The sequence below is a fragment of the Choloepus didactylus genome, chromosome 1 (assembly GCF_015220235.1).
Source record: "Choloepus didactylus isolate mChoDid1 chromosome 1, mChoDid1.pri, whole genome shotgun sequence".
In the NCBI taxonomy this organism is placed as follows: Eukaryota; Metazoa; Chordata; class Mammalia; order Pilosa; family Megalonychidae; genus Choloepus; species Choloepus didactylus.
Window position 1 is genome coordinate 197,238,442 of NC_051307.1, and position 137,972 is coordinate 197,376,413.

General features: G+C 45.6%; 3 protein-coding genes and 1 long non-coding RNA gene across 13 annotated transcripts; 2 read left to right on the top strand and 2 right to left on the bottom strand.

Moving 5' to 3' along the window:
- Positions 1 to 1,538: 1,538 nt before the first annotated feature.
- ZDHHC3 (zinc finger DHHC-type palmitoyltransferase 3) lies at positions 1,539 to 66,675 on the bottom strand. 7 transcript variants are annotated; one of them, XR_005218715.1, is made up of 9 exons: positions 66,435 to 66,675; positions 49,997 to 50,326; positions 26,788 to 26,912; positions 19,589 to 19,685; positions 18,819 to 18,900; positions 18,613 to 18,708; positions 15,769 to 15,899; positions 5,009 to 7,072; positions 4,253 to 4,360 (listed from the first exon to the last, which is right to left on the bottom strand). XR_005218715.1 is itself a non-coding variant. In XM_037848869.1 (8 exons), exons 2-8 carry the CDS (start codon positions 50,300 to 50,302, stop codon positions 4,100 to 4,102), a joined length of 1,098 nt encoding a protein of 365 aa, XP_037704797.1. In that variant the 5' UTR covers positions 50,303 to 50,326; positions 66,435 to 66,675; the 3' UTR covers positions 1,539 to 4,099. The 7 variants fall into 7 exon arrangements, 6 of the variants coding, with proteins under 6 accessions (XP_037704797.1, XP_037704806.1, XP_037704841.1 ...); XM_037848869.1 differs by lacking the exon at positions 5,009 to 7,072 and having other exon boundaries at positions 1,539 to 4,360; XM_037848913.1 differs by lacking the exon at positions 4,253 to 4,360 and having other exon boundaries at positions 4,368 to 7,072.
- A 61-nt stretch (positions 66,676 to 66,736) lies between these two features.
- EXOSC7 (exosome component 7) lies at positions 66,737 to 102,233 on the top strand. 4 transcript variants are annotated; one of them, XM_037848925.1, is made up of 8 exons: positions 66,737 to 66,838; positions 77,905 to 78,006; positions 78,282 to 78,376; positions 85,496 to 85,661; positions 93,082 to 93,152; positions 96,547 to 96,670; positions 97,769 to 97,924; positions 101,746 to 102,233. In XM_037848925.1, exons 1-8 carry the CDS (start codon positions 66,782 to 66,784, stop codon positions 101,848 to 101,850), a joined length of 876 nt encoding a protein of 291 aa, XP_037704853.1. In that variant the 5' UTR covers positions 66,737 to 66,781; the 3' UTR covers positions 101,851 to 102,233. The 4 variants fall into 4 exon arrangements, with proteins under 4 accessions (XP_037704853.1, XP_037704877.1, XP_037704871.1 ...); XM_037848949.1 differs by lacking the exon at positions 97,769 to 97,924; XM_037848943.1 differs by lacking the exon at positions 78,282 to 78,376.
- A 12,424-nt stretch (positions 102,234 to 114,657) lies between these two features.
- Positions 114,658 to 125,125, top strand: CLEC3B (C-type lectin domain family 3 member B). The gene is made up of 3 exons (XM_037828869.1): positions 114,658 to 114,876; positions 119,058 to 119,156; positions 124,708 to 125,125. Exons 1-3 carry the CDS (start codon positions 114,768 to 114,770, stop codon positions 125,106 to 125,108), a joined length of 609 nt encoding a protein of 202 aa, XP_037684797.1. The 5' UTR covers positions 114,658 to 114,767; the 3' UTR covers positions 125,109 to 125,125.
- A 7,249-nt stretch (positions 125,126 to 132,374) lies between these two features.
- On the bottom strand, positions 132,375 to 137,638 carry LOC119528455. Its single transcript, XR_005215732.1, has 3 exons — positions 137,393 to 137,638; positions 136,442 to 136,592; positions 132,375 to 135,725 (listed from the first exon to the last, which is right to left on the bottom strand). It is a non-coding gene; the product is annotated as an uncharacterized LOC119528455 (long non-coding RNA).
- Positions 137,639 to 137,972: the final 334 nt, after the last annotated feature.

Here is a 137,972-nt window from a genome sequence, read left to right on the forward strand (position 1 = left end):
CTTGCACAGCACCTCCAGCCCAGGGGCACGTCAGCACAGTCAGCCCTGTGCCCTCACCCCCAGGACGCTCCACTGCACAGGCGCTTCCCCTGGAGAGAACCATCTTGGGTGCAGCTCTCGATCCAGTTTGTGGCTTTCTGAGCCCATTGTTTCTCCTCCCTTCCTTCATTTCAGCCCTCTCATGGGCAAGGAAGTAAAAATTCACCCCAGCCCCACTCTGCCCCAGGATTTGCTATTCCGCAGAAATAAAACTACTCTTGGGCCTTCCTGAGATTGTCTACCTGAGGGCGCAAAGGGGTCAGGCCAGCTAGAGGGGATTCTGACTAGCCTGAGGAGAGAAGGTTTAAAGCAAGGTACCCCTTCCTGATGTGTAGGGTAAAGAAAACCCAAGTCTCATGCCCAACCCTCCATCTCACCTCACCAGGGCAGGTGGACCTGTCGGGCCCGCTGGTGGCCTGGAGGTAGCTGCTGGCAGGCGCCGCAGGAAACATTCCCGGGACCCCCCAGGCTACAGGCTCTCTTCCAGGCTCAGCTCTCCCTCCTAGGGTAACAGCCCACCCAGCCCGAGGAGGAGGAGGCAGAGGTACTGCTTTCCATTCCTCAGAAGCCTGGGAAGTCCCCAGGCAAGAGGTGAGGCCCTCAAGCTTCTCAAGTAGGCCCAGGAGAGACCCCTCGGCCAGCAGCATCCTCTTCCCGTGAGTAGGGGCCATTCCAACAGGGAATGTCGTGATGGCATCATCTTGATGCCAGCTGAAAGCCTTTCTCTGTTAATTTAAGCCCTTTCCCTCTTGTTCTGCTCTCCACAGATTTGCTTAAATGATCAATATGATTTTAATTAAATTTGGACCACTTCAAGATGGCTCTGTGGTCCTCCGAGTCACTTTTTTATGTTAACAAGCTTTTAAGTTTCCAGTGCTGGGTGTCCCGTGGGTACCTGGGGAACGGCTGGATTCTTTGAATTCTCCAGGCCAAGGGACTATGTCTCCAGGGGGTCAGGCTTCTTATTTCTGAGGCTGTTCAGGAGGTCCAGCGCCCCTCCCAGGGGCTGTAACTCTAACTGGACAATACCCTGGGAGGGGCACACAGGTAGGATGAAGGAGGGTTATTTTGCATGTAATTTGCATGACATTTCCAAGCAGAATACTAGAGCAGTCATCCTTCCCCCTTCAGGCTCTCCAGCTGGGCTGGATTCTAAAGGACAAAAACATCAATCCTGGTCACTCTTGACCCAAATGCCCACCTCCCCCAGTATACAGTAAGCATCCACTAAAAGCTTATTGCATGAAAGGTGATTATATCTCTCTGCTGGAAGTAGCACACAGATGACAGAGAGGTGTTTAGTGAGTAACTCTCCACAGCACAGCATTATGGTCCTCCATGGCTACTGGGTGCCTGTAGGTGACACCCACTCTTTCCCACACTGATAATGGAAGCAAAGTGACTCCCTAAGAGACGGCCCTAGAGGTGATCTGAGAAGATGCTGCCCAGATCCTGGGGCTGGGATCTTCTGCTGAAAACAAGAGACTCCAGCCATTGAGGCCAAGCAAAGATCTTTTTATTCAAATAGAGAGAGGCAACGGTTTGCAGCCAGCCTTTTCTCTCTGTAGGACCTCATCTTGTTTTGACATCAGTTGCACTTCTTTCAGATTGAGAATAAGCAGAAGAACGTTAGTTATGCTGTCAACAGCCACGGCAGAGAGAAAGCCCTTGTGTCTGGTGTGGAGACCCGAGGCTTGGGGTTGGACAGATTATTACCCTCCTGGAATGGGGAGCCGTGTGGCTGAGGCCCTGGCAGGGAGGTGGGGTCAGTGATGAGGGAAGGGAGGGCCGGGCTGGCTCCTTGCAGGTAAACTGCATCCCATCTCCCACCTCCAACTTCCTTTCCAGAGCAACCAATCTAAGAAAACAGTTTGACTTTGTGGCTGTACCTCTGCTTGTAGGCCAAGTGGGGCCCAAGGAGAATAATTTCAACCCCAAAGTTCAAAGGCCACATGGTTTTGCACACACCTCTGACCTCAGTACAGAGACTGTTACTGTCAGCAGTGATGAGGGAACTTTCTTCCCTTATTCTATGTGCTGCTTCCTTGGGGGACTCCCAGGGACTGGCACTGAGTCTCTGGTATACAATCCACCTACTGGCACCATGGGCTGCCTTCTGGTGGATTAAGACAACAAATGGGGGCTCCCATGCTCAGAGAACAGCCCTCTCCCAGAGTAGTGAGTGTCAATTCTCTGCCCAGACTGCAAGTTAATGGGCTTTAGAGCCAACTTGGGCTTGTTACACTGTCATAAATAAATTAATTTTCTTTAGAGCCAACTTGGGCTCCTTAGATCATCATTAATAAATACGAAAGCTGATATGGACCAAGAAAATAAGCCTGTAGCCTGTGGCCTGGGTGGGGAGGCCACATGCCTTTTTGGTAGCTCTGTCAGTGGTCATCCCTCCCGGGGGGGCATAATTGGAGAGCTTTGAGCAGGGAGTAGGAGCGAGGTGGCTTGGTAAACACAGACCCCTCTCAGCAATTCTCCCCAGGCCCTGCTGTGTCATCACTTGTCGCCAGAGAGGCTCTTTGACAGAATCACCACCCTTCAGAGAAGGCCCAAGGATGCCAACTTGAGAACTGGGCCACTGCATAGCTCCCTTCCATTTCCCACATTTACCACTGCCCTCCTTGCTCAGTGACCAGGAGCTGCATCTCCGAACTCTGACCTTCATCCCCATCTAATTGGGGCTCCCGGCCTTTGGGCTAGGACTCGTGCTCTTTAGCCCTAAAACTGGGAGGGGCCCTGAAACAGAGACCTTGCATGGACAGGCTCTGCCTTAGTGCTTAAGCCCTCCAATGATTTAGGTGCCATCTCATACTGGGGAAAGGGGCCAAAGGGAAGAACAACGGCTTAGGCTAGGGGTGTGGGAGGGGAAACTTATTATTTATGCCAAACTGGGACAAGGGCCCTTCAATGGATTTTATGAGGAAGATGTCAGTTCAGTCAGTGACCATTGGAATGGGGTTTAGGAGCCCAAGATCTCCTCCTGTTCAGACCAAGAATGGCCATAGACACCTCAAGCTGCAAATGGGGTGATCCAGGGTCCAGCCCATCCTGGTAGATGTGGGGTGGCTGTGTGTCTGTTTGTCTGTCTCTGGGTTCATCAATCTACACGCCCTTTTCACTTGCATCCTTCCAGAGAGACAGGATGGACGCCATCTTGGAAAAGCTGCCTAATGCACACAGGCAAGATTTCTGGTCAGCTCTGTCCAGGTGGTTGTCAGACTTTTCCCAGGAGGGAAAGTTACATTAAGTCCTCATGGGGCAGGGCACCGTCTCCAGTAGCTCTAACTAGGTCCTCTCAGCACCCACCTGTGAATGGATGAATTTAGCCACAAGACAGGACAGTTCCAAGCTGTCTGACTCCGTAGAGTCTAGTGTCTATGGAATGGACCACTGTCATAACTCAGGATTGTCTCCAACCTGGGTATGTCCTGCATATGTGTGTGTGTATGGCCTAGTATTGGGGTCTCTTTCAAACCAAGCCTGACCCCTTGCAGGTAGATGTGGTGACCATGCCTTTCTACTAATTTAGTTTGTAGGGGGGGGAGTCCTTTCTGGGGAGCAACTGGGATCCCTGTAGCCTTTCCAGGTAGTCCCTCCTGATGCAATGTCCAAAATCAGGTCCCCAAAGCCAGCCCCTCCCTGCCCTTCATTATGATGCCATGACCTTAGTCTTTCAAAGCCAAGGGCAGAGGCCCCAACTTTCCCAAGAGAAGGCAGGCATCTCAAGCAAAGTCAATGTAAACTCTTTTCTGTCCCTGGGCTGCCCTGTTCAGAATTCCTTTGTTGGGCAGAAGCTGTGATTGCTGAGAAGGTGGCCTAGTCCAGAGGATCATGCTTGGGGCAGAGTCTTCTTAGATGAACTCAAAGTCCCTCATCTTCCTTTGCCATCCCCAGTCCACCCTCTACCCCCAAACTTGGCCCAGCACGGAGAGAGGGAGAAGAGGGGGTTACCAGGGAGCGTGTCATACCCATGAGCCCCTTTAGCTAAAATCCCAGGACGAAGGTTGACAGCAGCTTTTAGTGTTTGGCTCCCTCCGCACAGCGGCATCTATTCATCTACCGTCTCCACGGAGTCTGCCTCCTCTTCATTCTCCTCCGGTTGCTCCCCTGTCGTTTCGGTGTTGTCGGTATCTGACAGCGACGTCACCTGCCGCACCAAGTCCCTGTCACTGGGGCTCCTTGGCTGACATGGTCTGGAGAAGGGGTTGAACCAGTTCAGGGAAAAATTCCCGCCAAAGGTCTCTTTTACTGACTTCCAGCTGCCCGTCCGCTGCCTGGGTTGATTCTTTCGTTTGAGGCGCTCAATAGTCTGGAGGGACAATGGGATAAAGAGGGTCAGCATGGTATGGTGTTGTGCACTTTCACCCCCCCCACCCCCAGCCCTGGCACAGCAGAGCAGTGAGGCCCAGGGGTGGGTAAGATGAGGCCTGGGAAGGCACAGCCTGCTCTGGGCCAGGTCAGGCCTGGGGGGCCCTTCAGAGGGTTTGTGGGGGTGCATGGGTGGGGAGGGTGGCAGCATAGAGAACAGCAAGCAAGGCCTTCACACGGAGCTAGCGCTTGTTTCCCACCCACCTCCCAGCCCTTTCTGCTTCTCCTTCCACAGGCACAGGGGCGTGTCCAGCCTTAATAAGGCAAGCTTCTGCAGAAGGTCAGGCCACCACTGGCACGACTTGCGTCACCCACCCACTGAGACCACTAAAAAAGGTGGCCCCTCCCTAAGGATTCTAGGCCACTCTCCCCATGGTAGGCACAGCAAATTTAGCATGAAGATTGATGGGTTAAGGGAAGAGCACAGGGAACAACATGCGCGGTGAGGAAGCAGATGCGTGTGCAGCTAGTGCCAACATGCAGCGTGCAGCTGGGATGGGCACCGGGTCATCACAGGGAGGAGAGGGCTGGCGTCAGGCCTGGCCATGCACTGGATATACCCTGGGCCTCTCCTAAGTGGCCCACTCACCTGCCTCTGGGTGCCGGCCGCGACTCACCCGACTCACCCGCCAGGCCACAGAGAGAGGGTGATGGGGTTGGGGGAGAAGCCCAAAGGAGTTAAAGGCACAGCCAGGTCAGATCTCCAGGCCCACAACACCCTCCACAAAGGCTTTTGACTCCCCAAGGGGGCCTCCACCTTCTCCATCTCTTCTGGAAGTCAAAGGAATTTGCTGTGGGTTTGCCAGGTAAGAGTACTGCTCATTTGCATAGCTTGAGACCACCTTGGAAAGACCTCTGTGTACCTAGTTCGGGGCTTCCTCTTCTTTTCCACACAAGATCCTTAACATGACTGGCATAATCCTTTCTTAAATGCAGAAAGGGAAACTGAGGCACACATACAGATGGAGATCTGACTGTATCCTGGGCCAATTCTCCAGCACTTTCTTCCTATACCATCTTCCCCTACCAGAGGTTTAAGTTTCTGGGCTTTAAAAAAATTGTAGGCTAAAGATCCTTGTTAATTACAAAAGGAAAAATATCTTTACAGTGGTGAAACCTTGCACATACCACCTTAACCAAGTGATCAATATTAACATCACCAATGAGACATATCAACATCACATGCCTCCTGACAGGTGCGCTTCAGTGGTGTTCTTGCCAAAAGGGCATGACCTCAATTCAATCGCGAGAAAGCACCAGACAAACCCAGAGAGAAGGATACTCCACAGACAGCTGGTCTTTAATCTTCAAGAGGGTCAATTCAGACAAAAATGTTTTGCAACCAGATACACGTGGTGGTTGCACAACATTGTGAATGTACTAAATGTCACTAAATTGTACACTTCAAAATGGTTAATTTTATGTTATATGAATTTCACCCCAGACAGAAAGGGTCAAGGTAATGAAAGGCAAAGACTAAAGAACTGTCATGGATTGGAAAAGACTATAAAGAGATATGACGCAAACGATGTGATGTGGGATGCTGGAACAGAAAAAGGACCTTAGTGGGACAACTGGAGAAATCTGAATAAGGTATGTAGGTTATTTAATGGTATTGTAGTAATATTGGTTTCCTGTTTGTTTTTTATTTGTACTATGGTTATGTGAGATTTGGTTCAGTTAGATGGAAGAGTATTTGGGAAACAATTTGTATTATTTTTGCTACATTTTTGTAAGTCCAAAATTATTACACAAAAAAGTTAAAAAATAATCTGAGACACAAAGATTTATACAATACAAACTTGAATACAGAATTATAATAATGAAAAGTTAGAAATAACCAACATGTCCAATAACTGATGGCTAAGTAAATTATTACATAGAGCAGAATAATATGCACCTATTAAGAATGGTGTTTATAAGGATTTTGTCTGATAGTGGAAAATCCTGTCTGTACAGTTTAAAGGGAAAAAAGCAAAGTTGCACATGGCATTATCATAGAACCTCTGGTTATCTTTGGGGATGGGATTTTAGGTGATTTGTATTTTCTTCTGCAGACTTTCCAAACATTCCAAGTTTTCTTGAGCAGTTGCTACTTTTATAATCAGGGGGAAAAAAGCTGTTTCAGAAAATGGACCTTGTTGACATAAGTCTTGAGGGATTCTCATACGGGTCATCTTGAGGATGCTGTGTGCTCCCCAATTGGCCTCTTGCCAGGCTGCCCTTTTCAGCAGTCACAGGAAAAGCCCACCAAGCTGACTCACTTTGGGGATCATGCCTCCTCTTCCTGGTTGGTCATGTAAAGACTGTCAAGAGAGATCCTTTAACCTTGATTGCAGGGGAGCTGGAACATCAGCAAGTGGCAGATCAGGCTATGTCCCCCTTCAGAAGGACACCCCCAAATGCCTGCTTGGCTAGTTTCTACACTGCCTTGGGCTCATTCAAAGCCATGACTGTGGGTCCTCACAACTGCCCTGTGAAGAGGTAGGTGTTGATATTGACACTTGGCAGATGGGGACACAGATGTTCTGAGAGGTCAAAGCCCATCTGGCTGGTCATGCATCAGAAATGGGTGTCTTCTCTCTGACCAATGCATTTTTGGTTCTACAGCAAATCCTCACTCAGCCTGTAAGATCTGAAAGTAAGAGAAAAGCTGTAGAGGGGAACAAAGCAAAAGAACCCATGGGATTACTATTTCCTATTCATGTAATTCAAGTCCAGATGAGAATCACACGCAATCTCAAAAGGCTCATAAAATCCCAGAGGGAACCCAGGGCTGCCTACCAGAAGTTCCTCGGCAGTTAAGTGGACAAACACTCAAGGAGTGTTAACTCTGAACCTGGAAAGAAAATATTCTGAGAGAATCTGATGCATAAAACGAGCCTGAGGGTCTGGATCCTCAGGTTTGGGAACCCCATTAGGACTTCTCATTCTTGATAGGAACCAATGTTGATTTTGTGTGCAGATAAAGGTGTCACAAAGGCAAAGTTTTAAGCTCAAGGTTTGGAAAGGAGCAGTAGTACCTACTTCATGCTCAAGAAAGCAAGGATGGTTGATCCCTGGTAAGGAGACACCTTCAAACATTTGGTTCCCCTTCAAACTGACTTTCATTATTTTCTCAGCATTCATTTGTTGGGGAGGCCGAAGGCTATGAGAGGACAGGGCCCAGCAGCTTCTCTCCTGGCACCTCCTCCTCTGCCAGGGTGACACATGGCTGTGATCTCTGTACAAACACCCCAATGCCCCAAGATGAATGCACCAAGACTAAGGCTCTTGAGGAAGGCAGAGACCCAAGCTCATTTTCTGCATGAGCTCAGGCTGCCCCCTGCTCCCTACTTCATGGGAGAAGTCAGAGCCTCATGCGGCAGCCCGAGCAAACCTGCCCTCTTTGTACCTGGTCAGACACCACAGAAGCCCTGTGGGAAAATAGCCTGAGCTGGGAATGCGTCCTTGACTTCCCTAGCACCCGCATTGTTGATACAAGAAGCATGCAAGTCTTGGATGGTCTGTCCTTGACTTCCCTGTTTTGCTAACTTCCCTATCTTGCTTTCCCTAGCCTGTTAGTAACTCCCCTATTTTCTGTGAGAAAGTTAAGCTAATAAATATGCTGTGGAGCAAGCAGAGGTGCTTTTTGCCTTCAAGGCTCTGAGCCCCCTGCTCCCAGAACTTTATATTTTGTGTCCGTGTTTCATTCCTGTGCCGCCCTGTCAGCAATAAATCCCCACCTCAGTGGCTGCATACCTTTTAACTGTGACCCACAACAGGAAATAATTTCCCCTGGCAACTCACACACACACACACACACACACACACACACACACACACACACACACACACACACACACACGTTTCATGAAACAATACTTATCCCACAATGTGTAATGCCTTTTTTTCTTTTTTATTTCTTTAAGAAAATGCTTTCTTTTAAGAAAATGCAAACCAATAAAGTGATTTCACGAATCACAAATGGTTGTGGCCCCTGGTTTGAAAAGCACAGCTTGACAACAAGAGCTGACATTTACTGAAGTCAGTAAATGTTTGTACAGACATTATACTGATAATGACATTCACCGCTCTCATTTAATCCTCACAACAACTTTGTGATGGAGAGTATCATGCCAGTTCAACAGATGAGAAAACTGAGGCTCAGGGAAGTTGTTGCCCAAAGTAGCCGAGGAGGATTTGAAACAGACTGAGGCCAGGGCCTGGATGCTTAGTCAGCAGACTATACTACCTCATGCGCAGAAACTCAGGGCATCCTTCAGGTCTGTATTAGAGCATGTGCCTTTTCCAGAGGGTCTGTGGCAAACACTATTCTGCTTTCCATTATTCCTTGGATTGGCTTCCTCAGCTCCTGTGTGTCTGGATGGAGAAGGATCCCTTGGCCACTTTGTTTTACTAGGGCAATTACGCTGCTCAAGCCATCAAGTACTTTTCCTTGCGGGGAGAGGGTGGAGAAATGAAGGCTTCCATTTGGGAAGGTAGACTGGTGAGAGGCTTGTTTCTGTTTTGTTGTCAATTCTTTATCTTCTCTGAGGTGACTCGTAGTTAGATCTGATATGTATTTAAAAGATACAAGAAGTCATGTGGATGTTGAGGCCCACAGATGGAAACCAAAGGCCAGGAGATGTGCATGTCTGGGCTGCTAGAATGCCACTGGCCCCAGATAACTCAATGCTGCCATTCCCATCTGGAGGTCACCTGCTCCCCTTCCCTCTCCCTTCTGGGCTGGTTCTTATTGAGTGAGCACCTTGGTCCAGAGACTGGTCAGACTGATGAGACACACAGGAAGGCTTGTTACGGAGGCTAATCATTTCGCTTCCCTTCAAACAGACTTTCATTGTTTTCTCAGCATTCATTTGTTGGGGAGGCTGAAGGCTATGAGAGGACAGGGCCCAGCAGCTTCTCTCCTGGCAGGAGCATTTGTGGCCTCACAGTCTGCACACCCCACTCAGCACCACACTGAGTCCTGTGGTACACAGGACCCACATTATCAGCAGGCATCAGGGGCCACCTGCAGGGTGACTCCTGTGAGCCCCAAGACGATTCTCAAAGCTGAGTGTGCATCAGAGGGCTACTAAAACAGATTGCTGGGCCCTACTCCTATTTTGATTAAGTAGGTCTGGGGGAAGGCCTGAGAATGTGCATTTCTAACAAGTTCCCAGGGGGTGCTGATGCTTCTGCTCTAGGAAACTTATCTTGAGATCCCCTGCTTCAGTATTCCTTCCAACCACTGGCAACAATATCCTTGAGAGGGATTCCAGCAAAATCTCCCTCTCCACATTTCCTTGATGTTTAAGGGTCCCTTACAGGTTGATGCCCCTTTCTTCTATCGGCTAGGTTACCTTTTAAGCAGATGCATTCATTACAAGTTTTGAAATAAGAGAAACCTAAAGCCCATTAAACTGGCTGGGAAGGCACAGCCTAGCCTCCCAAAGGATTTCCATGTGATGCTAACCTTACATAGGTGTTTAATAAATGTTTATCAACTTGCCTTATCTAAAGGGTTTCTGCAACTAGATGATGGATTTTAACTATCTAAGCGGCCTGGTCAGAATGGGTAAACACAGTAAGACAAGATGTCTCACTTTGGGCTCTTAACAAGAAGAAAGTATTACAAAGATGAAATGGTATGACTAGCACATGCATTTATACTCAAATTCACTTTTTGTGCACAATGTCACCAAACCCATGCAAATATAAAGATTTGTTTGGACATAAGCACTTTGCATGTTCAGCCTGGCTGCTATAAACACAAATCTGAAGTTGACAGGCAGAAAAGAACCTGGGGATCACCTAACCCAAAAGGCCATATCACCTTCCTCTTTGTCACCTCCATCCCTCAAAGCCCACCTTTGGAAAGACTGTGGCTAATACTGTTTCTTTTCCCATGAATGCATCATTCAGAACTGTCAGGATTCTTGTGCTGAAGCAAAAATCTGGAGCTGTGTTTGTAATAAAGACGACCTGTCATGATATGGAAATATTGAGGAGAGCTCAGGGTAGCTGTTTCTTCCCACGTAGTCACCAGGCTGAGAGCCAAGCAACTACACTGTGAACAACAGTCACATTCCTTTGTCAGCGTGCTCTCAGTCTCAACCAACGTGAAAGAGGAAAAGCACCGGGCTTGGGATAGTCCATCTTCTATGAGTGTAGCATTTCGCTGTGGCTTGAGAGCTGGGGAACAGTCATTCCTTCCAGACAAAGGGCTTGCAAAATTCCAGAGGTAGAATCATATGGGATGTCTGAAGCAGCCTTTCTTTCTGGGAAAGATATACATATATATACATAGTATGCTCAGGTTTAAATGATGACTCAAAAAAATTAAATAAATAAAAAAGATTTGGTATAACTTCAGCACTTTCTACTGCATTCTTAGAAATTCCATGGGAAAATAACTAACCTGGGTCATCTTTAAAAACACCCTCAAAGATGGAGCATTTCAAGGACATTTAAATACTTAAAAAATATTTCCAAGCCCCAGTCCCTCTTCCTTAGCAGCAGGACCAGAGCTGCAGCACTGCCCCCGAGGCAGCCTCCCAGAGGCGGCAGGAGCAGGGCCAGATTCTTCTAAATTGCTCTAGAGTACTTTCAACACAACCACCCTTCTTTGATACACCTAAGTGAACTTAAATAATATTTAGAAAGCATGTGGAGAACAAATGCTACAAACTAGATCTAAAAATAGCATTTTAAAAAATTCAGGATCGCTGGCTTGACTCTATAGTATAAATAATACAGTAGAGGCAAGTACCAGTTACTTTAGAGAAAGTTGCAGGGTTCTTTGGTTAAACATCTGATGGATGATCCTTCTCAGCTCATCGCTTAGCATAACAGGTGAGTGCTCCACAAAGCAATGCTGTGGAATTGCCTGTGGAGCTCTTCAGTGGTTTCCTTTCCTCTGGCTCAACTCTGCTTTCTGCTATGTGGTCAGAGGAAAAGGAACCCCACTCCCCATCCCCCACCTCCAGGAGCAAACTTAGCTGGCTTGGTGACTTTTTCTGTAGCAATCAAGAGCCCAAAAGTCAGTAAAAGGGATGCAGCTGAAACTGAAGAAAGCCAAAGAGGGCATGATGGGGAAGCTTGTTCAAAAGAGAGGCACCATTAAAGGTCCTTAAAAACAACAAAACCCTCATTCAAGCAAGGGAGCATAAACACCCACTAAAAATAATGGAACAAACACCCAGACAGAGAACTCATGTTGACTGGATAATCTGCTCTCCCTTTAGGGTAAGACCGTGAGAGAGCAGAGCTAAATCAGAACAGGTTTTGGAAAAATTTTATTGCATTTTGTTTCCATGTGGAAGCACTGACAGAATTGAAACGATGCAGCATATTCCACTTACTTTTCTGAAAAATCACATATGGCTAGATTAACTTTCTCCCTTCCCAGGACCGGATTTAATAAACTCCACCCCCACCCCAAGCAAAAGCTGAGAAAGGAGGTTTTGTGGCAACTGCTTCAAAAAAAAAAAAAGGTGTAAGAATTCAGTCAATATTTGATTTCTGGTGTTTCTGCGATTGAAGGGCACTCCCTGCCTCATCTACACCAACTATCTTTAGACCTTCCACAAGGCATTCACTACTGCTTTCAAATGAGACTAAACACAGGAGGTCCCTTCCAAAAGGGAAATGCTATTCGGTCTTGGTGCCAAAGGTGTCAGGGTCCTTATTGCGTGGAGTGGAATAGCCATCTAACAACTTAGAAAAATCGGGGGATGTGATGTGTCCTGCATCGTGGTTGGTCATGGCAGGCAATGGCCCTGCCTGACAATAGCCTCAGGGTTAAAATACAGGTAAGACATGGGTATGTGCACATTCATGGTTCTAAAATATCAGAAAGCGAACCCACTTTAGATATCTATAAAACTAGGAAGAAGAGGCTGGTGTTACAGCTGGCTGTGTGGGGTCTGTTGCCCAGTTCACCCAGCACTAACACTGGTTAATTGGCATCTTGCTAGAGAAGAGCGGCGGGTGAGGTGGCAAGAGAGCAAGGAGATGTAACAAAGTATAGATTGCCCGAAATTGAGTACATTTTTCTGCTTTCGATTGTGTAAGGCATTTTGAACTGGAAAAATTTCTTTCCTTTACACTCTTCTACATAATCAGAGGGAATATATTTGCGATTCAGAATACAAATATGATCCCTTTCATCTCTGTGCCAATCCCCCAATTCACTCTGCACATCCCAAGCCCATACGGTACAAGGCAGACAATTGATTTCACAAATTTGGAGGCAAACCGTGTCCACTTGGGGGATGAGGCCGCTGTGTCAAGGGCCCTTCTGGAAGCTCCAGCCCTGATCCTGCCCCTTTCCGGTCTCACGGGGTAAGGGTCCATCTTCAGTGAGGTTTAAAGTCCCATCCAGGAGCCTGCCATTCCCTGTTGGGCAGTGGGGAGTCATGGCCCTCCTGGCTCTCCTAAGTATTCACAACCGGGCATCCAGGACCAGTCCATCCATACACCAATGTCACGACTCACTCAGTTAGTAGAAGTGGGTCCAGCCTCGGAGACAGCACCTCTCCACATTAGTCACGCCAGACAGACAGCAGAGAGGAAACCAGAGGCCAGAGAAGTAATTTTAAAAAGGAAAAGAAGAGCAGCTTCCATCACCAAAAAATAGAAGGGATGATCTTTTAAAAATAAAACATGGGGACTTTTTTTTTTTCTCTGCAATGCTCAGCCATTTTACTTGAGACATAAAAAATTTTTTTTTGAGAGTAGTTGCTTTGCTTTTTCGTTTTAAACATTCATGAGAACAGATCAGACGGTGGTGCTGTGATGTGGTTTGTGTCTGAGTGGCAATGCTGGTCAAGGGTCCTTCAGACCACATACTGGTACGGGTCTGCCTTCCCTTGGTCTGGCGTGGCAAAGGGACTGGCCCAGCCTAGAGAGAAGGGGTGGCCAAAAACGGCTTTCATGTTCATCCATTTTGTTTTTTTAGCCCATCTTCTCTCTTCCTTTTTCAATTGTTCTATTCCCTGAAAACAAGAACAGTCATACTTTGAGTCAAGCACTTTATTGCTGTGGTTTTTTTGGGGCGGGAGGTCCATTAGTTTGAGATGAATGGAGTAAATGCTTCCTTTCAGTTATCTTTAACGCTGTTCAGATAATACTTTTTTTTCCCTTCTCTTTCTCTCTTTTTAATAAAAAGCTATCTAAAAAATATATTACTTTTCTTTGGTGTGCACATATTTACAAGTCCCTTCAAGAAGGGAATGAGAAATAAGCAAAATCAGGCACCTAAACCATAGTGCTGATGAAGCAGATCCACTGTGTTATGTTAAGTTAATGAGGCCATCTATCCAGACTGAGCCCTTACTTGGGTTCTACAGAGGTGCTTCTGGCCTTGTGCTGGGCTGTGTGTGGGGTGCCGTGAAGGCTTTAGTGCAAGAAGCCTGCTCAGAGCTGGTGGGGAGCCGACAATCATGATAACAAGAGATGGTCATTAATTTGGGAGAGGTTCCTAGGTTTGAAGCTACTAGACCACTTTGCAGACAAAAAAAAAAGAAAAAGAAAAAAGAAGAAAGTAACAAATCAAATGACTGCTCTGGTGCTGTTAGTCTTGCCAGCCTGGGAGGTCAGGAAGCACCCCATTTAGCAGGGCTGGCAAGACCCAAACTGAGAAAGCCAAACAGGAGTGAGAGGCCCTGGGAGAGGAGAGGGAAGTCAGCACAGAGGAGGAAGGCGAGAGGATTAGCATAGGTTAGAGGGGCCTCCTGGACAGACCAGTCAGCCTCAGTCACAGCAAAGGTCTTTCTAGTGGTCCTCTGGGGAGAAGTAGGAATGCAGGCCAGCACAGCAGCTGTCACCCAGCCTGCGCCACTCCCCCTGCTGAGTCTCACAGAATAAAATGGGGGCTGGGAGAAAAGCTAGTCCCTCCCCTTTTCAACTTCTTCAGATGGAGCTGGTCAGCAGCCAGGGCCTGAGAATGTGGCCCCTGCCCAGAGTGACGGGAGAGGAGCAGGAGCCAAGCCAGCGGTCCGTCTGCCGTGGTCTCTGGTGAGGAGGGGGCTTGGGGCTGCTTGGGGCCTCCACTCAAAGCAGCTACCTGAGGAGCAGAGATGGGGCCTGAGAGGGGCCACCCAGTTTGACTCTTCTTCACATCCTGGGACCTGGGAAGGATGGTGGGTAAAGGGGAGATAGCCCTTCACAGGAGCTGTGGGGCCCTTGATTCCTTTCTCCTTTCCTACCCAACACAATCCCCTTCAGGAATGAACTGGAGGGGGAGAACTAGTAGTCGGGTCATTAGCCCAGACCATTGCCTGCATGGCTGGGCAGCGTCCCAACAGTGGGCAGGGTCTGGCAGCATTGCCTCTGCAGTCCCTGCAAGTCTTCCACAGAGAAGCTGGTCATATTTACAGCTGGATCTACACCAGTGGCTACTGTTTACACAGAAACTCTTATGCAATGATGTTATTTCTTATAATAAAAGAAAAAAAAATTGCTTGTAATTCCCCCAACCTTCTAAATAGTCAAGAGTCCCCACAGATTCAGACGGTGGTGCCCTGGCAGCCCTTCTCTGAGTGCCCTTCTCTGCACCCAGCTTTTCTCTGTCCACAGGGGAGGTGGTAGTGGGAGATCTCAGCAGCCAGTAGTAAGGACTCTGCCTTCCTATGAGCCTCCATCTAAGGCTGACCACCCTGTAGGCCCCAAAGTCCCCACCCAGGGCCCTTCAGTAAGGTGAGAAGGTAGTGGCAGTGGCACCAGGGGAGCAGTTTCCAGCCCGGCCCACCTGGCAACTTTGAAGCTCCGAGAGGGAGCCACAGGTAGGATGGAGGGAGGAGGGATGGGAAGAGGGCTACAGCCTACAAGGCAATGGAGCTAGGCCAAAGCCTAGAGGCCAGGTAAGAGCCTGCTGTACATTGCCCTGGGGGGCTCATGCAGACTTGTCCCTGGACACTGTCCTTAGGACCTAGTCATGCTGTCACCTTCCTGGGATGCTGACTTGCCTGTCCCAGTTGGTTAGGGCACCCTTTTAAGACCATCCTATCTCCATGCCTGTGGCCTCCAGAGGAAAAGTGTGTCCCAGTGCCTACCCAGTGCCTTGCAGAGTGTCTGGTGCAGCGCAGAGTGTAAGAAAGCCACCAGGTCAGGATGGATGGAATCGACGCAAAGGGAACCTTTCAGACAAGGCAGCTGGGCCCCGTTCCTGGAGTGATCCATTTGCCCACCCCAGGGTGGGGGACTTGTGTGTGCATGAACAAGATCCAAGTGTCACTGCAAACAAATCAGTTGGGCCCTGCGCACTGGGCTCTCGGATCAGGCCTGTGTGCAGCTCTCCCAGTAGCACCCGACTGGTTCCCCTTAACCCCAGGTGCAGAGATGGAGGGCAGGGTGCCCACTTACCGTCTCATCCGTGCAGATGGAGTGCACCTGGGTCCCAAACATCACTGATGTGAATATGAGGAAGAGTAGCCCCTCAAAGCACAGCAGGATGAGGAGGATAACCGTGGTGGGTGGAGAGAAGGAACTGCACTCTGCAAGGGAGGGAACACATGGAGCTTGGGGCTGCTGCCCGCCACCCAGCACCTGGTGCCCCTGGGGCCCAGGCTCATGGCCCTAGCAGAGCTTCTACCTGTCTACAGCCCTGTAGGACTTCTTGATTGCTCATGGGTACCACACATCTCTGCCTTCTGTGCAAACCACTTCCTCACCAGGGACCACCCTGCCCCACACCTGCCACCTCTCACTCTGGATTTGACTGCACAGTCACTCCCTCAGGGAAACCTCCTGGGCCAGCCAAGCCCCTGCCCCGGGCTTCCCTTTCCCTAATACTCGTCACTTCTTGATCACTGTCTCTTTTCCTGGTCAGACTGTAATGTCTGCATCCTGGAGCCAAGCACAATGCCTGGTCCATGGAAGGACCCAGTGATGACTCTGAACTGAGGCATGAAAGTCTGATGACACCCCAGGGAGACACTCCTCACCACAGAGAGCACCATGCAGGTTGCACAGGTGGCGAGGCCTCAGTCCAGTCCTGGTTTGGCCACCAGTTTTCTGGGCATTCCTGAATCATTCCTGATTCTGAACGCTAACTAAGATAGATACTCCTGCTAATATTCTGTTTTGGCCCCTATGCCATTCCTATACCTTGCATTATGGAGTTGCCTGTCGCTTTCTGTATTTATTTGATTCCTGCCTCACCCACTACACTTCCAGCTCCACGAAGGTAGAGACTTTGCTTTGTTCACCTTGGAACAGTGCCTAACAATGAAAGAATCTGGGTAAGAGGTTTGGGCTCTCTGAGCTTTAGTTCTCCCTTCCAGAAAGTAGAAATGGCTGTACTTACAGTTGAGGAGTCATGAGATAATAGGCCAGGCTAGGCCGAGGCAAAGCACTGTGTATGGGAGGCACTCAATGGACCCTGGGGCCTTGCCCCCTCCCAGTGCTCCTCCTTAGAGGGGTCAGCCAGCTCCTTATCCATCTCACCTGCCTTAGAACTGGAGTTGGAGACAGAGCCCAGTGGCCTGTTCTTGATCCCTGCATAGCTGCAAGTGTCATTCTTCTGGGCTGGGCTCCAGGAATTACAAATGGAGTTTGGGGAGGCAAGAACTAGAATTAAAGAAATGTGGAACTACCTCCTTATCCTTCTTTAAACATCAAATCAAAGTGCCCTCATCTGGGTGGAGAGTGCCCCCTGGCTCTGTTACACAAGCTCCCTTGGCCAACCAGGGCTGAGAAGTGACATTATTAACTGTCACATGCAGTCCATTCTCAGGCATCCACTTTGGGGACTCTCCTGTGCCTTCCCAGCCTCACTTCCATAGGAATGGGGTGCCACAGGAATCCTGACCAAAGATAATGAAGGCCACAGCTGGAAAGACCCTGGGCACTGAAGTCGGCCAGATGGGGCTTGAAAACCCAGCTCCAAACCTAGGTTTAAACTGTAGGCCTTCCCTTGGCTGTGTGACCTTGGGGAATTCGATCAACCTCTGTGAGCCCTAGTTTTTGTCATCTGCAAAGTGGGAAGCATCTCTCTTATCTGGCAGGCTTGTTATAAGGTCCAAACAAGGCACTGCCCAGAGAGCTCTTTTTGCCATGCCTGGCTCCTAGTAGGCACTTAATGGCCAGGACCATTTCAAAGACAGAGAAGTTTTGCTTCATTGACAGTCTGTGCAGTCTGTGTTATTCCCTCCACTGCTGGGAGTCTATTAACCCGATGATTGGTGGTTGGCATTTTTGATGATAAAATGTCCTTGTCAGATTCTTCTATCAAATCACCAAGGTCATATGCAGAGTTGAAATGCATTCTAAGGGTATAGCATAATGCGTGCACTTTCAGAACGCTCACCAAGTGATCACGGAACTGGATGGAGCCCTACACAGCTGTGCAGAATGTTGCAGATACCCACTCTCCCTCACCCTCCCTCTTTTCTCCCTACTATTCACCAGCTTGAACCCCTTCTCTTGCTCATGCCAGAATGGTAATAGTCATGAAAATGGCAAGACATGGGTTTCTCTCCTGCTAGGTAATGTCACGCCAGGCAGAGCTGTCAGGGGGAAGAGGGCAGGTAGAGTAGGACAGGGCGGATGGAAACTATGAAAAGAGGCAGGAACAGCCTCTTAAGATAATGTCTGATTGGGAGGTAAAAGATATCATTTTCCCATTCTCAAGAGTTCTGGGGGAAAAATAATAGCAAGAAATTGCTTTGAGAAGAAGTCAGCATATGTGCAAGAAGAGCAAAACTTCTAGATGATGGTGAAATGAGCAAGGGGACCCATGCAGAGAAAACAGTGGAAACGTGACGTTCCTACATAGGACGTTTGTCTCACAGATTGCATGTGTGTGTAAAAGTTGTAGCCTGAGCGTGGCCTCTCTTATTTATAGCACCTACTTTTTTTCCTCAGAGTTTGTGCAATCTTCTGACTGGAGTTCCTCAGCATTTGCTCATTTAAATGGAATACTTTTAAAGCAGGGAGAACTTATTTACAATCTTAACGTAAATGATGACTATCAGCATAAGCAGTTTAAAGACAACCATTGTGAAAATGAGCAAACTCCACGTTCCTAAGCAGAAAATTAAAAATGGAGCTTGGCAAGACTGGAATAAAATGACCCTTGGTTAAAATGTGTTACTTAAAGATACAGAAACAAAAGATCTCCTCTCCCAGCATTCTCCCCCTTGCTTGGGACCTGTACTTTCCATGGGTACAATCGGTCTAAAGGGTCTGTCCAATTCACTATTTTACCTGTTGAACTGACTTTAAGGGGCTGCTTTTTTTCATGAAGAGAGATTCGGGCCTCTGCTGTTCCTTCCCTGATGAGTCCATAGGCTTGCAGGAAATCTAATAAAATGAGGTTGGCCCCTCGCACCAGGAAGGGAACAAAGAGCCCACCCTCCCCTCGGGTCACAACCCCATCCTGGAGCAGGGAGGGGGCCCTGGCACATACTCACTTGTCCAATCTTCTTCAAAGCAATGCAGGAAGTGGAATCCCACCATGATGAGGGCGTGCAAGGAAATGAGAGCTATGTACATCTGAAACAGGAAAGCAGCGCAGATGCCATTTTTATGAGAACCTTCTGACTGTGCAGGGTCCTGGGGCACAGAGAACCTCCCACTCAGGAACACTTATGACATAGTTTGGCCGAGGCCTGACCAGGAGGCAGGGGCCAGAGAGGACCTGGTGATTCCCTGAGAGGTCTCCGTGCCCCCAGCCCTGGGGGTGATTCCCCGAGAGGTCCCCCTGCCCCTAGCCCCGGGGTCTCAGGTGAGCAGCCCTTCACTGGGAGTGCGTGGAGTGAGAACAGAAACAAAGCTCCGTCACCAGGCTTGGGTGAACTGGGTGCTCCAGGCCTGTGCTTCTGCTCACTTGACTGCCAACGGCCTTCCCAGGTCTCCCACTAAATATCCTCCAGCTGCCTGCAGCTGAGGGAGGGTTTAAGGTCATCACCCAAACAGCCTTCTTTAGTTACATAGGACAAAACACTGTGATGAGAGCCCAGAACGGAGCCCCTGCTTATAGCTAATCAATTTGAATCAATTTTCTAAATACTCAAGCAAAAGGCTTAGGAACAGGAATCTGCTGAGCCAGGAGGGTAGAGATCTATATGGCCAGGAAGTAACAGAACAGCAGCAAAGAGCACTGTGAGTGCTGAGAGTTTTCAAAGGAACAAAGTACTCCACTGCTTCAGGGAGGAAGGGGCAGATCCAGAAGCCGACTTACTGTAAACAGGACGAAGTACTTCTGGTTGTTCTCGCCGACACAGTTATTGACCCAGGGACAGTGGTGGTCCATCTTCCGAATGCACCGCTTACAAACACTGAAACGGCCCACAAGTCAGACCGTCAGGGGTCAGTCAAGGCATCGGGAGGGCTAGGCAGGAGTCCAGAGAGGAACCTGGGACCCACGGCTCCGGAAGCACCCCTCTGAAATGGCTTCTTCTGGGCACTGCCAAATGCTTTGAGGGGTGAGTGTTGCAAGGGGCTGGGAAGGCAGAGTCTGGACCTCCCGTGGCACAGTTCATTCACCTCCAAGGACTCTTACCTTGTTTAACATACAAATAGGATGGAAGTGACATGACTAAGAAAGAGGCTGTGCTCCTGAGGAAACACCAAGCTTAGAACTTGGCTTACTAAGGGAAAAGACTGAAGAAGTCATCTCAAAAACTTGACCGTGTGGATGGCATACAGAGAACAGTCACTCTTAATTCCCCCAAAAGACCAAAACCCAAGGGCCCAGCGGGAACTTCCCACTTGCAGCACAGCCTTGTGCTACCAGGGAGGGTGTGGCACCTCCATCCCTGAGGAGGGAGAGGAGGGAAAAAGCTGGGGTGGTACAGGGTGCCCAGGGCAGCAGGAACCCGCCACCCCCTGTGCCCCCACAACCTCTCTGCTCTTAGCTGAAAAAAAAAAAACAGAACAGCCACTTGAGCTTAACCATTGGTCAGGTAATCTTGTCAATTTATACATTACTTACTTGTTACTGGGATAATTTTTGGACTGAGACTGTTTCAAGCTTATCTGATAGCAAACTACCCTCTTTCCTGCCACCACTCCCTTTTTTTGGACAACCCAAAGGAACAGTATGAAACAAGACTAATGGGGGTTGAAAGCAGCTGTTTTCCGAAGCTAAAGTTGAGAATGACCCATTTGCCAATAGATGTGCTTATCAAAAGTTGTTCTCTTTTTCAATTCATTCGAATAGGCTCCCTATCTGTTCAAAACAGTTTAAAATACTAGAGACAAGCTTAGAAGCAATACAACTAGATTTCTTTTTAAAATGTTCGTTAGTTCAGGCTGGCTTTCCTCTTCACTAAGTCTATGTAACTCAGGTTTTTAAAAAATCTCAGGTTCTAAAGTGCACAGGGGCAGTGGCGTGTGGGTCCTGGAGGAAGGGTGGGCCCCAGGATCCCGATTAGAGAAGGGGCTGGCTGAAACAGGGACAGGGCAGGGGGAGCTCTTCTGGGACTGGGGCTGAGCTGTTCCCCGGGGCTCCAGGGTCAGGAAGCACAAACTACTCTGAAGGTAGGGGTCACAGCCAACTCCAGGCTGCAGGGCTCACCCACCCCAAGGAGGAGGTGTGAGCTTTGGAGGCAAGGCAGACCTTGGTCTGGTTCTGCCAACTTTCCAGCAGTCAAACTGGCAAAACTCTTAGCCTCAGGTTCCCCATAGTACGAAATAAATGCTGTTACAAGGAACAAATGAGAACAGATAGTGGGTCTGGCTCGGAGGAGTTAACAATTCACACTGGTCTCCCCTCTCCATCTCTCCATGATTTCAAAGCCTTTGCTGACATGGGTGTGTCGGGAAAGGGCACACTTCAGAGATACTGTCCTAGTTCCAGAATCTCCCTGGGGGCCATGAAATGGACATGAAAGGAAAAATAAACAGAAAGCCAGTACCAGCAAGTCCATTTCCCCAGCTCTTCATTGCTTCATAGATATATAAAATTAAAATGATTTTTAAATTAGTAACACTTGTTCTCAGTATACAATTTTAAATGTACAGACAAGGAGGCAGTGAAGAGTGAGCTACTCCCTGCATCCTAGGCCCCGCCAACAGGCTGCAGCCCACCCACTGCAGCCCACCCACTGCAGCCCACTTCTTGCATGTCCTTCCTGAGACAGTCAGCTCTGGGGTTTCTTATCCCCTTCGTGTCTGGGGAACAAACTCCTGAGAGTAGCCACCTGCCTGCTCTAGGCACTTGAGCAGTTTCTCTTCCATGTGCACTTCCTTCCGAGAGGATTTTCAAGTGGGTGCTCCGAAGCAGTGCTTGCTTGGTGGCTGAGAAGTGCCAAGTGGCTTGCCATCTTCTGAAAGCTATCCAAGAGTTTAAACAAGCACTCACAGAAAATCCACCCTTTGCTCTCCTCCCAGCCCCTCTAAGGATACAAGGCAAGAACACAGGGAAGCTTGGGTCTCACAATGGGCAGAGCTACGCTGGACAGCCTGGTTTGAAAAATATACATCCTTCAGAGAGAAGGGATAGGCGAGAGCCTCAAGAGTTGGTCTCAAATGCTGGTCCCTGAGTTTCCTGTGTTTAAAGTCATGAAATGCTAAGAGGGCATTTCTCTCCCTGGTTTGAGGAGCTGTTTAGAAGCAGGCTCTTGGAGCAGGTGAGTGTGGGTGAGGGGAGGTCCAGTCCAGGCAACTGTGGCTGGAGACACTGTCTACAGGCTGACTTGCCCACGGCTCCCCCAACCCTGGCCTGAAGGGCTCTGGAGCTGGGCTTCAAGAGTGCCAAGGGTAAGATGTGGAGGCCACACCTTGAGTAGGTCCATGAATGTCACTCCAGGCCCAGGGTGGTAGCATCCAGACACACCCCGGCCCTGCCGTTTTACCTCAGGCACCATCTGTCAGGAGGAGGAAGTGTGGGTCTCTCACCACGACCCCTGACACTCCACTGGGTAATGAATCATCTCAGAGAGAGCCATCTCCCTGGCACCCACTGCACACCAACAAAGGATCACAGTTCTGGCAGACCTCTCAGGATCCCATTCAGTCTTCTCCTAACACACCTGCAGAGTCCCCTTCCCTGCCTTTGCTGCAGATGGCCCTGATGCCTGGAGGGTCCTTTCTCCACTCTTTCCACCTAGTAAAATCCACCTTATGCTCTGAGGCTCCTTCATAAATCTTTCCTCAGCCTCTTCCTCAGAGGATGGGTTGCTCTTTCCTTTACAAACTCCTTTCCAGCACTGATTCCAGGGTCTTGTGATAGAGATGCTGTGGGCTGGTGTGCTCACAGGCTGGCTGGAGCGTGTAAGCATGCAAATAACAGTGGCCGCAAAGACCAGAGCCTTAAATGGAGCCTTTTTTTTGTGTCCCGGGCTTCAGCGTTCCCCACATCCCTTCTAAGTCTCTAAATCATTGTAGAAGCAGGATGCTTCTCCCCACCCTCTTCTTCCAGGTTTTCTACCATTTTTCAGGCCCCAAAGCACTTCCTTCAAAGGCTTGGTGGACCCCTGATAAGTCCATTAGCTCAAATGCATTCAGGTTCTTTTGGGCTTACGAGCAACCTTCCAAGGGAGGTATGAGGGCCCTTCCTTGGTGATCAGCCCCAAAGGAGCTGGTTGAGGCTCTCCTGCGTATCTGGGGTGATGGCCCACCCTGGACACAGTTGTGTCCCATGAAGACTCTGTGTCTCTCCCAGCAGCAACAGTTACCACACCATGTCATGGAGGACACGTGTACCTGCTCTGCTCAGGCAGGAGTCCCTGTCTAATGTCTAATCTACCACCATAAGCCCAGAGCTAAGGCCAGGACCCCACTTAGCAACTGTATGCTGAATGAAGGATCTGACACTACAGACAGGAAAGAGAAATTCTGGGAAACAAGCTCCACTACAACAAACTGGGATGCACCATGGGGGAACTGAAAAGAAAATAGCAAGAATGAACTAAGTGGGCCATGGTTTCACACAGAAGTTTTCATTTCACGCTTCATCAGCTGTGATAAAAATTATGAGCAGAAAAGGCATCTACATCACATCCTGGCCCCGGCTCAGAAATTCCTTTAGGTAAGGTAGCGTGGTGTTATAGAAAGAAGGGCTCTGTGGATGGAAGAATGGGTTCAAAATCCCAGATCCCCACTTTGAGATCTGGGCAAAGAAATTTAACTTCTCCGAATGAGCTTGGGAGAATTACCCCTGAACTGTCAGGGTTGCTGTGAGCACCAAATAAGATAATATATCTTAAAATGCTTTAAAAATAATACAGTGCTATATGAATTTTATCAGTAATCATAACTACAACATCCCTACAGGCAGATGAGACAAGAATCTGGCAGGGACCCTAAGCAGCCCAGAACTGTCTCAGCCTCAGCTGGCCACCGTGCATGTGTGGGGGTGGGGTGGGGTGGGGTGGTGCAAGTGGGTGTGTGGAGGTGGGGAGGTGAGGTACTGTCAAAGTCAGAGGTCTCCACCTCCTCCTGCAAGAAGAAACTAAGGCATCAGCCTAACACTGTGGTGTCAACATTAGCATAAATGGTTCTGCTTCAGTATTTCCAAATGCTTCCATGGTCCTCTTGAACAGGAAGCAAGGATGAAAGCAGCCTGGGATTTCAGAGAGTCACTTACTGGAGGAAAGACCCATTCACACACCACAGGCCTGGAAGGAACACCTTCAGGTCCCAGGTTTGGGTGTATCTGTGGTAGCCACCAGAGTTCAGAGAATGGAGATGGTCTCAGAATTTCACGGACTCTAATGGAGGACAGGAACCAAAACACTGAACACAGACACACCTGTGTGCACATTCACTTATGCCTCAACAGACAAGACCAACATCAACTTTCTCTAACCAGGCAGGAGGCCTCTTGGCTCAACCAACTGCACACAAACCCGGATCTGCCTAGTGTGCTGGGGATGTAAAGGGCAGATCTGCTCATATCCCAAACTGTGGGTTCCCCAGATGGCTTGGGCCACTGCATGCCATCACAAAGAAGCAGTTGTCGGCACACATTTCTTGAGGCAGGAACAGGCAACTCACAGGCATCCTTATTCGAGTTCATCTGAGTCAGCAGCTCTTGTTTTGCTCAAGCTGATATATTTACTAGCACTCAAGAATACTTCCCTTGGATCATCCTGGGGAGAGAGGTGAGGAGGCGGCGGTGAGGGAAATGCCAGGCAGTGGAGGCGGCTGAGGGCTCAGGGAGGGAAGAGAAAAGAACCACTGTGGTTGCCCAAAAGTTCTTTTCACGAAGTTAACACCTCCCTGTTTCTGATCCAGCCTTTACAAACCCAGCGCACCCCCAACTCCTCAGACATTCCTTTATTAACAAACAGCTTTCGCTTGTTGACCTAGATGAGTTAGAAAGTTATTCATATTTAATCCTCACAACAACCGAGGAAGGAGCAACTCTTATTTCATCCTTTTTAAAGAGGAAGAAGCTGAGGCTCAGAGAGATGCAGTGAGTGGCCCAATGTGGCAGGGACAGCGCTGGACTTCCAATGCTGACACCTCCAATGTTAAGGCTGGAGCCTGCTCCACCACACTAGTCTGCCCTTTTTATCCAAGTGATGCTTAGAAAACAGCTGGTTCCCCAGCCTCAAGGTGGCAGGAAAAGGCAATGCTGACATTCCATCTCTGGTGCAAGGAGCAAGCCTGGAATTAGTTTCTAACACAGATCTCAGAAGTGAGGTGATCCAGACACAGAAAACCTCACAGGACATGACAATTGCCACAAGCCCCCACCCAAATTAGAAGTGGGTCACCCAAAGAAGTGGCCCCTTTGGCCCTCACCCAAAGCAGGTGGCATCTAGTTGTTGTAGTCTCCAGATAGCTCTTTCAGAGAGACAGACACAGACAAACACATACATACAAATTATATAAAGTTACAAGACTCTTCCCCAAACCAGAGTTTCAGTGGAAAGAGCCCTGGCCTGGGAGCCAGAACCACTGGAACCAAATCATGCTTCTAGTACTCACCAGCTGTGTGATCTCAGATAAGTCACTTAACTCTTTTGAGCCTTAATTTCCTCATCTAGGGACAATCATTCCTATAGCAATACTATCTCTTGTGGTGATCATGAGGACTAAAATAAGATGACCGGTGACGAGACAGGGCGGGTTGAGGAGCATGGGACACAGCAAGTAGGTAAGTGCTCATGGACTCTGGAAGCTGGAGACTGACTACTCTCCTCTGAGAGGTGAGCAGCAAGGGCCACACAGAAATGCCACCTTTCAGATGCTAAGGACTCTCACGCACCCAAATGTCTCAATGGCCTCAGACTGATGAGTGTGACCTCCTGATATCAGGAGAAAGTTCGTTCCTCCACAACCCCTTTCCACCTCAAACACATACACCAGTCTGAAAGGGGGGTTGTTCTGGTTTGAAGCTGTATGTACCCCAGAAAAACATGTTCTTAAATCTAATCCATTCCTGTGGTTGTGAACCCATTGTAAGTAGGACTTTTTTGATGAGGTTACTTCAGTTAAGGTGTAACCCACCTTAGTTGGGATGGGTCTTAACCCTATTACTAGAGTCCTTTATAAGAGAATGAAATTCAGAAAGCAACAGAGAGAAAGTCATGGAAGCAAGAAGCCGAAATCAACAAAACCCAGAAGAAAAGGGAGAGAACAGCAGATGCCACCATGTGCCTTGCCATGTGGCAGAGGAGCCAAGGATCGCTGGCAGCCAGTCTTCAGGAAGAAAGCATCGCCTTGATGATGCCTTGATTTGGACATTTTCCTGGCCGCAAAACTGTGAGCAAATAAATTCCATTGTTTAACCCAACCCATTTCATGGTATTTGCTTTGAGTAGCCTAGGAAACTGAAACAAGCCAGGTGACATTTTTGTATTTCTGTAACAGCGCTGAAAGTCACCCTTGTAATGATAAAGCGCATTCTTTTAGCTTGATGTCATCTAGTCGAAAAGACTCAAAACAACAAAGAAACCAAAAATCACCAAAGGTAAGATGGGGAAACTGTTTTGTGTGTGATGATTTCTACACACTGTCACAACCTCTAGAAGTTTTGCTTTGTTTTAAAGAAAAGTCTTCATTCAAGGGCAAAGCCCTTCATTTCCCAGTAAAATTGAAGTGAAAAAAGCCAACCTCTTAAAGGTGTAAAGTACTAGGCATTCACATTCAATTTCCTAAAGCTTAGTCTGTGACCTTGAAATACAGTTGTGAGGTGGGAAGAGCAGGAGTTTTAAAGATACAGAAACAAAAATGGATACAAGGGCTTGCCCAAAGTCCTACCAGGTGTGGCAGAGCCAAGCCTTGAGACAGGTGTCCTGACCCCAAACCAAATGCCTTTTCCAATCTAGTGAGCTCCCTGGGACCGGAAGAGAGACTCAACAATGGTTACTTTGTCCACAGCAGGGTACATTCACAAGTCCCTTTGCTGACTTGGCACCTGTGGGGAGGGGAGGGAGGTGGGTGGGTAGGAGAAGTGAGGAAGTGAACCCCAGGGTAGGTTTGTACCTGCAGTGGTGAGCTCGGTCAGGCTTGATGCTGCAGCATTTGGGACACTTGTATACCACCTGCCCAGGCTTCAGCTGTAAACTCTCGATGAATTCTTTAGTGGCATTTCCTTTGGGCACTGCTCCCTGTAAGAAAGACAAAAGACATCAGGGTTGGACTGGAGGTTCCACTGCCTCTAACATTCTGCAGTGGAGACAGTCATTTAAAAGCAGCAATCACACACAAAGGACAGGACGCTTTGTTCCCACGACATGTGGACTCGACGTTCAGAAGTGTGATAACACTGATGAGTATTTACTGACAAGGAATTTTCCCGAGGAAATGCCATTAGGACACATTTATCTCTTAACTAATTTTCTTTACCCAAACAGTTAAATTGTTCCCAATCATTTTCCATTTTCATTTTTGTTAAAATCCAAATTTTCACTGAATCCATTCTTTGCTATGTAAGCATTATAATGGAGATTTGACTCACCTACTTTTAGTCTACATCAAATTTCCTGGTAATAGCTTCTGGCTTTGTGAGTGTTCACTGCTGAGCATCCTATCTACTAAGTCCAGTTTTCCCAGATCAAAATTTGTAGCTTGATTCTTTTTTAAAAATACAGTTTTATTGAGATATACTCACATACCCTAGAATCATCCATGATGTACAGCTACTCACAGTACCATCATATAGTTGTGCATTCATCACCAGAATCAACTTTTGAATATTTTTCTTACTCCAAAAAATAAATAAATAAATAAATAATAAAAATAAAAGTAAAAAAGAATACTCAAAACTTTCCATCCCTCCCACCCCACCCTATTTCCCATTTAGTTTTTGTCCCCATTTTTCTACTCATCTGTCCATACACTGGACAAAGGGATTGTGAGCCACAAGATTTTCACAATCACAGTCACACCACGTAAGCTACATAGTTATGCAATTGCCTTCAAGAATCAAGGCTACTGGGTTGCAGTTTGACAGTTTCAGTTATTTCCTTCTAGCTATTCCAATAAACTAAAAACTAAAAAAAGGATGTCTATATAGTACATAAGAATGCCCTCCAGAGTGACCTCTCGACTCCATCTGAAATCTCTCAGCCACTGAAACTTTCTTTTGTTTCATTTCACTTCCCCTTTTGGTCAAGATTTTCTCAGTCCCACGATGCTGGGTTGGCTCATCCCCAGGAGTTATGTCCCGTGTTGCCAGGGAGATTTCTACTTCTGGAAATGATATCCCATGTAGGGGAGAGAGCAGTGAGTTCACCTGCCACATGGGCATAGAGGGAGAGAGAGAGAGAGAGAGAGAGAGAGAGAGAGAGAGAGAGAGAGAGAGAGAGAGAGGGGCCACATCTGAGAAACAAAGAGGTTCTCTGGGGGAGACTTTTAGGCACAATTATAAGTAGGTGTAGCTCTGAATTTTAACAGGTTGTTTAAAATGTAGTCAAGTTTTATATTAAAACTAGTAATACTGTTATGAAGAATTATAATCTGTACATAGTTCTTAGTGAATCCATAAACAACTGTGAGCAACCCCCCTAAGACATTTGACTACCAGAACTGCCCCGATTTGCTATCCAATCCTTCTAATACTCTTGTGATCACTTTGTATTCCTGTTCTAACTGTACATTCTTTAACTAGAGCCAAGAGCCAAGCCAAAATGTCAGCAGACTGTGCTCTGGCCATCCAGCCATCCAAACAGAAGGAATGAAGGCAGTACACAGGCCTAAGCGGGGTCTCCACAGCCAAACTTTGCCAGGTGCTCACTCGATTCTGAGCCCTGTGTGCCCACACTTCTTGCTATGGACTCAAGAATAAAACGAGCTCTCTGCCCCTGGGAGGTTTCTGGTCTTGTGGAGACTGACAAACGAACTACATGCTGAAAAACACATTTGTGTTGAGGAGCACAGATGAGGCAGTGACCAACTAACCAGGGGACTCAGATAAGTTTCAAGATGTGATGTTAGAGGGTTGTCCTGAGGAATGTACAGAGGTTTGCTGTGGGAGAAAGGGGATTCCAGTCAGAGGAGCAGCACAGGTCAAGGCAAAGAGGTGAGAGGGAGCACGGCCATGTGGGAGGTGGTGAGAGAATCAGTGTGGCTGAGCCCAAGGTACATGGTGTCAGCAGAGGCTGAACTGACAGGCCAGAGCCAGTCTGTGAAGAGCACTGAATGCCAGGGCTAAAGGTTGGGACAGAATATTTCTTAATAGGCAGACTACAGCCATCAGGTAACACTGGTGCTTTAGAAAGAGAACTCAGCCTGTGCTGTGTGTGTCAGATAAGATGAAGGAGATATTAAAATCCCAGAGGCCAGTTAGGAGGTTACTGTCGATGATGCAGTAAGGAAGGACTGAACTACCAGATGGAGGAGAAGAAATGGAGGCATTTCGGAGATCAGAACAAAAGATGTAGGGAACCAATGGAATATGATGGTGGTGGAGAGGGTGATGAAAAGGGAGATGAGAACAATTCAGGCTTCCATTTTTAGCAGCTGGGCAAATAGTGACATCTTTAGGCCACTAAGACAGCACAGGAGACATCAGTCTGGGGAAGAGCTGACCAGTTCATTTGGGGTGTGCTGAGTCTGACATGCCTCAGGGACACTCAGGAGGAGATGTCCAGGAAGGTGGCTGGTAGCACAGGCCCAAGAAGCTGGGGAGAAAAGCATCAGTGACACTGTACAAGGGTTAAGAGGCTGGCTTGGTTTGAATCTGAGTTCTACATCTGTGAGTCGTGTGCCTGGGGACATTTCGGCTTCTCTGTGCCCCAGTTTCCTCACTGGTGAACAAGAACTAAAGTTACCTAATTCTCAGAGTTCCTGTGAGAGCTAAACTAGACAACTTGTGGAGAGGGCTTAGGTGATGTTTATTGGCACAGAGAAAGTGCTCAGAATCTGGTAGCCTCTGTTCTTGGTGGTGGGATGAAGTCAACTCTGCAGCTTTAAAAAAATACAGGTGCTTGGACTCCAAAGCAGCCCTAACATATAAAAATTGTTGGGGGGCAGGGCCCAGACACCTGCATTTTTCAAAGCTCCAAAGGGGCCAGCTACTTTCCAGCCAGGACAGAGAACTACTGTGCTAGATCAGAAGCTCCGTGAGGTTCTGACGTGTTCAGCACCAGAGCCCCTGGCCTGGCACATGGTGTGAGTGCATGGCCACAGGTAAAAGACCTGGCAGCTGCAGGCAGAGGGGTGAAAGTAGCAGTGAAGGCGTGCAGAATGAAAAAGAAGGGAGCCAAGGATGCCATCCTGGAGAACTCCATCTGCTTGACCCAGCTCCCAAACAAGCATCCTCCCAACACTGGGTCAAACCACAGCTATGGGATTGGCACTCCCCTGCCCACCCCTCTAACAGCTCCTGTGTCAGGTCTGTGGGACAGCAGCCTCCACTCCTCAGCAGGCATCCAAGAGATACCATAGTCAGGGAAGTTAATGCAACATCAGAACAACAGAAGTTAAGATTGCCCCAAAGTCTCAGACAGACTCAGGGTAAGTAAGAGTGTGGTTTATTAGGGGGGAGTTGGGGACTGAAGAGCCTAGAGCATCCTTGGTCACCCCAGAGTGGACCTGATGGACTCAACAGGACAAGTGAGGACCTTCCAGGGCAGATGGATGAAGTCTGGGAGTCAGACCCTTTCCTACCAAAGAACTCTGGGAAGGGAAGAGCCACTGAAGAAACCGAAAATTCTTTAAATGTTGGGAGTGCACGGGAGGAGTGGTTTTGTCTATTGCTAAGAAAATGACCCAGAGGGGATAGAGTCCAGCTAAGACAAGTGCAAAGATAAATCAACCAACAATTCTTTCCTGAAAGACTACCCTGCACTGAGCACCGTGGGGAGTACAAAAAAAAGTGATGGGGTCTGCACCTTGAACAGCTGGTGGGGTGGATAGACACACGGATACACAAAAACAGTGAGGCAACCGAGGTTGGGCAGCTGGTGACAGGCATGGCCGCCAGTGCTCAGGAGCTAAGGAGCTGAGGGCCGAGGGTTGGGGGCACAGGAAGGCCAGGAGGAACTGGGGCTGGGAGAGTAAGGAAGCTCCTGGTGGATGCTAGGCAGGAGAGTGGCACCTGGGAGGGGAAACTGTCCAAGCACTGGCTCAGAGGTGGGCCTGCAGATAGTCCATTCAGGGAAGTGATGGACAGTGCAGAATAGATGGAGCAAGAGGGCATGTGCAAGGGTCTCTTCTGCCAACAGAGAAAAAAATTCAGCACTACTGTTCAATCATGGAAAGATTTTCAGTTTGTCACAAAGAGGCCCTGGGTGACCCTCTGAGGGTCTCCAGGCCGCATGCACTTATGGACCCCTGTGCTCTAGCCTCTCCTCCCCACCCCATCAAGTGCGCTTTTGGCTGGGCCTTCCTGAGAAAGCAGAAAGCACATTCCTGGCCTTGGAGAGCTAGCTGCTCACCCAACTTCTCCCTTCTTGGGCCTCTCTGCTATCTCTGACCTTTTTGCCCCTAATTCACTCATGACAGAGGCAGCAATGGTGGAACAATGACAAACAAGACTGCTCTGTCTTGAGGATGAGGGGCCAAAGGTTCATGAGGGGCAGGAAACAGGGAGGGAATGAGAAAATCCAAAGGATGCTCATCCACATGAATGTTCACCTCATTGGAGGCTCAGAACCGAGAGTGGGGTGGAGATGAGGTCCCAAGAGGAAAATTCTAGAGAGGTGAATCCCAGGCTTACAGGCACCATGGGCACCAAGATGCTGAAAACCAGACCTGACTCAGGATAACGATCACCTCTACGGTGGTGGGGAGGCTGGGAGCGCAAGGCAAGTGGGAGGAGTATACAGGGGCTAAAATAGTTTTTATAATGTTTTATTTCTGAAGTTGGATGGTGAATACGTGGCTGTTCATATTATCATTTATACCTTTCCAGAAGTCTGAAATGTTTCATTAAAAAGTTTTAAAATGTTCAAAAAAGAAGTAGAAAAAAATTTTGGTCTGCAAAATGCAGCCAAATGCCAGAAAAGTCTACAACAAAATTTTAAAAGCAAACAAACTTTGGTGGGCAAGGAAAATATGGCACGTACAATGCCATTCTACAGTTCTTGACATTAAATATGCCACAAAAGTACACAGCTATTGACATCTGATATGATAGTTAAAGGGAAAAGTAGGTTTCCAAATAGTATGTATAATATGAGCCCTTCTTGGTAAAGACAAGTATAAATAAATAGGGAAAGAGATAAAGATACACACAAAAGTATTAATGTTATCTCATATGGTAGGATCACAGGTAATTTTTATTTTTTTGACTATATTTCCTAAATGGTCTATTAAGAACAGGTGGTTTTTGCAGTAAGGAGAAAAACTCATTAAAACACAAGCAAAAAAAACAAAAAAACAAAAAAAACACCTCAGGAAGGAGCTACCAAAAATTGGAATATCAGCAACTTTACTGAAGTTTGTAACCAAAATGCCATTACTGTCTCATCTTCAGATATCTGAAGACCTCCCAGGAGAGACAATGGCACAGGGCCAGGGTCTTAAAGTCCACAAAGGTAAGGCAGAGTCCAGTCCACACATGAATGGGATTTCAAAAAGGGCCTGGGAAGGGTCCCAGCCTGGGCAGAGGAGAGGATCGCACAAAAGCTCAGAGGACCTTATTTTTAATTTTCTTTAATGTAAAAAGCAGATGTGTGACCTTTTGTGGATCCTGAAGTCACAGAACCACAACCAGAAGTCATTATGGTCATGTGTATAGGAAAAAGCTCAAAGGGAAATTGTTTCCCCAAGGAGATGAGGTGATGGGGCTGATTTTTCCTAAAGGAAGGCCCAGATTTTTTGTTTTTCAGGCCCAGTTTTTAAGAAGGACCCAGACACTAGTTTGCTGTGAACCATTTACTAAAACCCTGAGGAGACCCCACATTAAGGGGATCCCTGTAAGAGGAAACTCCCACTATGGTAAAGGGAAATGAGAGCTCTCATTCCTTCTCATTATTGCCTGTTATTTCAGACCATGGATAGAGATATCATTTGACGGTACAGCCTTTACAAAAGTTTACCCCTGCCTTGTGACTCCCTTTGCGTAAGCTTGCTAGAAGGTGCTTCCCCACTCAGGCAAGACCCCACCTGCCCAGCCATCTGAGCCAGAGACCAGCTGGGCCAGCCCCAGGGACAGAGGAGTCTGTGATACCTGCACTTCCCAGTCTCCACCTCAGATGCATATTTTTTAAAAAGAATATGCTCTTCTGGGCTTATCTCCACAGATTCTGGAACACCTCGTCATTAGTTCATGGTAAGAAAATTTGTTCTGTGTAACTCTGAACTGATGGCAGGGAGCCGGAAGGCCTGCTGAGACTTTTTGCCACAGCTATTCCACTTGCATTACTGAGGAACACCTCCCTCTCCTACAATTCTTAACATCTCACAGCGAAGCCTTGGAGCTTCCATACTATTGCAGCCTGACAGATCAAAACGGACTGACTTTTTCTCATTTCCAAAGTAATACTTGTTCATGATTTTAAAAAATAAAATGTAGATGAGAAAAAGAAAAGAGAAAAAAACCCACCCTATGATTCTATCACCTGCAGTATACTAACATTTTGGAACATATTCTTTAGTCTTTTCTCTTTGTACGTAGTAACCCCAAAACACGTTTTAAAATCTATAGATTCATAAAAATGCTCAGAAGCTTCCAAAATAAATACTAGGCACTAAAGTGGAATTGGTTTAAATCTGATTTAGAAGTGTGTTGAGGCTGTTAAAGCTTTTCTACTCAGGTTTGTGGCAGAACTCTTTCTGCCTTCTCTGGCACAGAGCTCCACGAGTGCTCAGTGGGGAAGGAGTGTAATGTGTGTGTATTTGTGGGGAGGGGGACGGTGATGTGGCGCCATCAACCATTCCCCTCGGTGGCCAGCCCAAACCTCCCTACTCACTTCTTTTTCAACTTGAGAAAAAATTGAGGCTGCAGAGATAAACCCTCCTTATAGCCCTCATCCCCTGGCCCCCTCCCCAACAGCTTCTCTGTCCCTGCACCCACTTGAACCCATCGTCTTGGAGGAGAGTAGGGTCCCAGCTAATCCTGGCCCTCAGAGACGCCACATTATCACCTCAGAGCCTCTCCCTCATGACCTTTGCAGACTCAGTGATCTCTCCTCCCCTTCTCAGCTTAGCTAAGCTCCTGCTCTTTTTTTTCTCAATTAAATTCAGACATAATTGGATCATGTCGTTTATCTGCTTAAAACCCTCCAAAGGTTTCCATCTCTTTCAGAGTAAAAATCATAATCCTTTTAGATCATCTAGATCTAAAGAGCAATGATGAGGTTCTGAATGGATCAAAACTCCTCCCCCCTCTTCTAACCACTTACCTCTCTCTCTCTTTTTTTTTAATTCAGTTTTATTGAAATATTTTCACATATCATACAATCATCCATGGTGTACAATCAACTGTTCACAGTACCATCTTATAGCTGTGCATTCATCACCCCAATCTATTTTTGAACATTTTCCTTACACCAGAAAGAATCAGAATAAGAATAAAAATTAAAAAAAAAGCCCCAAATCATCCCCCCTCATCCCACCTTATTTTTCATTTAGGTTTTGTCCCCATTTTTCTACTCATCCATCCATACACTGGATAAAGGGAGTGCGATCCACAAGGTTTTCACAGTCACACTGTCACCCCTTGTAAGCTACATTGTTACACAATCATCTTCAAGAGTCAAGGCTACTAGATTGGAGTCTGGTAGTTTCAGGTATTTACTTCTAGCTATTCCAACATATTAAAACCTAAAATGTGTTATCTATATAGTGCGTAAGAAAGTCCACCAGAGTGACCTCTCGACTCCATTTGAAATCTCTCAGCCACTGAAGCTTTATTTTGTTTCATTTTGCATCCCCCTTTTGCTCAAGAAGATGTTCTCAGTCCCACGATACCGGGTCCAGACTCATCCCCAGGAGTCATATCCTCCGTTGCCAGGGAGATTTACACCCCTGGGAGTCAGGTCTCACATAGGGGGAAGGGCAGCAAGATCACCCGCCAAGGTGGCTTAGTTAGACAGAGAGGGCCACATCTGAGCAACAAAAGAGGCACTCAGGGGGGGACTCTTAGGCACAATTATAAGCAGGTTTACCCTCTCCTTTGCTGCTTCTTTTTGAATTGTATATATATATATATATATATATATATAATTATTAGAGCCGTTGTTGGTTTACAGAAAAATCATGTGTAAAATACAGAGTTCCAGCTAAGCTTCTTGAAGTCATGTGTATTTGCTGTCTCTACCTCACCTCTTGCTCTTTAGCTCACTGCTTTCTTGCACCTGCCCCGTCCACACCAGGAACTGCTCTCACCAGGTCACTGAACAACTTTCTGCTGCCAAATCTGAAGGCTGAGTCTTAGTCTTCATCTTCCTTGGGGTTTCCTTGCTGTCCACCAGTCCTTCCTCCCTGTCTCCCTTTCCTACAGCTGCTCTGCTCCCTCTGGGTCTCCCTCCTGCCTCTGTGGGGCTGTGCCTCTTCCTCTTTTGCGATTCTGACCATCCTAGACATTGGTGTTCCTTGGGATTCCACCTCAGCCTTCTTCCTTGCTCATTCTGTACTTTCTCCTGGACAATTTTGCCTATTATCACCACTTTCCCTATCATCACCTAGTGATGATGCTCAAGTCTCTAGCTCCAACCCAGAACTTTTTTGGTGCTGCAGCTATCTCTACCTGGTTGTCCAAAAGACATTAAAACAAAATAATACCAACCCCCCCCCCCCACAAATTCAACAAGCATAGACAAAAGTGAATCCCTTTATTTTCTCCCCAAACTGTTCCTCCTGTTCTCTCTTGCCTGGTCCATGGTACATCCATCTGTCTACACAGCCATCCAGGGTAGAAATCCATGAATCATCCCCAACCCATCCTCTGCCCCACACCCCCATCCACTCTACTAGGTTAATTCTGCCCCAAACTGTGTTTGAATCCTATGTTTACTCCTCCACGCTATTGTCACAGCCTTTGTTCGGCCTCATCATCACCTGCCCAGAGTCTTGGAGAATCTCCCAGGTGGTCTTCCTGCCCCCAGTCTCTTCCTGTACCTGCAGCCAACACTATTCTTTTCCAGAGCAAACATTCTAAAATGTGAATCTGATCATGTTACTATCTTTGCTTAAAAGCCTTCGGTGGCTCCATAGGGACTATGACAAGGAGTCCAAGTTCCTGGGCAGAGCTCATGAGGCCACCACAATTTAACCCTGGCCCACCATCCCAGTGTCATCTCCCTCTCTCCACAGTTCCACCCTGTGGACTATCTAGAGTTCCCCGAAGGCACCAGGCCCTCCAAATCTTCCTCTTCTGCCCTCAGTGACCCGTACTAGCATCATCTCTCCCCACACTCCCAGCTTGCTAGGCACTTCCCTTCCACTTGCAACCAAACCAAAACCTGCTCGGGATCACCTCTTCTGCCTTTCTTCCAGATGGCCCACTTCCAAGGCAGATCCCATCACTTGGGCTTTGTGTTACCACAGCTTGTATTTGGATAACACATATCATTTAATTATACATGGATCTCTTCTACACAACTGTAAATTCCTTGAGTGGAGACAACATCTTTCAACTTATAGTCCAGGAAATTGCCCAGGGTCAGCCATGGAGCATGTATTCAATAAACCCAAGCTGGATAATAATGATGATATAACAGACATTTATTGAGTGCTTGCCATATGCCAGGCACAGTTCCAAAGGCTTTACATGTATTTACCCAGTTAATTCTCACAATAAATCTATGAGGTAGAGACTATAATGTTCCTAATTTCATAGATGAGGTAACTGAAGAAGAGAAGTCAAGCAACTTTTAAGACCACACAGCTAATAATTGGCAGAAACCAGGATTCAGACCCAGGCAATCTAAGTGTGGAACTGATGCCTCTGTCAGAAGACAAAGTATATATTTATCAGATATTTCTATTGAATGACTTAGAAGAGGCATTTTAAGAATTCTTTGATGCCATAGTATCATTCTACTGCCAACAACTATCACCATATTTATTAGGAAAATAAGTATACTACTGCCAACAGCTATCACCATACTTATTAGGAAGGCCTGTTTGGTAAATATTTTGGATAACACAATGAAGTAAAAAGGATACAATGGAAAGCAATGGAAACAGGTTCTAAAGAAATGTCAATTATCTCAAGGACTCAACATTCCTGTCTAGTTCAAGCAACCAGGATGAAAACTTGCTTAAAACTGTTTCAGGGGCCACAGTGATCAAGGCATGTGCACACTGCCTGGTCTGGGCTCCATCAGGAACACAGGTGGCCAGCCCCAGGTCTGATTCCTAAGGCCACCTGGCTCCTCCAAGAAAGTTTAGGAGGTGGGTGACCCCAAATCAGTCACTCTCCTCTCTCTGAAGCCAGAAAGATTTTTCCATTAGTCTTTATAAGTTATTCAGTGACAGGTATAAGAAGTTGGCCAGCAAGTGGGATGATGCAGCTCCCTACTCAAATGAGCCCTGAGGCAAGTCCCCCGGCCTGACCCAGGAAATCTGCCAATACCTTTGGGCAAGATGGGTGAGGCTCTGCTTTGGCCATACCCAGAACCTGTCTTTTACACTGCGTGGCACAGGAGGGCCCTGCTATTCCTCCTCTGTGCCCCCACAGAACTGATATTATGCACCACTACTGGACTGCATAAATACTTGCTCACTGGTCTGTACACAGCATGTGCTAAATAAGGGTGCTAGAGAGACTCCAGGGAATACCAACAGCACGACTGAAGTAAGCCCCAGTTTTTCTACTGATGAGTTTTGGCAGCTGAAAGTAAAATCTGTGGCCTGCAGTGGTCTGAGATCTGTTATGGCAAGGTCTTCACAGGGTGGAGGGGCAGTGGCAGGTAAGCAGTTTTTTCTTTTTTCTTAACAATGTGGTTAAACTGAATTATGATTTATATTCAAATTCAAGGTTTGAGATAATTTACAACAAGCTTAATAAACGACTGAGACAGAGGAAAGGAGGGGCAGATACATGCTTATCATAAGGGCTTATACAATAGCTATGACTAAGCATAACGCTCAGCTTTGAGTTTCCTGGCAGCCAGGACAAAAAGAAACAAGCTGTCTCTCAGCTCTTGGCATCCTCGGGAGACAGGCATTTTCCCAGATCTAAATCCTAAAGGGCACTCCTCACCATGGGATTTCACAGGATGAGGCATTAAAATATATTTTTAACTGGAAAAGAAAAGGTGGTGAAATCAGGTGGTGGAGAAAGAAGGGTATCAGAAATAGGCTTCTGCGTCCGGGTAGTTTACAAGAAGCTGCCTCCTCAGGGCAAGTGGAGCCATTCTAGGCCTCTAAATATCTGGAGTGTTTTAGGAACACAGAACACTCCTTTAAAGATATGACACAATCTCAGAGAAGGCCAGGACCGCAACCACGAGATCAAGCACCAGGGTGACTTGTGCTCCTCCCCACATGCAGCTCCAGCCCAGCCCACTGGCACAGTGCAGGTCCTGCTCCTTTCCCCTGTCCATCTGTCCTCTTCCCTCTATTTACAGGCCTCTCCCTTTCATCCAGTTTTGCAAATGGGAGTTTCCCCTCCGTAGGGGCTGCTACACATTTGTGAGTCATTTCCCTCTTCTCTTTTCTGGTCAAGTTCCATATGGACCCATTCACTACTGCATTGGAGTTAATGACTGCTAAATGGGCCAGAATGCTGTGGTGGTTGCAATTGTTTTGATGTTACACTTGGAATAAGAATTGCAAAGCTGGAAGTAGGAAAGTAATTATTTGGGATGACCATAATTTTTTTTTTATTAGTAATGGTTAAAAATATGATATACAATGCATATGTTGTTTATAACCTTAAGATGCACATTTTGCTGAAAAATTATGTACAGCATGAATTCTTAAGACCCAAAACATCATAATCCCACTAGAAAACTCCTTAGAATCCTACAGTGAATCTTTCCTAAACACAGACTCCCCCTGCAGTGTGAATAATGAGCCCCTAATTGATCTACTTTATAATCTGGGACCCAGAAGCCCACCGGTTCCCACACACACAGTTCTACTTCTTTCTGTTTTGCAGGCTGGGTTTTGTATAAGATGTCACATGCTGGGAGTGGTGAGAGTCAGGTTGTGGCCTGGCAAGCCCACAGGAAGCTTGAAGATCCTGAGATGAGGCACATTTGTAGGACACTCTGAGTTGCTTCCCTCACTCATGGCAGATACTTGATAGATATTTTTTCACCCAGTTTTCTTTAGGGCCACCAGCAAAACACCTCCATGAGAGCTGACCGATGTTTGGAACATAGCCTTTGGTTTTGCCCACTTGAGATTGGAAATCAAACCATATACCACTGTGAGAGCCGTATTCTACCACATCTGACCTCAGGGGCCAGATGGAAGAGGTCCCTGGAGATGGCCGCATACTTCAATGCATGTGTGGGCAGCAGGAATGCTAGGGCAGAGTTTTCTCCCCCATGTTGGACATCCAGTTCCCTGGTTTCGCCTGCCTGGTATAAACCAACGACTTCTGCCCTTTACCCTCTGATCCTGACCCTCCACAAGCTCCAGATGTAAACTATTCATTGCCCATATGGCATCTCTGCTTGCACATAATGCAGGCTCAGTTTGACCAAGTAGAAGTCTTGATTTCTCCTCCAAAATCTATTCTTTCCCAGACTTTCCCATTCAACAAATGGCATCACCAATCCCCCAGCTGCTCACACCAAGACTCTGGAAGGTACACTTTCTGCATTCATCTCCTTTCTTAACAGCTCTTCTGAACAGTGGTTTTGGGCCTGGAAGAGCTTGAAAGCCACCTAGGAGCTTTAAAACATCCCAATATCCAGAGCTTGTCCCCAATACTTTTAAAAAGCTCCCCAGGGAATTCTAATGTGCAGCCAGGCTTGAGAACTACTGAACTAAAATATTCTCCAAACACAACAGCTTCTCTCCAGCCTCACTGCTTCCACCTTGGTCCAAGCCACTACCATGTCTCGTCTGGACCACTGCAACACCTCAACCTACTCTAACTAGAGGAAAGCCTTTCTGATGGCTTCCCACTGCATTTAGAATAAAGACCAAAGTCCTCAGCTCTGCAACATCTAGCCTCTGCTGCTCTCTCCAACCTACTCCAGCTTCCCTCTTGCCCTCATTTATGAGTTGGCCTATTGCTCTTAGTCCTGTTTCCCAAATATGCCAAGAGCTCTCCTGCCTCAGGGCCTTTATACCTACTCTTTCCTCTGTCTCGGGATCGTCATTTGCCTGGCTTACTGCTTCGTATCATTCAGGGTCTCAACTCAAATGGCACTGCCTCAGAGAGGCCTTCCCAGACCACCTGGTACTCCCCTCCTCAAAAAATTAACCATCCACATCATCCTGATCATCATGTTTTATTGTCTTTAAAGCACTTACCACTTTCTGAAATTACCTTGTTCAATCATGTCTTTATGAATGGTAGATATCTGACAGATTTATTTTTTTTTTTTTTTTTTTTTTAAGTTTTTTTTTTTTTTTTTTTTTTTATCATCATTTTATTGAGATATATTCACATACCACGCAGTCATACAAAACAAATTGTACTTTCGATTGTTTACAGTACCATTACATAGTTGTACATTCATCACCTAAATCAATCCCTGACACCTTCATTAGCACACACACAAAAATAACAAGAATAATAATTAGAGTGAAAAAGAGCAATTGAAGTAAAAAAGAACACTGGGTACCTTTGTCTGCTTGTTTCCTTCCCCTACTTTTCTACACATCCATCCATAAACTAGACAAAGTGGTGTTTGGTCCTTATGGCTTTCCCAATCCCATTGTCACCCCTCATAAGCTACATTTTTATACAACTGTCTTCGAGATTCATGGGTTCTGGGTTGTAGTTTGATAGTTTCAGGTATCCACCACCAGCTACCCCAATTCTTTAGAACCTAAAAAGGGTTGTCTAAAGTGTGCATAAGAGTGCCCACCAGAGTGACCTCTCGGCTCCTTTTGGAATCTCTCTGCCACTGAAGCTTATTTCATTTCCTTTCACATCCCCCTTTTGGTCAAGAAGATGTTCTCCGTCCCACGGTGCCAGGTCTACATTCCTCCCTGGGAGTCATATTCCACGTTGCCAGGGAGATTCACTTCCCTGGGTGTCTGATCCCACGTAGGGGGGAGGGCAGTGATTTCACCTTTCAAGTTGGCTTAGCCAGAGAGAGAGGGCCACATCTGAGCAACAAAGAGGCATTCAGGAGGAGACTCTTAGGCACAAATACAGGGAGGCCTAGCCTCTCCTTTGCAGCAACCGTCTTCCCAAGGGTAAAACTTATGGTAGAGGGCTCAACCCATCAAACCACCAGTCCCCTATGTCTGTGGTCATGTTATCAACCATGGTGGTGGGGTAGGCGAATACCCCTGCATTCTCCACAGGCTCCTCAAGGGGGCACTACATCTTTTTTTTTTTTTTTTTTTCCCCTTGTTTGTCTTTTTTCTTTTTTTTTTTTTTTTTTTTTTTTTAACTTTCCCTTCTTTTTTCAAATCACCTGTATGAAAAAAAAAGTTAAAAAGAAAACAAACATACAATAAAAGAGCATTTCAAAGAGACCATAGCAAGGGAGTAAGAAAAAGACAACTAACCTAAGATAACTGCTTAACTTCCAACATGTTCCTACTTTACCCCAAGAAAGTTACATAATATAGCAACATTTCAGTGAACTTGTTCCTACTACAACCATCAGAAATTAACAGACCATAGTCATTTCTGGGCATCCCCAGAACGTTAAATAGCTTATCTGTTCTTCCTGGATTATTGTTCCCCCTTCCTTAATTGCTCTCTACTGCTAGTTCCCCTACATTCTACATTATAAACCATTTGTTTTACATTTTTCAAAGTTCACATTAGTGGTAGCATATAATATTTCTCTTTTTGTGCCTGGCTTATTTCGCTCAGCATTATGTCTTCAAGGTTCATCCATGTTGTCATATGTTTCACCAGATCGTTCCTTCTTACTGCCGCGTAGTATTCCATCGTGTGTATATACCACATTTTATTTATCCACTCATCTGTTGAAGGACATTTGGGTTGTTTCCATCTCTTGGCAATTGTGAATAATGCTGCTATGAACATTGGCGTGCAGATATCTGTTCGTGTCACTGCTTTCCGATCTTCCGGGTATATACCGAGGAGTGCAATCGCTGGATCGAATGGTAGCTCTATATCTAGTTTTCTAAGGAACTGCCAGACTGACTTCCAGAGTGGCTGAACCATTATACAGTCCCACCAACAATGAATAAGAGTTCCAATTTCTCCACATCCCCTCCAGCATTTGTAGTTTCCTGTTTGTTTAATGGCAGCCATTCTAACCGGTGTTAGATGGTATCTCATTGTGGTCTTAATTTGCATCTCTCTAATAGCTAGTGAAGCTGAACATTTTTTCATGTGTTTCTTGGCCATTTGTATTTCCTCTTCAGAGAACTGTCTTTTCATATCTTTTGCCCATTTTATAATTGGGCTGTCTGTACTATTGTCATTGAGTTGTAGGATTTCTTTGTATATGCAAGATATCAGTCTTTTGTCAGATACATGGTTTCCAAAAATTTTTTCCCATTGAGTTGGCTGCCTCTTTACCTTTTTGAGAAATTCCTTTGAGGTGCAGAAACTTCTAAGCTTGAGGAGTTCCCATTTATCTATTTTCTCTTTTGTTGCTTGTGCTTTGGGTGAAAAGTCTAGGAAGTGGCCTCCTAATACAAGGTCTTGAAGATGTTTTCCTACATTATCTTCTAGGAGTTTTATGGTACTTTCTTTTATATTGAGATCTTTGGTCCATTTTGAGTTAATTTTTGTGTAGGGGGTGAGGTAGGGGTCCTCTTTCATTCTTTTGGATATGGATATCCAACTCTCCCAGCCCCATTTGTTGAAAAGACCATTATGGCTCAGTTCGGTGACTTTGGGGGCCTTATCAAAGATCAGTCGGCCATAGATCTGAGGGTCTATCTCTGAATTCTCAATTCGATTCCATTGATCTATATGTCTATCTTTGTGCCAGTACCATGCTGTCTTGGCAACTGTGGCTTTATAATAAGCTTCAAAGTCAGGGAGTGTAAGTCCTCCCACTTCGTTTTTCTTTTTTAGAGTGTCTTTAGCAATTCGAGGCATCTTCCCTTTCCAAATAAATTTGATAACTAGCTTTTCCAAGTCTGCAAAGTAGGTTGTTGGAATTTTGATTGGGATTGCATTGAATCTGTAGATGAGTTTGGGTAGAATTGACATCTTAATGACATTTAGCCTTCCTATCCATGAACATGGAATATTTTTCCATCTTTTAAGGTCCCCTTCTATTTCTTTTAGTAGAGTTATGTAGTTTTCTTTGTATAGGTCTTTTACATCTTTGGTTAAGTTGATTCCTAGGTACTTGATTTTTTTAGTTGCTATTGAAAATGGTATCTTTTTCTTGAGTGTCTCTTCAGTTTGTTCATTTCTAGCATATAGAAACATTACTGACTTATGTGCATTAATCTTGTATCCCGCTACTTTGCTAAATTTGTTTATTAGCTCTAGTAGGTGTATCGTTGATTTCTCAGGGTTTTCTAGATATAAGATCATATCATCTGCAAACAATGACAGTTTTACTTCTTCTTTTCCAATTTGGATGCCTTTTATTTCTTTGTCTTGCCGGATTGCCCTGGCTAGCACTTCCAGCACAATGTTGAATAACAGTGGTGACAGCGGGCATCCTTGTCTTGTTCCTGATCTTAGAGGGAAGGCTTTCAGTCTCTCACCATTGAGTACTATGCTGGCTGTGGGTTTTTCATATATGCTCTTTATCATGTTGAGGAAGTTTCCTTCAATTCCTACCTTTTGAAGTGTTTTTATCAAAAAGGGATGTTGGATTTTGTCAAATGCTTTTTCAGCATCTATTGAGATGATCAATTGATTTTTCCCTTTCGAGTTTTTAATGTGTTGTAATACATTGATTGTTTTTCTGATGTTGAACCATCCTTGCATGCCTGGAATGAACCCCACTTGGTCATGGTGTATGATTTTTTTAATGTGTCTTTGGATTCGATTTGCAAGTATTTTGTTGAGGATTTTTGCATCTATATTCATTAGGGAGATTGGCCGGTAGTTTTCCTTTTTTGTAGCATCTTTGCCTGGTTTTGGTATTAGATTGATGTTAGCTTCATAAAATGAGTTAGGTAGTGTTCCATTTTTTTCAATGTTTTGAAAGAGTTTGAGTAAGATTGGTGTCAGTTCTTTCTGGAAAGTTTGGTAGAATTCCCCTGTGAAGCCATCTGGCCCTGGGCATTTATTTGTGGGAAGATTTTGATGACTGATTGGATCTCTTTGCTTGTGATGGGTTGGTTGAGGTCTTCTATTTCTTCTCTGGTCAGTCTAGGTTGTTCATATGTTTCCAGGAAATTGTCCATTTCTTCTACATTATCCAGTTTGTTGCCATACAGTTGTTCATAATATCCTCTTATAATTTTTTTAATTTCTTCAGGATCTGCAGTTATGTCACCTTTTTCATTCATTATTTTGTTTATATGGGTCTTCTCTCTTTTTGATTTTGTCAGTCTAGCTAGGGGCTTGTCAATCTTGTTGATCTTCTCAAAGAACCAACTTTTGGTGATATTTATCCTTTCTATTGTTTTTTTGTTCTCTATGTCATTTATTTCTGCTTTAATCCTTGTTATTTCTTTTCTTCTACTTGGTTTAGGATTGGTTTGCTGTTCATTTTCTAGCTTCTTCAGTTGATCCATTAGTTCTTTGATTTTGGCTCTTTCTTCCTTTTTAATATATGCGTTTAGTGCTATAAATTTCCCCCTTAGCACTGCTTTTGCTGCATCCCATAGGTTTTGGTATGTTGTGTTCTCATTTTCATTCGTCTCTATATATTTAGCAATTTCTCTTGCTATTTCTTCTTTAACCCACTGATTGTTTAGGAGTGTGTTGTTTAACCTCCAGGTATTTGTGAATTTTCTAAGTCTCTGATGGTTATTGACTTCTAATTGTATTCCATTGTGGTCAGAGAATGTGCTTTGAATAATTTCAATCTTTTTAAATTTATTGAGGCTTGTTTTATGTCCCAGCATATGATCTATTCTGGAGAAAGTTCCGTGAGCACTAGAAAAGTATGTGTATCCTGGTGATTTGGGATGTAATGTCCTGTAGATGTCTGTTAAATCTAATTCATTTATCAGATTGTTTAGGTTTTCAATTTCCTTATTGGTCTTCTGTCTGGTTGATCTATCTATAGGAGAGAGTGATGTGTTGAAGTCTCCCACAATTATTGTGGAAACATCAATTGCTTCCTTTAGTTTTGCCAATGTTTCTCTCATGTATTTTGTGGCACCTTGATTGGGTGCATAGACATTTACGATTGTTATTTCTTCTTGCTGAATTGCCCCTTTTATTAGTATGTAGTGGCCTTCTTTGTCTCTCAAAACATCCCTGCATTTGAAGTCTATTTTATCTGAGATTAATATTGCTACACCTGCTTTCTTTTGGCTGTAGCTTGCATGAAATATTTTTTTCCATCCTTTCACTTTCAATTTCTTTGTGTCCCTGTGTCTAAGATGAGTCTCTTGTATGCAACATATTGATGGTTCATTTTTTTTGATCCATTCTGCGAATCTATATCTTTTAATTGGGGAGTTTAATCCATTTACATTCAACGTTAAAACCGTGAAGGCATTTCTTGAATCGGCCATCTTATCCTTTGGATTATGTTTGCCATATTTTTCCCTCTCTCTATTAATATCCTTTATTGTACCCATACCGAATCTCTTTAGTACTGAACCTTTCTCCAAGTCTCTCTGTCCTGTCTTTGTTTCTCTGTCTGTAGGGCTCCCTTTAGTATCTCCAGTAGGGCAGGTCTCTTGTTAGCAAATTCTCTCAGCATTTGTTTGTCTGTGAAAAATTTAAGCTCTCCCTCAAATTTGAAGGAGAGCTTTGCTGGATAAAGTATTCTTGGCTGGAAATTCCTCTCTCTCAGAATTTTAAATATATCGTGCCATTGCCTTCTCGCCTCCATGGTGGCTGCTGAGTAGTCACTACTTAGTCTTATGCTGTTTCCTTTGTATGTGGTGAATTGCTTTTCTCTTGCTGCTTTCAGAACTTGCTCCTTCTCTTCTATGTTTGACAGTGTGATCAGTATATGTCTCGGAGTGGGTTTTTTTGGATTTATTCTATTTGGAGTTCGCTGAGCATTTATGATTTGTGTATTTATGTTGTTTAGAAGATTTGGGAAGTTTTCCCCAACAATTTCTTTGAATACTCTTCCTAGACCTTTACCCTTTTCTTCCCCTTCTGGGACACCAATGAGTCTTATATTCGGACGTTTCATATTATCTATCATATCCCTGAGGTCCATTTCGAGTTTTTCAATTTTTTTCCCCATTCTTTCTTTTATGCTTTCATTTTCCATTCTGTCATCTTCCAGGTCACTGATTCGTTGTTCAACTTCCTCTAGTCTTGTACTATGAGTGTCCAGAATCTTTTTAATTTGGTCAACAGTTTCTTTAATTTCCATAAGATCATCCATTTTTTTATTTAGTCTTGCAATGTCTTCTTTATGCTCTTCTAGGGTCTTCTTGATTTCCTTCATATCCCGTACTAGGGTCTCATTGTTCATCTTTAGATCTCTGAGTAGCTGCTCTAGGTGTGTCTCTTCTGGTCTTTTGATTTGGGTGCTTGGGCTTGGGTTATCCATATCGTCTGGTTTTTTCATATGCTTTATAATTTTCTGTTGTTTTTGGCCTCGTGGCATTTGCTGTCCTTGATAGGGTTCTTTTAGGGTTTGTAGACCAGTTGAAGTCCTTATCTCTAATTTATCAGATCTACAGCTTCGTGGAGTACACTTTCTCTAACTAACCAGCAGGTGGCGTCCACGAGCCACCTGTTCTCCACAAGCCAGATCTCCCCTGCTTAGCCTTTTTGGTGAGTGGGGGAGTGAGTCTTGTGGGGCCCAATTGGTGTCCCAAGCTTGCGTGTGTAGTTGGTGTTGCCTGCCCTGTATGTGGGGCGTGTTTCTGGGCAGTCGGGGAGGGGGGGTGGCCCTAACAATCAAATCTCCCTGATGATCCTAGAGTTTTAAAGCTACTGCAATAGTCTAATCCTTCAGTTCAGTCCTGCCACAGTTTGTCTCTGCCACTGACCCACAAGTCTTTGGTATTGGCGTATGGCTCCTGAGACTTGCAAGTGGGCCCCTCTTCCAGGCTGTGCACCCCGGGTCCTCTGTTGAGGGATGACTGTGCTATGTCACAGGTGAGTGCCGTCCCCCCAGGGCAGTTCTGGGCTGCTTGGCTGTGTTGGGAGGCTCCCAGTCTGCTCAAATGATGGCTGAATGGGGCTCTGTTAATTCACACTGCTCCCCCTTCCCAGCTCTGGGACATTCAGCTGAGGTTGCAGGGAAGGCTAATGTCCACGCCCAGTTTTGTGGTGTGTGCCTGTTATTTGAAGCACTTCCGTCACACTGGGTTGTCTGGGGCAGCTCTGGGCTATGGGGCTGGCGATGGGCAGGAGTGTTTCCTGTCCACCAGGATGGTGGCTGTGAGCGGACACCCCCCTTTTCTTGGGAAGTTGTGTTGTTTAGTGAATTTTCTCAGTCACTGGATTATTGCCTTTTGTCTCAGAGCTCTCTTAGTTCTGCTCTTGACTTGACGTGCCCAAATTTCAATTCTTTGAAGCTTTCTGTATTGAGCTTCTTAGAGTAATTGTTTTAGAAAAAGCAAAAAGGATTTAAAAAAAAAAAAAAAAAAAAAAAAACGGCCCTCCTCAGAGATCTAATGGGTTATTGAAATGCTAATAGACAAAGCAACCAGGGCCATTAAGGAAAGGTGCCCTGGGCAGAGAGATCAGCCTTGCTTCGGGATTTGCATATGCGCCTCAAGGCCTGATCTCCGCCCTTCCCCTTTCTGTGTTCACCAGAACTCCAAAAATCCTCTGCTTTTACTTTGGAGCTTCTCGTGTTGTTTTCCTTCTATGCCCGTCTCCTCTCTGCTGGGCTGGCTGCTCTCAGAGTCTCTGGTGTCTGGCCTCAGTCTATCTATGGTTGGAGTTTGAATCAGTAGAATGAGTTTCCGATGAGAGCAGCCACTGCAATTCTCCCTTCTCCTTCCTGGAGCTGACAGCCCCTCCTCCCCCGGGACTGAGCCTGGCAGGGAGGGGCGCGGGTCCCCTGGCCGCAAAAACTTACAGATTTCGCTGATCTCAGCAGTTCCACGTTTTCATGAGTGTTGTATGAAGTATGCCCAAAGACAGATTGCTCTGTGGTGTCCAGTCCACGCAGTTCCTGGCTTTTTACCTACTTTCCTGGAGGAGTAACTAAAACATACAGCTCACCAGTCTGCCATCTTGCCCCGCCTCCTCTCTGACAGATTTATTTTTTGCCCAGTGTTCTTTGGGGCCACGAGCAAAACACACCTCCATTTACTGTCTCCCTCCCTCCACTAGAATGTGAGCTTCAAGAGGGCAGAGATTGCATCTTTGCTCACTGCTTCTAGAAAGGAATTTCTCACAGACTAGGCACTCAATAAACTGGGGCGTTCTTTTTATTCCACCCCCCACCCCCCAGGGCTCCTCCTCACTACTGCATGATCCTTGTAAAATGACACTCTGATCTTGTCACTCTCCCATTTAAAATCTTCAGGGGCTCTGACCGCCACACTACTTCTCTGGCACCCTACCTATACCACCACCCCAAGCCCATTTTCCTCCTAAGTTCCCACCATCCAAACAACTCCTGACTCTCTAGATGAACCACATTCCCATGTTCCTCTGTGTCTTTGTGCATGCAGCTCCCTCTGCCTGGAATGTTATCAGTGTACTCCTGCCCCACCACCCTCCACCTCCCGTTATCTTTCACTGTTCTGATAAGAACTGGTTTGGGCATCACCTCCCAGGCAGACTGCCATCACAGCAACCCTGCCTAGATTAGTTAACATGCCCTCCTGGTCTCCAACAGCAATCTGAACTTCCTTCTGCTATAGCCTTCATCACAGGGGGCTATCCTCTAGACCGAGGGCATCTCAAGGGCAGGAACAGTGCCTAGGACTTAGCAGACACTAAACTATAGGCTCAGCAAAATAATATGTTTTACCTATCCCCAGTAGCAAGGTGCCATAAAAATGTCTGAATAAATCCTTAACTTGTTTTCAGTATGACCAACCTGATGTTGCTGAGAAAACCCTTTCATACTCTTGTGCTCTGGAGCACCTACAGCTAAAACCACAGCTGTTCAGTGACCCCCGTGAGAGTGCTAACACTGGGCCAATAGGCCCCTGCCCACCAGTGTGTGTGAACTCTGAGGCACATACATGAGCGGAAGCACTGTCTGGACCAGCTGCTGACATGTAATTGAGCTGGGAAGGCTGCTTTCCCTTGGGACAGATTAAAAATTCACACCCAAACCAGCAGGAAATGGAGCCCTGTGAGAAGGGAACTAGCTCAGGACCCCATCATCTTTACTGTCTCTCCCTGGGGCTCACAGAAATGAAATAAATCCGTGTGGCTAGTGCCATTAGCAGTGCTGGCTTGCATTCCCATTCTTAACTTAAACTTACCCATCCCACGCACAGAAATAATTAAGCTGCAGAAGGTCTTTATCAGGTAACGTACTCTCTTGTTTTTCCCATACAAAATAACGAACAGGGGTGGAGGATCTAATACCAGGGTGCACAAACATTCAATAGCCACTTGCACAGCTTGGTATATTTAGCTAAGACAGGCGGAACACCACTGCTTTACTCACAGATATCCACCGAGAGACACTTGCTATGGCCTGAAACAAGCTTGCCCCACTTTTTAGGAAAAGATGAGCCTTGCCCAAACAAAGTGAAGGCCCTTTTGGTGCAGGTTCCTGGAACTGGATATGGCTTTAATTTCAAATCCACCTGGCTCCAGCCCTAACTTGACTGGGAAACCCCATCGTGACTCAACCTGTCCCACCCCTAGCATGTTCTCTGTTCTGATCATCTGATCCCGGTCTCCATGGTTATCTGACTGTGTTCTGTGTATCTGGCTGATCAACCCCAGACCAACCTCCCCACACACACAGCAGCTTCAATGAATGTATATATCAAGGTACATACAGTATCATTCAACCGAGACACATGAGCTGTGGTACGGATGCTGTCTCCTCTTTCCTAGTCAAAATTCCACTTTCCCACCCAGCCCTGGCCCTCCTGCTGTCTACATTCCCAAGGTCCAGGGGGAGCATGCAGGCTGCGGCCATACCAGGGCCAGAGGAGGAGAGTGTGGGCTGGTCAAAACAAGCCCAGACATACTCACGGGGTCCGTCAGCATGGCCCGGAAGTGGGAAGCCAGGGCCAAGAAGGCCAGAAGGTTGAACACAATTCCATTGATGATGCTGTACACGTAGTCTCGGGATGGAATCAGCATGACAAAGAGGACCACAAACTCTGCGTAGAGGACCAGAATCCAGGTGACAATGGCACAGGCAATGCCACAGCCGTCGCGGATAAACCACATGGTTCCCATGAGGCTGGGGTGGGGAGGTGGGATACACTTCTCCGGCTGGAGGTATTCTGGTTTCCGCTCAATGTCTCGGAAGTGGTGGGTGGGGATAAGCATCATAAGCTATTCTGTCCATACTGGCATCTGAAAGAAAGAGGAAAGAACCCGGAAACTTGGTGCGGTCTTGTCATCAAAGAGATTTGGCATATTCATCCTTCCAAAGTGAACCATAAATATTTATATATAACCCCTTGCAGAAAAGCTGCTTAAACATCTTGTTCATATAAAATGGGAGTTCTCTTCCCTACTCATGAGAGTTAACTTTGGAAACAGGACCACCTTGCCCAAAGCCTTCACCTGACACATAAAAAGGGAGTCTCCAAAGTCTAAATGCCTTTCCCAAGGTCAGCCAGAGCAACAGAGCAGACACAGCACGCCAACATAGAGGGAACCCAGCTCTTCTCAGTTATTAGGGAACTACTGGGCAGACAGTGCCTCAACAGATGTATTCAAATTTTAATTTAAAAGACCAAGAGGAAGGAAGGGAGGGAGGGAAAGAAAGGGAGAGGAAGAGGGAAAGGGAGACGGAAAGAAGTATGTTCACCAAGCCTTCCAGGAAACTGTCTTCAGCAGTAACACTACTACCTCTGCAACATGGACAAACCCAAAAGACTGATGTTGGGGCTGTTTGAGATTAACAGGGATGAGTAGGAAGAAAATTAACAGTTTCCTAGGACTAGCATTAAGCGTCGTCAACCTTTAAGACATTCTAAATTTGCTGCTCTGTATTAGCTAATAATACAGGCAAAACAGTCACTAAGATGGGGAAAATTCTTGAAACAAGTCAGGTTTTTAGCCTGACTAAATTGGCACATTTTCCAGGGGTAAGAGACACTAGGAGCTCTGCTTTCCTTGTTAGCAATGAAGCAAAGAGTAGAGAAGGCTGGACAATGAGCCCAGAGACGTTTCCCCAACACCTGGCTGTGGGACTTTGTGAGCCTTTGTTTCCTCAGCCAGGAAGACATATTCCAGCCCTGGCCACCTCCTCACAGGGCTGGTGTGAGGGTTGAGGGAGTTAGTGGAGGTGCTCAAGATGTAGATTGCGACACCCTATACACATCACATACTTCACGCATGCTTGCTCTCTAGGAAAGACAGCTACTCCTTCAGAAACAAGTGCTGAGCAATGCATTCTTTCTTCCTAACAGCTGCAGCTCAAGTCTCTGGAGACAGCAATGAAATAATCAAGGATCAATAACTAAAGTCTATCTGTCCATAGCAGGTACTATAAGACAAAGCAAGCACAGATCTCCCTCCTGTATCTTCAACTCTGTGATCTGTTGCATCATCAACTAGGTTTCTCAGCAACTGTGATGGTTTAATTTCAACACGGGATGTAGGTGTCATGGGGAAAACCACCTGTAGCACAGGCAAGTGACATCTCTGATTTTGAGAACTCAAGTCACAACAAAGCAGAGGAAATCACTCAAAAGCAACACCAGCTATGTGCATTTTCCCAAAGACCACAGCTCTGAAGGAAAAGGCAACCTTTCAATAACAGTGCTGTTGGGTTATCCTTACCCTTTTTGCCTAATTTTCCTTCTCCCCCTCCACTACCCCTTATCCCCCAAAAGAAAGAGTACTGTACAGTCATGGATAGTAAAGATATGTTCAGAAAGCTGAGAGGGCAGAATAGTAACCGCTACTCAAAATGACATTCTAGATTCAAAAGTTGTACAGACTAAAAACAAAAGAATAAGGCCAGGGCCTCCCTTCCAGGGAGGCTGAAAAACAGTTAAATGTGTACCATGCACTTGTCCAAAGAAATATTAACTCAACAAATATTCACAGAGTGACTACACATTCTGGGCACACTGTGCTGGGAGCTGGGGAACAAGGAGTTGTGACACATACAGAATTAACCATCCCAAGTAGAGTCAAAGTGGTGGAACCTGATGGTTCATCAACCATAATCTCCTCATGTAGGAACCTTGCGCTCTTCAGAGGACAGTGGCAATTAGTGAAGCCAGTGACAACCTAAAAGCATTAAAAGACATGGGCCTACCTGAGACAGAAGTACAGTAGGAGATCACAGACCAGTGATGTCTGGGACCTGATCTGTGCCCAGCAAATTTCAAAATCCTGAACTCCATTCAACCAAAACCAAACAAAAGGCTGACATCCCACAACAATTAAAAAGATTTCCAGGCTCAATATTTTGACAACATTGAAATCTTTTTAATCATTGTGGGCATTCTCTTGTTTTACACTGCTGCCATACAGATTTGTATGCCTATCTCCTTTGTTTCCACAATCACTATTTAATGCTCCAAACCAATAAAGTTTTATTGGAACACAGCCACGCCAATTGATGACATGCTGTCTATGGCTACTTTCATACAATGGCAGAGTTAAGTAGCACAGGACCCATGGCCCTTTACAGAAAAAATCTGCCAACTCCTTGTTCTAAACAGTTGTTAACTCACCAAATAAACAATAGACCATCGCAACTCTTGCTTCCCCATGATGGTGATAGTTACAACTCACTCCATCCCACCCACCTCTGTGGCAGCATTAACTCCCATTATCTGCAGCCTGAGAGCAAGCGCACCACAAATAGTTTACTTGATCAAACCATTCTTCAATTGTGATAAAAGGTGTGGTTTTTAAAAATGGACAATCACCATAAATACCTTTTAGAACAATTTTCCTGCTTAGATACACCCAATGATTAAATTATGCTCACTGTTCATTCAAATAGTTTACAGCATTCTATCCCTTGACTACTGCTCATTCCTGATTGCACATATAGCAATGACTTGATGAAACTATGTTTCATCTGTGTGGTTTTGCTGAGGAATAAGCTCTTCCAGATAAGGGAATTTCCCAGGTGACTCTGGCTTGTTCTTAAGTAGAAACACAATATTTTAGTCATTTGTTGGAAATCCTAAAAATAAAAGCAAAAAAAAAAAAACGGGGGGTGGGGGAGTATTATAGCTGTCCCTGCCTTAAGTACACAATCATTTTTTTCTGGAATGATTTAGAGTCATTAGCAGGAAGATAAACTACTGGAGCATGTTATATAACAATGTCCTCAGGTGCTACCAAGATTTACTGGGCTCTCTGCCTCATACCAACTGGCCTGCTCAGAACATTGTAATTATAACTCTGGCATCTTCTTTGTATGGCTCTGTCTTCCTCCTCCACTCCTAGCTACTGTCATTTCTGCATCTCTGGCCACCAATCTTCCAACATACTCTCTATTTACTATTGCTAATTGGCCACAGGCTGGAGGAGCAAAGAAGTTCAATCTCATTAGATCTGTTTGTTAAAAAAGTTACTTATTTTAGGTAATAGGCCTACTGTGCTATCCCAACATGGTCCTTGAGGGCTGGAACCTATCTTTTCATTAGCTCAGCGCCAGGCACATAGCAGCCAGTCAGTAAATGGGTTCATTAAATGACTGCATGAGGTGAAATGCATGAGCGGTGCAGGTGTGGTCCTGGTCCTGCCTCCTGGAGGTCTCATCCGCCTTATTTGCAGGGCTGCAGCATATGCTGATGGTGGAGGGTGCACCGAATAGGACCAGGAAGTAGTTGGGCTGTTATTCTTATTCCACTAGCCACAGTGTTCCGCTCTTGAACAACGTAGGACCAAAGAATGCCCCAGAGGAGCTCTGTGTTCTACAGCCTCTTGCTGTTGAGAGCCTAGGATGTGGGAAAGCTAAAGGTACACCTTGTGCTGACACGTAAGTGCTGACCTGAAGAGCAGATTCCAATCCACACTTTAGTTTCAAAATACCCAAATTAAGACCAAGCCAAGGAGAAGTTTACTTAATCCCTTCCCACCCCCCAAAATGCAACAGGCAATTTTCCAATAAGTATTCGTTCCTTAACTTAGCTTACTGAACATCTAAGAAGTATTTTTAAAAATCCATCCACAAAAGCACATATAAATCCCTTGACCTCTTCTATTTTGTATTAGGGAAACTCCAATTTTTGGGGTTGGGCATCAGCTTTTCTGCCAAGGACCCAGGCCCACACAAGCTCTTGGCTTGCGAGGAGCTGGGTGGAACCAGCTGCTCAGGGCTCAGGGGCAGCCCTGGAGTGGGGCAGTGAGTCCCAGAACCCCTAACATCCCTCCCCACCAGCCAGCTCATGCCCTCCCAGGGGCAGCCTTCTCCACATTCTCCTTCCTCCCTGCCCCCTTCATTTATCCACTTGCCCAGTTTGCTCTCTAAGTCTCCTCCCTTCAATTCAGTCCAACTCAAAAAGGCATTCATGGAGCAGCGACTCAGTGCAAGAAAGTGGGCAGGGGGCTCGTGCACCAGGGATGATGAGGTCAATAATGTATGTGTGCTGCCCTATTCAGGCCCTGCCACTTCCCCCTCCCCCAGCTCCCAAGCCAGTAAGGCTAGTCTTATTTGCATTTTGTGTTAACCTGCCAGCCCCGTTTTGTTTAGCTCTATAGTCTGGTGTCTGCCATTAGAAAGAGCTCAAATTAATAGTTCCTGAGTGAATAAATCATACAGATGCACCCCACAATAACCCTAATGTAAAGGCGACTAATGAACAGAACAACTGAGGGGCAAACTGCAAAAAAAAGAGAAACAAGGTAGAACATAGACTTTTTCGCAGTCAGATCTTCTGGAGGGGCAGCATCTGAGCAGGGCATGGAGCCAGGGGAACTGTACTGTGTAGATAAAGGCAAGGTGGAGGGAGATAGGTTAGCAGGGGGAGTGGTGGGGAGCCTGGGATGTCCAAGGCTGTAAATGCATGCCCATGGCCTCTGTTGGAAGTGGGAGATTGAATGGAAATGAAGCTTTAAAGGTAGGAGGAGGTTATGTTTTAGAAGACCTTGGATTTCATCCTTAGTTGGGATTTCACTGTGGAAGTACTGGGAGCCACTGAAAGTTTCTGAGGAAAGTAGTATGGGATCAGGTCCATGCTGCAGCAACACTACGCTGGCAGTGGCAGGAAGGATGGATGAGAAGGCTTGGAGTCCAGCAGTGAATGAGCCCAGTGAGACACCAGGGTTACAGGTCTGAATACCAGTTTGGTAGTTTTCTGTTCCTCTAAATGGCTACCACTTTTCCAAGAAAGGATTGAGAAAAATTATCATTTTGCAATTTTAATTATAATAATCTACATTTTAGTGTATTTTTTGGCCAAGGGTTTTATGGCATTAAAAAGAGTTAGCTCCTCCATACGTTAGGGATCCGTGCCCAAAGTATTTATTATTCACAGCTGACACAGGGGTACAGTGAGGCCCAGCAAGGCAAAGGGATGCAGCCCTGGGGGAAAGGAAGTCATAGGAGAAAAGGATTCACAGAACAGAACCCTAGAGCCAGCAATTCCAGTGAATGTGGTGTCAGAATGATGATCTGAGCTCTGTGGGGAGAAGCCTGTGTCAAGTCTAAGGATATCCTCTAATCTTCCTTCCTAGAGTTTTCAGAAGCAGAAACTAAGAAATAACTGAAATTAGTAATAATTTTCTAAAAACTACTTCTTAGTCCAAAGAATTGCCTTCAGATCTATGAACAATGTATAGACACACATGTATTTAGTGAAGAGAGTCTGGAGCCCCACCATCCCCAGGGACTGGGTAGCTGGGTCAGCCTTGAGGCATACCACTTACGATTCAATTCCCACGCTGCCTATTCATGGTTGGGTAGCTTAGAGTTTGAAAACAGTGGTGATGAGGCCAAGCTCACCAGCTCCATTCCACTGCGGGCCACAGCAGGTTGGCCAGGCTGGACTCCTGGCCTGGTCAAGGGCTGAGCACTGGTGATCCAGCAAAAGAAGGTGCCTGCTGCTAATCATCATTTGTTGAATGAGGGGCAGATCCCTATAAATCCATCACCTGGCCTAAAAAAACCAACCCCAAGTCCATGCTTTACAACATGACTGTCAAATCAACCCTAAAAGGTCTTTATTGGATGCATTAGAGCCTACAAACCCCACTGTTCTCAACCTGGTGAGTCTCCCAAGGACCCCGGATTCTCTCAGATTACCATTAAGTCCTACTTCACCAGCTTTCATGTGACAAGATGCTATACCAAAGTTCAGCTAGATCTAAAGCCAAATCCTTAGAAGGACTTGAAAGTACATTGTGAACATCGCTTTCCTAAAACACCACACCCACTCATTATCACATCCTCGCAAGCACTCATGCACAGCACACAAGTAGGCTATGGGACCATATAGATTATAGTAACATTAACAAAGGACAACGAGTACAAATCATTAAAGCCTGTATGAAATATCTGCTCACAGACTGGTGTAACAAACTCAAAATCAAGTGGAATTATTTTCTCTTGGCTTAGCATTAAGGTTATTCAAATACATTAAAAAAAAAAATTGATGGATTGAATATTCTGGGTCCCTACTAGCAAGAACTACAATAGTCGAAATTCAATTTCATCAGCCCCTTAGCTGATGCCATAAACATCAGCAAGGTAGGAGAAACCCTTAAACGGGAGGTTTCTGACTTTGGTCAAGATTCATTTCAATTGAATACTTATTTTAACAAATCTAGTACTACGCTAGACTGCTGTTGTAGGGCTGATCTGGTATCCTTCTTGAACTTGACCTAAACATTGAATTCCTAGCTAAATTAATTTTGCCTTAGTTAAATAACTCTATCTATCCTTAAACAATCACTTGCAATGTTCACTGAGAGAAGGTGGCATTTCCTCTGGTATTTCTATCCTATCTCTCAACTGAAATGCACCCTAATGACTATAATGTTAACCTTCAATGGTTTAAATGCTACTGTTTTAAGAATATGGTGTTTCCCTCTTTTAGGACTTCTCATACTTTAGAGTGATAGACATAAAATAAAAATGCATTGACAAGCCAGGCCTGCTTGTGAATCAGATAAAGTAGAAAATTAATTTAACTGAGTTGCAATTCCCTTAATTTATGTAAGGATTCAAAAGATTTTCAATTTTATGCCCATTTTTAGATGTCTCAGGAAAACAAAAAATGAACCATATTTCACTTTATGTTTGAAATATTTCAGAAAAAAAAAAAGAATGAGTCACTAAACATTTTCAAAAAGGTAAGGGTGTGGTTCCAACCCTTCTGGAGGAAAGGTACCTTTATCTCCTACACCACACCCTGCCAACCAAGAAGGCCTCCAGACAGGTAGGGTGCACCAACCTGTTTTACAAGATTTTTACTAACAAGTCTATACAGTTTCTCTCTCCTTCTACTGGGGAGTCCGTCTCCCCCTGCCTGCCTCTTGTTTGTCATATTCAACCTTCAATAAAAACTTCAAAAAAACTTTTTTTGAAAGTAAAAAAACATTGCACCTCCCCCACAAAACCAAAGCCCATACATATTAACGTTCGTTGAGGGAACCAGGAAGTGGTCACAGTAAGCTGTGGCACATTGACTCAACTGCCTACCTTCTTATAAAACCCAGTGAGTAGCACACACTCAGATTCCTAACAATGGGTCTTCATTTCAGAAAAAGTTTGGGATTTGGACAGTGCATGGAGGCTAAAAGTTCTTCCATCTCCCACAGGTGACTATTGTACTATGACCAGCTATTTTACCACCTCAGGGCTTTATAGATCTATTTTCTAAAAACATACACACACATATAATGTGACACCATATATGTCACAAACAGGGATTAGAAACAACCTCTTGTTTGGGTAACAGGGTCTACTTTCCCTTTTTACAGATGTGGCTTATCATATGCTGCAATGATGAGGAAAACTAATGAATCAGATTTTTTAAAAGACCACATACAAGAGTAACTGGTAAAAAAAAAAAAAAAACTCTCTGATTCAGAGTTTCGATCTGATTCCCTTAAAGACCATCAAATTCCCTTGCTTTACAAATGAAGAAATCAATCATGTGAGCTCTTGACCAAGATATAAATTTCTGTACAGTGTTATCTATGAGGAAGGAGATGCTATTAAACTTGGGGACTTACACAAAGCAGCTCATTTTAATTTTTACAACCTGACACGGTGGCTATTATTATTCTCCATTTTATAGAGAGGAGTGAGGTTCAGTGTTGCAATAATCTTCATAAGGTCACACAAAAAGGGGGAGTGGTGGAGTCAGGATTCTACTCAGTTCTGCTTACCACCAGAGACCACACCTTCTGCCACAGAACATCTTTTGTGCAAGAAAAAAAGATGTGCTGGGGAGGAATGACCAAGCAGGAAAATGAGCTCTACTCCCTTCTTCCTGAAGTCACTTCAACCTGCCTTTAGTGTCTCCATCTCTAAAGTGATGGAAGTGGACTAGATCTCTAAGTTCTGTGATTCCTTTTTGAAAAACCCAAGAAATGAATGGCCACGTAAGCACACTTTCTTTTCACTAGCTATGGGGAGTCAATAATACCCATTTTTAAAACAAAACAAAACAAGAAAACCTACAGCATTCCTTTTTCCATGAGCTATTTTACTTCTGGCAGCTGCCTTTTTTTTTTTTCTTTTTTAATGCAGTTTTATTGAGATATATCCACACACCACAGAAACCATCCAAAGCATCCAATCGCTGGGTCACAGTGGCCACTGCCTTTTTTTTTTTTTTTTTTTTTTAATCATTTTATTGAGATATATTCACATACCACGCAGTCATACAAAACAAATCGTACTTTCGATTGTTTACAGTACCATTACATAGTTGTACATTCATCACCTAAATCAATCCCTGACACCTTCATTAGCACACACACAAAAATAACAAGAATGATAATTAGGCCACTGCCTTTTTAATGGTGCTTCTTCCCCACTGGATTATCTCACACCTTTTGACCCTCAAAAATACAGCCTTTTGGAAAGAGGCAGTGATGACTAGCTGCCTCTACCAAACTCTGGTCCAGCCAGTTTTCAGATGGGTAAAGAAATGAAGGTCAAGGAATCTGTTGATCTTCCACAGAACTCTCAGCAGTGGCTAACTTGCTTTCTAATCTGTCAGGTGGGGTATCTACTGCCATCTAAGTAGTTGCTATGCTGCCACTTCCCTTCATTAACTCCTCCTTGAAGGAAGTCTTTAGCAGCAGGAAAATCTTTACAAAGCAACAATAAATTACTGTCTAGCTACCCATTTAATGAGCACGATAGGCTCATACTATGAGCAACCATTTGTAATCAAGTGCATTCTGTCTTCTGACAGCGACTGCCTTCTGGCCTCTGTAAGGGTAGGCTCTGAGATGGGCATTTTGCTTGGCTGTTGCTCCATTGTGGGGCATGCTGAATTCAGGACAGAGCCCTGACTCTTTCCAGGTTCTTACTGAAAGTCTGCTACCCTCCAGGCACAGAGCTGAGCACTAGACATGCCCATACTGTTTGATCCTCCCATTTACTCTATCTCACACTCCCACTTTCCCACCCCTTTAGAGATGAGGAAACTGAGGCCTGAAGAAGTTTACATAAGTCATACTTGCAGAGGTGGTAGAGACAGGATACACTACCAAGCCTGTTCTCACTCCAGAGCCTGTTCTAACCACTCACAACCATTAAATTTTGCCCAATAACTAGAAAATAAAAGGGGAAGGGGTGTTGCTGTCTCCACCAGTGACCCTGGGTTACTTACATCTGGCTGTCTTTCCCACACATGGTTATACAGAGATGGTGCTATTGGGTGGACCACATGCTGCCTTCCATCAGAGGCATTTAAAAGTCTGAACTTAAGCATCTCAGAGTCTAAGGTGGGGACCCTGGCTGATCACCAGCCAACATTCAGAAGACTGATCCTGCCCTAATCTAGGAGGCAGGAGGGCTGAAGCCTCAGCCTAGAGAGTCACCCTAAGATTTAGTCCCCCAAATCTGTTTCTTCTGAGGAACACTTTCTGTGGGACTGCCTGTAGGGCCAAGTACCAGGACGCTACTTTTTCCAAGAGACCAACTAGCAAAGATTCTTCACCTGAGGTTGTTGCGAATAGCACTTGGCCCCACATTGTGCCATGTGTAGACACAGCCACTGTGACATCACTCAGGCAAGAGTTTAACTTTTTTAGCAACTAAAAGCAAAAGTGCTTGGAGGGATCTGAAAGAATAGTCAGAGAAGAGAAATAGAACCTGGTACTGCAACCATCCAGGCTTCAGAATGGGGAGCCATTTGGCTTTGAGTTCTCCACCGATTCCACCTATCCCCAGGCACTCTAAGCAGCCATGCAAGAAGCAGAGCCTGGGGAGGAACCTGGGACTGTGGAAATGAGGCTACAGTGTCCTCTACAAGTCTACTGCCCTTACCCTCCAGGCTGAGGGCTCTCTGGAGTCTGCCAGAGGGCTTTGGAGACAGATGGGAAGCCAATGCTAAAAGGAATGAACACTGGGCTTGCAGTTGAGGGTCCAGAGCTCTACTCCCAGTCCTGCCATTCACTAACCTCATGATCTTGGGCCTGTTTTGTCATCTGTAAAACGAGGGGGATGGTCTAGCTGATTTGCAAAGGCACCTACTAGAGCTGATTCTCTGATTCTCTGTTCTCAGGAGCAAATTCAACATCTTTGTTAATGTCTTAGATTTTATATTTTTACCAAAAGCTTCCCTTAACTTCTTTTCCCCATTCTTTGCTAATATTCCAAAGGGATATTATCTTTACAAAGCAACAATAACTGTAACTGTTAATTTTCTGAGCATGTTCAGTTTTTTTCAATCAAGTATGGCATGAAATCTCTTTTTGCTCAATTAAAAATTTTTTTCAGAATGGAAAAAGCACTATCTAAATACATCAAATATTATAAAATGGTAAATGAGAGAAGTCTTAAAATCCAAATTTAAACATGACCATTTTCCAATGTTTAAATATTTGTATATCCAGGATCTACTCTGAGTTTTACAACCTGGTAAAACTCATTTAGAGTAAAATGAGGCTTAGAAAGGTCAGGTGATTTGCTCAAAGTTATAAAGCAAGTTAGTGTCAAAGCCCAGATCTTTGGACTAGACAACCAGTAGTCTTCCCACCATAGATCGTTGTCTCCCTAACCAACCTGCCCTTCTAAATTTGCTACTATTTCTCGGTTTAAAGACACACACTTTGTACAAAGCAAAATCAAAACTTACTGCAACACAACTATGTTCAGAACTGAACTTGCCCTACTAGACTCATCTTCCTAAGACAATAAATCAACCCAACTCAAAGGCATTCCATTCCCACTGACCTTGAATAGGAGATACTCATGTCCCGGGTGGCAAAGAAAATCCAGAGTTTCATTGCCAAGTTTCTACAGACCAAGAAGGCTACAGTTTGGAGGAGACTATGAAAAGATGGAGTTTTTGTGGCACTTCAGTTATACTGTGATGAATGATTGAATTAGGTGGGACATGCAACTAATAGCCTTCTCACCTTCACAGATGAGGGCCAGGGATGACAGGGCCATCTATTTCTGGAAATATCCATTTGAAAAGGAAGTAAATGATTAAAAATGCAGAAAACGGGAAGAAATAAGAGGCAGCATGGCACTAGCCTCCTTTTTTTCTCACAACAGGTCAATATCTAGGCATTTCTACCTCGGACTCAGTTACTTTCTATGGCTCTCAGGATATGTACGTGTGTTTAAATATTTCCAGATTTGGTAACTGGTGTATGTGATCCCATTTTCTCACACACACTCTAATGAGGGACCTAGGAAGCATACTGGCAGCCCCTCAAAATGGAATACACCTAAAGATCCTTCCTCCCAGTTGGAACAAACCTTACCCATATATTCCTATCAATTTTTTTATCACTGTATTCCCAAGTTAAAATTTCTGGAACAGCAAGACTGACACAGACATGCTGATCAGATTATGAAAGGTTATTTATATGCAGGGGTATTCGCCTACCCCACCTCGATGGTTGCTAACATGACCACAGACATAGGGGACTGGTGGTTTGATGGGTTGAGCCCTCTACCATAGGTTTTACCTTGGGAAGACGGTTGCTGCAAAGGAGAGGCTAGGCCTCCCTATGGTTGTGCCTAAGAGCCTCCTCCCGAATGCCTCTTTGTTGCTCAGATGTGGCCCTCTCTCTCTGGCTAAGCCAACTTGAAAGGTGAAATCACTGCCCTCCCCCCTACGTGGGATCAGACACCCAGGGGAGTGAATCTCCCTGGCAACGTGGAATATGACTCCTGGGGAGGAATGTAGACCTGGCATCGTGGGACGGAGAACATCTTCTTGACCAAAAGGGGGATGTGAAAGGAAATGAAATAAGCTTCAGTGGCAGAGAGATTCCAAAACGAGCCGAGAGGTCACTCTGGTGGGCACTCTTAAGCACAATTTAGACAACCCTTTTTAGGTTCTAAAGAATTGGGGTAGCTGGTGGTGGATACCTGAAACTATCAAACTACAACCCAGAACCCATGAATCTCGAAGACAATTGTATAAAAATGTAGCTTATGAGGGGTGACAATGGGATTGGGAAAGCCATAAGGACCACACTCCACTTTGTCTAGTTTACGGATGGATGAGTAGAAAAATAGGGGAAGGAAACAAACAGACAAAGGTACCCAGTGTTCTTTTTTACTTCAATTGCTCTTTTTCACTCTAATTATTATTCTTGTTATTTTTGTGTGTGCGCTAAGGAAGGTGTCAGGGATTGATTTAGGTGATGAATGTACAACTATGTAATGGTACTGTGAACAATCGAAAGTGCGATTTGTTTTGTATGACTGTGTGGTATGTGAATATATCTCAATAAAATGATTAAAAAAAAATAATAACAATAGAAACTGGGTGTGGGGTATAGAGAAACTCTTGGTACACTCTTCATAACAATTCTGTATACAAACAGTTCTAAAATGAAAATTTTATATATCTATAGCTATATACCTCCAATATATTTGCTTCAAAGTAATCTGGGGGTGGGCATGTGGGAGATATTGGTGGGGGTATAGAGAAAGTAAAACTGGCCATGAGTTAATAATTGTTGGAATGGGTGGTGAATTCATGGGATTTATTGTACAATCCTCTTCACTTTCATACTTGTATGAAATTTTCCACAATAAAAATTTTAAAAATGTAAAAAAAAAAAAAAAAAAAAAAAAGAAAGGTTATTTATATTGAGTATTCTTTAAGACAAGGTACAGGCAAGACAAATGCAAAGTGTTTAAAGAAAACAGATCTATAGGGGAAATAGCTCACTTTGTACTTTTCTGGGGTGCTGTTCGGTCTTATGATGAAAACGCAAAGGAAAAGGCCCAAAACTTTGCCACGTCTGTTTAAGACTGGGAATAAAACGTTCCCCTGCTGGGCTAAAAGAGCTCTCTCCAACTTCAGCACCACGGGGAAGGATGCACCACCCCATACACTGCCCTGAAGCAATTCTATAACTGGCTTTTATTGCTTTAATTAACTAAGGCTAGGTGGGACAGAGTTACTCCATCTCTGCAATGTTATTGTTGCCCACTGGTGGCTAGCAGCAGCTCCTCACCTTTTACACTTGATGTCTGGCCTGAACAATTAGCACCTTATTACAGGCTGGCCTCTCCTAATTACCACATGCTTCAATTGAACACTTTATTTTATTGCCTTGTTCATGTACTAGTTCAAGTGCCCGGGCTCCCCAACTATAATAGATTCCTAATTCCTTTTTGGCAGGTGCTATGGTTTGGGTTTCTTTTATCTCTCTCCAAGCCCACAAGAATGCTAGGGACCTTACAGGCATGCAAACAACACTTCCTGATTGTGCAAAGAGTTTCTAGATGCCTACTCTGGGAGTGTGACATGTGGTTGGAATCTGTATTGGATCCATCAGCCTCCTTTGCTGGTGAGGGCTCTCTGCAGCTATTTGGACTTAAGCTTTACTTGGCTTGAATCTAACCTTTTGCCTATCTAAGAGTTGGCTGAAACAGACACAGGAACTTCCCATCAGCACCACATTCCATGTTTCTCTAGAGAAAAGGATTCCAGGGATATAATTTATGCTTGAAATAGAATCCTTGCTTTTGGGATTAAAGCTAACTATAATTTTATAAGGCAGTTGCCAATTCCATAATAAATACTGGCCTCCTTCACCAAATACTGTGGTGAATGAAATGGAGCCTTGAAGAAGAGCATATAAAGTGATGGCTAGGAGTGCAGGCACAGGAGCTAAATAGCTTGGACCCAAATTTTGGCTGTGCCACTTACTAGCTATGTGACCTGTGACCTTTGGTAAAGACACTTAACCTCTCTGCACATCAGTTTCCCAATCTGTAAAATGGGGTTGATAATAGTACCTGTCTCATAGGGTTGTTGTAAGGGCTGAATGATTTAATCTTTGGAAAGTGCTTAGAACCAATGTTTGGCACATAACAAGCACTATGTAAGTTTGTGTTAAATAAAATACAGAGTTTTAGAATAAACAGACTTACAAAATAGTATATGCCAAAAAGAATCTGACAGTGATGGGAAAACAAGTTAGTTTAATGGAATTATTTGCCATTCTTGGCTTCTTGACTTTTTGGCTATCACATAATTTTTGAATTGCTCCGTAAAGTAAAAAGAACTCTGAACTTAAGGGGTTTTAAAATGTCTAATTCATCATCACAACAAATATGATAAAAATTGCTGGCAACATTTAAGCACAACCATTAATGAAGGAGTCATTATTTTAATATAGAATTTAAAATTAAACACTCTACTATCTACACCTCTCATACCTACTTAGTCTATCAGATATTGTTCATAACATTATTAGCAAATACTGCCAACCCTTTTCCTGCAGGGAACCTTTTGGCAGTTGTCAGGGGGACAGTTCAAATACATGTTCTATATTTTAAAAGACGTACTGAAAGATTTTTATATAAAGATGGCCACATGGTATCCATGCTCAGACTTTCCTTCCTCCGTGGTCTCTCCTTTCTTAGCAATCTCTAACACAAAAGATTATTTCTAACATCAGCAGTCCCTTGTTATCTCATCACATGGAGGTTCTCACATAGAATCTAGCTTTCTAACCACACACAAAGGCATCTATGTGCTCCAACAGGTGGAACGCCTGTGCCTTCACAGGAGTGGAAACCTTTCCAGCTTCTTCCCTCCCAGCTTTCCTGAAGGACAAAGTCCAACCCTGCAAGATGTCTTCCCTGTAGGTAAAACTGTAAAGAACTATGTACAGACATAAGGAACAACTAATGTCCAGTCTACTAAGAAGGGATCATCTATTTTGGGGCTCAGCAATTAAGTGCCTAAGAATGTGGGCAGACACTGCTTCTCTGTACCATCTCTCAAACCCCAATCCACTGCACCCCCTGGTGTTGCCATCATAGCTCTAACGACCATGTTCTACGGTTATGCTGGCCATGGATCCTCCCCCTCTGATTGAGGTGCTTCCCTGGGCAGAAGTTGTGTTCCAAAGCTAGCACAAAGTCCATCCAGAGTAGTTTCCCAATAGTTGTCTGTGAAAGTGTACTGAAACCAATATCTGAGAATCACCAATTATTCTTTGGATGATCAAGCTGTCAAGGGTTATTTATTTTCACTTTTGAGAACAGAGAGGTTCCTCAAAAGTGGGGCATCAGGAAAAGTCATCAGGCTCCCTCTCTGCTACAACCACTTTGGGTCAACTTTCCTCCATTTATCCACCTGGCCCCTTTAAAACTTGTACAGTACCCTGTCTACCCCGTCCTAAAGGGCTCCTAAGGTGACCCCAGCTTCACCTTGCAGGTATCCTCTCTGCCTAGGCCACCGCATGGGGCTGGCTGCCCCACCCCACCCCCTCCCCCAATCCCAGCCAGCTGTCCACAGCTCCCAGAGACCACTTCCATCAAGCTGGGGCTTCGAATCCCCACTAGAAAGCTCTGGAGGTGCCCCGACACTGCACCCCTCGCCAGCGCCGGTCGCCTCCCCACTACTCTCTTCGGGACAATGATCGGGCGACCGCCCAGAGCAAGAGAACACTGCAAGGTCCTAGGTTAGCATTCGAGTCCCCAGAAAGAGAGGGAGGATCCCGTGGGGTGGGGGTGGGGTGAGGATGCCTTGGGACTGGTGCCCTCCACTACTGGCCCTACCCACAGAAAACGATCTAAAAAGGGTTTCATTGCCTCTTCTCCTCAACCTTTCTAGAGGCCGTGGAAATGGAGCTGCGGGTGGGGAGAGGGGAAAAGGGAGAGGAGAGCGGGGAGAGAGCCCCGGGCCAATCACGACATGCGGCTCCCCAGACCCGGGGTCTCCCTCTAACACACACACGACCTGCTACTTCAACTCCAGCTCTGATCAAACCATGCCGCGCGCCTCTCCCGCTGCGAGTCTCCCGGTCCCGGCCCGCGCCCTCGCCTCATCCCAGCTTCTTCACTCCAACCCCTGCCCCCCTCCCAACTGACCGTGAAGCCGGAGGCAGTTTCCCAGTCCCAGGCCCCCGGAGGGGCTCCCGCCACCGCCGCCGTCGCCTCTCCCTGGAGCCCCAGACCCGGGACTTGGTCTCGGGCTGCGGCGATGGCTCCCCGCCTTGAGGTGCCGTAGCTTCCTGGACTCCGCCAGACACCGGACGGCGCGCAGGTGAAGCCCATCGAGCTCCCGGCGGCAGCGGCGGCGGCGGCAGCGGCGGCAAGCGACTGCGGGAGGGGCCGTCGCGCAGGCTGATGACGCGCAGGCGCGGGGCGGGGAGCGCGGTCGGCGCGGGAGTGGCGCCGACCGGTGACGCATATATCGCGCTCTGAGGCTCGGCAGCATGGCGTTCGTCGCGCTGAGCGAGGCTGAGAAGGTGTACATTGTGCATGGCGTCCAGGTAGCTGCAGTGGCGGCGTCAGCCACCAGCTTCTCTTGGCCCGCCGGGGAGGAGGTTGGCTGGGCTGCCGCGGGTTTGGGCTTACCTTGTGATTAAATGGCTCTGCGACCCGGTCTTTGCAGCCTAAAGTCTGCAATGTAGACTTTTTTAGGACCGGCGTCCATTTAGGACTGTTTGCATTCTTGCGGATTTTCGAGTCTACAAGGTTCTGAACACGGGTAGGAAGCGGTGGGCGCTCCCTGAGGTCTTTTTTTAGTGAAGGAGCACCACCCCCGAGGGCCATCTCTCCGGCCTTCGTGTGTCACCTTCCGTTACTGAGCCTTAGTTTTCTATTATAGGGAAGGGAGGGTGGAGGTGGCGGGCTCCTGGCCCAGTTTTGCTCACCCGTGATTGGGAGGCGCAGAGAGAGCAAGCAGCCGTGGTGAACGTGCTTTGAAAACAAATTGTCTTACAAATAAAGGGGGAGGGGTGTTAAGGTTTAAAAAGCGGCTCCGCAGTCGATACATAATTGTTGCCGTTTCCCATTTTGCCAACTGAAAGCTAAGATCCCCGGAGGTAGCTAAAACCCAGCATCTCCTGTGCTCTGTGTTCATCTCCTGCTTTTGACCACTCCAGAACGAGAGTTGGAGGACTTTGGACTTGGTAATGGGCTGCTTGGATTCCCGCTTTGGCTCTTTCCCCACTTGTTATTGCCACTGTTCAGTCCTCCATCTGAGTTCTTCAGCCCACCTGTGGCAGAGTTCTGGCGACATTCCCTCCCCCTTCCCTTCATTCCCTTCCTGGGCCTAGGCTTAAGTAAAGTCAGTGATCCCGTGGTGTAGCCATCAGATTAAGGCAGTCAGCTGTCATTGAAGGTCCACAACCGTGAGTTAAGGCCATGAAATTTTTGAAATTGTGTTCTGCTGTTATCCTCCATTGTTATAGATGAAGAAATGTCAATATTTTTCTGACAAATTGTTTATTAAACCTGAATAATAGAGTCAGAACTCACGGTTCCATGAGCTTTTAAGTTTATACTTCAGATCAGAAATAGTGGGGTACTGTGTGTTATTGGGTGACGTGTATGTTATTTGTGTTTGGGGTTGTGATATAAAAGTGCTCACAGAGCAATTAAATTTATCTGTCTTAATTTTGTGCCACTGTTCATGTGATTTTTCTTTTCAAAGATGCTTCTTGGGGAGGCATTAAGGATAACATTTTACCTCTAAATCTAAAATCATTTGTATTTCTTTCTTTGCTAGCATAGCCATGAAATATAGATTCTACCATGCACTGTATTTTCTCTCACATTCCACTTCTGACAGTGGCACCAAGGGACATAGGAAAGTCAAGTAGGTCCTCCTTGTCTGTTACCTTCCAAGGCTAGAGAAATCACCTGAACATCCTAAGTACCCATGGCAATTCACTGGCCATCCAGGAGCACTTTATTACACATCTGTTATGTGCGGCGTGCTGTGGGGAGGTTAAAAACACAAGCTGTGGTTCTGGCCCTTGAGATGCTTAGGATCCAGTTTGGGTAAAGTTAGTTGGCTTTTTTCGCTGTTGTATATCCACCCCTGGCATATTATGTGGGAAACAGTAGGGATGCAAAAGCATATTTGTGAAATACATAAATGAAAGATAGGTAAGAGAGACAGGAAAAATCAATAACATACAGGCAATGCAATATAAGGTATATGCCATAAGATACATACCAAGGGAGTGGAGGTCAAAGGAGCTAAAGATTACTGGAGGCTCCAATGCTCTGAAGTCTTCCCTGAGGAGGTGGATTTACTTCCTAAATCCATGGCAAATGTCCCTCCTATGTATCTTCAGCACTCAGTGTTTACTTTTTCATTTAATACATAACTGAACCTGACTTGGGAGATAGGAAGGAGCCTGCCCTTTTATTGTTCCCATACTAGAAGGAAGATACAGAAATTACAAATCTATTTGTGTGTTTTTATGTTTCATTAAAAATTGTACTGAGTGCTGTGAAGGAAAAAAGTAAAGACCTGATCTAGTCTCGGAGGTCAGGGGAGACTTCCCTAGAGAAATGGCATTTGAGCTGAGCTCTCAGGGTGACTAGGAGTTAGGCAGTAGGCATGAGCATTCCAGAGGGTGGGATGGTGAGTCCACAGGCCCTCAGGTGGCACTGCAGGGGTGGACTGGGAGTAATGGTGGAAGATTGGGTTGCAGAGATGGTCAGAAACTGGATCATAGGGGTCTTAGAGCCTCACTCATTCTCCCATCATGGGTCTTGGTGGGTGATCGTCTGTGGACTTGTCTGTGTGGTATTCCTAAGGCCTGGCCAGTGAACAGCCCTTGGTTGGTACTCAATAATGTTGAATGAGTAGGGTGGGCCTTAAATGGGGGATGAGTTGAATAGTCTTTTTTTTCTAAATTAAACCTCCTTCTGACCCATACCATGGAAACATTAGGGCTGCAGCTGTTGGTAAATGCTCAGATCGACTTTAAATAAACCTTTTCATAAAGCCTGTTACTGTTGGCCCCAAATTTGCTGTATTTATGGAGAATTGAAACAGAATTTACAACATCCAAATGAAAGTTGGAATGCAGATGAATTAGGATCTCCACTGACAGTTCTAAACTTTTATTTAGTTGGTCATCGAGTGTGGACAGTGAAGTAATGCCTACTTGGAATCCTGTTCCTACCCTGTCCTATTTATTTTTTATTTACTTTTCACATTGGGTCCAGTAAGCTTCAGCTTCTGATATCATTTTCCCTTGAGCCTTTGTTTCCTGTACTGTTTGGAAATTATTTCAGCTTGGTTTGGTGGTAGTTAGGAGCAGTTGAAATAAACTTTTCAGTGTGTGTTAAGGACTCTCATTGCTAGGAATGGTAACTAACAAACTGGCTTAAGCAAGAAAGTTTGTTTTAGAAGGATGCAAGTGTTTTTCTAGGAATCCAAGGATACTTCATTCTTCAGGCTCTCCTTTGCCCATCTCTGTTGCTTTTTATTCCTTTGCTTTATTCTTATCTTTCTTCTGATTGGCTTTCTGTTTCTCAAGCCACTTGGTAAAAAAGAATGTGGTTACCTCCCAGCTCTTTGGATAATAGTTCCTCTATATACTAGACCAGCCCTTCTAGTTAAGTTCCAAACTCATGTTCCCAGGATCTCTTGGATTCAGCTTGGGTTGGGAAAGGGATGTGGCCATTGGGGGATGAGGCACACTTGGGAGAGGGCGGTTTGTGAGAAAGGCAGATGGATCATTTTAAGTCCTGGCAGAAAATGGAATCTAATTCAGATAGTTCAGGAGACTTTTACAGTGGCACTCTTTATAGAGGTATGGGCAGGTTTGAAGGAACCAACGAGATGTTGGGCATCTAGACACTAAACACAAGGAGTAGCTACCTCTAGGCTGAAGGGAACAGGGGAGGAAATAGTGTTACTAACTGCCAGTGATAGCTGGAACCATGGAGAAAGGGCTGCCCAACAGAAGTTGAAGTCTTGGATAGATGCAGGCACTGTCAGAAATGTGTCCCCAGGTTGATGGGGGGAGGGCATAGTCTGATCTGGTACTTCCCATTGGCCAAACCCAACCAGAAGGCAGCTAGGGAGTCCAGGTGATGCATTTTGGAGGGGGTTAACATACTGGTGCACAGATTAGGGCAAAGAAGGACAGAATGGATCTGAGGGGGTAAGGGGAAAGCAAAAGGAAAGGTTGCTAAATCAATATTTTGATATATGATTTGATTTGATTTGATTGGTTTCTGTTAAGGCCCCAATCAGCCTTTGAAGGCTGAGATGCCCCCTCCCCACTCTTTTTAGGTGCATATTGTATCATAATTTTTATCATTGAATCTTTACAACAATCCTGAAGGTAAGTAAAATTGGCTCTATTTTATAAACGAGGAACTGAGCTCAGAGGTTAAGTCATTTGACCAATGTTACACGATAAGTGAATGGTAGAGCTGGGATTTAAATCCAGGTGTGTGTGATTGATTGCAAAGCTCATACTCAACTTGCATGTCACCTTCTCACGGCAGTGAAAGTCATTGGCTTCCATTCTATAGAGATCAAAGGCAAAGGAGGGAGGGAATCCCTGCTTGTTTTACTTCTCTTCTTTTCTCCTTTTCTCTGAAAGCCTGTGGAGAAACAAGAAGGAGGAGGGGAAGTTCTGACACATGCACCCCTCCCCCAATTTTTCCAGACCTTTAAATAAGATATGACCTATTCTGTTATTTCTTTAGGTAGTATTTTCCCCAAGTTAAGTTCCTTTACAACCTTATTTTGTATTTCTTTGTAAAGCTTTTGTTTTCTTAATTTTATCCCAACTGTTTTTTCTCTGTTCACAGTATTCAGAAACATGGGGGCAGATTGCAGAACTTCCAGAATCAAAGTTTTATCCTCTTTCCTGCTTACTTGGCTAGATGTGTGCTTGCTGACATCCATGAGAAGACATTGCTAACCTCCATCTTAGTCCAGTGGTTCTGAAGCCTCAAAGTACAATTAACTCACATACAAAATACATATTCCCAGACTTCACTCCAGCCTTCTGAATAAGAATCTCCAGGGTGGGGGCCTGGGATGGATCTTTTCATTAAGTGTTGAGAAATTCTGATGCATCCGCCAGACCTGACCCAGGAACTGGTGCAGGAATTTCTGCTACCTCTTATCTGAGGTCACATGGTCTCCTGCCTCTCTTGGAATGAGTATTTGGGGTCAGTCTGAGCAGTTCCTTTTCTAGCTCTGCCATTCACAATAAGAGAGATTTTTATCTTAGTAGCTAAGCCAGCTCCCCTAGTGGGGGCAGAGTAGATTGTGAGGAATGATGGGAGAAGAGATGTCAAGCACCTAGCGTGTGGCAAGTCCTGAAGAAAAGTTTGTTTCTTCTGTAAGGAGAAGTGTGGCTTTGTCCTAAACCATTTACATTATATCCCCAGCCGTCATAGTGACCCCATTAGGGGTTCAGCCTGTGACTTTGAGATTTAAGCTCTTTTGATTTGGAGGGCTAGAGATTCTTAAATTATCTCAAGAAAAAGGGGATTTATGGCAAGGGCTAGAAAGGCCCCAGGCAGCTCTGTGGTACTGCCTCTCATGGGATCCCTCTTGGATCACATGGTCTGTGCAATTCTTTATGTCTCTGGTGATACCTGTGCTTCTCTCTGTGGAAGTTTATCCTTTCCCCCCAGCCACTTGCTGTCCAGCTTCCCTTCTGCCTTGGTAAATTCTGGGAACATGAGTTTGGAACTTAACTAGAAGGGCTGGTCTAGTATATAGAGGAACTGTAACCCAAGGAGCTGGGAGGTAACCACACTCTTTTTTACCAAGTGGCTTGAGAAACAGAGTCAATCAGAAGAGAGACAAGAGTAAAGCAAAGGCATAAAAAGGCATAAAAAGCAACACAGATGAGCAAAGGAGAGCCTGAAGGTTGAAGTGCCTTTGGATTCCTGGCAAAACACTTGGATCCTTCTAAAACATACTTCTATTAGACAGTAATAGGGCTGTGTTACCTGAGTGTGAAGAAAAGCAGTTCTGGGCTGAATTATATGTACTTCCTCTCTGTCATAAACAGGGTGTTGAATCTTGGTGCCTCAGTGTCTTCATCTGTAAATTGAGGTTACTGCTCCCTCTCTCTAGGGTTTGTGAGGATTCAGTGAGTTAATAATTCCTGCCCCCAGAAGCAGAGGAAGGGAACTCGGTAAAGTTGGGGTTATTCCCACTTTCTAGATAAGGAAACTGGCTGAGAGCTGTTGAGGAACTTGCTCAAGGTCACACAGGTGGTATGTGACAGCAGAGATTTAAATGTAGATTAGAAGGTGACTTTGTCCATTAACCCATACCCAGCTGGCAGAGTTGTTGTGATCACATGGCTAACAACTAAAACATCAAGAGCCATCCCAACGTTCAGAAGCCCTTTATCTAGAAGGCTGCTTCAGTTTCCTCTGCTGAGGAGGGCAGGGCTCCACCCCATGGTTTTGTCCATCAACTGTTGACAGCCCTATTGATTTTTAAAATGACGTTTTCATTTCAGGTCAGCCCCTGCTTAAGTCTTCACACATGGATGAATTCTTTTCCTCCTGAGTACTGCAAATAAATAAGAATTGTGGTAGGGTACCAGGCTCCAAGCCAGGCCAGGCTGGCTTGGGCGGTTTCCCAAGGCTTTTGTAAGGAAATTGGATTTAAAAAGTTGCCCTCGATCAGTGATTCATGGACTAGTTGGTTTGGTTTTCTGGTTTGTTTTTCTCCTATTCTTTTGGATGTTATTTTTTGATAAAAACTTTTTTTTTTTATATATTTTATGTGGCCTTTAACAGGCAAATTTTAGCTTTTCATTCATCTCCTCCTTGTCTCCTGAGCCTTTCCCACTGAGTCTTCCCCAGGGAGCAAAGAGAAAGATTTAAAGGCTGGAAAGACAAGATTTAGAGGGGTCCAGTCTTTTGACCTACCCCCAGCCCCATCCTGGAACATGTGAGTTGTTACTACAAAGGAGTATGACCAGATCTTTCCAGGTTGGGAGGTATTTTAAAAGCAGTATCTGGAAGCCCTGTGACTCTGTGGCTTCCTGCTTTCAGTCATTAGCTTCATCAGCCTCAGAAGCATCTGGTATACCCAGCAAGTTGTCCTTTGAGGAAGGCTTGGGCTGACTCCCTTTGCAAAGTGAGGAGACTCTTTGGAATGCAGGAGGCTGTGTGGAATAGTGGTTAAGGTCCTGGCTTGGAATTTAAATCGGCTTGCCGTTTATTGGCTGTGTGACCTTGGGCAAATCATTTAGCGTCTTTTAACCTCAGTTTCTCCATTTTTAAAATGCAGTGAGTAATATATATCTTACAGGGTTATTGTGAGTATTAAATGAGTAAACTGTTTAATGTTGCTGGCATATTATCTGAGATATAGTTAATGTGTGGTAAATATTAGCTTCTATTATTATTTTTTGTAAACAATTGCTGCCATCTTAATTTTTAGTTCTGTAGAATTAGAGAAGCACATTTGAGGCCATCTAATTCAGTCTCCATCTTTTGTAAATGAGGAAACTAGTCCAGAGAGGGAAGGACTTGCCCTAACTCAAGCAGCAAGTTAATGGCAGGACGAGGTGACTTAGATGCCTGGTTATCACTCACACGTGTACTATACCCGCACCCGCAGAGGATTCCTTGTAAATGTAGATATTTCTGGACCAGGTTTTCACTTTCTTAGCTGAGCACAACCACAGGATGGGGCAAACTGGGTCATCAGAGATTGACCTAGAATCTAGCTTTCTATTTCTCTGGGCGGGGTTGTAAGGAGACACAGTTATATAGTTACAGGATCTTTCAGAAAAGAGGGATCACTTTGTGGCGTTCTGCAGGTAGGCTCCACTCTACTGGACTTGAAATTCTGTTAATGTTCATATACATGCCACCCTGTCTCAAGATAGGGATTGCCTGGAGGGAGAGAATGGGCTGAAAGGGGGTGAGCTACAAAGGAGACATCAACTTGATTTGTGATGTTTATTTTGCTCTCGTTTAAAAGAGGGTGACAGTGAAAAAAGCTGAAGCAAATATAGCAGGTGGTAGTAGTTAGTACTGTGTGGGGGGAGCCTGCAGTATTTTGCTTTTCTGTATTTGCTTAATTTCTGAAAATAAAAAAAAGTCAATCGTATGTGCAGTTAGCCAGACAGTTTAAAGATGAGTTTCTGATAGTTATGTACTTTAGAACAGTGTTTTTTAACCTTTTGGGGGGGCATCATCCCCTTTGAGAATCTGAAGAAACTAATGCTTCTTTTTCTGAAAAAATGTTTGCAAAGAATGAGGAAGATCTCTAGGAGCTGATGTGGAACAAGTATTCCTGGATATATTTGTTTAAAAAAAATGTAAAAGAGTATCTATAATATGCCACCCTTCTTATAGGAAAGAAGGGATATTAAATATCATGTATATTCTCATTTGTGGAAAAGAAATACAGGAAGGATATACCAGAAACTAAAGAGATTGATTCCATACCTGGATGGGTGAGAAGGGGGCGGAAAGAAGATAAGGATGAAAACAGGGTAGTAGGGCTGAGAGGGACATTTCTCTGAGCATACTTTTTCCAATATCCTTGACTCTTAGAATCATAGTACATACTTCCAAAATAAATAAATTAATTAGAATTAACCAGAATATGGAGGGACCAAAATTGGAATACAAACAGTTACAAATGAGCCCATTTTACAAATGAATAATACAACCACACAGGGCATGGGGAAGAAAAAAACTAACCTAAATAACTGGCAAACAGTATTTGGAGTTGGTATTGCAAGGCTCAAGACAAAAGAACTCTACACAAATACTGTACTCTGTTGTAAATTTGTTTCCCACAGGGAAATGGGTTAGCAGTTCTGAAACTACTTTATATGTATACTAAGATTGAACAAATAAGAAATGCATGTAGATAATGAGAGCCATATTTTTCTCCTTGTCTGAGAAAGAAGTTACAATTAAGAAAAGGAAGAAGGTTAGAATGAACCCTTTGGTGCTGGATTGGAATTGTCAGCATGAACTCATGGGTTTTATATATATATACATATATATATATATACATATTTAGAAACAGTACTAAATATAGCTGTGTACATATTCATGGATTCATATACATACATTTATTGTCTAGCTCTATCTGCTGCAAGTCTGGAGCGGTTGATATCCCAGTAGCAATAAGCATACTTAGCACCCAGATCCTGGTTTTTAAATTCCATTGCCCAAAGGAACCAGGGCTCCTGGGAGAAACGGCTAATTTCAGGGCTGGGGCAGGGAAAATACAAGAGGCTGGAACATCTTATAGTGCCAGAAAATAAAGAAGTGCTCATCAAAGATTAATGACATGTCAAAAGAACACAGGAACCAAAGTAAAGGAGCTCGCAGTGGCCAAATCTGGACCACTTTAAGCAACAAAAAAATAATGATAGCACTGAGTTATAACCCATAGCTTAAAATAAATATCTGAGTTATATTGATGTAAATAAACAATAGAAGTGAATAAATGGAGAGAAAATGGACAGCTCTTCCCACAGAAAAATTCCAGTGAGTAAATGTAGAAGGAATGAGGGAAACAGAAAATCACCAATAGGCAAATATCGTAGTAATAATTGTTGAAGACAAGACCCACTAGTGGATGCTGAAATAGGTAGGGGGAAGTTCGAAGAGAATCAAGATATTTACATAGTCTTAAAGTATTTTCCCTCAAGACTGTAATGTCAAAGAAAACAATGTTGACTTTTGTTCTGGTTTGCTAGTACTGCCATTACACAAAATACCAGAAATGGATTGGCTTTTATATAGAGGGTTTATTTGGTTACAAAGTTACAGTCTTAAGGCCATAAAGTGTCCAAGGTAAGGCATCAACAATTGGCTACCTTCACTGAAGGATGGCCAGTGGCATCCAGAAAACCTCTGTTAGCTCGGAAGGCACATGCATGACTGGCATTCGCGTGCTCCCAGGTTGTGTTTCAAAATGGTGTTCTCCAAAATGTTGCTCTTGGGCGTTTTGTCCTCTCTTAGCTGCAGCTCCACTACAAAATGTCACTCTCAGTTGCTCTCAGGTCCTTCTGTCTGTGAACTCCTTTATTCAACTCCAGTGATCCAGTTAACACCCACCCTGAATGTGTGGGGTAACACCTCCATGGACATTATCCAATCAAACATTTCACTCACAGTTGATTGAATCACATCTCTATGGAAACAGTGAAAGAATTCCAGTCTAATCAGCACTACTACGTTTGCCCCCACAAAATTGCATCAAAGATAATGGCATTTTGGGGACATAATATATCCAAACTGGCACAACTTTATAGTGGAGAAACTGGGCAGATATCTCCTTAACCAGGTGATCAAAGTCAACATCACCAGTAATGAAACACTGACATCAAGTAGCCCTGATCTGATTCACTGAAACGGCACTCTTGTGATGTTCTTGCTGACAATGCCCGACCTCAGTCTAAACGCGAGAAAACATCACACAGACCCAAAGTGAGGAGTGTTTTACAAAATAACTGACCAGTACTCTATAAAAGTGTCAAGGTCATGAACGACTATGAGCTGTCCCAGAGTAAAGGATGCACAGGAGAAAGGACAACTAAATGCAGTGTGTGGGTTCCTGGATTGAACCCTGGACAAAAAGACATTAGTGAAAAAACTGAAGAAATTGGAATAAAGTCTGAGGTTTAGTTAATAGTGCTCTACCAGTATTAATTTCTGGTTTTGCTAATTCTATAGTTATGTATGTTTTTAACATGGAGGAAGCTGGATGAAGAGTTTATGGGAACTTTTACTATTTTTGCAACTATTCTATAGGTCTAAAATTATTCAAGAATAACTTATACAATTAGCAGTAGGACAGTGCATAGACCACCCTGAAACCCATCTTCTGCAGCAGGGATCAGCAAACTTTCTTGTAACTTTCTTGTAAAGGACTAGATAGTAAATAGTCTGGGCTTTGCGGGTCATACAGTCTCTCTTGCAACTACTCAACTCTGCCTGTAGTGCAAAAGCAGCCATAGACAAAATGTAGACGATGGGCATGGCTGTGTTCCAGTAAAATTAGTTACAAAAACAGGTGGCCCAGGGACCTCAGTTTGTTGACTCCTGCTTAGGACAGTGCCTCTTTTAGAAGATATCAGCTAGGTTTTGTTTTAGCTGTTTACAGGGCACATCTTTTTTGAGTTCTGAGGGTAGAAGGACTGCTGATGAGACAGTTGTACCCGGTAGCTCTGACAACATATACTTGATGCAATTTTAAGAATCGCAGATTTGGAGAGAGGTAACTTATTTTGTCTCGTGTTCACACTGTTCTGTGTGCCTGTTCCATATAGTGGTGTATAGCGTGGACTTCACAGCCATACACACCTAGAATCGAAACCTACCTTTGCTCTTACTAACTGTAGGACCTTGGGCAAGTCACTTAATTTCTCTGAGTCGCCGCTTTTTCATATGTTAAGCAGTATTATTGTTGTTAACTACGGGGGGCAGAATTTCAGAAGATCCACCAAGAGAAAAGGAGATGGTGTATTGCGTATTTCCGTAGGGAATAAAAAGGAGTGAGTCATTTCAGGAGTCTGCTGTTGATCTGGTTCCACAGCCTTAGGATTGTGGTTGTTGCACCCAGGAAGACCTCCGCGTGGATGGCCGTGGCTGCGAGGACTACCGATGTGTCGAAGTGGAAACTGATGTTGTGTCCAACACCAGTGGGTCTGCCAGGGTCAAGCTGGTGAGTACAGGGGCCATGCCCAGGTGGAGGAGTGGGTAGGCCTTAGTGACCAGCTGCAGGTCCCTCTGGGCTTTTGGAGGGCAAATAGCTCCCAAGGAGATCCAAGCCATACTCAGGGAAGGGGTCTGTCCAGATCTGAAGTACTGGGCCACTTTCCCAGACCCAGCATTGCTCCAGAGAGAGGCCCTCAGGAATGTATGCCTGGGAGAGGAGGGAGGTGGTTGTGTGCTTGGCTGCGTATCCTGAAGGAAGACCCTTCTTGTATGTATCTACAGGGCCACACGGACATCTTAGTGGGAGTGAAAGCAGAAATGGGGACACCAAAGCTGGATAAACCAAATGAAGGCTACTTGGAATTCTTTGTTGACTGGTTAGTCCCATGCAGATGTTTTATAAAGAGGAACAATTTAAAAGATGAAGATTCAAAAATGAGTTTCTGATATCCTATTGAACCTACTCTTAACTTTGTATTTACTTAATTGTCTTTCGTCTAGCCAACAGGTATTTACCAAGGTTCTCCTATGTGCCAAGCACTGGGATATGTGTAAGGAGATCTTGGCTCTAGTCCTAATCACCTGGCCTTCTCTGGGCCTTAGTTTCCCTGTCTGAAAAAGGAAGACATCTATCTCCCAGGCAGCCCAGTGCAAGGTGGTTATGAGGGTCAGATGAAATATGTGTTAGGGTGCTTTGAAAAACACAGATGGTAGGGATAATTTTATCTGAGAGACCCTATTTCTCTTCCTGCTCTAGCTTTGTAGAAAACTGTTCATAACTTGCTTGGCAGAGTGAAGTATGGGGCCAGCCAAGCAGCTTGATAGGCCAGAGGCTGAGAGAACGACAACCTGACAGGCAGCGTGGGTGCTGGGAAGAGTGAGAGCTCTGCAGTGTCTGCAGCCAGACAACCTTGAGCCAGAATCTCAGCTCCTTTTCTGGCTAACTGTGTGACCTCAGGCAGGTTACTCGGTCTCTCTGTACCTAAATGTCTTATTTATAAAATGAGGATAATAATATTGTGATAATGAGGAAATGAAATAATGAAGATAGAGCACCTAGCACACTAACTGGCTCCTGGAGGGCTTTCAATAATTATTAGTGCTCTCCCTCCTATTACTTCCCTCTTCTACCTCTTTTAGGGATTGGAGCTTTTTTGGGGGGTTACTAGCCTTAGCTTCTATGTGTAACCTTGCTTTTAGCCAGGTGGTGACAACAGGCCTTGAGTTGGCTTAGGGTTTCTATGGGCTCATGCCAGATAAAGGTATATAATAATGATGCTGAATTGGGGTTTTCAAGACCACCTGAACAATTGGAGATTTGCTAGGAGGACTCAGAGTACTCAGCATGGCTAAGATTTGTATTATGTTATAGCAGTGAAAAGTGTAGCAACATTTATGCGATATTTCTGCCCAGAGAAGCCCATTAGAAACTCAGTGCCCAAGGATTTTTTGGGGGGCTGGTCACACAGGCACCCTCTGCTTAGCACATGCCAAAATTCCAGACTCCCAGAAGGAAAGCAGGTGTTCCTCATAAACCATATTGTTTGCATAAACAGCGAAGACACACTGAGCCACCTTTATCAATGAACTGTTGGCTGGGAACACTAAGAGCCAAGTTCCAAGATGCCAGCAGAGGGCCAACCTTGCAAGCAGGCCTTTCTAAAGATAGCAGCCTCAGGCCTGCTTTTCAACCCTTTTCCATACAGAAGCTAACTCACATTTGTATAGTCTTTCCAGTTTTCACTGCCAAACACAGAAGTTAATCCTCATTCTTCTGTGAAGTCAGTATTATCATCTGTCTCATTTTAGAGATGACAGATGGAGCTCAAAAAGGATGAGTGACTTTCCCATGGTCACATTGCTAGTAATGCCACGGTCAGGTTTGTCGAAGTCAAATTTTTGCTCTTTCTACTTTCTACAGCCTACAGAGACCGGCTGTAGAGGAGTGTTGTGCTTGGAGAACCTTTTATCCATGTTCATCTTTCTGGCCAGCATTCCTTCCAGCCCATTCTGCCCTCTGCCCTGGCTCCCAAGCAATCTTCTCTCCTGGTTCTACTCAGCTGCTCTCACTACACTAGAGCTGAGCTGTCTGATGGAAGGGACCCATCCTTAAGTTACTATGGTTGACCCTGTTCAGGCCCCCAGCTTATCCCATCCTTTGCTGTTGGAGAAAGCAAAGTGTCTCTCCTGGCTTCAGATTGCCTAATTCAGTGCAATAAACCATCACCAAGGAGCAGACACCAGGTGTGAGAAACCAATTTGCTGTCCTTTTCTTCCATTTCATTGTCTTCTGCTGCATTCATCTTAGGCAGATCAAAGACACTCAGCACAACCACACCAGAGAGAGGGTGTTGCACCTAGATGCTTGTATGGGGCTTACATTTCATTGTGGCTGTGTGTCTGACCCATCACATGACCCCAGGTTAACCTGCTGCTCTTGTCTCTTTCTCCAACTGCAAAGGGAGGGTGACTCCAGGGTAAGAGGAGCCTCTGAGCTCTCTCTTCCCAAGATCTGAGGACTGGGAGTAGCTCTCTCCTGGCCAAGAAAGGCTACCTGCTGTTCTCTTCCCCTCCTTTGTAAGTCTCAGGAAGACTCCCACACTACTTTCCAGGTAGTTCTGAATCTATTCCTCAAGATGGATGGTCCCAGGGTGGCACGTTTTAGCTTCTTTAAATGGCTCAGCTAGTGTGACCGGTCCAGCAGGTGGAATTGTCTTGAGAGTCTTCCAAAACCACATCTCCCTATAGAGTTGAGAGAGGTTACCAAGTATCACTGGTTGCTACCTATATCAGAGACTTGCTTGAGTTTTTAAGGAGCAATTCTTAATTGCGCTGAACAAATCTCTTTATTCCAATCGGGTGAATGAATACAAGTGCCCAGACCCCCTGCCCCGCAAGGGCACGGGGTTTTTGCTGGCTAGCTCAAGGCATTCGTTCATCCACAAGCTAAAACATAGTTGTTATCCATTGGGAGGAGAGTAATTTGGGGGGGGGGGGGTCACTTTTGCCATTCTGAGCCTAGCTTGATTTAACCGTTTATCAGCAACTCCAGGTTTCAGTTATTAAATTCCCAGTTGTAGAAAGGTCTCAGAAAACTTAATTGCTTTCTGCTAACTCATTTAACTTTGGTTTTGTCTACTTGGAGTAATACATGGAGCCGAACCTGAGGTAGAGCCTGCTCCCCACCCCCATGATCTTCCCTTTGTCTTGGGAACAATGAAAAATCTTGATGTAAATCTCATAGCTCTTTTGAAAGGTGCCTGGCTACACGCTGGCTCTCATCTCCATTCCAGTGGGGCAGATGAAGACCTGGGGTTCCTTGGCCCTAGTCCAGAGATGCTGTCAGCACTTTCACTAAACTGGGAAAAATCTGGGCCTTTTTAATTCCTAACTCATGTCTTTGGTCTGCTTGTGTTAACTGGAGAGTAGGCCATTTTAAATGAGAACTTTGAAATTTTGGGAAAAGGTTGCCCTCTGAAACCCGGAGGAAGGAAAGAAATTTAGTGGGCTGGTGTGTCACTCTTAGGCACCACTAGGTGGCAGTCCATCAGGTTCTTCCTCGGTTCTCTGACCACTCTGCTGATGGGTTTAGGATTGTGGTTTGCCTCTCAGAGAGGCTTGGATTTTTAACTGGGGGATTGAGGAGAATGTGTTTCATTCATAGATGTTTCAGTTTGCCTGGCACTTGTCACTTCCCTTTGGGCTCTTAACTACTTTTTATTGTGATCACTTGTATTTTACACTAATATTGAACCAGAAGCATCAAGCCCAGCATTGGTGGGTAGAGCCACTCAGTCTCTGTTCTTTGCCATCATGGGCTGCTTGAAAGGACAGTATTCTTGGCTAAAGGGACTAGGGGAAAACAGAGGCAACCTGCAGAAGCCATTTGAGGCTAGCTATTCTCTGAAAATCTCCAGAGCTGATGCGGTAACTCTTCTGGAAACGTCAAAGAAGGGCTTGCAATGAAAAGCAGCTCAGAATGTGTCACTGTTCCTATACCTATTTATAGGTAAACTATATGCTCTGAAATGAACACATGTCTACATGGAGGACTCAAAGCCTTGGGACCTGCCTTGGGGCTAGATGACTAGTAAAAGGGTAAGCCCTGAGTTAGGCCTGCCCCAGGTCCCCACCAAATCACTTTTTCTGCTGTGGGCCTGGCATTAAGACACCATGGTTTGCAAGTTAGATTGATTACAAGAAAAGAGACTTCAGTGTCTGGAGTCCCATTCCAGGTAACATGGCCTTGATCTACCCTATCCCGGTGAAACCAGAGATACACTGGAGGAATAGGGTGGAGGTGATGAGTCAGGAGGGGTAGAGAACTGGGAGGGGCAGCATTCCCAGGATCTTTATTAGTTTATCCAGCTCAGTAAGCAGTTTCCCACAGCTCTGGAAGAGGGACTGGGTCTTGCTTTATGAGGGCTCTGAATTGGTTTTGGTAGCTTTAAATATAGAAAGCATTTGGTTTTATGCCAAAAAAAAAACTAAGTGTGTATCACCCTACTGAGAGAATACATTGTAATGCATATGAGCAGGGGGCTAGGATTACCAGCCAGTGTTTTCTTCTTTTAAACTTTTTACTTAACAAAGAAGCTTTTTATTTAGGTCTCTAGCCCTTAGAGACACACCTTCATCAAGCCTTGGGGCTAAATGACCTCCCTTGTCTGCTTTCCTTGACTCCAACATTTGTGGTCCTGAGACCAGAGCACGCATTCATCAGGAAAGCTAACCTGACTGACGTTAGACTACAAGCCAAGTATACAGAATTACACGTTCAGGGAGAGTACAGCGAAGTGGAGCAGATAAGGGTCAAGCTTTCTGGGTTAGAATCTTAACACCCCCAGTCACTAGTTGTGTGACCTTGGACAAATTATATGACTTCTCTGTGACTCAATTTCCTTATCTCTAAAATGGAGTCAATAATAAGTACTACTTTGTAGAGTTATGTGAGGAATAAATGAGTTAATGCATCTGAAGTGCTAAGAATGGTGTCCAGTAGTAGTAAACACTCAAGTTGTTACAGTTTCCCTCCCTGTAAAATGAGAGAGTTGGACCATTTGAGATTTCATAGTGCCATCCTGCAGGCCAGATCCCATCTGTCGGATTTTTGTTTAGTTTCTGAAGTTTTTAAAAAGGTGAAATGAGTGCCTTTAGACAGGGCTGGAGGATTTGCTACAGTCTCCACCACTCCCTAATATACATGTGACCATTTAGTTCAGATGTGTGTGGTTACCTATCTGAACCCTGCAAGCATTTGACTTTTTGTCCTCTGGAGATGACCCCTATGGTCCTTTCCAGGTCTAGATTTCTTTCTAACTGTCAGAAAGTGTCCATGTGCAGGTCTAGATTTCTTTCTAACTGTCAGAAAGTGTCCATGTGCTATGAACGCCCCTAGTGACAAGGTAGAACCCTGATTTCTCTGCTCCTGTCCCCCTCTCTTCTTCCTTTGGCAGTATACGGGGTCTCTTGCTTTTCTTATTTTACTTAAAGCACTGTACCCCATCCCCCATTCTGGAAAATTGCTTTCCATTTTCCCAGACTCCTCCCCAGAGTTGCCCTATGCCAAGGCACCATTCAGATACAAGAGCTTCCCAAGGTCTCACGAGTCTCCAGACCTCTGCTGCCTGACTGCCAGCTATGGGCAAAGAATGGTGTGTTTAAAAAACAAAAAAGCTGTTTTAAAAAGGTTGAAATTTCCACTTTAAATTGGCCCAGTGCAAAAAAAACAATGGAGCATGTTTTTAGAGGTAGATTACTTTAGATAATTGGACGTGGAACATTCTGTAAACCATTCCCTAGAATTGTAGTAGAGTTTACACATTAATCCCCAAGTAATTAGTCATACCCAGGAGAATGTGGCCCACTATTTAGGAAAAGGTAAAGATTTTAAGAATAAGCATTTCTGACTGGATTTGTCTACACAGAGATCTGTATAGATGTCTTTTTAAGCCCTTAAGAGATGCAACTTAATATTGATTGCTTGGTTTTTAAATTAGAAATTGGTTGTGTTTTGCTGGTTGTGCAAAATAAAGTTGGTCCCTGGTGACTTGATTATTTTACCACAAATGAGCTTCTTTTCACGGCTTGATGACTGAGTCAGGCAGAAGCAGTGAGGGAACAGCAAGGTTGCTATAGCAGTAATGGAGTTTCTCTTGGGGATTTTAATTTGGGCTTCTGCTGGCCAAGAGTGAGAAGGGAAGACTATAATTAGAGAAGCAAAGTTATTATACAGCAAGTTATTATACAACTGATTGTTTTAGGATTCCTTATCACACCTATATTAGAGTAGGCTAGACAAAGGGACTTTTAAAACATGTTAGGTGAGATTTCTTTTAATTTTACACAAGGCCTTGGGCCTTCATACAGTATTCATACAGGAAGTAATCTCCCTGCCTCTCTGTGGCCTGACGAACTCCTATTTGTCTTCGGATTTGAGGTCTCCTAAACCCTCAGCCCTAACTGGCGCCCCTTGCCATTTGCTCCCTATTGTGAATCTTCCCTTACTTCATTGGAATTGCTGATTTAGGTTCTGTGTCACCTTACTTAGTATCTAGGTTCCCTGTGCCTAGCACTGGCTGGGTATCTTCCAGGTGGGCGAATGGATGGAGAGGTGGGCTCTGGGTCAGAAAGCTTTGCTATGTGATTTTATGCAGCCCACCCTGAAACAGTTGGTTTCTCACCTTTCTGAGCCTTTATCGTTATAGTAAAATGATTGCTGGAATGTTTACTTATGTCACAGGCTTTGTAAGGGTTTGTGTTAATCCAAAACCCTCAAAAATTTCCTCTTAAACACTTTTTGGATAGTGCTTAAGGTGGCAATTCTTTGTTGATGTAATTGGGGCCTAAGTGTTAAGAGGCCAAAAAAGGAAATTTTTTTCTCTTGAAAAATATTGATGTTAAAAGGGTAATTTAATATTTAGTGAGCCAACAGTCCCTTACTTTAACTTTCCTGCTTTTCAGTATAGTGATAATATAAACTTTATGACATAAGTCTGGCATATACTGTCACACATATTATTACAGAAAGATTATTGTACTTACATTGTAGTTTTTGTATTGAGAGTGTAATAGTGTGTTCTAAAACTGGGCAGGCTGGGGATGGTGTATATAAGGTGACCCCTCTACAAGCGAGACTGACTGATTCTTTGAGCCTCCCAGCTTCCCGACCTGCCAAAGAATATTTATTATACTCTCAAGATTGGTGAATTAATTATTACCAGCCAAGTTTCAGTTTACCATTGCTCTCATTTCTTTTTGGGTATAGATGACTTCTCCCGTCATACATCTGACAAATCCAGGGCATAATGCTGGCTGGCTCATTGTGTGTGTCTAGAGGCTGTGAAGGTGGAAGGTGCCATCATCTCATTTTAGTGACTTTCCTTGTAGCTGCTGGGTCTTAAAACATTGCACGAGAAAACTGGAGTAAAGCGTTGGCCCTTTAATGTTTATATTCAGAAAGACTCACCCAGCTCTTCTGTTGCCGTTCTGTTTAGTTCAGCCAATGCCACTCCTGAGTTTGAAGGTCGAGGAGGTGATGACCTTGGCACAGAAATTGCTAACACCCTCTACCGGATATTTAACAATAAGAGCAGCATCGACCTGAAGTCCCTCTGCATTAGTCCTCGGGAGCACTGCTGGATTCTCTATGTGGACGTGCTGGTAAGTAACACTTTGCTGTACTGGCCACACTTGACCTTTGCTGGAGACCCATTGGCCTACTTTCCTCCCTGTCCTTTGTTTGTGACTTCCAGAATGAGATTAGTTGGGAAAAGAGAGACTCCTGTAATAATTTTTTGTTAAGTATATCATGCATATAGTAGTGTTCTAGTTTGCTAATGCTGCGGTATACAAAACACCAGAGATGGATTGGGTTTTATAAAAAGGGGGTTTATTTGGCTATACAGTTACAGTCTTAAGGCCATAAAGTGTCCAAGGTAACACATCAGTAATCGGGTACCTTCACTGGAGGATGGCAGATAGCGTCCAGAAAACCTCTGTTAGCTGGGAAGGCACATGGCTGGTGTCTGCTCCAAAGTTCTGGTTTCAAAATGGCTTCTCCCAGGACGTTCCTCTCTAGCAAGCTTGCTTCTCTTCAAAATGTCACTCACAGCTGCACTCCGTTCAGTCTCTTTGAGGCAGTTTAGGCCTTTTCTATCAAGCTCCTCACAATTCTTCCAGAATCTTCCCCTTATCCGTTTAAAAAGCCGTTCCAACATGTTTGGTATTTGCAAACTCAGCAGCAAAAGCACCCCACTCCTGGTACCAAAATCTGTTCTAGTTTGCTGATGCTGCAGAATGCAAAACACCAGAGATGGATTGGCTTTTATAAAAAGGGGGTTTTATTTGGCTACACAGTTACAGTCTTAAGGCCATAAAGTGTCCAAGGTAACACATCAGTAATCAGGTACCTTCACTGGAGGATGGCCAATGGCATCCGGAAAACCTCTGTTAGCTGGGAAGGCACGTGGCTGGTGTCTGCTCCAAAGTTCTGGTTTCAAAATGGCTTTCTTCCAGGACGTTCCTCTCCAGCAAGCTTGCGCCTCTTCAAAACGTCACTCACAGCTGCACTCCCTTCCATCTCTTTGAGTCAGCACGTTTCTATGGTTCCTCTGATCAAGGCCCACCCTGAATGGGTGGGGCCACACCTCCATGGAAATATCCCATCAGTTATCATCTACAGTTGGGTGGGGCGCATCTCCATGCAAACAACCTAATTCAAACGTTCCAACTTAATCCCCACTACTATGTCTGCCCCACAAGATTGCACCAAAGAATACGGCTTTTTCTGGGGGACATAATACATTCAAACTGGCACAAGTAGCATGCACATAACATCATCCTATGATAAAATTATAAAGTCATATCATGGTAGCACCTAAAATTACCACAGAGGTTGTCAGAGATGGAGAAAAAAAAAAGAGAGAGATGCTTTCTAGATGGTGCCAGATAGAGTTGATTGGGCAGAGTTTGGACAAGTTGGCATGTGCTTCTGCTTAGAAAGATTATAAACTTTTTACATGCATTTACCTTTAAACTTGACAAGCCCTTTGAGAATGGTCACTGTTACTTTTCTCCATTTACAAGCAAGGAAACTAAGACAGAGAGGTTAAGTAAGTAGCTCAAGGGGTCTCAGCTTGTGAGTGGTGGGATTGGGCCTCAAAGTCAGGTCCATTTGATGCCAGCGACTGCTCTTGACCTCACTGTTGCCATTCTCCCTTGAAAGCACCCTAGAGCCCATCTGCTCTGAGCTCCTCATCTCCCACCTGAGGCCTGAGGCCCTGCCTCCTCCCTCCTAGAGTCTGTTCTTCCAGGAGTCTTTCCAGTTTAGCACTCCATTTCCTCCTTCGTTGTTTCCCTCCCCATTAGTCCTCTCCCCGGGTTTTGGCACCTGACAGTAACTTCTCTGTACAGCTGTAATTAATTTTCCTTTTGTGTAATCATGTATCAGACAACTGTTCTTAGGTCTGTTTTATTCCTTTTCATTAAATTTTATGAACTTTGAGATTAGGAACTACATGTTCCACTTCAGATTGAGAACTATAGTTAAGTCAGTGATCAAACAGATTCGTTAATGAATCTGGACATAAAGCAGATCTTGTGGACTGAGTGAACTTCCTGAAGAGGAACAACCTGGCTGTTTCTGAGTGGTGGCCCCACATAGAACAGGGTAGAACTTTCTGGATAAAATTAATTTGATAGTGGATAAAGCACAGCCAAAAGATAGAGTGGTTACCACTGTCCAACAGAGTTTTATTGGGGTTGTTCAGAATGCTGGTGCTAATGGGTACAAATAATGAAATTACCAGTCCATTTGCCTTTTTTATCTCTGATAAGCAGAATGTACCTTGGTGTGTGATTCCTACAAGCAGGTAATTTGGCAGGTCCTGGTTTTGGGAAGCCAGGAGCTGGAAGCCTGCATTTATAACCAGCAAGTCAGGCTTTGTAGCTGCCCAGAGAGGTACAGCCCCATGGTGTGAACGTTCAAGTTCTACACTGTGTCTGAAGATCACGGTCTCCACCCTACCACCACTCACTCCCCCAGCCCCATAAAAGTTAAAAACATGAATGTTACAGTACACTGTAGCTGTCCCTTGGTGATCCTGCTGGATCTCCCATGGTATTTGTGTACACCATGGTTTTGTAGGAGAATGGCCCAGTGAGGGGGACTCGTGTGGTTTTTTGTTTGTTTGTTTGTTTGTTTGTTTTTTGTTTTTAAGAGCAGTTTTACGTTTACAGAAAAATCATGTATAAAGTACAGAGTTCTTATATCTTTCCCTCCCACACAGAGTTTTCCCTATTTTTAACATTTTGCATTAGTATGGGTACCTGTTACAATTCATGAAACAATATTATTATAATTATACTGTTACCTATAGTCCATAGTTTACATTATGGTTCACTGTTTGTGTTATATAATTCTATATAATTTTTTTTTAAATTTTTATCTGGTAACATATATATAATCTAAAATGTCCTCTTTTAAACTTAAACATTCATTACTAAAACTTTTCCTTCACCCCAAATAGAAACTCTACCAATTAAGCAATAATTCCCTATTCCCTACCTGCCCCCCTCCAGCCCCTGGTAACCTGTATTTTAATTTCTGTCTATGACTTGGCATATTCTATTTCATGTCAGTGAGATAATACAATATTTGTCCTTTTGATGTTTTCAGGGTTCATCCATGTTGTCACATGTATTGAACTTCATTCCTTTTCATGACTGAATAGTATTCCATTGTGTGTATGTACCACATTTTGTTTATCCATTCATCTGTGGATGGACAGTTGAGTTGCTTTCACCTTTTGGCTGTTGTGAATAATGCTGTTATGAGCACTGATGTACAAATATCTGTTCAAGTCCCTGCAACTAATACACTTTTGATGCAATGTCAAAGCAACGGAAGCATGTTCTATTAGTGAAGGCTTCTCCAAAGCTGATGAATATTCGGACATTCTTTCTGTTGAGAAACAGCACCCTTCCCCCATGAGCAGGGGTATGGTAAGCAGGAATGTCTCGGGGGGAGTGTGCATGGTGTCTGGTCATCTGTAGACCTCTCTTTTTATGTCTCCTGGCATAATAATTAAGAAAAAGAGTTTTGTTTTTGGAAGAAGACATGAACTTTTGAAATGCTGTCATTGGAAAAGTTTTAAATGAATTTGAGTAGCATTTTAAAAATCATATTAATAATGAGATAGATTGGTGTATTAGGGTTCTCTAGGGAAACAGAATCAACAAAAAAAATCTAAATATGAGATTTTTTAAAAGTGTCTCACACAACTGTGGGGATGCACATGAATGTTACAGTACACTGCAGCTGTCCAATGAAGGTGTTCGATGAATTCCTCAGGAAACACTTCACTGGCCAACTGAAAAAGAAGGTCCTCTTTCTCTCTTTCTTAAACATCTTCAGCTGATTGGATTAAATCCAGGTGATTGCATTCTCTTATTGTGGAAGGCATGCCCTTCGTTGACGTAATCAGTCACAGCTGCAGCCAATTGACTGATTTACTAAACCAGCCTTCTGGTTTATTAACCAACCACAAATGTCCTTGCAGTAATGTTAGGCCAGTGCTTGCTTGACCAGACACCTGGACACTATCACCTGGCCAAGTTGACACATGAACCTAGCCATCACAGTCAGTTTTTGTCATTCAAATAATTTTATCTGTGGAGGGGTTCCCTTTCCATGAAAGCAAATATTTGCTTTCAGCCCTGATAGGATTGTTCTCTGTGCTTGTCAGGTAGGGGATAGACTTTCATTTGGGGGATAGGTTTTTATCCTAAATCTAAAAATACACTGAATACATTGAGTTCATGTTTGAAGCAAGGTGGTCACAATCTAGTCTTGTCACTGGGATTCAAAAAGTGAATCTCCCATGATTTATTTTTACTAACTGGTCTGGATGGTCCTTAGGCAGAGTCCATCTTTCAAACAAATATTCATTGTGTACTCATCCATGTTTTTATACTTTTACATAGACACATTTACTTTAAAAAAAAGCAAACCCACCAATCTATCAGATGATCCACCTTTTTCCTCTACCCCCCCCCCCGGCCTCCCCCCAAATTCGGTTATTTTATGAGAGTAGAAATTTAACTTCATGGAAACTTCACTCCCTTGGCTTTTCATAGTTTTTCACTGGTGTCAGTTTTTACCCCAAATGGGGAAGCTGTTAGGACTTTGTCACACTGACCATGTAAAAGTGCCCTTTGGTGGGTAGATGGATCACAAGGCTGTCTTGGAACGGTCCCCCAGGAGTGATGATGAAACCAGAACAAGAGTCCATGACTTTGTACATGAGAGAGACAGGAAGGAGCCATTGCAGCACCTGGCCCTGGCTGTATGTGGTGACAGGAGACACCAAACCTGGGTGTCTGAGGGAACAGTGAGGGACACCCAAGAGGAGCAGGGGTTTCTGTGGGAACTTGGTAGGCTGTATTTCCTTATATGTGGTTCAGAAGTTTGCCTTAGGAACAAATCTCTCATCCCCAGAATGCTAACAGAATCAGTTGTACTGTTCCCCTAGAAGGGCTGTTCTTGGATGTGTGCATCTGAAGAGGAGGTCTCCAGATCCACTCTTTACCCTCCTCTGACAGGTTCTCTCCTGGAGAAGGTGAACACCCAGCCCTGCTCTGGACCACAGTCCTGGGGTCACTCTGCGACACTTGAGGCCCTGCGGTTCCCATTCACTGGGCCTAAGCAGACATCCCAGTATCCCCATATCCCACCTACTCTCCCCCCTGCTTCTTGACTGTACTGATACATTTAGCAAAATTATTCTTGCTAGGCTGGACCTGGCTCACACAGAGAAAGGAAGGTAGGGTCTGTGAGCACCTGTATGTGCTAGGGATGTTAAGAATGTAATCTCATGTATCCTACCAACCACACTCTAGATAAGTATGGCTTTGCTTTACTGAGGGGGAGAGCGCAGCTCAGAGGACACATGGCCAGGAAGTGGCAGAGGTGGGTGTCAGACCCACACTGCTGGACTTCAGAGGGCACAGTGAGGACTCAGGGCAGGCAGACCCGGGGCCTGCAGGCAGGCTCATTCCTTCGTACCTTGTGGAAGGAGGCAGGTTGACTGGCACCTGTACCTTGTGGAGGACTCCTCAGCAGTACTTGGGGTTTAGTACTCTGCCTTCTTGATCTCATCATAGGTGATAAACTAGAAGGTTGGAATTCAAAGTTTGTGTCCGACCTTACTGGGATACAGTGCGAGAGAGCAGAAGGAGCACTGCAGTGGGAGTCAGGTTCCCGGCCATGGGTGAGGGCTTCACATCCTCATCTGTCATGTAAGGGGTGGGTGAGCTGCTCTTAGGGGTCCTCTCCAGCTGCCAGAACAGACGTCAGCATTTCTTTGCATAAAGCAGTACTGTGGAACAGCAGAGCATAAAAGGGTGGTCTTCACATCCAGGCTGATCCTCAGCACCACCTGGAGACTGGACTACAGTACAGATTCTGGGGCCTCACCTGTAGCTATCCCTCACCTGGGTGATTCTTATGCACAGCCCGGGTTAGGAACCTCTGCTGTCAGCAGTGGACGTGGAGAACATGCAGCACACATCCTCAAAAAGTCTGTGAGAGACACAAAAAATGGGAAGTGAAAAGGTGATCAGTTTAAAAACATTTAGCTAATGCTAACTATATGCCAGACATCCTGAATACAAATATTCACTCATTCAACCTTCATAACAACTCTGTTATGTGAGACAGGTACGATTATTATCCTCCTAGGCACAAAAAGGTAAAATAACACCCTGCGTCACTCAGCTAACTGGTGAGGTCAGGAATCAAATCCAGGCAGCCTGACTCAGGATCTGGCCTGCAGCCCTTCGCTGTGTGGTGGTCTACATTGGTACACTATCAGAATAGAGAAGAGCTAGTCCAGTTGCCAGGCAAGTGAGCTGCAGTCGCAAAGCCAGGTGGTAACATAGTGGGGGAAGGAAGTAACGGTATTTTAATAAGCAGTGTTTTGCAGGGCTGTAGGGGAGAAGCTGTGTGGACCTGAGGTTTGCTTGGAAAGCAGTTCATGCTCTGGACATGAAAGAGGTGTCTGAATGAGATGTCCAGATATAATTGAGGACTCTGAATTAGTTGAGTTTGGAAGACCCAGGTTTACTGTCTTTTGCAAGAAGTTACCAGGCTCCTCCTGCCTGTCAGCCCTTCCGCGGGGCTTTGGGGTTAAAGGAATGAGCAAAACCGACAGGGTCCCAGCTCTCAGGAATTCACAGTTGAGATGAAGAGGAGACAAGACTCTAAACAAACACATTTACAAAGAAATACATTCCTTTTCTTTCTCCTTGTGACTTCCTCACCATTTTTACTTGGGACAGCTCTGTTGATCTTTTCTATAACCTCAGGCCAAGTCTTCTCCAAAAATAAGATCAGAACAGTGTGCCACTTTTGACTTAATATGTTCTAACTTTCCTTGCTAGAAGATCGTGTGTGATTGTGATCAATGCTTTTGCTCCTGGGCAAACACTTGTATGAGAGACCTTAGTTTTTATTATAATTAATGTAAAAAATGTAGTGTTACAAGTTTAAACATCAGATGTATGTTGATAATTACATACAATAGGTAACGTCAAAGTCTTGTCACACTAATAAATGTGAACCTGGGGGCAACTGCAGCATCAGTGGCCACCCATTTTCCCTTGTTTGGAGTAACACTTGCAATGCAATCAGGAGCTATTTGGAGTAAAATAAAGGTAATCAAGTCTTTGCAAAGGTGTGGGCCCAGATGACTGGAGGGATGTGAGAGGAGATCCACAGTAGCCGAGGCCTCTGAGTGGTGGCACCAGAGCGGGGGCCAGTGGTGACCTTGCATGCATGGTCCATATGAGCACAGCCGTAAAAAGGCAGCACTTGTAGTTAGGGTGAATATATGTGAGTGCCAGTGACATGCATCCACCGATTGACTAGCCAGAGGGCAGCCGCATGCACTGTTTACCTTTATTTTGTAAGTATATGCCCATTCAGCATTTCTTAGGAATTGAAGTTCTTTAACTTGGATAGTACCTAAAGTAATAATTGATGCCTGCTTTTTCTTCTCCCCTCCATCCCTGTCTCCTTCAGCTGCTGGAATGTGGTGGAAATTTGTTTGATGCGATCTCCATTGCTGTAAAGGCTGCTCTCTTCAATACAAGGTAAGTCTTCCTGGAAGCAGGGCTGTGGGCCTGTGGAGAACTTGAGCTGAACCCCGTGAAGACATGCTGAGATTTCTACTCTAGCTCATAAGGTGAAGATAACAATGGTTTGGTGTTGAAAATGCTGGTATCTGATGTTAGGCTCCAGAAGAGAGAGATTTCATTTCACAAGTTAAAACTAAATATATGCCTGTATTTCTGTATTTATATTTTGTATTGTAAATAAATATATACCATGTAGAAAAATATTTAGAAAATTACAGTGAAGCAAAAAGAGTAGAAATCAACTACATACCAATTGTCCAAATGCTACTGCTGGGTAAATGGGGAAGGGGGTTGCCTGTTTTGTACTCTGCTGTATCCCCAGCACTGTGAACAGTGCCTGTCACTTGGCGGGTGCTCACGTATTTCTTGATTGTAGAAATGAATGTTTTAAAAGCAGGGTAGCTGCCTGCTCTTTGGTTTAAATGAAGAGCTGGAGATAGTTATGCCAGTGTGGTTCAACTTCCTGGGTGGGCTGTGTAGCAAGGGACCTAATGCTGAGCTCTTTTGGAGTCAGCATTTCCTCTCTTTGGTTATAGAGCCTTTCCCCGTTTTATGCACCAAGTACTTTGAGGAAGGTTTGCAGCATTTGAAAATGAATCTGTGGGTGGGGAGTTCATTCCATCAGAGAGTTTACATTAGGATAACAGGGACTCTTGGGCTATTAGAAAATGAGAAACTTCTGGGGATATATCTTAAGGAAATAATAGGATAAGTAAGCAGAGATGTTCATTTTAGGGTGTTCATCACAGATTCTTTGTAATGGTGAGAAGCAACTTGAATATCCCAACATAGGGACTGAAATCCAGGCAGTGGCATATTTAGAGTTATTGATATGGAAAACCATTTGCTAGATAAAATTCTCTCATCCTGTTTTCTTGTTGATTTGTTTTGTTGTTGTAATTTGTATATTTAATATGTCTGGATATATATGTGCGTATGTATATTTACACATACATGCACACACACGCACATACACCAAAATGGTCATTGTGATTACTTCTCAGTGGTTGTATTATGGGTGATTTAACATTTCTCTTGTATTTTAGAATTTTCCCATGGTGAATTTAGACAACCTGTGTAGTTTAAAACAAAAGAAACAAAAACAAAGAAATATATTTAGGTCAGAAATCGTGGGATGGAATATTTGCTGAGAATGAAAATTTTAGTCTCCCCACCCCAACTGTGCCACTAGACTTTTGGCTGAGACTAGTGAGGGTGTGGCCCTGGTGCGTCTAGCCACTGTAGAGGCTGGCATGTTAGAGGCCTGTGTGCCAGATCCCATTAGCAGCAGCCTCTGCTTGTGCTGTGCCAGAGAAGGAAAGGAAGTTGCCATCTGTTGTACCTTGAGCCTCAGAAATAACTCCCTGTAGGGCAGCTGGTTTCCATAGGCACCAGGGCAAGAAGAAAGATTGGGAACCAGACAAGGCTAGCTGGCTGTGTGGGCATTGTTGGGCAAACTCCATACATCAGGGTGGTAAAACCCAGCTGTTCACACTGGAAAGAATGCACAGCCATAAGTCTCACTCCCAGACCAATAGTAGTCCTACAGGTGGCAGGTAGTGGGCACTTTGTGAGGCATTGGGTTCCCCATTATATGGAGAAGTCTTTTGTACAACCAGAGTCCTTTGGAAGGGTAGAGACCATATGAGGGTATTCTCTGACCCTTCTGCCCAGTCATGCTGTGGCCAAGGGTTTGGGAAATTAGGAGACACAGAGTGTGTTTGCGCGTGTGTGTGTGTGTGTGTGTGTGTGTGTGTGTGTATGTGTGTGTGAATATAATGACCAAAATTCAAACTAGTTACCTGATTTTGTTCAAATAGGATATTTGCTGGTTTGGGAGGTGAGCAAGTAAGTGAACTACTCAGTAATTACACCCAGGGATTCCTGCTGTGGAGGCTCCAGCCAGGACAGACCCTAGCAGGTCTCCCTGGCAGTTGTAGACATTCTCTGGTTGAAGCTTATCTGCTCTGGATGCTGCATTTTATGTGGATGGCCAGCAGGGCTGAATCATACAGGGTTTTTGTTAGAGGAACTGGAAAAAGCATCAACACTGTTTCCATTTCAGTAGCTGGATGTACCACCTCTTCCTTCCTGGTTTCTCCACCCCAGACTGTAATGTATCCACTTTATGGATTAAATGGATTTTCAAGCACCAGCTTAAGAAACAACATTGCCAGCAACGCAGAAACAGCAGTCCCCCTTCCCCAATGCATTCACTACTCCCACTGAGAATAACTTCTAACACAGTAGATGATTTTGTGCTTGCTATAAATGGAATCACACAGGATATTCTGCATTGTGTCTGCCTCCTTCAGTGAGCATTGTTTTGAGATGTCTGTTTGGTTGCTGGTAGTCAATTTGCTCTTTGCTTATAATGTTGCATTGTGTGAATATCCTGCACTTTATTCACTTTACTCTTGATGAGCAATTGGTTATAGTACTGGACATGAACATTCCTGTATTTGTCTTTTAGTGCACATGTTTACCCATTTCCGTTGGGTAGGAATGGAAGTTCTGGAATATAGGGTGTAATTATATTTTGTTTTTGTAGATACTGCAAAACTGTTTTCAAAAGTGCTTTTACCTTAGTACTCCTACCAACAGTGTACTTCAACTCATAAATATTTTGTCTTTTTAATATTAGCTATACTGTGTCTTATTATTACATTGTAGTTTCAATTTGCATTTCCCTGATGAATATTTAAATTGATCAGTTTTTCATGTGTTTATTGTCTACCTGGATAGCCTCTCTTATGAAGCCCCTGTTTGAGTTTTGCCCATTTTTCTGTCGCGTTGTCTTTTTTTCATTATGTTTGGTAAGAGTTCTTTAATATATATTTGCAAATATTTTCTCCCACTCTGGATTATCTTTTTAGTTTCTAAATGATGTCTTTAACAAACAGAGGTTCATAATCTTAATGTAATCAAATCTATTATGTTTTTCCTTTATGGTAAACACTGTTCGAGAAATGCTTGTCTCCTCCAAGGTCATGAAGATGTTCTCAGTTTTTCTTCTAAAAACTTCTTTTTATCTTTAACCTTTACACCTGCACTCCATTTGGAATGAATTTGTGTGTGTGATATGAGGTAGGGATCAACATTCATTTTTTTCCATGTGGATATCTGATTGACCCAGCATTATTTTTTCAGAGACCACTTTTCCTCCCTGCACTGCAGTGTCCCTTGTGCACTATTGACAGGGATGATGAGAATGAGGATGATAAGTACAGACACAGCATGACTTTCTCTTCTGATATCCAGTGATTCTGGCTCCTCTTTTCAAGTTCAAGAAAAAGTTATCTTTCTTTCTCTCAGTAAGTAGGAATTTTAATTGTATTCCTGCTTCCAGGATACCAAAGGTTCGTGTTCTGGAGGATGAAGAGGGGTCGAAGGACATTGAACTATCTGATGACCCTTACGACTGCATCCGACTAAATGTCGAGAATGTCCCCTGCATTGTCACTCTGTGCAAGGTATGAATTTATACATTATGGTTTGTGTCTTCCCTGTGACTGTGTGGGTCACCTCCACACCCAAGGCATTGAATTTCCTTAATAGGCTAAGAAGTTAGTTCATGAACCATATGGAAGTAACTTTACCCCAAATCCACTAATTTTGTTGTATTAGAAACCACTACCATGAGCAGCTTCTTCTTTCCTTTTTAATTGGAAGATGTGGTAGAGAGACAGGAGCACACTGGCAGGTCCATAGTAATAATAGTCAGAGTTTGTTAAGCTCCTTCTACCTAGCAGGCACTTTGGTGAAGCCCCTTGTATGCATAATTATTTTCCCTCAACGCTAGGATGATTGAGTTAAGGGCCCAGTCCTACAACAAACTCTGCTGCCCGTAGGCTTCTTGCCTTGAGGGCTAACTCTGTCCCTGATGTGGGCCCTGATGTGCATATCAACAAAATGAAGAGCTGGTCCTGAGTTTCTGATATGTCAGGTGTGGATTTTACATTAGCACAGAGGCTTGCAGGGCCTGACTTCATGCTGATGCTGGTGTATGACTTGCACTGTACAAGGCTGTGCAAATAGGCCTGTGTCAGCTGTGGTGGTTGATTCCACACAAAATTCATCTTGTAAGTTCGAACAGGTCAGATTGAATTCCACTAAGGTCACTTCATGAACCTGGGATATGGTGAACTCTCAGACAGAATCATGTTGGGACTGACCAAAGCCACCTGCACTTGGCTCATGCTTGAGCATGTCCCTGAGCATGGGCCCTCTTGATTCACCCTTGTTGTCAGTGAGACATCTGTGTGACCTCATGTCAGTTTGTCCACTGTACTCTTCTGTTGGAAACCCTTGGTGGTCTCTGACTTGGATGGCCTCTGGGGTACACACCCCCATGTTTCCAGTCATGTTTCTGTTACATTGCTCACACAGTGGCCTGCGACAGAATGTTGCACATTTGTTTAAGATGTTTTGCATGGGCAGACTCTGGCATAAGATCTTGAATGGACGGTAGAAGTCCTTTGCCTGGTGTAGATATTTCCACTGCAACACAGTGCAGGGTGGGGATCTGGGATGTGTGTCACCCACATGTGTACTGGGCTCTGACTTTGCAGATCGGCTATCGGCACGTGGTGGATGCCACTCTTCAGGAGGAGGCCTGCTCCTTGGCCAGCCTGCTGGTGTCTGTGACCAGCAAGGGGGTCATGACGTGCATGAGGAAGGTGGGGAAGGGCAGCCTGGACCCAGAGAGCATCTTTGAGATGATGGAGGTGAGTCTCTGGTTCTGAGGCAGATGCTGAGAGTGCCAGTTGCTTCCTACCCCCTTGGATGCACACATCCTTGGCTTTTCCCCACTCATATGCTTGACCCCAGAATTGGAGCTGGAAGAGTGGCTGGCCTGAGCTGGAAACTTGTCAGTGAAGGTTGCTTATTTTCAGTGGGTCCCTCTCCTTCTAGGATCTCAAGTTTCCAGATTTCTAAATGAGTGCTTTGGACTTTGATAATGTAAAGAGTCCCGTATAACTTCTAATTTTGTAATTTGACTGGGAAATTCAGTTCTTGGCTGACTACTTCCTGTCCCTTGAAGGGAGTAAATAAAGATGACTAGGGTACTGATGGATGTTCCAGGGGGCTGATGGATGGTTGTCTCCCCCATTCTTCACAAGTCTAGGATTGTTTACATGGAGACACACAGGAGTGATGGGGCAGCCTCAGGGGTGTGGGGGAAGGGGAGAGGATTGCTCCGCTGGGGTCAGGCAGCACCTTTAGGGCTCTTTTCCAGCTGCTCTCCTCTTATGGGTAGATGCCTCTCTCTTCCCAGGCCTGCCCTGTGTCCATGTGACTTGCCAGAAGTCTGTGAGGACTGACTGAATGTCTAACTGAATTGCCAGGCACAGAGTTGGCCAGACCTGACTTTTTGTGTGCTATCCATTATATGCAACACACACCCGGAGATCATTGCTTGATAGCAAGCAAGGTTGAAATCTGTACTCTTCCTTTATTCATGGAAGTGATGACTTTTCCCTGAAGAATCCAAGCACTTTATGTCTATATATTTTTTTAAATCATCCTATTTAAAAGAACAAAATGGGCAGGGTGTTGAGTGTTGAGGACCAGAGCATGGGCTCTGACAACCTTCCCCCCAGGCTGTAAATGCTGGCCCGGGGTCTTGGTGTTACTAAGTCTCTCTGCCACAGTTTCCTCATCCCCCAAATGGGGATAATAGCAGTACCCCACCAAGGTTGTGGTGGGGACTAAGCAAGGGTGTAGATGTGAAGCACCTATCAGGAGTGTCCGACACATGGTAAGTCCTCAGCAATGTCACCTCTTGCTTTGGGAGCTCCGTTAAGTGCCCTGAATGCAGTGTCCTACAGCTGTGCACAGCATTCAGCATCCTTCATGGTTGGGTTAGTTGGTTACATTTTTTAAACAAAAACACTTAAAATGCTTTACAAGTACTCCCACAGACCTCTCTAGACCAGTGGCTCTCAAACTTTGTTTTGGAAGGAACCCTTTGTTTTTTATTTTTTGTTTTTTTTTCCCCAATGGGAATTTTATGAGAAATCCCATATCTAAATAACAAAAACAATTAAAAATAATAGCTAAAAATGTATTGTGTGCTTACTATGTGTCAGACACTGTTTTAAGTGCTTTAAATATTTTTTTCTCATTCAATCCTCAATATTCTTGTGAGGTAACTATTATCAGATAAGAAAACTAAGGTACAGAGGTGAGTAACTTGTCTGCAGGTCTCCCAGCTCATAAATGCTGGAGCTAGGATTCAAACCTGGACTGTGTGCCTCAGAGCTCCTTTCTCAGCCACAGTGCTAGTTTAACCTCATAAAACAGGTCTTGATCTCCTCTGGCTGCCGCAGCGAGGGAACCAGAGCTCTCTCCAGTGAGCCTTCCCTCCCGGCTCTGGGGATGAGGTCCCCAGAATATGTTTAGGGCACCCATGCATCCCTGTGGCTTGGTCTCACACAGGGACTCAGCAATCAGGAAATGCCTCCCACAGTGCAGCCGATAGCCTGGGGGAGTCATTGTGCTAGCTCCACCCCTCCACCTCTGCAACCCAGTCAGAGGTGTTAAGGACTTCTCCAGCCCTGGTGTTCCATGCATCTCTTCTCTCTTCCTCTCTTGCCTTCATTTATATGAATAACCAGTGGTCCCTATTTGATGGCCTTTGACATTTCTTCCTTCTTTTCTGACAAAAATCTTTCCAGAGTCACTGTAGACCTTACCCTGACTTTCTATTTCATAGAATTAATACTTCCCAGCCTTTAGACGGAGATCCTCTTTTCATAAGTGGTTTCAAACTTATAGTTTCATCTCATGTTACAGTGAAGGGTCCAGGGGAGAAACACACAGGTTGTTGCTCTGGGAGGATTGGAGCAGGGGTCTAGACATGGAGTTCTTCCTCCCCAACATTATCAACATGTTGAAAATAGAACCAGCAGCAGAGTTGAATTAAAACTGCTTTTGGAAGGTGGAAGACTTGATGGGGTTGTAGGCTTGTAATGGATGAAATGCATTCTTAAAATGAGTCATAAACCTAGTGGCAGGTAACAATTTCATAAAGAAAGATTTTCATATATTGGGGTTTTCTCAGGGCCCCCTTGTTTCTCTTGGGTAGGGACTGGTTATTGAATGTGTCAGTGGTTTGGCCTCTTGACGTGCCTTGATTCCAATGTTCCACCGCCCTTAGCTCCTCTTTGCATGGGAGTAACACAGAAGACCCCATCCAGGCATAGACTTTGATCACAGCTGAGCAGTTGTCCTTAGTGGCTTGGTGGGAGGTAAATTAGAAACTTCTTGTTAAGATGTATTCTTGTTACTTTCTGTTTCTTCATCAGATGACTTTGATTTTCTTTGGTCTCCCTCTGCCTTCTCACTACAGGAAGGTGTGACTTGGCTATAAACCCAAGTCCAGATTTGGTTGACAACTTTGCTGCTTGTCATCATGGCAGCAGGAATGCTAGGCATGAACTAATGGCTGAGGTGGCTTTTGTTGCTTCCTGCTTGCTGCTTGGGGTCGATGTCTTTTTTTTCAGTATGGAGGTTTTTCCAGAATATAACCATTATGTTGTTAGGGTTTGGGATGTTTGTGATTGTGTGTGTTCTAATTGTTCACTGGTTTATTTTTCCAAATAAGCAGTAGGCTATTTACAAATAAGCAGATCTCCAATGCCATGCATTAAAATGGTAATCCTTTCCTTGTTTGAAATCTAAATGAAAAAAAGTTCATTAAGGCACATTTTATCTCCGAGTTTAAAACAAACTTTCTGATGTAGTGACAAGTTCATTTTACTTTGCCCCCACCCCCCACCCCAAACACATGAGCACCAAAATTGTCAAAGAACACTTAATATTTAGTAAAATGGTAAGGAATGTAAAAATTGAGGGGAACATTTTCAAAAGGAAATCTCTAGCGATCAGTTTACTGCAAGTAAAACATCCTAAACAGTGAGTGCACACTCCTGATACACATAAACACTAATGGCTAACAGGTACTCCAGAAATGGCAGAGCTCGAAACAATGGATAGTAAATAAATTCAAGGTACGTCAGATACAAGGGAGAAAACAAAATAGTAATTAAAGAATGAAATAACCATCTCCATCAACATAACACAAACAGGAAGGATGAAGTGATCAAAACCAGGGTACAAGTTTTTCTCCAATGTTTTCATCAGGGTGTTTTTTGTTTTTTAAGCTTGCAACATTAGATTTATTAAAATAATTCGTCTTTGCCACTCTAACTATTAATATTTTACACTTTAAAGAGAAGGGTTGGGAAGAAAAATAATGCCAAATCCCTTATGAAATTTACTACCAGGTCCATTTAGGCTAACCCAGTGAAGGCTCATCTGTACAACTAGAAGAGCCACATGCATTCTGCTTTCCTCACTCCCCTCTGGGATTTGTTTTTGCTTTGGTTTATTTTAATTAAAAAAAAAAAAAAAAGTCCCCTAACACAGATGGAATGTGCAAAATATTGGAATGGCTAGCCAGCAGAAAGGGAAACTTTGCCTGGTCAGTGTGTACCTCACAACTGAATGTGTTCTCTCTTCTCTCCTTTCCTCTGTCCTGCAGACTGGCAAGCGAGTGGGCAAGGTGCTGCACACCTCCTTGCAGAGCCTTCTACACAAGGAAGAAAGCCTGGGACCCAAGAGACAGAAAGTCGGATTCTTGGGATGACTTGCACATCACTCCCTCCATGGTGGATTGCTTGTTTTTTTGGTTTTCCTTTTAAACCAAAGTTTGTATATATTTTTCTAAACTCTTGTGAATTTAAGGCAGTATTTGTAACATAACTGTAATATTAAAGTCTATTTTCTGGTCTAGTTTGAAATGGCTATAGAGTTTTTCAGCTGCCCATCAAGGTGCCACTCAGTGACCCCATGGAAAGTCTGGTCCTTTTCTTGTGAATGACAACTAAACCCCAAGATCTGCTGCCAAGGGATGGGGCTCGGGTCATGGCCCTCCCCATGGAGACTTACTTAGCTCCTCCTGCAGGAGTTCAAAACAGCACCAACAAACCAACTTTAATAAAGATCTGGCAGAAAATGACTTAAAGGAAATGCTTATGCTATGTATTTTATGAACTTTCTTTCCCTAAAGAACTTTCAAAGGAAAAGTTAATTCATCTTGTGTGTTTGTGCTCTCCTGGGGGAGGAGAAAGGAGGAGGCCCTGTGCCCAGGTTTAGACCCAGGGCCTCTGCCTGGATGGTGAACTTTCCCTGAGGCCTAGGGAAGCCCAGCTCTTGCTTCCCACCCTCCACAAGATCCAGGCCACTTTGGCCCTTAGCCCACCCCTCTTATCACTCATTTTGAAATTGCTTAATGTTTTTTAACCACTCCCTGGTGTTTGGGAAGATTTCCTTGTTTTATCAGGATTAAGAAGACTGCTTTAGAGATGTTGTCATTTGATTACTCAGCCTTCATGCTCTGGGGGTAAGAAGGAAGGCCATTCTCCATGGCCCCAGAAAGCTCTTCCAATAAGCCTTTATTCTACTCACAGTGCATTGTGTTGGGATTAAGTCTATTCCTGGGTTGAACAGTCTTTGTTTTTTTTCCCAGGGGAACCAAAACTCCCAAATCAATTAGGGAACCAAAACTCCTTCCTGGAGAAAGAACTGATTCATGAAGGAGAATATTTCAGCCATGGCATTTGCTCTGTGCATTTCATTTAGACAACTAGGGCAAGGAGTTATGAATTTATTGCCTAATGGAAAGACCATAACGTGAACTGAAGCCCTATCTCACAGGTTCCAGTAGTCCTGGTGTGGGGCACCTCCTGGCATGGCCAGGTCATTTCTTTGGAGAGAAGCAGCTGCTGAGACTTGGCCTTCCTTAATGGGGGCCCTTCCTAATGTGTTCAGAACACAGAGCCTGGTTTTTCATTTTTCCTTTTATATTCTCTTTAATGATTATCCCTCCAGGTTCCATGACAGTCAGCGCCCCTGGCAGGACAGAATTCAGCCTTATTCCTCCTCCCCTGCTCCTGGTTGACTATCCACAATGAAACGTTGGTAGTGGTGGTCGGCAGAGATGCAACTACAGTTTGAGTAAGGTTTAGTAGCCATAGGTTTTAGTTAATTTCAGTGGATCATTTTGAGGTACATAAATTAAAAGGTATAGTATCATATATGTGAAACTCAGCTGAGCTGAATTTCCCTTCAGACAGACCAGCTGTATAGCAGTTCCCTAGCTATGCCGGCTGGCTGAGCAGTTACAGTGAAAATAAAGTTAGGAAAGAAAGAAATGTTTGCATCTGTCTCTAACCACCCCATACCTTACATTCATCCATACATGTAAGGAGTGTCCATCACATATGAAATAAAAACCAAATGAGCAAGCTGTCTCCAGGAGAGAAGTTTATTGGAAATGTCTGATTATTCCAGCAAACAGAATAAGGGAAAAGAACTCTGAAGGCAGAAACTGGCAGACTTAGAAAAATATCATCCTGGAGAGACCGATGGAAAACCAAAACTGTTTTCACTGGCCTTTAAATAAATAAGTCAAGAGAAGAATATTGAAGTTGGCCAAAAGGCAATTAAGAGCTTGGGGGTGGGGGTGGAGAGTCAAGTTTGGGAGAGGAGAGGGTAAGGAATGCAATGTTATATAATATTCAGATTGCTTTTATCATTTAAAATCTGTGATTTCTTGGTCTCCCAAATCATGTAAATTCAAATCTACAAAGCTCATGAATTTAAAATATTAATGGTAGCTCAGTAAAGGAAGTGGTCTCACATACAAACTGCCAATAGAGCATAAATCAGTACAAACTGGAAACAACCTGGCTGCTTGTATGAAAAGCCTTAAAAATTTTGTCCATACCCTTTTGCCTAATAATTCCACTTCGGGAAGGTAACCAAAGTAAATAATTAAAAATAAAAATGTTAAAGAAGTTCATTACAATATTATTGATCCCCCCCCCCCAAAAAAAAAATAATAATGGCAACAGTGTAAAGGCCAATCGGAAGAGACATGGTTTCCTCTGGCCCCACTTCCCATCCGCTGAGCCTCACCTCCATTCTACCCACAGCTTCAGGACAATTCCATGCAGGCTTCGCTTCACTTCATGTCAGCAGAGTCTTGACTTCCGTGCTTTCCATAGATGTTTTGCCTTCTGCTTGTAGGCTTCTCTGGCATCATGTCATGGAACACTGACAAGCGCCAACTCAGCATGTGGGGATGTGCAGGCCAGAAGTGCTGGAGATTTATCCCTTCCTGAACCAACCCACAACCCACAACCACCGGGGGATAGGAGCCAGTGGAGAGAAGCTTCCCTCTTTGAACCTTGGGTGGATGGTTCTGAGAGGCAGTCGGTGCACTCAGCAAAGCATGGGATCATGTCTCAGTTGCTCATGGCTGCTATCCAATCTTTTCCTTCCCTATTTTACTTTCCCCTGTCCTTCCCTCTTGCTTCTTGCAGGATCACCTCCCAAGATAAACTACCAGAACATAAAGCCTTGTCTCAGACTCTACTTTTGGGGAGAAACCCAGTTGGTATCAAAAGTGGCCCTAGAAAGCAGACCCTCCAAATGGGATTTGGGAGCTGGCTCAGTCATTGGCTGATGGCAGCAAAGGCTCTGTGGGCAGTAGAGTGGTTTGGAAGTAACCTAGGCTTCCAGTGGTGGGTTAAGATGAGGTACAGGAGGAGAGGGACATGTTGGGTTGCGTGAAGCTCTACACACAATACTATGGGGCCAGTAGTAATGATAAGCATTGTGGAGTTGGCTGACTATGGAAAGCCTTTAATGACAAGCTGTTCATCCAACTATCAACTTAACTGCATACCATAAAAACCCGAAGGCCTCCATTGCCCAGTTTAAAGAGACTGATCTCCTGCAGCTGCTAAAAGTCAGGCCCAGGATTTACTTGTGCAAGGATGGCAGAGCTGTGAAGGAGATGGAAGGTATAGCCTCAACATGGTTCCTTTGCCAAAGTCAGGGCTTTCTTTGGGAAAGAAAGGGACTCTGGGATAAAGACAGGCTCTTGTTCCCCCACATTCCCTTGAATAATCTGGCAGACAAGCAGTACCCCCACTCTAACTAAAGGAAAGCAGACTTCCCTTTAGTGGAGATAATGGAAAAACTATACCTGAGGCAGATGCCTTAGAAGATAATGCATGTCAACCTCAAGATCTGCCCCCATCTCTCATTTTCTCCAGACAAATGACTCAGGTCAGATTATGTATGGCCCAGCCTGATCATGGAAATACAGTCCTGATGTGGGAAAAAAATAGATTACACAACAAAATAGCTCCAAGACTGTCTTCCCCTGAGTACCTCTTTGTTGCTCAGATGTGGCCCCCTCTCTCTAGCTAAGCCAACTTGGCGGGTGAACTCACTGCCCTCCCTGCTACGTGGGATCTGACTCCCAGGGGTGTAAATCTCCCTGGCAATGTGGGATATGATGTCCAGGGATGAATCTGGATCCGACACCATGGGATTGAGAACATCTTGGCCAAAAGGGGGATGCGAAATGAAACGAAACAAAGTTTCCATGGCTGAGAGATTCCAATTGGAGTTGAGAGGTCACTCTGGAGGGCATTCTTATGCACTATATAGATAACACTTTTTAGGATTTAATCCATTGGAGTAGCTAGAAGTAAATACCTGAAACTACCAAACTACAACTCAGTAGCCTTGACTTGAAGACGATTGTATAGCAATGCAGCTTACAAGGAGTGACAGTGTGATTGCAAAAGCCTTGTGGATCACACTCCCTTTATCCAGTGTATGGATGGATGAGTTGAAAAATGGGGACAAAAAAAATAAATGAAAAATAGGGGGTGTGTGTAGGGGGGTGATTTGGGTGTTCTTTTTTTACTTTTATTTTTTGTTCTTTTTTCACTTTTTCTGGTACAAGGAAAATGTTCAAAAAATAGACTGGGGTGATGAATGCACAACTATATGATGGTACTGTGAACAACTGATTGTACACTTTGGATGACTGTATGGTATGTGAATATATTTCAATAAAAATGAATTTTAAAAAATAGCTCCAAGATCTTGCCTGCAATGTGCCGGGGAAATACGTGTGGGGATGGATGTTGAGGGCTGTGACAGATGTGTTTGGGAATGATAGGACCGGGAAAAGGGGATTTCAGTGTTCTGGCAAGGAGATATGAAGTTAGTCCTAATACACTGCTGGGATAGTCCCCTGAAATTTGACCTAGCAATCACCTGAAGTAAGTAAGGAGGAGATCCCAGAACTGTCTTGGAGCAGAATATTGAGGAAAGCGCTAAAGGGTTCAAAGAAGTGAGCAAGTTAGGATGGGCTTATCGTGTGAACCTGGAGAATATGCCACTGCCTATGATCCCCAGGATGGCCCAGAGGGCACTGCCTTCAGGAAAGCAAAACGAGGCACAAGCAAGGGCTCTTGGCATCCTTGCAAAGGTCAGTAATAGCTGTCATCTGTAGAACTGCATTGACAGCATGGGATGCTACCATGCACCTGGGATCTCTGGTATTAGTGGGTGGATAGGATGCCAGAACATCAGGGACAGATGGCAGCACTTTGCAACCAGGGGCAAACTGAGTATAAATTCTATGATGGGCTGCAAGGCCAGAGTGCAGTGCAGGGATGTGTGGCAATGGCTAACAGTTCCTGATGCCCTGAAGGGTGAAACGGATGGAAACCATTCAGGGTTTTACTCAACTTGTAGAACTTAAGAAAAAAAAAAAGATTTGTGTGTGTGTGTGTGTGGGGGGGAGTTGAAGCTTAATAGCCTTATGTCAGTCACCATGATGGAAAGAAAATCTGTTCTTCACCCAGTTTCCACATTAAGCTATTTCACAGACCCAAAGTCCATTGATTGAACAGGAAGTTGGTTCCTTTCAATAAGAACCCTGCACCACCTTAAGTATACACAGCAAATACTTCCCCAATCTTTTCTCTGAGACCCATGGTCATTTATTTACCGGAGTAATTGAGCATTGGGGAAAAGTGATTTTAAAGGCTTAGCTATGAATTCTGATTTGATGCTGATACCTAAGGACCTGAACTATCATCAATCAAAGTCCTCTAGCTAAGGGAGTTTATAGAGGCCAGGTGATGATTGGAGTTCTAGTCCAAGTCTGGTTCACAGTGGGCTCACTGGGTCCTGGGATTATTTCTCTGTCCCTGAATGTATAGTTGGGATGGAAATGATACACTTGGGCTGGTATAATATGGTACAAATGGGTTAAAATAATAAGGATCACAATAGTAGGAAGATTCAAAGTTGGAAACTGCCTCACCTCCATGGCCAAGATAGCAAATCAGAAATAATATTGTATCCTGGGAGGAATTACGGAGATTAACACCAACATCAAAGACTTAAGGGATGCAGGGAAGATGAAGGGCCACCATAAACATGAAGTAGTTCCGGTTTCAGTTGCTGTACTGTATGAAGTATCTTGGCTTGGACAGGTTGACATAGCCTCTGGCACTTGTGGCTATAGATTAAGCAAATGTTTCCTTAATTCCCTTCAACAAAAAGGATGAAAAGCAGATCACTTTTATGTAAGAGGGATAGCAAAATATGTTCATTATCTTGCCTCTGGGCTATGTTAATCACCTGCTTTGTGTCACTGTGCAGTCTGCAGGACCATCTGGTTGATCTGTTTAGCTTAATAATCATGCTAATTGGACCTGGTGAGCAGGAAGTGCCAAGTTCTTTGGAAGGTCTAATAAAACACATGTTTGCAAGAAGGTGGGAAATAAACCCCATGAACATTCAGGAGACCACTGCATTGAGGTTTTTTAGATGTCCAGTGGTGTAGGACATTCTGAGACATCCCCTCTAAGGTAAAGAACATGTTGAATCTTGCATCCCTGGCACCACTAAGAAAGAAACACAGGTCTTGGTGGGCTACTTTGGATTTTGGAGGCAAAAAACGCTACACTTGAGAATATTGCTTCAACCCATTTATTGAATGACTCAAAGTTACCAGTTGTGAGTGGGAACTCAGAACAAGGTGGAACTCTGAGGCTGATCCAGACTGCTTTATAAGCATCCCTGCTGCTCAGGCTATATGACCCAGAAATTCCACTGGAGCTAGGGCTACCTGGGGTGGATAAGGGTGCTCTGTAGAGTCTCTGGCAAGTTCAATAGGAAAGTTCCAGCACAGGACCCTAGCATTCTGGAGCAAGGTCATACTGTAGAAGCAGCAGTAAGCTACTCATCCTCTGAGTCAGTTTGAAAAACAGCTCCTGGCTTGCAGTAGGCCCATTTAGATGCTGAGTACCTGACCCAGGGATCTCAAGTGACCAAGTTGTCATGAACTGGTAATTGTCAGACCCACCAAGTCATAAGGTTGGGCAGATGCAGCAGCATTCCATGGTGTGCCGGTTTGAATGTATTATGTCCCCCAGAAAAAGCCATATTCTTTGATGCGGACTTGTGGGGCAGACATAATAGTGGGGATTAAGTTGGAACGTTTGGATTAGGTTGTTTGCATGGAGATGTGCCCCACCCAACTGTAGATGATAACTGATGGGATATTTCCATGGAGGCGTGGCCCCACCCATTGAGGGTGGGCCTTGATCAGTGGAGCCATATAAATGAGCTGACTCAAAGAGAAGGAACTCAGTGCAGCTGTGAGTGACGTTTTGAAGAGGCGCAAGCTTGCTGGAGAGGAACGTCCTGGGAGAAAGACATTTTGAAACCAGAACTTTGGAGCAGACGCCAGCCACGTGCCTTCCCAGCCAACAGAGGTTTTCCGGACGCCGTTGGCCATCCTCCAGTGAAGGTACCCGAATACTGATGTGTTACCTTGGACACTTTATGGCCTTAAGACTGTAACTGTGTAGCCAAATAAACCCCCTTTTTATAAAAGCCAATCCATCTCTGGTGTTTTGCATTCCGCAGCATTTGCAAACTAGAACACATGGTATGGTGAAGTGACACATTCAGGATTCGGCCTGAGCAGGTCAGCGCAACAAGTAACATGAACAGGTTGCCCGGATTCTGCTATGACCTATCCTTGTTGGACAAATGCTCTTTACTCACACCTATGACTTCATGGGGGGAGCGATTTCCCTACAACCAGGTGCTGGAAGAGGAAAATCCTAGGTCTGATATGGGGATGAATCAATTCTATATATTGATTTGAACCCAAAAAGGGAGCACTGCCACATTACAGCTGCAATCAGAGGTGGCCGTACAGGACAATGGTGGAGGAACTGTGAGCAGTACGCTTGGAAGTTCACCTGGCACGAAGGGAAAGGGGACTTGAGGTAAGGATATACGTGGGTTTCTGAGTAGTAGGGAATTGCTTGGCTGGTTGAACAAAGGCCTAAAAGGAGTAAGATGGGATAATTGGAATCAAAATGCGCGGATGAACCTGTAGAAATGGGCCCCAAAGCTCTTTGGGAAGCATGTGGATGGCCCTCAGAGAACGTCCATCAGAGGAGGCACTCAACAATAAGGTTATGACTTCTGATCTGGGTAGGATGTAGCAGGCCACGGCAGACCACCATTCAAGCTGCAATGACCAAAAAAAGCTGCATATGTTTCAAAAATCATATTTCTAAAGATTTCAGAGAGTGATGGAGGCAAAGAGAATTGAATGGTCCAAAATTCCACAGAAGGGGGACACCTGAAGCGAGTAGTGGGTCACCAGCTGTTTTCTTCCCTGGGGGACATCTGCAGATTCCGGGCATGGGCTAAGAATCAGTCTTGGCGCACAGAGAGGGACTCTATGAAGGAAAGAGAAACCAAAACAACTTTTGGATAGGTTGGGCAGGGCTGATGTGACAATTTGAAAACTTCATAATCCCTAAACACAGAACTGGTTTTAGCATTTATTGAATTCCAAAGCTACGGTGGGAGGCCAGGGAGCTTTAATAATGTGGCGTGAAATCTCTCCACAGTCTCCTGGAGGGCGAATCATGTTTTCTGTTTCTCCTTACGTCAGCTATCATAGCTGAAGGGGTCAAGGAAGTGCAAAGCCAGGCAGAGCCCAATCTTATTCTTTCCAAATTTACAAATCAGATAATTTATTTCCTCTCCCCTGGAGTGGAAGGAATAAAAGGGTGGAAAAAGGCCAGGAGTGTCACACCAGTGAGCCCTCCCCTCTGCCACACCGGGGCAGTGGTGGCTGCTCAGGCCTGTCCTGTCCTCCTGCTTCCCACGACTCTGCGGGTTACCCGGCCATCTCACACACGTGGTCCCAGTGTGCTCCTTGAAATAATCCCTTTATGCAGGCAGGGTCAGGGTTGTCTCACCGTGTTACGGAAGAAGAGTGTAGGACTTGAATAACTTGCCCAAAAGGACAAAGGTACCAGGTGTCTGAGCCAGATTTAGAATTCAGGACTCTCAGTTGCCTTTCCACTGTGACACTGTTGACCTTTAAGGACAAACAGCGAGGAGTGTGGGCCCCATGAGAGCCAACCTCGGCTGTGTGGTGAGTCGTAGTGCCCCCAGGGCCCACCTGGCATGGGGCCTGACACACGCTTGTTGAATGAATGAGAGTACCAAGACAACAAGGTTTGAAAAGGAACAAATGACCTTCCTGGTGGCATCCAGGCCAAGGGACAGGCCACTTGTCTTTGGTTTTGACAAAGGGCCAAAACTGCCCCGGCGATATTTTTGGCCATGTGCACGCTGGACTCTCTTACCTTTGAAGTGGGTATGGAAATTTCTTTGCTGCACAGGCCAGGCCACATTTCTGTTGACACAGGGCCATTGGAGCTAAAAGGAAACATCTGTGCAGGGTGAGAGTAGGGAGTGGGGGGTGGTTCCATGTTGGGCCACAAATTTTTTGTTGTTTGGACTGACATGGGTGGGGTAGCCAGAGCTTGTTTTATATAACCAGATTTCCAACAGCTTTGGAGGGAAAAAAAAACAAACAACACTTAAAAACTGAAATGTGAAATCAGATCTCTCTTTCTCTGCTTTTTTTTTTTTGTGCCTCTGGGCTTTTCTTCCAAGAACATTCTTTGTGCAGGGAAACTGGTATAAAAAGATTGGACCCTGGGGTGGCCACTTGTGCATATTAACCCAGCATCACTCTCCTGGCCAAGCCCAGCCCCACTTGCTGCCCTGTGGATTGGCCTGGGTCTCATGGATGCTGACAGCACAAAGATGTCTTAAAGGCTAAGAGGCTGAAATTGATAGGACTCTGCTTTGCAGTTAACCACAATGGTGGCCCACGCGTGGCCAGGGAGAGCTGGTGGTTGACAAGGGGTTGGGCTTGGTGGAAAGGGGGTCTGGGTATTTGACGGCCATCAGCTCAATGCTGGCAACAAACGAGGCCTGGTTGCCACCCAGAGCCCGTGGGATCTGTGGCTTTATGCATTGAGCAAGTGTCCAGACAGACCTTGGGAGGCACAGGCCCCTGGACTGCTGGTAGGCCCTCAAGAACATGTTTTGTTCAGAGGGTTGCTCCACAATGAGGACAATAACAAGCAGAATTCTATCCAAAGGTGATTTTCTGGAAGGTTAAGAAAGCCTGAGGACCATATTGTAGAGGAACAGTTGGAAGAAAAAGGGGGTAAGGAACATGGAGAAGAGATAGTCAAAGAGGACCTGAAGGCCAGTTTCAAATATTTTGCTGGCCTCTTACATAGTTGCTCAGAGGCTGGCATCAGGGACCCCTGGGTGATGTTTCAGAGGCAGATGTGGCTCACCAGAGGGAGAACTTTTGAACAAGCTGAGCTGTGTAATGGTGGCAGCAGATGCTTTGCAGAGTAATGAGCTGTCCATCCCTGAAAGGGTTTAAGCAAACACATGGAGACCACCTGCAGTCAATGGAAAGGGACTTCTTACACTGAGGGATGGTTGCTAACCTCCTTTGCAAGTCTTGCTCTCAGAGGTCAAGAGACAACGAATGGGCCAGTTGCATATTTTGAGGCTCCCTGGAGCAATTAAAAAATGACAAAATGGCCAAACATGGTTACATAAAATTGTGATATATTTTAAATGTTTGTATTTAATCAGATAGGCGTTTTAACACAGAGATATGATTCAGGGCAGTGTACTATTCACAAGACAGGACTTATTTTTTTAAGAAAATTGTTCTGAGGGCACTACAGGTACTAGTGAAGGGTATAAGTTTAAAATTGCGTGATGAACTTGTCTTCTCTCAGAACTGTTAGTGAATCTCTCGGGCTATGTAGACTCTCCTACATGGCTAAACCTGAGGAGGCCCTAAGCCAAAAGACACTCCCCTTTTGTCCCCACTGTCATTGAACAGCACATGTGGACTCCCAGGTGCTGGCAGAGGCGCTCTGTGTGGTGCACACACTCTGCAGGTGTAAACAGAAGATGCGGCTCACAGAAAGAGAGTGGTGGGGCTGACGATGGTCAGATGCTAACATCTCCCTGGCACCTCTCGGGACCTCAGCCCATCCCTGACTCAGCAGCCAAAGTGTTCTCTCCGAAGCGTGGGTCTGAGCACAGCCCTTTCCTGCCTGGCTCTTCACTGGCTTCCCATTGCCTCCAGAGTCATATTTGAAATCTTTTAATATGGTTAGAAAGGCCCTTGGTGATCTGGCCCCATCTTCACCTCCAGCTTTAGTTTTTGCTCCCCCGTCCATATCTCCATCACTGCTCAGGAGCTAGAACACGTCACACTTGCTGTCTCTCCAAGACTCTGCTGGAGCACTTGTCTCTCAACTGGCCCACTCCTCCGTGTCCCTTCCCGGGCTTCCCTCCATTCCTGCCCCACCCTGGCTGCACAGATGCCGTGAGTCCCCGCGGCGGTCCCCATTATCAGCACGGGGCCTTCACGATGAACCCCAGGCCTAGCACAGGTTCGGGCACACTGTTGAAAGAATGAAGGCCTGATCAGGCTCTGACAGTTCTGGGTGTGTCCCCCTCCCCGCACTCTGGGGCTGTGTCTTGACACCCTGCTCTGGCTTCTCTGGCTCCCATGTGGCAAGCTCCAGAGCAGCCCACCCAGTGGGCCTCCATTCTCTGAAACGCCTCGTGGACTCCACAGCAGAGCTTTTCTGGGATCTACCTCCCTCAACAATCAGGCTCATCCTGTTAAAGTCAGGGCCTCTAGCTGCCTCATAAGTCCTCATCAGACTTTCAATGTATTCACTTATTTACTTATATCTGTGTGTATTCATGGTTTCCTATTTCATTCTATGACTCTCACTATTTTGATGCTCAAACGGCCCCTGATTTGGCTAGTGGTTGAGTTGTCAAGCTGGCTTCTGGTATCCTGCTGAGATGTTCCCATCACTCTTTGAGTACTTCCTTGCTTTCTAGCAAAATGGCATGTACGAGGATCATTTTCTACATTCCCTGCCCCAGCCCTGGAGTCTGCCATTCCTCCAAGGTGCTCTGGCTCCTCTGAATGGAAAGCTGTAGGTAGAAGCCAGCGCCTGGGTGCCGGGAGTGCTCAAGGCTTTGGAGGGGGTACTGCTCCAAGGCCCTCCTGGGATGGGGCTGGGGGAGAGATGCACACATTCACATCTGAATTTATATATTTCTACATTGAGGTCCACAAGTGCACACTGGTAATTCCGATTTTAACCCAACACCATAGTATGCACTTTAGTTTCCTCTCTCTCCATATTTGTAACTCCCTTCTCCAACAATGAGAAACCTGGCTCCACTTCTTCAATGCAGTCACTTATTTGATCCCGGAGGTAACCAATCTCCCAACTCCCATCTCTCCTGTGGATCAACTCCTCTGCCCCCCTGGACTCCAACACGCCAGGCAGAGCCTTCCCACCCCGTGGATGACCCCTACAATCAGCTCCAGGTGGCTCCTCCAGGGATGCCCTCCTCCCCATCTCCAGGGACCACCCCCCATGTCCAGGGACACCCCCCTCCCCATGTCCAGGGATGCCCTCCTCCCCATCTCCAGGGATGCCTTCCACCCCACTGGGCTGTGAGACCCGCTCTGGGGCACCATGGCTCCCCCTCCACCACCGTGGTCTCCTCCTTCACTTTGCCCCACCTCGTGGCTTTGGGATAGGATTGTTGAGAAAGAGAAGGGCTCCCTCATATTTCTTAACCATAAGATGCATCAAGTACATAAAGAGACAGAACCACAAAATGATCATAAGAAACATTCTAAAATAGTCACATCACTCGGAAAAGGAGACTCCCAGCATCACTGTTCTGGAGTCAACCAGCATGGGATCAAATACTGGTGCTGCCCTTGCCAGCTGGGTAGCGTGGGCAAGTCCTTTCACCTCCCTGAGCCTCAGTTTCCTCAGCTGTAGAGTGAGGAAATGACAGCACTCGCCTCAGGCCACTGGTGTGAGGTCTCCATGAGCAGATGCCTGGGAAGGACACGGTTCCCCCTATGCCTACCCCGGGCAACTGTTCAGCAAATGTGAGCTGCGACAACTCTTGTGTCTTTCTCAGAATTCCAGAAAATGATGACTGCTTTTAGAAGACAGGGCCAGGATGCTGGCTGGGTGGGGACCCAGGGTGGGCGTTCCCTGGGCCCTGAGGCTCTGGGGCTCCCAGGCCTTCCTCCTTTTGCTGGCTTTTTTTTTTTTTTTCTTTTCAGCACTTTGGCAGCCAAGTCTGGGAGGGTTTCCTGGAGAGAGGCCTTTGTGGCCCCTGTCTTAAGACGTGCAGCCAAGCCACGGCTGCCACTGCTCTCTGACCAGGCCCACTGCAGGCAGCAGCAGCCCCAGCGGGTGCAGCAGCATGGAGCTTTGGGGGACCTACCTGTTCCTCTGCCTCTTCTCCCTCCTGACCCAGCTCACCGCTGAGACACCAGCCCCCAAGGTCAAGAAGGCAGCAAATGCCAAGAAAGGTAAGGAGACATGCTGCAACAAGGATGAACCTCGAGAGCATTACGCTGAGTGAAATAAGCCAGACACCAAAAAATATATATAGTATGATTCCATTTGTGTGAAATATCTAGAACAAGCAGATTCATAGAGGCAGAAAGGAGATTCGGGGTTACCAGGGCCAGGGGGAGGGAGGAGTGGAGAGTTGTTGCTTCACCGGCACAGAGTTTCTGTTTGGGGTGACAAAAAAGTCTTGGTAATGGATGGTGGTGATGTGACACAACAATGCGAATGCAATTGATACCACTGAAGTGTACACTTAAAAATGGTTAAAATAGGAGAAATTTTATATTATATATATGTTACTATATTTTAGAAAAAGTTCTACTGATAGCAAAACTTTGAACATTTCTTGGTTAACAGATTAAAAAGTTAAATGCTGAGATTATAAAGAAACTGAAACTTTGGCTCAGCAGTCTGAGGTGCTGATTCTCATCAGGGAGTGCCTGCCAGGTTGCACTTTGTAATCTCTGAACTCCATTTCTCTCAGATGTAAAATGGGGACAGTGATATTTGTTCAAAGGCTTATGGTGAGGATTAAATGATACAAAATATGTGAAAGTGCCTAGCCCAGTTCCTGGCACATAGGAGATGCTTAATGCATGGAAAAAAAATAATGAAACAAGTAAATTCTGAATTCCGTAGTGTATCGGAGTCTTGAGGAGATAAAAATGTTTAAAGCCAAACTAATAAGCTGAAAGCAGCCTTGCTCTGCCTCTGTCGCCTCTGGGGCCTGGGGTGTCCCGGGGTTGCCTTGGCTGCCACGTGCGCTGCCCCGCCTGCAGGAGGTCACGCGGGGCTCTGTTGAGACAACATCAGCGGGTCGCCATGGCAATGGGCCGCTGCCTGGACTCAGAGGGGCCCAGGCAGGCAGAGAGTCTGAGGGGAGCAGGATGGGGACTTATGCAGAGGAGCAGGCTGCCAGGGCCAAGAGAGCACAGGAAGGGAAAGACAAGGGGGTGCAGGGCCCTTCTCTGAGCCTCCTCTGTAAATGGGACAATTGCCCCTTGGCCGGGGACCAGTGAAGCACATAAAGGTATAACAGGAAGATGGAGCCCCACAAGGCTGTGACAAAAGATGAGGACAATCTGGATGCTGATGCAAAATGATCCCTAGGATTTGGCTTGTAAAGTGAACAAAGAAAAGTAAAAAATGGAATGGATACCGTGCTGACATTTGTTTTGAGAGAGAGATTTATAAAGAAATACACATTTACTTGTATATGCATAGAATTTTTCTGGAAGGGTGCATAAGGAGTTGGTAGCAGTGATTGTCTCTGGGAAGAAAAACAAGGGGTTGGGGCAGTCTTGATTGTGAGGGAGACTAACTTTTTGAGCCATCTGAGGTTTTTTTTAATGGCATGCATATATTACTTTCTACAAAATGTTCATTAAAAAAGAGAAGACTTAACATTACACATGGTTGAATCCACAAGCATTAGCCAAATTTGCCACCAAGGGACTTTGTTTATAAAGGACACAGCTCCAAAGGCAAAGAATATAATTTATGAATGTGGAAAATGACTGCGTTTCTCAAGTTTATTAAAGATGTTCTTTAATCATGTAAAAAACAGAAACGGTCAGACCAGATGATGCTGTGGTCACTCCAGCTCTCACACTTGACCCCTGGCCCTAAGTGGTCTCCATGGGGTGCCCCCGCCATGTCCAGGACTCCAGAGGCCTGTGGAATAGCCGGCAGAGCAACCGGGGGGCTTCCTGCCCAGCCCCTGCCCCTGGCTGAAACCCACCCCAGTGTTCTGACTCAGCTTGGTTTTTCTTTCTTCCACCTATACTGAGTTACACAACAAACACTCACAGAGCTCTTTCTCCATGTAGGGGCTGATATTCTATGCTGCACACGTCGGCCATGAAACACCAACCCTTTTCTTAAGATGCAAATAGTCTACTGTGGTGCTTCTCACTCAGGCATCAGCATCGACTGGGGATATTTTAAAATGCAGGTGCCTGGGCTCCAGCCCTGGAATTGCCAGCTCAGGGGCTCTGCCTTTTTCACAAATCACAGGAACAATTTAGATGTAGAGACCGATGTACAAAAGGGGAGGTGGGGGCTGGCCATGCCCAAGGAGAACCCTCGGGGCCTGAGTTGAGCGTTGGGGAACGAGTTGGTGAGACTTGTGGCGGGAGGAAAGGAGAGCATGTGCCAGGCCCCTGCCGTTGCCCCGGCCCCCAGGGTGGGGTGAGCAGGGGGAGAGCCCCGGGTGCTTCCGAAGCATCTCTTGTGGTGCCGGGGGTGGCCCAAGCCACTGGATGGGGGTGGGCAACTGGAATGAGGCACGCGGGGAGGTTTGGAGGTGGGGTTGCTCGAGGGCCCATGTGGCCGCCCCTGACAGAAGAGCTCAGGTGGGCAGGGTGGTCATTTGGGGGGGGTCACGGTTCCTTAGAATGGGGACCTGGAGGGACCTGGAGGGGATCCTTTCCAATAACATGCTTCAGGAATCCGAGGCTTGGGGACAGAGAGGGCAGTGTAAGGGCCTCTTGACTCCTAGCCCAGGGCTGTAGAGAAATGCCCTCTCCTGGGTCCCCTCTCTCCTCCTTTCCTTAGGCAGAGCACAGTGGCTGTTAGTATCTTGCTCCTGGGCCAGCCCCCAGGGGACTCTCTGGCACAAATTACAAAAGGTACCTCTTCTGAGCTGACAAATCATAGCAAGACTTGGGGAGAAAGCATGGGCTAAACGTGGGTCCCTGTCTGCCCCCTCATCTGGGTGCCCTTGCACAGTGCTCAACTTGTACAACCTCACATGGCAACCTGTGCTGGTGCACGCAGCTGGGTCCTGAAGCTGTGATGCCGCTGAGGCAGAGCCCCGCTGAGAGGCACGCATAGCCCTGCAAAGCCAGTTTGCCAGCCCAAGCCCTCCCCTTTTTGCCTTGCTCATCTGGAGGTTGTTTTCTCATACTTGATAAGTTACATCACCAATTTCTATCCCATTGCTGTGAATAAGTACGTTTCTTGCCCCCGCTGTTTCCCGCGGTTTCTTTGCAAAGTCATCTCAGGGCTAAGTAAAGGCTGTGATCTTGCCCCCATGAATGTGGGCTTTACATGGGCATGGGCCAGGCAAGCATTTCCCCACCCTCTACCCCCTAGTTGAGTGCAGCCTTTTCTGACACCTCTGGGGTTTTGAAAGACTGGGCTCCACCCACACAGCTGTCAACATTCACACAGAAATGTTTCCCCACCTGCCCTTGTCTTGTACACCACATGGGCTTCTGATAAGGGCCCTGTGCTCAGTGGATGGCTAAGGCTGGGAGCCTGTGTGTGCTCTCCTGGAGCAGGTGGGAGCGGGGCTTTGGAGCCATGTGGCCCTGGGCTCCAGGCCAGCCCTGTCAGCGCCTGCTCCGTGATCTTAGGTGAGTTGCCCGAGTCCAGACTCAGCTTCCTCGTCTGTGCAATGGTGGCAGTGTAGACCAATTCCCCGTGCCAGAGGCTGATGGTGTGCACAATGAGGAGGTAGGTGGAAAGGTGCAGCCCAGGGCCCAGCCTGCAGGGGATGCTCCATGGAAACAAGAAGCCGGGACCCCAACTCGCTCCCATTATGGGAACTGAGACTGGCAGGCACTCAGCACCAGGCACTTAGTCCTCACCAGAGTCCTCTGAGGCGGGGCCCGATTAGCCCATTTTTCAGATGAGAAAACTGAATTCAGAGAGGTTGAGCTCCTTGCTCCTGGTCACCCACGCCTGGGCTGACCTGTTCTGCTGCTCGGCCCCAGCTGGAGCCCCTGCCCTGCCACTCAGGGTCTTGCTCCTCCAGCCTGGGGAGGGGGACCTGTGGGGTCTCAGAACCCCTGCGCTGCTGCCTGTGCTCTGCTCTCCTCTGAAGTGGGGCGAAGGCTCTGCCTGCACCTCCCAGCCCAGCACCTGCTAAATCCCCCATCTGATCCCCAGCAACAACCCCAAATACATGTGGAACAGGCCTCATTGTAGCAGGAGCAAGTGAAGGCAAAAGGAAAATGAGAATGATTAGTGAGACTACCACCGGCAGGGACAGAGAGAATGGCCGAGATTTCAAGGGGAGTCCTTTCCCCTTGCCCTTTTGTGCGTTCTCCCACTCAGTGCCCGCCCCGCCCCAATCCCGACTGTCTTCCTCATCTGTTGGTGATTGTCTCCATTTCCCTCGACTTCATTCTAGATGTGGTGAGCCCAAAGATGTTTGAGGAGCTCAAAACCCAGCTGGACAGCCTGGCCCAGGAGGTGGCCCTGCTGAAGGAGCAACAGGCCCTGCAGACGGGTGAGTGCTTCCCGAGGGCACAGATGGCACCTGTCTGGGCAGGCGTGATCAGGTAGAGGGGCTCAGGTGGGCAACCAGCTGGTACCAGGGCCCAGGCCTCGTTAGGCCAGCCCTGTAGATGGAGCACCAGGTTCAGGGAGTCCTCTCCCCAGCCTACTTCCCGTCAGGGAGACCCTCTGATGTGTCTGCAAACCTTAAGCAGATGTGCATGGTCAGGTCTCTGGCCATAGGTGGGTGGTGTGGAAGTGGAATGTCCCAACAGGACAAAAGACTCTCCAACACGAATCTGCTACAGCCCACTAGAAGTGTGAGGCCCTGGGGTGCTCCATGGAGCAGGCGTAACGGGCCACCCTAATGAAGCTTCTAGGGGAGACCTTCCACTCCAGCAGCTGCTGCAACCCCAGGGAGGCATGTTAGCTTTACATCCTGTGTGGCAGCAACTTTCCTGATGCTATTTCTTTTGGTCTTCATAATTAAACTGGGCTGGATTTATCATCCCCATTTTAAAGATGAGGAAATCGAGGCATAGAGAAGTCCTGTACCTTACCCACATGGTTAGTAGCAGAGCAGGATTTGAACAGACAGCCTGCCCGGTGCTGTGCTGGGTGTCGGGAGAGCTGGGCTTCCTTCTCCCTGGTTCTGTATCAACCAACTGAGCAAGGCTGGACAAAATCCCGCAGCTGTGGACCCTGGGTCACAGAAGGTCGTGACCAGCTGCCCCCAGCGCTGCCTGGCCAGCCCACCCGGCAACTTATTCTCCCACCCACTATGTTCCTTTTGTATTGGTCTCCATTCTCTGTACACCTCAAACTCACCTAACCCCATACGCCCTTGCCCTCCAGCTCGTGGAGAACACGGAATAACCATAGGTTTAACACTTCCACGTGGTGTGCCAGTGCCTGCATTGTTCTAAGCACTTCCTATTGGCAGCAGACCTGTGCAGAGGGCCCGTCACCATATCACACCCCATTTTCCACCCAGAGCCTAAGTACATTACCCTTTGCTGGGCTGCCTCTTAACCCATCAGCCTGGAATCCTCTCAGCTAGTCCTTAAAAAATCTGCAATCCCTGCATCCCAAGCCACCCTCTCACGGCCCCTCCTCCAAACCCAAGGTGCCCAAGGACCCTCTCCCAGGCTCTCCCTTTCCCTTCCTAGGGGACCCTTGCTCAGCCCAAGAGCCTCTCAGTAGGAGATTTTCCACTCAGGTCCTTTCTTTCAGCATTCAGATACCCAAGCCTCCTCCCTTGTCAAAGGAAAAACCTTTCTGGAGCACTCATCCCCTCCTAAGGTGGCCCTCACAAGCCACCTTCTGGAAAGAGCTGTGTATACTCACAGTTGCCATTTCCTCCCCTCCCACTCAACCCCCAGGATACTTCAGGCTGGCGTCTACCCTCTTCCATCCACCCAAAGTTTTGATTAGCTGCCCACCCCTCTGTGACCTCCGTGCCACCAACTCCCATGACTTGCCTCTCGGCAGCACCTCCTGCTGATGGCCACTTCTCCCTTCTTGGAACATTCCTTCCCAGGCCTCCAGGATCCTGGATGCTTCTGTTCGTTTTCCCATTGCCTGGCGTCCTCTCTCCGTTTTCTTGCAAGTTCATCTTTCTCCACCTGGCCATGAAGTTTTGAAGTAACCTGAGGCTTTGTCCTAGGACCTTTTCTCCTTCTATTCTAAGCTGGTCTTCCCAGATCTTCTTTCCATGCCTGGCTTCCATCATTCTCTACAGACACCCATGACCCCAAGTTTGTATCTCTGCAGAGCTGCAGAATGCCTGCTCCCCCTTTCCTCCTAGGTATCACAGAAGCTCCTCAAATTCAGCCTGTTCAAGATCAAACTCATGATCTTCCTTCTCAAACTGGGCCTCTTCCAGCATCTGCATCCATCGCATTATGAAAGTCGAAAAACCCGAGTCAGCCTTGCAGGGTCAGGACTAGGAACTCACTCTCAGGTGCCAACCCCGCACTTGCTTAACCTGGAGGGCGAGTGTCTCTTGACATTTCATGCTCTAGGCACCTCACTTGCCTCACCCTAGTCCCAGCCCTGCAGCCTTGACCCCTCTTCCTTCATCTTCCAAATCCAAGTACTACCAAGCCTACCTGGGTTTACTCCCTAAGTTTTCTCAAATCCATCTATTGCTCTCCATTTCTACCACAGCCATCCTAATTGACAATTCTCTTTCTGTGGACTGTTAAAAAGACCTCCTAATTGACATTCCTGGATCTACTTTTTTAGACAAAATCATCTTTAAAAATGCAAATTGGATCATGCCACGCCCCCATCTAACTCTCTCAGTGGCTTCCCTTCACCTTTAGGATAAAGGTGGACAAGCCCTGCATGGTCTGGCCTGTTCTGGCCCTCTCCACTTTGCTCACTGAGCTCCAGCAACACTGGCCATCCTTCTGTCCTCTAAAGTGCCACATTGTGTCCCTCCCACCACAGGCCCTTTGCACATGTTGTTTTGTCAGCCTGAATCACTCCCCCAGGACCCACCTAATAAATGCTCCTAGCATCACCTTCTTGGGGTAGGGGATGAGAGAGTCTCTATCCCCTGTCTGAATCCCCTGCCTAGTTATATGTCCTTATAGAACCATGTTCTTTCCTTCATCATATTTATCCCAGTTTTAAATTATAAACTCACTTGCTGATTTATGACTGCCTTCCCCACTAGACTGTGTGCTCCATAAACACCGGGGCCATGTCTGCTTTTGCTAGTCATTTTCTCTCCCACCACCCTGCCTGCCACAGTGCCTGCCACATATCAACGCTCAGCAAATTTTTTTTAAAAGGAGGAAGAAAGGAAGGGAGGAAGGGAGAGGCAGAGAGAGGATGACTCTGGACAACTTGCTAAACATGGCAGGTATGGGGGTGGGGGGAGGACTCTAGAAAGGAAGGGTATACCAGGGATGTTCTTGGCTTCAAGTAATAGAGAACATAAAAATGGCTAAACAAAACATGGGTTTGGAAGTAGGTAGCTGTGAGCTTTTGTTCAGTAGTGTCAACTCATGGTCCCAAGATGGCTTTCCCAGCTGCAGGAATTATGACTGCATTCAAGGCAAGAAGGAAGAAGGTGGCCCACTCATCAGGAAAGCAAAAGTCTTCCACTTACGTCCTATTGACCAGAACTCTATAATATGGTTGCCTGTAGCTTCAAGAGGGTCTGGTAATGCAAGGATGTAGCAGAAAAGGGAGATTGGGAAGGGATGTTGGTTGGGTCAGCCAACAGTGTCTGCCACAGAGAGAATATTTAGAATGAGCACAATGCTACTCTGGGCCTCAGTTTCCTCATCTGTAAAGTGGAAGGGCATGGGGGTAGACTTGCAGGGCAAGCTCTAAGTTCCCTCTCATATCTAAGCTATATGTATGTGCAGAGTTAATGTAACCCAGATGCCACTCACAACCTTGAGGTAGGGCGAAGGCTTTCCTGCCCAAATGGGGCATGTGGAGGTCCAAAGTAACTCCTTCCATGTCTGTTGATTCCTGGAGTTTCATGGTCTCCTTGGGGACTGTTTTCCTTTCATCATCCACTCCAACCCACTTATCACCTTGTCAATAAACCCACCTGAAGCATTACTGAGCTATGTTGACCTAATCAAAGAGATGAGTGAATCAGGATTAGGGGAGGGTTGGGTTGTTCTGCTCCATGCACAGCCTCCCTCCACCTACCCCCCACCTCCCAGTCAGCAAATGTATGAAGAACCCGCCCTGAACTTCTCTGCCAGGCACGAGGGAGGCAGGGGTGACTTAGCCAGCGCCCTGCTCTCTGGGGGCCTCATAGATACATGGAATTGATATATTCACTTGAGCCTTTGAAGGATGTGCAGGAATTACAGAAGATAAAGAGGAATTCTGAGCAGAGGGCATGGCAGGAGTGAAGGTATGGAGGTGGACAGGCACGAATCAACACAATTGTGAATATAGTGCAGCAACAAAAATGTTAGTAACAATAACAATGATAAGTAAATTCATTGAGGACTATGGATTATTGGGGGAGTGTTGCAGCTGGGGTTCCTGGGAAGTGAGCTAAAATGAAGTTTAGTTGGCAGGAGGTTTATTAGGGAGTATCCTTGGGATCAGGACCCACGGAAGGGAAAGGAAGGGAAGGGAAAGAAGGAAGCAGGCAGAGGGAGAAGCCGCGCTGCACTGTAATCTTGATGAAAACCTCAGCCGACTGAGGATGGGGTGACCCTTCAGAACCGTCCAGAGTAGGGGCAAGAGGGCTGGTGGGCCAGGCTCTGGAAGCAGGCTCCCTGGGAAGGGGGCGTGGCCTCGGGCCAGGAGGCTCTCTCTGCTGAGGCCATCCCTGAAAGGAGCTGACTGCTAAGGGCATCTTCCTCTTCCTTTGGAGCTCCCAACAGCTAGGGTAGAAAGTCCTTCATCCTCAAAAGGGGACTAGGCAGTGTGTCACAGAGTCCGGGGAAGGAAAGATAGGCAATGTGGGGGCCATGAAGACAGCTTGGATAAGCCACAGTGCAGCATGAGGCAGGGCCTGCTGACTTTGAGCAGAGCCTGCGGGCAAGCATGCCCCTGTAATGCTTCGAGTTTCAAGTTCCAGGGTGTCAGATGCCCACAGGGGCAGGGAGATGTTGCTCCTTCAGTATTTGTTGAGTGAATGCATGAGAAGATAGATGGGAAGGTTGACATTTCCAGGGTCAACAGTAAGAGGACAAATGGAGGCACACACCCTTATAAATATTTGTTATAAATCAGGCTTAAAAACATGTTCTAGCACCCCTTCCCCCCCTAAATTGACCAAATAAACCTTCATCACAACCTGTGAGGCCAGGTACAAATTTAGAATTCTTGGACTCCTCAGAGTTCCATGCCTGAAGAGCTGGTCCTACAGCCTGTCCCCATCTCTTCCCATCTCCCCCTCTGTCTGAGGGGCCTTGCAGTCTAAGCTCCATCCTCCCACCCTCCACCATAACCAGTGCTCTGGAGAAGCCCTGGAAGCCTGCTTGGGTCTCTTGGGTGGGGAATCTGGGTCTTGTGGACTGCTTGTCCTTAGGGAGGGTTGTGGCCAGAGGAAGGTTGGAGCAGGTGGCTCCAGCTGGACTCCCTGGGAAGCTGACTCAGGGATGGAATCATTAGGACTTTTATGAGGGGAAGCCCTTGGGTCCACACCTATGGAAGGAGGGGAAGGAAGCAGGAGTTGGCACAGGGTTGTAGTAGCTTCAGTATAGGCCCGACCCCTTGGGGAGCTCTTTGGAGTTAGAAGTCCCCTTCAGAATTATCCAGCCTTGGGCAGAGATGACCCGATGGGGCCGCACTGGGAAGGAGTATGACTTTGGTCTAGGCAGCTCCTTAGTGGACAGGCCTGATCTCACTCCCAGCAGCTGGGGCACCAAGACCTTCACCAAGCCCACCACAGCAGGGTCCTCAAAGTGAGCACATGGTCAGGACCTCTATGGCCTGGGTTAGGGGCTCTCCTGGACTCCTGGGATGAACAGGGTGGGGTGGAGGATGGTGGGTCCGGTTGAGGAAGTTGGTTCTTTGGCTGGTGAACCCCAAGGGACCTTTGCCAACAGCCCTTTCTTCTCCCTCCCTCTCAGTCTGCCTAAAGGGCATCAAGGTACACATGAAGTGCTTTCTGGCCTTCACCCAGCTTAAGACCTTCCACGAGGCGAGCGAGGATTGCATCTCGCGCGGGGGCACCCTGGGCACCCCGCAGACGGGCAACGAGAACGACGCCCTCTACGAGTACCTGCGCCAGAGCGTGGGCGACGAGGCCGAGATCTGGCTGGGGCTCAACGACATGGCGGTGGAGGGCTCCTGGGTGGACATGACCGGCGGCGGCATCGCCTACAAGAACTGGGAGACGGAAATCACCGCGCAGCCCGACGGCGGCAAGGCGGAGAACTGCGCCGCCCTGTCCGGCGCGGCCGCCGGCAAGTGGTTCGACAAGCGCTGCCGCGACAAGCTGCCCTACATCTGCCAGTTCGGGATCGTGTAGCCGGGGCCGGGGACCGTGGGGAGGGAGGGGTATGGGGGTGCGGTGGGGGTGCCAAGGAAGGGCGGGGAGGGGCCTCCCGGCCCCGGACCCCGCTCAGCGCCCGGCGCCCCTCCGAGCGCCCGGAGCCTCCTTTAGCAAAATAAAGTTGCTGTCGCTTCCGGAGAATCGCTGCGGTCTGTGCTGGGTCCGCCGGGGCGGGGAGATTTCCAGGCGCCTGGTCCGAAAGCCCTGGGAGGGGACGGGTTGAAGGAGGCAAGGCTGGGCACGCGCCTTTCACACCGCCAGTGGATTTTCGACATGAAGAGGGGCTGAAGAGAGGGAGGAGGAAAAGAGTAAGTGGGAGAAGAGAGAACTCTGATCTTTTAAAAATTTTTAAATTTAATTGTATTTTCACGAAATTTCGTAACATTTTTCCATATTTCCTTTCTCCTTTTATTTTTTTTCTGAACCACTTGAAAGTAAATTGCAGACATGATGCCCCTGTGCCCTAATATGTCAGTGTGCATTTCTAGATAACAAGGACATTTTCTTCCATAAGCACAGCACGCTTAGCAAAATCGGAAAATTAGCAGTGTACAACTAAACTACATAAACCTTATTCACGTTTCAGGCTTCTTTTCCTAGAATCCACTTCCGTCTGTTGGGATCCAGCATCATTCCCCCAACTCCAGGGAGGAGGCTCCCCATCCTGCCCCCCACCCCCCACCATGTGGATCCATAGTGAGATGCGCTGGCATGCTGGTTCCTGCTGCCGGGTTGTCAGGGGGCTCAGAGCAGAGACCATTCCCAGGAATCCAGGCAGATATGCACGCCCCTGCCTTCCCTATGTCCCCTGGGGCCTGGTCCAGGAACCAAATATGACAGGTGCCCGACCGTGTGTCCCCCTTCCACCCACTCCTCACAGAAAGCTTCTTGCTCCATGTTAGCAATAACAGCTACTTACTTTTCATTGGGTTCACCATATTGCAGGAACTTTAAGTATGATGACTGATTTAATCCTGTCCACCCAGAACAAGATATGTTATTATTCCCATTTTACAGAAAAGGAAGCTGAGGCTCAGCAGCATCAGGTGACTTCCCTCTGCCACACAGCCAGGAAGTAGCAGAGCCATGCATTAGCCCAAGGGCCCTGGCCTTTCCACCACCACTGCAATGCTTGCTTTATGTTTCTGCAACTTTCCTGAAATAAGACATCAGAGAAGTGGCCTAGTGATCCCCAGAGGCTATTGGAAGCTCCCCAGTGTCCTGGCCCGTCCAACCATGTAGATCCAGCTCTAGTGACACCTCCTTGGGGAAGCTTCTTTATCCCATTAGTCACAGCCATCTCTCTGCATTTGGACTCCTGTGCAGCACATTTTACTTCTTGGTTGTCTTTTAGTGTGTCTCATCTTCTGTAATAAATTGATGATCAATTGATTCGATTTGATGGGGATGGGGTGAGCCAGGGGAAGCGGCTTGCTGTTACAGCAGTGAACTGTGTCCATACTTCATGCCAGGCTGCCTGCTCGGCGTCGTCACAGAAAGCACCTCACATAATTCAGCAATTATGGGAGGAGGTAATGAGGTCCGTTGTATAGATGAGGAAACTGAGACTCAGAAGTTTGATGCGACTTCTTCATGGTGGGCTAGCTAGTGAGAAGCAAAGCTGAGATTCAAATCTAGGCGTTGTTAGCTCTGAGTCTTGGGCTCTTTTTACCCCAAACTCAGCTTTCTAGCAGGATAGAAGTGACCAGGGGTTTTTCAAAGTTCCTGCAGAGGGTGACTGTCCACAAGAGGGCGCCCATGCCCCTGTGTGTGAACGTGGGTCCTGGTGGAGAGGCGGGCGCTGCAGCCGGGCAGCAAGCATTGCCCACTTGCTAACAGCAGGTGGCAGCATGAGCAAGAGAATTGTGACCCATGTTTAAGCCATTAATGCTCTTACACCGGCAACATTTAAACTTGAAGACGTCGAACTGGGGTACACCTGTCCTCAGATCTTGTCCTTATCTTAAATTTTGATATTTTCTTCATCATGGATTTTTTTGCATTAATTTTGATGTTTTAAAAAATACTGCTTTCAATTGTTATTTATCTTGATTACTGAGTTTTTTGGCATCCTTTAAATTTTGTGCACCAGCCGCCCCTCCCCCCCCAACTTGTTTCCCTGCCCTCACCATCATTCCAGCTCAACCTTGGAGGTACATGTGAATTTTCCAAGGGGTACAGGAATAATGATAGTTTTAAGGGGCTCAGTTTCTAGATCCTCAACTTTTATCTTTCTCTTTAGTAGAATTCACCTGCTTGAGCACAGGCCTAGGGTGGAGGCCTCCTCTCCTATCTCCTCCTTCACAATCACCGTTTTCCCTCTTTATAAAAAGAAAAGCCAACTCTTTCCCATCTGTGCATTGCCCTGCTGTGTAAAAAGCTTTGGGGATGCCAAATGGACAATGTGAAATATTGGTGTAGGTGTGGAGAAGTGAAAGACTGGGTAAAAAAATCCTTTAGCAAATACAGTGATTTCCAGTAGTTTGCTTTTAACAACCTTAGGGAAGAGCCTAATCAAGTTTTCAGTTAGTAGACATGCTAAATAATTTCCACTGATGAGCATTTTTGTCCTGTAGCTTAGAAGTTCAAGTATGGTGACATCACTGTAACAACTTTCAGTCTCATCAACTTATTTATCTGAATCAGGTTACTCAACATTTACAACTCTAAAAATAAAGAATAGGAATAATATTGATGCCAAGCCCTACTGCCAGTTTAGGATACATGAACCAATTTTTAAAAAGGCCTTGTTCATCTGATTATGAGATTCATGTTTAAATGTGTTTATAGAAATATGTAATATATTTGTAATGTTTTGATCAATTAAGTACTAACAGAAATTGTGTTGGGGGGATGCTAGGAAAATAAGTTTGAAGGGCGCTAGCCAAAATCTCTGAGAAAAATGCTGAGATTGGCATTTGAAAGGTGAGACCCACTGAACAGAAGGAGGTGGTTCTGTGAAGGAGAAGCTTCTCTTTCTCTGCCCCCTTGCCATCTTCGCTAGTGTGCTGGAGTCCTGTGCTCAGGCCCAGTGGAGCCTCACTTTCTCTTTTTCCCATCGCCTCTGCCGCTCCTGTCCCTGTTCCTCTTTCTTTTACATCTAGCCATGCCTTCAGCCATCCCCATCTTTGCCCATCCCAGGCAAGAGAGGGGTGGAGGGAGGAAGTATAGATGGAGACCCCCCAGTGTGGAGAGGGTGTGCCCTAGGATAACTGGGGCACTGGCTTTGGCACCCTGGAGCAAGCCTGGGCAGCATCTTGGCTCTCAATTTCTTCATCTGCAAAATGAGGTTTAGTCTAGATTCCAAGACTTCCAAACCCAGGATTCTACCTGTCTGTGGGAATGGTTTCGTAGAATCTTTTCCAGACGAGAAAGCTGGTGGTGGTTTCCTCTGTCCAGGCAAGGCTCATTCCCTGCATTGCCCATCTCATTTTCTGCAGTGACCACAGGCCCTTGCTTTCTCTCTCTTGAATCTCAGACCTGTACAAAGTCAGATGCCTGGTGGACACTGCCACCTAGAAGTCCTCTTTCTGAGCTCACTATCTCCACAGAAGGTCCCCATCGACCCAGTCATCCAAGCCCCAAACCTGTGGGGATCACAGTGCCTCAGTCTTTGTCACTTGAGATCTAAATAATCACCAGAACTCCATGATTTTACCTCTGTGGTGGCTAATATGTCAACTTAGGTTATGGTGTCCAGTTGTTTGGTCAAGCAAGCACTGGCCTGATTGTTACTGTGAGGGTATTTTGTAGATGGATTTAAATTATTAATCAGTTGATTGCATCTATGGTTAATTACATCTATGGGTGATTACAACTACAATCATCAAAGTAGAGTGCCTTCAGCAAGGAGTGGCGTCTCCTCATCCAATCAGTTGAAGGCCTTAAAGTGAGAACTGAGGATTTCAGCAATGAGAAAGAATAATTCCTACCTCTACTTCAGCCACCCAGATTTTCCTGAGGAATTCAATGTCACTATCATTGGAATCTCCAACTTGCAGCATCTCCTGGGGAATTCAACTGCACGTTCATTGAATTTCCAACTTGTGGCCTGCCCTATGGCATTTGGGCTTGGTAATCCCCAACACCATGTGAGCCAATTCCTGTAATAAATCTCTTTATATTTACATATACAGATCTTGTCAGCTCTCTTTCTCTGGAAAACCCTGACTAATACAACCTCCCAATTAACTCTCTGCTCTGTCCCCTCCTCTCTAGTTTCACTGCTGCTGGGCCTAAGTCTCTTGCTTGAACCAATCCAACAAGCATCCTTCCTGGTCCCCCTACCTTCTCCCATGTCTCTTCCACCCACCCTAAACCATAACCTTTAGTGCATCACCACTAGTTGTACAGCAGAGAAAGGCTGGTTCAAGCTTTGGTTAGAGTTGACCCATGGAATATGATCTGAGGGCTGTCAACTGCTCCCTTCTTCCCACACATGTAACACACATGGCATACACATCTCTGCTTCATCTGAAAATATTTTCTCCGTAGTGTGTCCCTGAAGCCTTAAATCTCCAGGTGATAACTGCACCTGCCCCATCCTGCCCTACCTAATTGATTTTGGCATCAATTTCTTTTCTTTTTAAAAATTTTTGTTGTGGTTATATATATATATCATCAAATTTTCCATTCTAACCATTTTTTAGTAAATAGTCCAATGGCATTAATTGAGAATTCTTCCTTTGATTTTGACTGTGCTAAGAGAAAATGCAGATCTTGATAAAAGCAAAGAAAACTAACAATGTTTAATCTCTTAATATGTGCTGGGCAATGACCCAGAAACCCCTTATTATATGCTGGGCAACAATCCAGAAGTTATCTCATTTAGAATTCATTATAACATGAAAGGGAGGTATTACAGAGAGGATAATTTTTCTGAGAACACTCAGTGATGGGGCCGGAATCCCAGTGCAGGTCTGTTGAGCTCCAAAGCTCACATGCCATCAGCTACACACTGAGTCCTTCCTGAATCTTAAAATTTTCTTAAGGTTCATAATGTGATTGCACAGCTGACTGGCATGGAGGTAAAGAAAAAGGAAGAAAGGTTCGTAAAAAGGAGTTGAGAGAGAAGTGTATTGGTGTGTGCGTGTGATTGGTTGGGGTTGGGGGGGGAGTAATCCTGTAAAAACACATTTTACTTTTTCTTCAGAGTTTCCTAGGGATATTTCTGAGGCCCTCTCTGCTTTTCATTGATGACTCATTTAAGAGCATGGTTTATCAATCTTTCAAGTTAAAATTCATGGCACAACCTACAAAACTAACCATTTTTTCCCACTAGAATGCACTGTTGTTTCATGCAATGTGAGAAGACAGTTGGGAGAAACATCTCAAAGAATAATCCAAACTTCAGGTGAAGAAACTGAGGCAGAGGGACATTAAGTGACCAGCCAAGAACATGCAGCACGTTAGAGAATGAACTAAGAATTTCACTTTTGTTACTAGAAATTTGTTTTATGCGAATTCAAGTTGACCATCTCTCTACCTAGCCATTTAGTACTGAGTGCCTACCACGTGCCGAACAGTCAGCCAGGACTCTGCTCTCAAAGCACGCACTACCTGGCAGGACACGGGCATCTTAAGGAACCCCAGGACAAAGGGCTTGGGCTGGATTTGTCCCTCAGAGCACCTCTCCTGTTTTGCAATGTAGAGAAAAGAATTGGGCAATACTAGTAGGAAAATGTGTTTTAGATGAAGAAATGCAAACCAAACAGCTGGGTCAAAGTTAAGTTGGGAGATTAGGATTTCCTCCAGTTAATTACGAAGTTTAACCAGGAAACCTGAAACCAGGTCTAAGTTATTAATGTCAATGACACTAGGTCAGGAAGAAACCCTAGATTTGGATCCCAGCTCTATCATTTTCTAGTCCTGTGGCACATGCTCTGAACTGTGGTCTCTTCATCTGCACAATTTGAAATAGGAGAATGGAGCAACAGAACCAAGATCACAGACAGAAGCTGAAGGCAAATTTCATACCCTCTCACGTTAGCCATGGTTGGCTTGTCTACGGTCACCATATGCTCTTCAAATCACACGTGGATTATTCTAAGGTTTGGAGAAGGGAACAGACAAGGGCCTGAAATCCGTATCTTAAAGCTACCATCCACCCTGCTTCCACCAGTCAATTCAACTTTCTGGGGGTGACGAGAGGATGTGCGCTGGGAGGTGAAGAGCAGAAGGCCATTCACTGGGAACCACTGTAGCCCAGCTTTATCCTCTGATTAATTGCAGGGCAAGGATTACTCTCTCTCAGGCCATTTCCCCATCTATAAAGTGAGCATAATGCCTCACAATGATGTTATGAAGACTGAATGTGTAAAGCCCCTAGCCCACTGCTTGGCACACTGTTATGAAGATCACAAGATAATGTTACTGTATGAAAAAGCAATGGAAATGAGACTACCTGCGATGGTTAAGTTCATGTGTCAACTTGGTCAGGTTTTGGTGTCCAATTGTTTGATCAAGCTAGCACTGGTCTGTTATTGTGAGGACATTTCTTGGATTTAAATCATCAGTAAGTTGATTGCATCTATGGCTGATTACATCTACAATCAACTGAGGAGATTGCCGTCAACAGTGCGAGAAGTCTCTTCCAATCCTTTTAAAGTTGAAGGCTTTAAAAGAAGTGATGATTTCAGCAGTTAGAAGAGAGAATTTCCATCTTTACTTCAGCCAGCCAGCTTCTCCTGGGGAATTCATCAAAAACCTTCATCGGTGTTTCAGTTTGCTAAAGCTAAAGCTCCAGAAATGCAGTACACTAGAAATGGGTTGGCTTTAACAATGGAGTTTTATTAGCTTACAATGTACAGTTCTTAGGCCATGAAAATGTCCAACTCAAGGCATCAGCAGGATGGTACCTGGACTCTGAAGACAGGCTGCTGGTATCTGGGACACCTCTGTCATATGGGAAGGTACTTGGCTGATGTCTACTGTCCTTCACTCCTGGGTTTCCTTGCTTTCAGCTTCTGGTTCCAGTGGTTTCCTCTCTGAGCTTCTGTGGATCCTCTCTTAGCTCCTCCAGGGCTTTTCTCTCAACTCTCTCTGGGCCTTTTCTGTGTTTTATCCTCTCATAAAGGACTCCAGTGAAAGTACTGAGACCCACCTTGAATTAGCTGGGTCATATCTCAACCGAAATAACCTAACCAAAAGGTCCTACCCACAGGAATGGATTGAAAGAACATGGCCTTTTCTGGGATACATAATAGCTCCAAACTACCACAACTGGGCTTCCCAGCTTGCAGCCTGCCCTATGGAATTTGGACTTGTGCATCCCCCCAGTTGTGAGACAATTCTTATAAAAATCTCACATTATTTACAGACATCTCTTGTCAGTTCTGATTCCCTAGACAACCTTGACTAATACAGTACTACACTTAAAAGATCATGCCATAACTTTTACTTATGTAGGTAAAAACCACAGTGTACTTAGCTGAGAACCATTTTCTTACTGTACTGGAAAGACAATTCTCTTGGGAAGATAGCCAGGCCATGCAGTTGGCTTTGAACTAATACTGCTCAGGCCATACTTAAGGTTACCTCAGTGGTTCCCAACCTGGCCAGGCATTAGAAACATTTAGGGTACTTTAAAAATGTTCAGGCTGTACTGAATCTCTGGGAAGTGGGGCTGGGCATTGGTAGTGTTTAGAGATCTCCAGTTGAACACAATGTATAATGGTAGAAAACAAGCTGGCTTAGGTGAAGCCAATTGCCTACCAGCTCAGGATTTTGGAAGACACCTATTAGCCACAGAATAGCTCCTCTGGATGGTCTGCCTCAGTCTTAAGTTCTAACCACTGAGCAGTAGTACTATGCACAATACTCAGGACTGGCTGAAATCAGACTGGTTGTTGTTTAATATAACTTGAGAAACATGGTACAAGAAGTTAATATCAGTAGGAAGTAGGTACCTGTATCAGTTAATACTAGGTTTGATTGCATATAATGGGAAATCTAAAATAGGGGTTTAAACAAGAGAGAAATCTATAGACAGATAATCTAATGCTGGGATAACATCTCCATGGTCACAGGGGATCAAACTCCCTTTTATCTTTCTGTGCTACTATCCTATGGAGGGGCTTCCATCTTTGATGTTATCTTATGGTCTGCAATGGCTGCTGGAGCTCCAGCCATTATATCCACATTCCAGACATCAAGTAAGAGTAAAAGGAGAATGTGCAAGAAAGGTCTTGTCAGCTTCCTTAAGGAGCCTTCCCTTTTCCTTATATCTTATAGGTCAGAACTTGGTCAAATGCCTAGCTGCAAGGAAGGCTAAGTGCAACCTTTTAGATTGGTACCTTGGCATCTCAAATACAATTAAACTTCTTTAAGGGAAAAAAGGGGTAAATGGCCACTGGGTAGGGAACTAGCAGTTTATGCCATGGAGCCATTGCAGACCCAAAGCCTGAACATAGGAGAGAACTAGTAGTTAGTGGGCAGACAAATTAAAAGATCTTAAAGAAGTAATGATGACTTGTTCACCTGGTTCCCTAGAATCTGCTGCCATGAGTCTTTATGTAGGAGAAGCTTGTTTTTAACTGGGTAGCTGGGTCAAGCCCTAGATCCTTTTCAACAAATTCCTAGTCCCTAGGTCATGGTATTTGGCCTTTGTTTTGAATCAGTCCTCTCACAGGCTAGTTCTTTTTTAAGAGCCTGGACCTAGAAGGGTACTATGCCCCATGTGCCTTCCTGCCTGCTTATTCCTAGGTGATAGAATCATAGCTCACTGGCCCTGAATCAAAAGCCAAAGAGCAAACCTATGGCAGACCTGTGTTCAACTCTGTTACTCCCCTTGGGAATAAGTTGCACCCAGAATCAGTTATGATCCCAGAAGGAGACAGAAACTCCTCTATCTCCTAGATGTTGGTAGCATTCCACCCCAGTTTTGACAATCAAAAATGTTTCCAGACATTGCTGGATGTTCCCTGGGAGTCAAAATCAACCCCAGTTGAGACGATGAGAACCACTGAGATAGAGGGTATCTGAGAAGCCCCTCACAGAAAGGTATCATGCAAAAACAGTGCAGGCAGACCTTATTTGTTTGATGCTTCAAATTCCAATTCTGTCACTTAACATGACATATTTATTCATTCACTGTACACAGTTTAAATTACATTTATATAAGTTTTTCTCTTGTTCTCTTCTCCCTTTATCCTTCATAAGCATTTCTCTTGATAAATCTCTTGCATGTCTAATCCCGTCTTGGTCTCTGCTTCAGGAGGACCTGAACTGACTCAAATGACCAAAAATAAAGCGGTACTGACCCCTGCAGAAACCTATGACTGTAGTGGCCATGGAGGGTACCAAGTGGCCATGGAGGATGCCACTTAGATCACTTTAACAGAACCTGCTGCAGGGAGCAGAGCTGACTTGACAGCTTTGGCTGCCATCCCCAGGGATGCTGAGACCACCCTCTCCCTGGCTGCCTCAGGCAACAACCAAGCATAGGGGGGGCCCAAGTGCTGAACTCTTCTTCTAATGGGAAACTTTAGCTTGGGAATTCCCAGAAGCCTGGCAAGTTTTTCTCAGAATTATACTGAGGTCTGAGGTTCTTCCTACCCAGTTCCTTCTTTCCCTCACTTTTCACAGTTATCTGACCTATATCACAGACTGAAGGCTCTCCCTGCCTACTCTTGGCCTTTGAAGCTTTGAACCTTCACAGTTGTTTTCCCCAGTAATATTTTTTGTACTTCTAATTCCATCTTATTGTCCGCTTCTCAGAGGACCAGATGAGTAATGAATACCCTTTGCTAATAAAAATTATATGAAATACAGTATTTAGCAAAACTATATCCAAGGTAATTGAGTAATTATTTAAAATCAGGGCTATACCAGAAAACTGGAATGTACAATCACCCTATCCATGTTTTTCTCAGGCAGTTCTCCTAAGGATGGACTGCAAATCTGATTATCCTTATCCCAACAGGAAGAGATGAGACTGGTGTATAGAGTAGTCTGAAACTTGAGGATCAAGGCTTTGCATTTGTAGTGAAATAGAGTAGTCCCTGAGAGCTGGGAGTTGGCCTGGTGCTCACAGCTGGCTGCAATGTTCTCCTATTGAACATAGCCAACCTCACAAATCACCAACATCAGATGAGGTCACACAAAAACTAGAACATTCCATAATCATGTATGAGCACAGACAAAAACAAGGTCATTGGGTAAATCACAAAAAAATCACCAAACATCCCCCAGCTAACACAAGTGACTATTTCTTTACAAGTCACAGCTTTAGGCCTGCTGCATTCTTCCTCCTGCTATATAAAAATTAAGATAACTAATCACAGAATTGCCCCTGCTTCCCAACAGCATCCAAACTAGAGCAAACTCTGACCTCTTTGAGACTTCTCCCAAGTCACCTAACACAAGCCCAAACTCTTTTGTAAGTCCCTTCTAACACCCTCTCACTGAGATGCCCCATGTTTCCCCACAGTATACAGACTCCTTCATTGCAACAAGTCAACACAGCCAACTTTGTTTGACAACAGGTAAGTCCTTGGCAGTCTTTGGCTCCAGGGCACAGACAGTAGGTGGTCAGGTCCTATCCTGTTCCATGACTTGAACTCCTGAGTCTGTCGCCAAGGTGCTGGATTCATCCTACGAAAGGAAAAGATCAGAAATTAAAGACTACAGGACAATGAAGGGAAATTTCCCAAGAGAGGAGGAGAAAAAAAGATTTCAGTACAGACAGCTGAGGTATAGACCAATCTCCTGACTAGAGTTCCACTTCTGACTCTAGTTGCTCTGTGACTGTGAACAACTCATACAAATTTCTCCTCACATATAAAGTGGAAATACACTAAAACTTCTATAGGAATGCAAAATAAGTTTTAAATGAGTCAAGACTGGCTGAGCATAAAAAAAACACTTGTATGGATGGGAGAAACAGGCAGTTTTGAGGGAAAGACTGCAGGTACAGAGCATAAAAGGAGACAAATTGAGAGACAGTGAAAAACTGATCATTTCAAGGAAAGAGGAGTTAAGAACATCAGAGGGGAACAAAGCCCACGGAAATAGGAATTTAGGAGGTAGAGAAAAGGGGAGACCAAGTTCATTTCAACTGGGAGTTCTATGCCCTTGAAAGGTACCTGAACCTACAACCATCTCTCCAAGAGAAAAGAGAATTGAGGAGGTGTTGGGGACTGCAGCAGAGAAACGGTGGGGGGGAACCAGCAAGATCACACAGATGAGTGGTGAGGAAGTGGTCAGGAAGGATAGGAGAGGGACATCTACTCTTGGGAATGAAGTCTAGAAGCTGACCTTCTAAGAATGGGCTGGAAAGGGAGTCACAGATGGTCAAGTCTCACCCTTACCTTCCTTCCTGTGTCAGATGGAAGCAAGTAAGGTAGACTCTCTAGCTAGGAACCAGGCCCTCAGTCTCAGAGCAGTCTTTGGGATGCCATACTCTTCCCAGGACTCCACTTTGGGTTCTCTGCACAATCATCAAATTAGAAACACACAGGCCTTTCAAGGAGAAAAACAAAGGAACAAATAATGAGGGACTTTTCAGAGACTTAAGAGATCAAAGTTAACAGCTTAACTTTTAACCAGTGGGTGGAAGTAGTGTGCACCAGTTAGGAAAACTAATGCTTCTAGAAGGGACTAGACCTAAAGGAACTTTGAACTCAAAGAGAAAACAAAAAGCTGCCTGAGAAGTTTTCTACACTTCTTACTTGGACCAAGTTAGCTTGAGCAGCACGGAGGCTGCATTTGCTGAATAACCCTCGTGGTTCTAGGGCTTTAAGCCATGCTATCCTATCACACAATTTTTAGCTGGGCTCTTTTAACTGTGGGAGGTTGGGAGAGCCCCAGTGGGGCAAATGCATGCTCCAGAAGAAAAAGTGCCAAAACCATGACGAGAGGAGGTGCGGGAGCCGTCTGAAAGAACAAACTCCTTTTGCCCTCAGCGGTGAAAATATTGAGTAGAAACTCATTTGGCAATCCCTTGGAGAGTCTCAGGGATACACGGGGCTCATTCTCTAACCCGCTTTGTCCTAGTTTGGGTCTTAGCAGTTTTTTGACTCACATACTGGAAGCATCAAACCTGGTTTTAATGGGCATCTGCACTCTGCTTAGGGCCCAAGGATCCCCACTACCGAGCCGGTCACCAATCCCAGGAGATCTCCGAAGGCGGGCAATTCCCCACAAGGAGGCCTCCGTGAATTAGTGCTTGGGGGCCCCGCAAGGCCAAGCCCACGGTCTCCCCATCCCGGTGCTCTTCCGCCCTGTGGGCCTGGGGCCTGAGGGAGGCCGGGCGTGCGCACCCGAGCGCCGAGTGCGGGGCGGGGTCCCGGCGTCCGAGGGGGAAGGTCGGAGCTCGGGCCGCCGTCTCCGCTCCGGCCCAGCTGCCACCGGCCGCCGGACTCTTCTCTCACCGGTCCCCAAGCATATGCCCAGTCCTCTAGCTCCTTCGCGCTTACAAGACGACATAGCCCCAAGACCACCGACCCCAGAAAGCGCAGCCAGCCACGCTCCTATAGGCGGCCGCGCGGCCCCTCCCGCGAGTGTATCGCCGGCATCGCGAGACTAACGGGACCGCGAGACTAACGGCCGCGCCAGGCGCCCTCAGCGTCCGCCCGGCTCTCCAACCACCGCCCCCGAACCCCTCCCCCCACCACGTCCTCGCACGCTCCTCCTTTCCTTCTTCACCAACTTTCCTTTCCCAAGTCTCGTGGCTCTTTTTCACCCTCTATCCATCTCTGTTCTAGGCATTTTTTGGCCCACTGTCCACTCCCTGGCCCATTTTAAACAGTGCTTGGAAATGGGAAGCAAAGTGGAAAGAAGGGGCAGCTGGTGCGAAAATGGGCCTCAAGATGTGCCTCATTCTCCCTTGTGAGAGGAGAT

What these genes read in the sequence shown, in the direction of transcription:
- CLEC3B (XM_037828869.1), top strand. Translation starts at nt 114,768, where the DNA reads ATGGAGCTTTGGGGGACCTACCTGTTCCTCTGCCTCTTCTCCCTCCTG. An exon ending in GGCAGCAAATGCCAAGAAAG is followed by an intron (nt 114,877 to 119,057) that starts GTAAGGAGACAT and finishes ACTTCATTCTAG; the next exon opens with ATGTGGTGAGCCCAAAGATG. An exon ending in GCAACAGGCCCTGCAGACGG is followed by an intron (nt 119,157 to 124,707) that starts GTGAGTGCTTCC and finishes CCTCCCTCTCAG; the next exon opens with TCTGCCTAAAGGGCATCAAG.
- EXOSC7 (XM_037848925.1), top strand. Translation starts at nt 66,782, where the DNA reads ATGGCGTTCGTCGCGCTGAGCGAGGCTGAGAAGGTGTACATTGTGCAT. An exon ending in GCATTGTCACTCTGTGCAAG is followed by an intron (nt 96,671 to 97,768) that starts GTATGAATTTAT and finishes CTGACTTTGCAG; the next exon opens with ATCGGCTATCGGCACGTGGT. An exon ending in GCATCTTTGAGATGATGGAG is followed by an intron (nt 97,925 to 101,745) that starts GTGAGTCTCTGG and finishes TCTGTCCTGCAG; the next exon opens with ACTGGCAAGCGAGTGGGCAA.
- ZDHHC3 (XM_037848869.1), bottom strand. Translation starts at nt 50,302, where the DNA reads ATGATGCTTATCCCCACCCACCACTTCCGAGACATTGAGCGGAAACCA. An exon ending in GGGCCATGCTGACGGACCCC is followed by an intron (nt 26,913 to 49,996) that starts GTGAGTATGTCT and finishes TCTTTCTTACAG; the next exon opens with GGAGCAGTGCCCAAAGGAAA. An exon ending in CCTTAAAGTCAGTTCAACAG is followed by an intron (nt 15,900 to 18,612) that starts GTAAAATAGTGA and finishes CCTCCCTTGCAG; the next exon opens with AGTGCAGTTCCTTCTCTCCA.